A 114,851-nucleotide genomic window follows, 5' to 3' on the forward strand; every position below is an offset into this window, starting at 1 on the left:
AAGAGCAGTCCCAAATAGGACAAGAAAGCAAGCAACCAAATTTTGCTTGCTGCCAATTTTTCCTTGGAAAAAACTCATCCTGAGCTGAGGTTCCCTGTTGTGAAGGAATGATAGGGGTTCTGTAGATGCACTGAAGTTGGTGGTGTATCCTTACCTAGATATATAAGAGGTGAAACAGTTTTGAAAACAAAATTGAGTACAGCTAGAAGAGTTTAAAAAGAAAGGTCTGAACAGTAGCCCATCTGGAAAGATTTATAGGTCCAACATTTAAATGTGATTTCGTTAGAACAAGATAGAATGGTCACAATACAGATCAGTATATGGAAACCTTCATCTCCTCCCAATAAATTCATTTTTTAAAAAGTAACAGTCTGAGGTTCTGATACCAACTAGTGTTATTTAAAATCTATTTTGGAAACTAGGCATAAAAGCACAAAACATGAAACTGTCCTCTCACAGCGTGAAGAGAATAACAGTTATTGTTGCTGAGGTGATAGTCCTAGGAAGGATGAAGCCGTGGGAAGCAGCGCATGATGTCCTTAAAATTCTGGGATACTGGAGCTGGGATCCCAGACTGCCCTGTCTCATGACAAATGTACCCAAATGACTAAATCTGTACAGAACTGTTACTGCTGGTTGTTCTTCCTGAGCATATTCATGTAGGGCTTGTCTACAGGACCTTCCGTTCTTTACATATACTTTGATTTTTCAAAGCACTTCTGTCCCTTAAATTTAGCACATAACTCATTCTTCTATTGGTTGTCATCATACCCTTCTGTGTCTGAGTACCTTCAAAGCAAGGCTGAGTCTGTCTCCACCCTTATGCATTAATTTCTTTAAGCTTCAAATTCTCATGTCTATTCAATCTATATTCAGAAAATATACTCTTGCAGAAATTATCCTCTATTTTCATATGCTAAAGAGAGCGGAGCTCATTTAAATTTCACCTCAACCCAGACTAGGGGTGTTCATCTAGTGTTTTCTTCATACATCTAATGTAGGTTAATGTTAATCCTTTTAAGTTGGCCTGCTTGATGTATCCAGTGCTCTCAAGCCTTGTCAAATCCACTGCATGCCGTCTCATTTACATCAATACAGGCTGGGTCATGCTCTAACTCATAAATTGGTTCAGTCAGCAATGCAGCTCTTGAAAAGAGCTAAATGCATCTTACATCTAACAGCATTTGTCAAATGCCTCTTCTCATTAAGTTCAATTTGAGTCTTATAAGAATTTCCCTTGGAGATGTTAGCTGTTTCATCCTGCACCATCAGCAAAGAGTATAATAGTCTTTTAATTGATCCCTGGTGAACTGCAAATGTGCAAACCTGCTAATTTCTCGACTAGGCTCTCCCAGGGACATGAACTCTTGTATAAATTTAAAGCTATCTGATGAACATCACATTTTAAACATACTGTTTGGTTTTATGCTTCAGTTCTATTTGGCCCAAAGGAAGAAAATTAATGAAGAGGGCAGGGATTTTTGTTCTGTGCTTGTACAAGGAAAAGGGTAAAAGACTGAGCAACTCCAGGAGATAGGAATATACAGAAATCAATTAGGAATTGTAGATTGGGAGTTTTTTGCTTGTTTTCCTGTAACTGTTACTGCTATCCTCCTCATCCAGTTCCGGACCACCCCGGCACTGCCCACTGAGCTCTGACTGTGCCTGGTTCCCTGTCCCACTCACCCACAAGAGAAGCTCCAGTGTCACATGGCATGGTGTGGCATGGTGCAGTGCATCCAGGGGCATATTCACTCCTACCATGAGTGTTGGGCTAAAAAAGGACATGACACTTCTGACAACTTCTCGAAGAGGTCTTCTGGGAGAATATGACCCCTTCTGTTATCTGCCACCCCTATTGATTGGGTTCAAGGAAGGAGGTGGTGTGGAGCCAATCCAAATTGCTTAGCAGCAGCAAAAAAAACATTTTTCTCCAGAGCATCCCACGAGGGCAAGGAAGGATGAGGCAGAAGGAGAAGGAAGAAGGGGGAAAACAATTGCTTATGGTGCAGGCCCTGTATTTCCATCTTCCCTCTTGTATTAGTGTGAATAAAACACCTGTTTTTCCTTTGGCCCCAGACTGTTCTATTTGTGCCTCTCCCATCCATCACAGTTATAGCAGATATTACTTTGCTGCCTGCACTGGTTGCACTGTGATGCAAAAAGCTTGTTTATTCAGAAATTGTTTGATCACCTCTCTTTGAAAGTCCATTCTTGAAAGAAAGGAATTATTCATGCCATGTTAAAATTCGTGAGACATTAAGTTTCACATAATGCTTCCTGAAAAGTTCTGGCACCTAGCCTGTGTTTCAGGAAAGAGTTTACCAGGGATACACAAAGCAAAAGAGCATACATAAAGCTGTGCCCACCTTTCCTTTTGCAAGAACAAAGCACAGACTTCATTAAGGGGAAGCTTGAGAAAGTCATTCAAAAAGTCTTTCATAACATATCAACACCTTACATATATTTTTAAAGTCTGACTGTGCAATCACCCACTCTCAACAATTTTTATACTAAACTGAGGATGTAAAAGGTCCATCTGGATTCCCTCCAGATTTTCCTTCTACCATTTTTCAGTCTCTGTTTCTTCAATCTTTGCTAAGCTGCTGGAACATGCCCTAAAATGTCACTAAGAGGACTTTCACATTCTGCACTGAAAAAATTAATGGAATAGAGTTTGTAATACAAATACCGCTGTGGAGAGACGTTTGCTAAGGCAAAGTCATGAGGCTCAATTTAGAAGCTGTAAACTGTTACAGGACTATAAATTCCTGTTCCATTAATGTTGTGCCACACTTAAATGGGGGGAAAAAAATACCAACCCTTGGCTTTCTAGAGCAGCTTCCCTCTTTATAAGGATGTGATCATAGATGACCATGGTGCTTTACAGCTGCTTCTTCTACCTGTGACACTTAAAACTGTAAGTAAAAATCCAACTCCTTGTCTCTTTACTTGAACAGCAGATTCCTGAGTGAGATTTAGTATTTTTGCTCTCACATGTTAGTACCTCTTATGAAAACTGGCAAAATTGTAATTCGGTAGAGACTTAGCTGTTACTAATGACTTACAGATTATTTTCCCTTACTAAATCATGTTCTCTCTTTGAGGCATCATAATCTGTCTTTCATAAGACACAGGAAAGCCAAGCTTTAGCAAAGCAGAGCAGAGAGGCAACTTTAACTCCAGAGGAGAAAAAATCATTCACTATAGGTCCTCAAGCCAGTGTGTCAGGGCTTTCTGCCAATATAACCATTTTCTGCCTATGTCGATGCCTCTACAAATACCTACTAAGATGTGTGGAAAACACACACCTGCCTTTTTTGCAATTTGTAGCTAAAACAGGAGCTGAGAAAGAGGCACTCTTTCACTTCTTGCACATTTTTGTACGCCAAAGACCTGCCCAACACTTCCCAGTTGCATGGGTGAATAATATTATATAATTGAATAATAACTGCATAAATTATTATCTGTCATTTAGATCTCTTGCAGCTGAGTAGCAACTATTCCCTGTTAGAAGTAATTTTCCCTCATGACTCAGTCTTCTTTCTGAGGCTGAAGACCAGAATGGAGCAATGATCTCTGTGGATCCTTAAATACGATTTTTTTACAAAATAATAAATCTCATCATAACTCATTCTGTGTTCTTAAACTTTCCTGTTCCTACTCTTTCCCACTCCATACATGGCAATAACATTTTTATTTAGCACAAAGTTGTACTGCTCAGCAGTAGGAAGTTAAAGATTAGTAGGCTTTCATTTTTTGCACAAGGTCCAACCCGGAACAAAAAAAGCTTGGTATTACCTAAAACGCAGTATGTTCAGGCTACATTATCTGCAGCCAAGGAGCAAGTTGGTGAGGGTGAAGTGAGGCCTCTGTGCAAGTTATGCATGCTATACAATTTCAGCTGAGGGAGAGAGCTATTGTAGTACATTTATGAGAAGGAAGAAAAAACCAATTCACCAGTCTGAGATAAAATTCAGCAACAATCCAATAGACACCAGATACTGTAGGTTTTATATCAGCAGCAGTCTCCAAAAATCCTGTCTGATACTTGACTCGCATCCCTCGTTATGATTCTACAGAGTTAATATTAAGTTTGAAAGCAGGGTAAGATATTAAGAAGGAAAGGCGTATGTTATTGCCAGGAGAAACTGTTCCCTTTTAAATGAGGCAGGAAAAAGATTTGGTTTGTATATTTTTCAAGCAGTAGTTTTTATAGATTCGCAAGAATCAATCTGCTGAAAAGTAGAGCTACATAAATAAATAATAATACACATTGAAGTTCAAGTTCAACACTCAAGAAGGCTTGCCTGCAGGACTTCATGTTCACTGATGCTGCAGTCTGTTCTGTAGGACCAACTGTTCCATTTGAAAAGCAACTTTAATTTGAGGGTTAGCTCCGCGTTTCCTACAAAAAAGAAAGATCACTCACAGCTGATGTTTGATATAAGGATGATAAACACTGCGTAAGTGCACAGACAGTGATGCTTCTTAAAATCTTGGTAGTTCAGTGGATATTTTACTTTTTCACTTATCTCCATTTTTGATTGCTCAACTCATAAAGCTGTGGAGTAGCCTGAATCATTTCTGGCTAACAGCATGCCTATTTAGACTGAAATAGGCAGTCCTGAGCTGGGTGACAGAAACTAACTTACATATGTAGAATATGTATTTACTTCATAGGAACTTGTCTTAAGGCCAGATTCTAGAGTCTGACTGCTTAAAGTGGTGGGATTCGCTCTTCAAAATGCTTATCTGAGTTAGATGCCTTTCAACACCTTTCTTCATCCTTTAATATGGAATACCTTGTGATGTAGAAGTTATTATCAAAAGCAGCAGTATAATAATTCATCAAGAAGTCCTCTGACTGCAGGGAAACAGAAGTCTGTAGGCTGGTACTAGGAACTGTGAAAGAAAATGCTTTACACTTGCTCAGAATACAGCAGAAACCTTCTTAGAGGTGCCCTGAAAACCAAAGATGAAAGAATGTAAGGTATTTTTATCCCTGTTTTAGGATAAAGAAGAAAAATAGAGAAACTAATAACTTTTAAAACATATCAAGGATGTCTAATCTAGCCCTTTATAGCCAAATCTGATGTTAAACAACATGTTAACATAACGTTTCTACATAAGGTTATATTTATTACTAGGTAGGTAGTGATATGAGGCACAATACAGAATAGCTTTTGGAATATAGTCGTTACATTACTGAGAAACTAAAAAATCAGGCGTCATAGTGAATGGGATACTCCTCCCCCTCTTCCTCCTCCTTCTCCTCCTTCTTCTTCTCCTTCTCCTTCTTCTTCTTCTTCTTCTTCTTCTTCTTCTTCTTTCTTCTTCTTCTTCTTCTTCTTCTTCTTCTTCTTCTTCTTCTTCTTCTTCTTCTTCTTCTTCTTCTTCTTCTCCTCCTCCTCCTCCTTTCTTCTTCTTTTCCAGGGCATCTTTTTAAAAAAAAAAGAAGTCATGAGTCTTTTTATAACACAGTAAAAAACATAAGGCTTAACAAGTTGGCCTGTCTAGACATAACCATAGGGAACACTAAAGCCTTACCTCTCCTTCAGGAAAGAGGGAGAGAGGGTGTGTATGTGTGCAGAATCATAATAGTTAATGTCAGCCAGGTAATGTCTAAAGCAAATTACACATACCAAGAGTCCGTCTGGAGACAACCAGCTATGGAGTCTGTACACCGAGATGCATATTTATAGCTATTCCTAAAGGAAGCTCCTGCTCCCACTGTCTGCACCCTCACTCCCTCTCACAAAATTCTTCTCACCTTTGTGCCACCAAATGGGCTCTGGGAATTCTAGGCTTATACAGCAAAGTAACATTTATGCAGCCCCTCCTTTCATCCCAAGCATTTCAGCACAGAATCCAGCTGTGGCAAAAACTAGTGAAGTCAGGGTTTCTGACTGACAAAGAATGTTGGCTACAGCATGGACAGGGCTTCTTCAAACCAATCAGTGTTAATTTGAAAAGAAGAATTTAAGACATTGATCACATTTAAAGTTTCTTCTTCGTGACCCACAGGGAAAAGAAGATCACTTACAGTCATCCTACACCAGCTGTGTAATAAAACCACTCTGTGGAGCAGATATATGAAACTTGGCTATGATGTCATCAAGTATTAACGTTGACCAAGCTTAATATAAATGTCTTCTCAAGATGATTTTGTAGGGTCCATTTAAATGACTATGTATGCCAGCAAACTTGAGTCGCGTGCTGTTGATGGAGGTGCCTTTGAGAATTTCTCCAGTAGATTCTTTTTTTTTTAATCCTTCCTCTGCTTGTCTTATGCTAGAAAACATTGTATAACTCTACCAAGAAAATCAACATGGCCTGGACAAAATCACCTTCAGCAGTTAGCAGCCCTCTTGTTGCAAGATTCTTTGAAACACTTTTAAAATGGGTATTTCCTCTCTTTCAGCACCTCTTTGCCCTCATGTACTAGAGAAACAAACAACCAAGTCAAAACTGTGCTTGCTGTCCTGGATGTTCAATTCAAAATGCCCTCATGTTCACCCAGTGTGTGTTTATATATGCATATATATTTACAACAAAAGTTGTGAAAGTAAACCAAATGGTGAAAAAGCATTATAACATTATCAAAGAACTACATCTGATGCAATGAAGACAGATGGGCCAGTTTTGTTTGTGAGTTTTCCAAAGTATTTTTGTTTGGGTTCATTTCTGCAGCAATGAACTATTTTGTGCTTGCTGGACTACTACCTCTGTCATGATATGCTTAACTGTGAAATAACAAAATGAGAAGGATATCACTGATTATGTAAACCTGTGTCACAATATTTAAAGCTAACTATCTGAGGGTATTTCATTATAGTGCTTTCAAGGTGGGAGACACTGAAACTGTCAAAAACTGAGCAAATCTCTTTCTGAAACTGTGGAATGTGAGCCATTGCTGTGTTATGTACCATACTGAAGATGGCAAAACCATGGGAGCATGTTGGGAAAAAGTCATGGAAGAGGAAGGGAGGTTATGTGAATTTAATTTTCAGACAGCCTTCACAAGTTTGGGAAAACCGTAGCCAGGAGCAAATGTGTGGTTTTACTGCTGGTCATCTTTTCAAATAATGCTTGGCTTTGCTGTTATCTATGATCGCCCAGAGAAGTGAGAATGAGGACAGCACTTCCAGGAACCCCGCTGCAGTACAGCCACATGGACCGACTCGCTTGATGATGCTGTATTGGTTAATGACACATACAGGCATGATGGCAGAGAACAGAAATATTTCTGGCTTGTTGAAATGAACAGTGGGTAATGAACAACATTTCCAGAAATGATGGCACTGTGCTGTGTGGTAATAAATAGCTGAAACGTGAGCAAATGGCTAGTGAAAAACCTCCACCAGGAACATAACATTAGAAGGAACATTCACTCCTGTGACCTTCTGATTAGGTCTGAAACAGTATCACAAGTGCATATAGTACTCTTAATAGGGGCTTCTGTAAATTCACTTGCAATTGAGTTCAATGTCTAACTTAAGCTTTTGAAATGCAGGCGGCTAATCAAAGCCAGAGGGCAGTTCACCCCATCACAGTGGTAACTTAGGTGCTGTGATTTATAACTCAGTTGAGTAACACTGGTATAAAAACAGTATCAGCGAGATAAGAATTTGAGTAAAAAAACCTGAGCATAAGAACTGAAACTTGAAGCATCCAGTTGCTAAGACATGCACAGCTTGGGCTCAGGGCAGTAAAATAATACATGTCACACAGAGGCTTTTGACTGCTTATGTCACAGCGCTAGGCAAGGACACTTTACAGCACCATGAAAATAGTAGGTGTGATGGAAATACCTTTAAATTGTTGTAACCCATGATTTGAGTTGTGTCTTACAGGAATTACTGTAGCAGGAACCACCCAAACCAGTGGAGGACAAGCGTTACAGAAAGCAGTGCAAGTGCAACAGTGACCTGACCTGAGCTGGCTTTGGTGCCCAATAACTCCACACAGCGCAGCACCTCTCCTCTCATGAGTGACCACCATAACAGATGGAGCCCAAACTCATGGACAAAATGAACTCAATGGACATTTGTGGACATTCTAATAATATTTTACAGGGTGGTCCATAGAGTAAGGGAATGATATCTGTGTATTATATCAAAGGACGACAAGGGGTTTGGGGTGGTTAATGAGGTTGTATTGTATAGTGTAGCGCCCGACCCAAATTATATGGAATAAGAGGTGGAGAATGTGCTGGCTTTGTTTGGGATAGAGTTGATTTTCTTCATAGTAGCTAGTATGGGGCTACGTTTTATATTTGTGCTGAAAACAGTGTTGATAACACAGGATGTTTTCATTATTGCTGAGAATCATATCAAGTCAATTCAAACAAATGCAATCAAGAATTCAGTTAGAAGATGTCTTTAGATTTCTACTCTCCATCAAGTATGAAGACAAGGACTTGTAGTGATAGGACAAGGGGTAATGACTTTAAACTGAAAGAGTGTAGATTTAGATGAGTTAGTAGCAAGCAATTCTTTGCTGTGAGGGTGGTGAGGCACTGGCACAGGTTGCCCAGAGAAGTTGTGGATGCCCCATCCCTGGAAGTGTCCAAGGCCAGGCTGGATGGGGCTTTGAGCAACCTGGTCTAGTGGCAGGTGTCCCTGCCCATGCCAGGGGGGGTGGGACTAGATGATCTTTAAGATCCCTTCCAACCCAAACCATTCTACCATTCTGTGTGGAGCCCACTCAGTAAGAACAGCTGGGCTGACTTGCTCTGTGATGTATTTCAGATCCTACATGCAATGCAGTCTGAAATACTGATCAACGGGCATATCTTCAGCTTCCTTAGTTCCTTTTCGGTATGGCTTTGTTTTAAGTGCATAGTAAAAAAAAATTCAAATTTGACTGACAGATCAGCCCATAAGGTTGTTACCAAGTGGCCGGCTGTGTTACGCTAGTGTGATGTCCATTGAATGCTATGCTGAGAAAACAGGCTTTAAAAGCTGGGGAGAAAATAAAGGCACTCATCACACTTGCAGTGTGAAACTCAATAGTCTTGGAGTTACAGACAGCTAAGATATGTTACTAAATAATATATTTTAAGGAAGACTTTTTTTTAATAGATATTTCAATTTTCACAAAACAGTATGTACTTCATAGTGAAACCATGTATTTTATAAGAAAACTTCAATTAAAATATTTTCAATAGTAAAAATATCACCTCTCAAACATAACTTGCTAATAGTTTAAATAAATAAGCTATTTAAATATATTATGAATAACTTCTACCCTAGAAGGTTCTTCTTCCATTCTTCATTTCCTTCACTCTCATCAGCACCACCATCATCACAACCACCACCTTTCTCCATCCAAAGAAGAGGAGGGTGCTGGGAATAAAAGGCTTAAAGTGTTTCCACTGTATATCCTCGGCACATTTCTCATACTTCTCATAAGCCTTTTGATTCTAGATTGTTTGGTACCTTGTCATGTTTTGTCCTGTTTCAGTGCCTTCCACAGCAACTTCTGTGTATAAGGTTTAGAACATGTGAGGACAGAATGCCATGAGAGAGATTGTTTTACCACTCCTTAAAATTCAACCTGTAGTTAATAATGTACTCCTAGGACCAGTCCATGAAAATTAGTCTCTGTGGTGGGATAAAACTGAAACCAGTTTTGAGTTTCAAAGTTACCAGTGAATCAAGAAGAGTGAGAAAATACATTTGAGGAACCATTTCCTTCAAGTCTTATTCCTGCATAGAAACCAGGTTTCTTGCAATATATTTGCAAGATCTACTCCCTTGATAAAATTAATCAAAGCTTTTCACAAAAGTCTTTTTAATGCATTTATAGGTTGGGGGGTGGGTACTGCAACTTCTAGTGCGGAGGGGGAAAAGGGGAGAATAAACTTTTGTCAAAACTTTTCACAAAGTTTTTATTAATATCATTACATTTATTAAAACATTTGTCTACAATTTTAACTAAAATTAAACAATATCTTGCAGAAACATCTGTGGTAATGGATTCAGTTCAAAACTAACAGAAAGGAGAGCACTTTAACATATTTGGTTAGCATCTCCAGTTTTGCGCACACTTCAAAAACTTGTATTGGCTCAAATTAAGCACTGCCATGTTATCTGAGCCTTACATAATACATGTGTTTCTTTTCCAAAGGGGGTTTGAGTTGGTCTTATGGTTTGGGACTATTGATAAAGGAATAGTACTCATATTGGGCAGCAGCTGGTGCTGGGCTATGTTGATAAGTCTTTTATAAGGGCAATGGATGATGAGGTTGGATGGCTTTTTTCTTTTCTTTTTTAACTGCTTCTTATCCAGCTGCTTTAACGATAAGACTTTGTCTATTCTAAAACCCAGAAAAACATATTTTGTCCCAGCTTCTTTTCTCTGTTGAGCGGCATGGAACAGCTGCTGGGGAATTCTAACCCAGAACAAAAGTGGCTTGCACTCCCTCCCTCTCCCTTATTCCTCCAAAGAAGAATTACTTTGCTTTGAAAGCACACTAATTATTCTGGAATCAAGTAATATATATTCTATGATATAGTGTTCCCATGGGGACAGGGTTATGCTGAATTTATTGCTGAAGAATACTGCTACAGTTACTCCAGTTAGTTTTCTTATTCAGCTTTACTTGCTATGGAAACAAATCCTTTCCCCCTTCCCTTTAGAGAAGAAAATAATTATGAGAGGTGAAGAGGGGGAAAATGAAAGTTCCCCATTTTAACAAGAAGTCCACCAGTTTTGTGACTTATATCTCATAAAACTGGGAATTATGAGTTTGTCTCAGTCATCAGCTTCAAGGATATTTTTTATTTTCTCCAGAAATATCAGCTCCTTATGATAGAGTAAAGCAAGTGCAAGACTGAAAAAGTCATTTGACCAGGTGAAGTGTCGGTCCGGAAAGCAAAATGAAAGATTTTACTTCTTTGCAAATGGCTCTAGGTAGGGAGATCATCTATGAAGTCTTGACCCCTTCTCAACTGATAAGAATAGTTACTGAAGCAGTGAAGATTAATCATTCAGAGCTGCCCGAACAGCATACTGAGAAGTTTGAGGGAAAGGATTCCTATTATCTTAAGAAAAAGTATCTTGTTTAGCCACAGTATCTTAAGCTCTCCTGAACTGAATCATGCTGATCCCAGCTCCCTGCAACAATCTGGAGATTTGTGAGACCCGGAATCAGCAGAGATGCTACACAGTTTCTACTGGTTCAATGTTCAATGCCCAGTTGTTGGGATCTTGGAAGTTGCCTAGATGCGTCTCTCAGGAAAAAAAGAAATAAGTATATGTAGATGGCACATGAAATCTTGCTAGGATACCAGAGACAGGTTTCCCCTTAGCACCTGCAATACATGGATGAAAACCACGTCTTACTGGATCATGTTTTGCAGGTATACACTGAGTTGGGATAAACTGTCCTAGAAGAAGGTTTCATTAAGGTTTCTCCCATTGCTTTTATTCTTTTTCTTCTCAGTCTTCTTTCTCTCTGCACAAAGTTTAAAGATTTTTCCATTTATGTGAGAAAATAATGGAACTGCTATCTACAAGCTTGTAAAATGAATGGACATTTTGACACAAATGTTGTCATTGTTTGTTGTTAAGCATTCTTAATCAATAAATGTTAAATCCTGCTCCTGAAATCGCTGTCTGATTCTGGTTTTGTGCTGGTATGTGTTTTCCAGCAATTCCGCTCCCTCTAAAAGGAGCTAACCATATGAGATTGTGGAAGGGGTATCACAAAGCCTTTCACAAGCATGGATGTAAATTATTTTTCTTTCCTACTTCATTTTCACCATTCCATGCCCTGAGGCTGATCCAAAAGATTGCAATAAACCTCATGAATGGCACAACATTGTTTACTGACAAAAAAAAATAAGCTTAGAGGACACATATGTTGCAGAACACTTGATCCCATGGAAAACTTCACAAATCCCATGCTTAGGCTGACATAGGGCCAATGTTTTTGATTGCTGAGCACAAACCAATGGCAAGTGGCACACACACCCTCTGAAGTGCATAACAGAATTATGCAAAAATAAATGATGAATGTGTGACTGCAGAAATAAATGGAATGAGGGCCCAGATGACTCTGAGGGGAAAACATCAACTGTAATTTTTTGTTGGTATAATTAACCTTTTATTATTTTGAAATATATAGGAGATTTTATGTCAAGAAACCATGGGACTTAGCATTAATAGGGCTGTAAGTCAAAGTCAGTTTCAAATTCAGAGTGTGATTTTTAGGAGATGCCTGTTTGATTTTTCAAGGACTCATCTTCCAGCTTTAGTGCCATGACAGCACTAAAAGTTTGGTGATGCCAGGACCACAAGATGGTGCTGATGGCTGTCTGTCTGGACTCGTTATTTGGCTCTGATGGAGATCAGACATCAGGACTTTTATGCAGTCAGGCATGCAAACTATGCATACTCAAGAAGAGATCAGCCAGAGGCCTTTAATACCTATGAGACCGTGACTACATGAGGACCAAGGAGAAATTGCCAGGCAGACTTTGGATGCAGAACTATAACCCGTGAGTTGAGATTTGATGACTCTAGATGACCCTGAACATTGGCTCCAACTCAAGTAAGAAGCAGTAATTTAGTAAAAAGGCTGTCAGTTATCAGTCAGAAGACTATTTAAGTATTCCCATTTGGGTGCAGATTTTGATCATGCTGTTGTGATTCTACTTATGTCCATAAGTTTGTTTCTTTGTGTTCTCCCCAGCCCTCCATAGGCTGGATTAAAGGCTAGTATGATTGACACATGCAAAAGGTTGAATTCATCAAGAACCAGATTGGGGTCATAAGGAATTTTCATTAAAAGCAAACTGCAAATAACCCAAGGAAGCCTGGAGAAGGAGCTGAGGGGGAAGGAAGAGGGGGCTGAACAACAAAATATTTCTCTGGAGCATTTGGAATGGATCACTCTCATACTCAAACTATAAGCGAACCACTCTGACATTGTAATTTGGATGACTTTATTCCCATACTGTTTCTGAGGTACTCCAGTATTCTTTCTTAAGACATAATGCAGCATGGAGAACCCATAGTTTCAGGTCTTGTTTTGCTGAGGGAAAGAAAATGTTAGGACCCATAAATGTGCAAGGGAAATTAAGGCAGAAGGCATCTATGTTTTATCCATTTTCACAGAAAGTAGAAAGCTCCAAGCACTTTTATTGGAGGGTGAAGAGAGGAAGGATTTTTTTTTCCTAATTTTTAGGTAATTTCCTTCATGGGTTTGTTTTTAATGGTTTTCTGTCACATTTCACACTTTACCCCTCTAGCCAGGTGAGTCTTAACTAAAGATACAGCCTTTAATTGTGATATTATTGTATGGCACATTCATTTGGAAGAGTAATGCACAATCTTTTTAAAGCTCACTCACTGCTTTACTTTCCCTCACAGAAATGGTGTCTTAGGCAGGAGACATATGTGGTATGAGAAACTGGACCATACATTGAGCTGACCTAAACTAATTTAACTTCATTTACAAATGATGCTAATGTAGTGTGCACTAGATGAGAAACCAGGTGTGAAATATGACTAAAACATTGTCAGCACTCTTTTCAACTCTCCATAGTCATCTTTACACCAGTTTCATGGCAAACTCCAGCAAATCAGCCAGGAAGGGAAGATTTCCGAGTATCGTGATCTAATGTGGTCATTGCAGTTTGGTATCTGGCAATTCGGGAGAACACAGCTGAGAATACAGCCTAAATGAGAACAAAGATGCTCTGTTAAGGTTACTGAGTGAAAGAGAACTGTGAAGTTCTTAACATGGTTCACTTTAAATCGTAACCACAAAACACTAATAAGAGATTTTTTTCCATTGCCTTTTCCATTGTCATTGGGGAATTTCAGCAAGGGTGCTTCCTGGGTATTCCAGGGACTGGTTGTTGCTAAAGTATCTATTCTATACTGCACAATACGTGGCAAGTACTTAACTAAGAATGGCCTTTTTTGCATCTATATCATGTGGAAGCAGGGGTTAGAGACAAGTAAATACTTGTTTAATATTATCATTTGTATTATCACCATCTGGGGTACAGTTAAGAAAGTACCTAAAACTATTCACTGTTACCACCTGGCACTTTCTGGCATATTAAAATGTTGAATTTGGCCAATATAAGAACTGCACAGAGAGAGTTTAAACACATTCTGAGACTCAACTAATGCTGCATGATCTGAAATGTCTTTGGTACTATATATGCATTCCAAGCGGAAAACCTTGGAGGGGGGAGAAAGAAATTTTGAAGAAATAGATTTGGAACTTCAAAGTTGATCATTACTGGGTTTAATTTGTCTGCAGAAGGAATTTAAGTAAACAGAAAAAGAAAAAAAAAAAAAGTAAAAGTAAGAACTGAAAAAGATGCAGTACATTAAAACCAAGAAGTATCAAACATTGGCTGTTTTCTCTCACAAACGCAATAAATCACTGACTGATGAAATCAAAAAGTTCAGTTTACAGATCAGACTAAGCAGTCAGCACAAATTTATTGGTTTTGGATTAAAAATAATCATGCAACATTTGTAATCAACAGAAGAGAAAGAAAATGTGATGCTTGTAACCAGGAAGGATCTGAATTAATTGCTACATATGTTTATGCACCTTCAGTGACGCTAATCATTCCTGACACACAGGTATCAGGTCACAGATGTTACTTTTTTCCAGTATTCCTACCCACACACACACTTTTGTTTTTAAAATTAAAAACTTCTTTCTGGCAAAATTAGTATTGAAGAGAAAAAGCATAATGTTTCATTTTAAAGTCTGATAGGAAGCCAGTTTAGGGACATGACTGCAGCACATTATGCTGTGAACTTGGAGACCTCAGCTGTGGAATGAATCAATCTGCATTCCTCAGCCCCCTACTCAGCACAGCGGAAGGGTGGGACTCCATTGCTTCACATTCAGCATCTCTGGCAAAAAGCTCCTGGAGCAGCCTTCCTTTCGGCGCTGGGGAAAAGGCCCTAGCAATGTCAGCCTTTGGAAAAAAGGAGCAGTGCTCATCAAAATGTATATTTAAATAATCAATTTAATGAGAAGCAGGACTAATACAGAATGGGAAGTTGCTCACTTGCACAGGCAAGTACGCTACGCATCTTACATACAAGGTGACACAGGGTGTCTTTTGGAGAGAAGTTTTCAAGGAGATTTAGCATCCTACACTTTGTTTTCATAACTTTGTCCTCTGTTAATAGGCAGATGTGCTGTGTAATAAATAAAGAACAGTGTTAAACTTAGAGGGGGAAAATTAGATTTTTGTTTGCTTGTTTAGCTCAAAAAAAGGGGGACTGAATGAGGGAATAAATTTATGTTAATGTTGCATTAAGGTTAAATTTTTCCACTGAGAGACTAGCAAACATAAACAAATGAGTTCTGCCTGAAATGAAATTCAGCAGGTGACTATTAGAGACTTCAGATTTTCCTGTTGGGTTGTAACTTCTGTTACAGAAATTCAAAACATAAATGCATAACTACTCCAGATTTCATGAATCTGATTAAACTTTTTGATTTATTAAGAGCTGGAAATTTAAACAATTCTGCTGACTGGCTTATTTTGATTGGTGGTGTGGAATTCCTTCCCTGGGTTTAAAAAGTATTTGAAAAATGTAAGGTACAGAAAGAATAGCTCAAGTCTGACAAGAAGAAGCCCACTGGACTGTGATTCTGTACAGATAAAATAAGAGTACACATCAAAAGCACCGAGTGAATCACCTTTTAAAATCAGTTTAATGTGTGAGAGAATGACATGTCACTGTCCAGAACTATGGGACAAGATCACTGGAGCCTTACAGAAAATCCTTGTGTGAAGTGCTTTCACTGAGGTGAATTACAATTAGTTTGGAGAAAATGAACTTTTTTTTTTTTCCTTGCTCTGTTTCAGTTGAAATCTCTGGCTTTCTTCACAAGTAATAGTAAAAACTCCAGAAACCTGTCATGTGGAACACAGAAACTTATTCGTTTGGCTTGGCTAGGAAATAATTATGACCACTGTATAGCACAATGAAGGAGAATAAAAAATTAAACCCTGATACTGGGGTATGAACCAGATCCTGTAACCCAAGTTACAGGATTTGCTTACGCACTGAAGCTTAGATTGATGATGCAGTAGAATCCTGGGAAATGCCCTCTAAAACACCAGGATGGTCCTCTCTGTATCTCAGATGCTCAGTTGGCACTTGCAAAACAGCAAAAACAGGAATTATGCTGAAGTTGTGAAAGTAGAAAAGCTACTAAAAAAACGTAAGATGAACATCAAAGTGATAGACATATTTTATTGTTTGCTTTTATCAGACAAATATCACAGAAATTATTTTCAACTGATTTATGGGAGTTTGCTGACACAGGCCAGAACAGTTAAGATAAATATGGTCTGGAGGAGTATTGTTTGTTCATTCCTTGGCCTCAAGTATTCTGCCTGTTGATGGGTCCTCCACATGGTGATGGACAGTCCTTGGGTCTTGCAGCTCCCAGACTATGAGGCTGGATTCTGCTGCTGAAGTAGCACTCTGAAAAAAAAAAAAACCAAAAAAACAAACAAACAAAACCAAGGAATGTAGCATTTATATATATATATACACATAATATTACATAAAATAACCCGGATCAAAACACATGCAAGAAAATCTGTGCATACATGTCAATCGTTACAGTAGGTCTGCTGGTTTTGAAGAAAAATTAAATAATTGATCTTTTGCTTCCACATCTACATTGGAGCAGAGGTATTTGTATCAGCAGACCTAAAGTAAAAAGAAACTTGCTTCAATTTATATACTGATTACAGCAAAAAACAGCATTTATTTGTGTTAGTATGCAGAGACCCATGCTGACAGCGTATGTTCTGCCATGCTAGGAGCTGCACAAACACTTACTGAAAGTCCCAGAAAGTTCCATTTGGAAATACGTGGTTGGGGTTATGTGGCTTTTCACCACAGTTTGAGAGAATGGAGTGAAGGCTGGAGCCCACTTTATTATGTGTTGTAACAACCGAACACATTTGGGAGATGTGCTGCTTCAAGTGCATCGGCAAAGTTACAACAGCTTAATTTGCTCCTATAGAGAAGCCCAAGCCCAGCCCTGAATCCACAGACTTAGCAAATTAAGGGGGCAAGATGGAAACTGGTGGGACAAGGTGAACAACTGATAAGCACAATTAATCAAGGAGAGCTGAGGAGACTTGGCCTTGGTCTTTAACATTTAACTAGGTTACAGTCTGACCTGTTGAAATCCCAGGACTGCCCACAGCAGCAAAGTTAAAGATTTGCATAAGTGATTTCAGGAATGGGGCCTGAGCTATCTGCCCAGCATCACAGAGGAAATCGGTAGCAGTGCTGTGAATTGAACCCAGATTTCCTGAACTTCCAATCAGCCCCTCAACCAGATGACTAGGCCTCCTCCTTCAGAGAGAAAGTTACTTTAAAATACATCCAGAATTTGCGTCACTTATTATTATATCAAGAACATTTTGAAAATTTATTGAATCACAGTTCTTTTCTCATAGACACCTTTATACTATTTGCTACCAACAGAACACTTCTTTAACTCTACAGTTGCGTGGTTTCTGACCTAACAAGAGACAATATTGCTTGAAACTCTTTCATTAGCAGCTAGACAGCAACAGCTTGCAACTCTCAATCTTCTTGAAGAACTACATTCAAGCAAGATAACAAATACACTGAATAAACAAGGGGAAAATTTTGAAAGATAAAATATTTCAAATACTAGCAGATGAAACACTTATGGTGACAAAAGTAAAAGCCTCAGGAACAATTCTTTTAAAATCCAGATTTTTATATCATAATTATATTACTGCATCAGAACAATCCATCTATTTTCTTTCTGAGTATTTTCAAGTAGTTGTTTTTGAACAATTTTCCTTGTATGAATAATCAGGCTTTTGAAGCATGACTCCAGTGTAAGGTCAAAGTTGTTTTTTATATTCTCTAAGCAGCTGAATTACTTTCTGCTTATGTAATACAGATGTCAAGCTGCTTGAAATGCTTGTGCACTTTTGTTACTGCAAAGAAAAAGAAGCAAGTGCTCTACAGCATTTTATTTAGTCACTTTGAAATTCCATTTCTCATTTTAAATTAATTTTTAAGTCTTACCAAGCTCATGCTTGTGTCAAAACTGCCTTATTTATAAGCAGAATGCAATAATTGCTAAGCTTTTGGCTTTTTTTACTGTACTTACATTAGGGTGACAACATTCCTCAATTTTCAGTGAGCAGATTTCAGAAAATTTGGAGTCTTACTTGAAATACCTTTGAATCTGACAGGCTATTGAAAGTTTGGGGTTTGTCTTGTGAAACACATACAGGTACTTATGATATGAGAGAACGAACTTTTGGTCCCACAGAGCCTGTGTAGGTTTTGTACCATTGAAGTTATGTAAGTTTTGTCTTTTAAAAGACAAAATAATTATTATTATTACAAAATTAGGAATAACAATGGTATTGTATAGCATGTTTCAGCTGGGACAAGTGGGAGAGGAGGGTCAGATATATAGGCTACATCCACTGACCTTGTGTAAGCTTTGAAGTCTGCATCTAATAGACCAGGACCAAATTTACAGCACGGCTTCAGAGGTGGGCTTGTAGAGCCCATGTATGCTGGGGAAATGCAATGTCTGCATGACCGAAAGGCTTAACCTAAGATAATCATTGCTATTGTTAGAGGTCCAGACCCAGCCTCTGGCAAATTGCCATTTAATAGTGGTAGACTGCTCCCAGTCACACAGGGCTATTCAGCATATCACATTGAATTACTGGCTCAGATTTCCACTAGCTGAAGGGTCTTTGCACAGTTGTCTGCTTTTCTGTGTAGATAACTCTAAACTTTGCAGTAAGACAGTAAATATTTTCCTCCCTCTTCCCAAGTAATGAAATTCTAGAAAAAGAGAATTTTAAAGTTTTACAGGATCTCATTGATATCACTGGTTACAGCTGGGAATACAAAACAGTTTGCTGGTAGAGCCACAGAGCTTACATATATATATATATATATATATATATATATGTCGCTCCATATTTTTCATGACTAGAATATGTAGTGTGTTGTGTGCATCTTACAACCACATTAACAGCACCTTCACCTGTTTTGATGGTAACAATTTGATCTAAACAGAGTAATTGTAAATTACACCTTCTCAAGAGGAGCCAAGAGTCACCTTTTGCAAGAGATCTGTATATTTAATCTCAACAACAATCACAGAAATTGGAGTTGCTTTGGTAATCTGTTTTATTCATCTTCACCTCATCTTCCTCTTACCACAAGCTTGACTTTGACAGGAAACTAAGGGATTTGAATTGGAAACTTGCTGCCAAATTTCTCAGTGTTGTCATTTGGGTGGTTTTCAGTATTAACTGAACATAGTTAATGTTCAGCCCAAAATGCACCTTCAATGCTACCCAAAATCTCCCTTTTAGTTTCGGAAGTAATGCATCAGAAGAATTTAATTTCATCACAAAGAATCTTATTTAGCAAGGTTTATATTCACAAAAAATGTCTATATTTAGTAGCTGAATTGGAATTAAAGTAGACTATCTGAACCATCTATTTCCACTTCAGACAAATTATAATCTTTTTCATTTTCTTTAAAGAACATTTTTTTTGAAAGCATATTTCTTCATAAACTGAGCTTTCCTATCAAAATGTTGCAGCTCTAACAGGAAAGCCATATATGTACAACAGCCGAAAATATGGCTCATTTCTTAGCAGTTGATGTACAGAAGGCAGTACCTGTCCACTCTGGGAAGTCCAAAGAAATAGAATCTGCCATAGCTGAAAATAGCCTTCAGGCTGTAGAATGAAACAAACCTCAGAAATAGAAAACTGACCCAGCAGGGCCAATGGCAGGATTACAGAAGAAACAAATACAAAACTTGAGAAAACAGCATTGTTGACAAAAGTGAATTAGAAAAATCAATTAGAGATGGAAGGTAGGGACATAAGGGTGGTTATTCTGAAGCAATACCTAGAGACATGAGAGAATCAAGCTAGAAATAGAAAAACGAGGTCTAGTAGTAACACTGCTTTCATTTACACCCTGAAATAAGATGTGACCCTATTTCAGAGCCTGAATTCTCTACATGCCCAGTACAAAGAACATTGAAATTGGCTCCTTAGGTAGTTGCCTAAAATAAGACTAACTATAGCCTGAAGTATCTCTGAAAAAGGGTCTTTGGAAAGTCTGGCTGTGAGAAAGAAACATATTTATTCTATCAGCACTAACAGGCTGATGACGTAAAACTGCTTAATGGTATTTGGTTACTATAATCTTTGCATTTATGGAGGGAAACAGTAGAAGAATAGACTAAATTAAATTGGACACTCAGGAAAGAGTTGATGAAAACTAAGGTGATAGAAATTAAAAAGAATATATGCTCAAGAGATTTAAAGGCAACAGAAATAACAGTTTAGGTGCTGATTTGAGAATTGTTGGGTTTAAGAAAGCCATTTGGCTATATGAAGTGAGAAAGCAGATTCTGATGTTACCAGAAACAAGAACAGAAAGCACAGAAAAATTTAGGAGGGAAAAATGAAGGGCGATATTTGAGTCAAACATCTCAATAAAAGCAGAGAATTGAGAGGGGAATGGAAACACAAAGGAGTGTCTTTTTTCTCTTCAAAGAAAACAAAAAGTTAATACAACATAAAGGAATTAAAAAAAAATATGCTGAAGAAAGGCCAAAATTTTAAAGGGAAATTATGTTCCCATATTTATGAGATTGTATCATGAATACAATTTGAGCAAAGATATTTCCCACTAAACCCAAAACTTTAAATGATAGCTCTTCAAAATGTTTTCCAGTGCTTTATGTTTCCTGTAATGGAAAATGTTATCCTTCATTAAAGGCCAGCTAGACTGTCAGTATTTTCCATCATCCTCTATTTTCTACTAGGTCTATATTATAATTTAACAACATTCTTGGACTTTATTTTCTCATCAGTCCTGAAGAACTATACCAATTTTCCCTTCTGTATTTTCATCAGTATGGAAAAGACTCCTTTTGTCTGTGTGGAATCCAAACCCAGAATACTTGCCAAAAACTCAAAGTACAAAAAGGAGAGGTAAGGAATAGACATGACTCCTCTCTGCTCTTCCCCCCCTTCAACTCAAACTGGCAACAGAAACATATGTCTTTCTAAAGTCTTTCCCTAAATACCTCTAGCTGTGACTATCATGTATTCTGTTACTGCTCATTAATCCTATTAAAGTATCATCTCATAAGCCCCAGTTCATACAAATTCTCCATTAACAGAAGTGCAAAGAGGAGCTTGCTTTGAGAAAGTCCCTTCTACAGACAGTTTTAAGGAAACCAGAGAGGGAATGAGAAATTAAATAACGACTTAGACTCCCAGGAATTACAGTATGGGTGTTTCATCACAAAACTAATGCTTCAGCTACATTAATTCCGGCTTTCCCTGAGCACAACATACTGCATTCAGCATACACATTCTGCAGTAAACTGTCACTTTTTATGGCACCTCAGCTGCTTAGCCACGGTATATCACCATCAGCACAGGCATTTCTTTTTCCTTTGTCACACAGAGAAAACGCACAGCACATGGGAACCACTTTTTCAACCCTAACAGGGTCCATAATATTACACACAAGTGGCAAATTATTCTGGCTGTTACACTGGCTCCCTGATACAAGCATCTAGCTTGTAACTCAGTTCTGGGCAGAAAACAAAATAGTGGTTCTGAATTAAGTTCATTAAACCATCAACAGAGTTGCCTTTTGAGGGCCTTTGGTGGAAAATTCTGCCTCCTTAAGTTTAGGCACCTGTTGTAGGAAGATTGACCTAAACTAACAGGTGTCAGATTCAAACACAAACAAACCAAAACAAAAATAATACATTTCTTCATATATTTACCTAGCAGAGCTGTGGGATTATTTGTGGATCCTGAGAGTTTATAGGGGTTCAGAAAGAAACTGAGTAAAGCCCTAGAATAAAAAGCCCACTGAAGATCATTAAGCATAAGGACTTCACTGAAGTGTTAGGCCATCTCCCAGCTACAAACTGCCAGAGGCCGAAAGGGAGTCCTGGAATGAAGTATCCCTACACACCCATTCTTATGTTCTTTCCTACACGTTGGTCAGAATATACGAAAGAATTTTTGACAAAGATTTGCTCTCGTTTAGGAAGACAATTATTCTCTAAAAGAACTTCTCTAAATGGTGACAATTTGCATGAGGGAAAAAGTCTGAATCAAGTAAATTGACCCCTTTCCGATCCTCTACCACATTTTATAATTGGCTCATTTCACAATGTTCAATTTTCTTATAAACTTCCTTTAAGTAATAAATGACCTTTCTGGTAATATTTACAGACAATGAACTGAAAATCATATGGGATTCCTTGTTTCTAGATCGAGTATTTAAATGAGCCTTTTAGGGATACCAGCACTGTGCCATCTGCTACTCTCTGACCAGCTTTCCTTTTCGCTCTCTGGTCCGCTCACTTGTTCTTATTGCTGTCACATTCCCAGAAGCAAGCTGTCTAAGTGGGTACAAGTGAGCACAATAGCGTATAAAACCATAATTGATACAATCAGGGAGAAATGTACTATCAGCTCAGAAGATAAGGTGCGGGTAAAAGGAGATCCTCGCATTCCAATTTTCTTTTCTCTCTTTCATTCATAGTATCTATATCCAAAGCTTGAAACAAGAGTATAATTCATGTCTGTTGGGTATCCCCTTCACTTCATTCCTAAATTAGCTCAACGGTTCTATATATTATTGACACAGTTAATTGTAGGCATTTCCAAGACTTAGCTAGATTAGTCGCCCAAGTTTGTGTGTTTGATTTACTGTCTTTTTTTACAGTTTTTACTTAGGTTTTGCATAGATAGATGAAAAAGAATTAGAAAGCATATTTCAGGAACTAAAAATAGGCTACAGCATGTATTATGTTACAAAAACTTTTCTATGGAGTTATAGGATTTCTATAAGTTGACATACAAAAAATGTGTTTGTCCTTTTGTCTTCTAGAGAGTTAACATGATTATGGCTTTTATCTGGCATGCCTTTTCACTACTGAATCTGCATGAAATCCCCCTAAATTCTCTTTATGCTGTTCCAAAAAACAATATGAGCTTTTTTAACATGGTCTTTTTTACTGTCTGGAATGTGTTTTCATTTTCTAAGTGCTTTTCAAGGTTGCAATTCATTAACAAAGAAAGTTTTGGTTACGTACACAAATCTCAAGAAATTAACTGAAGTGAGGGGAGTAAGGGTCCATGTATGGCATGTCCTTTTGAAATCTGAGTTCTTTCTAACCGATTTCATTCTAGATGCTGGTTTTGAATCCTATGATGTGAACTTCTTCCCTTTGGCAAAGTCAAACTGATAAATGATGTCACTGAAATGAAACTCCAGCATGTGTGAGCATGGAATTTCTATTACTACACCCTTTAACTCAAAGGGATTTTTTGCAGCAGAGCCAGGAATGGACCCACACACAGTACAGGGGAAAGTTGAAGCCGTATGTTCTGAATTTTCTCCCCTGAGTGGTTTTGTGTATGAATACTTGTGATTAAAGGCCAAATGGAGGATCCCGGTAAGAACTGGATAAGCTGGCCTTTAGCACATGCAATTCTCTCCTTGCTTGAAGTACTGCCTGTGACAGCTGACAGTGTGGGAACCATCGAGGAAGGAACTGTAATGCTCACTACAAGACTGGGGCACAGCTTGCTGCCCTGCCATTAGGCACAGTCGCTCTAATCTCAGCTGCCTATGGACTCCTCCCACTGATCCTTTACCATTGCAGAGTCAGCGGAGAAGAAATGTGTGACAGTACTCCTATCTGCACAAATCTACACATGCTCACTTCACAGTCTAGGATATTCTTTTTTGGCAATCATAAAGACGGAGTTTCAGATAGAGGTGATGGGCAGACATCTGGGGAAGCAGAGAACCTTAACATCCTACAGCTCTTTGAATTGCTGAATTCAGGCTGGGGTCCTGAGCTCTTTGTTTCTTCACTGTAAGTTCCCATCCAGCCTACCAAAGCAGTAACTGGAGCAGCATTTTGATTGAAGTGTTTGGACAACAAACTTCCTTATGGTACTTGAAAACCTTGTTCTCAAGGACTAAGCTGAAATTTAAAAATCTGTTAGAGGAACCAGGAAAGAAAACTCCCAGCTTGCTAGTAAATATGTTCCCAATGAAGCAAAGTTGAGCTCCACAGCCACTGGGAGAAGAGGAAAGCTTAAACCAAGAACAGTGCCCTGAGGTGAAACTGAATATTCAGCCACCTTCCTAGCAGACTATTGTCTGAACATGTCCAGTACTTTATAAAAATGAACACACTATATATTCTAAAAGGATACCCTAAAGCCTAAGTCTATGCATTCAAACATTTGCTGCACTTTTTATCTTTGCATAGTTTTGAAGAACACTGGCATTAACTGTATTTCAGTAATGAATTTAGACATAGCTAATCAGTCCATTATGCAGCAAGCTTGGCATTTCAAATCCGTAAGTGTGCCAGGCTAATTTTGGCAGTTAATTTTTTTCTTTAGTGCATTTTTACAATTTCTTTTCAAACCAGCTCTCCAGATACACAAGTTCCCCAACTGCTACTTCCAGTGTGAATTATCAGCTTTTCCACGTTTAGGCACTGGAGATCAAGCTTTGAAAAACAGCCCTACATAAAAGAAAGGCAAATAAAACTCTGGGATTTGCAGAAAAGAAGTGTTTAAACTTCATGTCTTAGCAGCATATTGGGGTTAAGCAAGAAAATATTTTTGGAAACTCTCTTTGCTTGGAAATGGAAATAAATTGTCATTTCGGTAATACCTCATGAAGAAAAGAGAAAATTTCTTTCAAATATTCCTTTGGAAATTAGAAAATGCTATTCTCAACCTGTTCCTTACCTTCTCTAATGTCCATAAGAGACAAATACTGTATTCTAATACTGTGTTCTAAAACGATTTTCCTTTTTTTTTCCTTTTTTTTTTTTTTTTTTGATGACTAGAAATAGTTCCTCTAGCATAAAGATGCTAGAGTTCTCCATGTATGCACCTTGGTGGAGATGGTCATTTTATTACAGGCATGTGTGACATGGTACATACAGATGGGCTTGAAAGGAAGTCAGATTGGCCATGGAGATCCCTTGGACACAAAAGAATGTTTTCTCATATCATTCCTTATTATTTGGAGCAAATAAGCAACATCTGTGTTTAGTTTAAAGATGATCATCATTCAATTAGTTCAAATGCATATTTTTTATCTTCCATCTTTTCTAGATGTCAAGAGTAACATACAGATTACATAGTGCTTGTATAATGATTCAGTTAAGGTATAAATTCTTAGAAACATGCTGTATGGGTTTACACACTATATATTTACCATTATCCCTGTAGTTATCATGGAATACTGTTACTCTGCTGGATGCACACAGGTGTAAAATAAAAAGAAAAAATACAGAAATGGTAAAACATATCCCTTCTTGGCATTTTTTTTTTCACCAAAAAAAAATGCTTTTGGATTTACATTTTATAATTCCACACAACAAGGTTAATCTGAAACCCAGACTGTAAGTGCACTGCTATTTGGAGAACGGATACAAGCATATATCCAGTACCTGAACCATCCCAAATTGGAAACTATTTGTTGAAATCTTTACTTTTAGCTATCTAGAATATTTACTACAGGGGCTTCGTTCAGTCACCCAGTGCCATTTAATATCCTGTACTGCATCCATCAGCGCTGGGCAGGCAGATGGCATGCAGGGTTTGCAGAACTCAAGCACAACAGGATGCCGTGAAGGACACCCTCTGGTAGTGGGTGCCCATCTGTAGGAAACAGTGGAGCCCAGGGCATTCTTGTCCATTAGTAACTCACAGACCTGTAAACATATACAGTCAGATGTGAGATTACCCTGCCCAAGCCAAACTGCCCAGATGTAAAATAAACTTCTGAAGGGGACAGAGCTTGCTTAGGAGTGCAAGTTCTCAAGGCTGGCTGAAATGTCTTGTCATTCTGAGGGGAAATACTTATGCTAATAAAAGAGACTGGGAAAGGAAATAAGTTATTTTTTCCTATGTATTCACCACAGCCCATCACCAAAACTGATCCCCCAAATTTTTAGTGCTTCTGTGTCAGTTAGATGCCACAGCTAGATTTCTGCCATAAAGACTTCCTGTACTCTCTGAAGACTCAGAATGACTCTTGAATTTACCATATTATTATAATGGTATTTCTCTGATTTGCGCTGGGAAGATTTTAATGGAAAGAAACAGTCAGATATCTCCATAAGATCTTCATGTTAACCTAGGCTCAGTATACAAAAATTTATACTACAAATGCTGGAACAAAAAGACAATGTTATATAATGGCATTTCATCACTGTAAAGTAAGACATTACCAGAAAGTCATTGTACATACTCTTAGGGCTATTAGCAAATGTAAAATCAAAAGTCCACTCTGAGTACCAGAGCACCACATAGAGACAGACAGATATTTAAACATGCCCTTGCTGGAATCAGAGCAAGAAGAAAGAAAAGTAGCAGTCTAATACACTGATCCAGTAATTTCCATGTTTGGTTTGGCCACTACTTTACTATGACAGGTTTCTTCTTTGCCTCACAGTTGAGGCAACCTTCTACCATCTGTACAAGCATGGAGGCCATTCAAAACAGGCAAATGCAATTAGGTCAAGGAATCTATGTCCTAACACAGAATTTAGGCCCAAATCAAAAGGAAGTTTGGCTGCAGTCTACCACCATGAGGTCACTGCTTTTTCAAACTGTAGTACAAATGACAACGATTTATTATTGTATTGATTAGAGTGTCTATGTCTAGAAACATCTGTATACATATAGATATACCAGATGAAGCATCATATTCCAAAAGAGCCAATACAGCTGAAATTTACAATCTTCAAAGTCTTAGTACTGTTCAATTATATATTTCATTAAAGCACAGAACGTTGAAGTAAGCTAAGGAGAACCCATCCAATTCTATAACCTAGTCTACAGGGGAGCAATGCTGTGAGGGCCTGAGAAAGAGGGCAGGAACTAGCTTGCTCAGAGAGACAGACAGATCAGGCAAGTCTCCACCAGCAAGTTTTGTATTTTGTGGGCTTTTAAGGCTGTTACAGCCTTTGTGCCTGGGCAGTTTCTACAATGACAAAGTTAATTCCTCTTTTTTCATGCAAGGATCATCTTGTCAAGTGCACATCTCATGTTTTTAGACCCCCGTGCATTTTATTTCCATGTAGAGTGTGGGTCATCTGTGACGTGATTCAGACCTCTTCTGTAAGGAAAGCAGGAGCAGTGTCTGACATTATTTGCAATACTCTGGTTTATCAACTGTTCCTAATTTCCCCAAATTGTTCCTTTTTCTAGCCCCTTTTTCCTTTGTTCTGTAATCAGGCCCACATGTTCCTATTTTTAACTCCTCTAGTCCTTAGGCCCAAAACATGTTTCTGATTGTAGATGCTGCCCTTCTTTGAACTTTTGCCTCCCTGACACAGCTGCTGCATATCTGAGTACTGAACTATCCTGGTGCCATCAGTGGCTTTGCCACACTGTGAGCTGAATTCACCATTTTTATGCTTTGATCACCTCAGCACCACACCACAGCCAGGAAGGGAGAAGGGCAATGTACATGAGAGGGCAGATGGGACTGCAGCGATGGAGGCCACTATGCCAAACTGTCTGTCATTTTCATCTCCTCAGTAGTTATCGCAGGGCTGATGTGAGCCAGGGCCTTCTCAGGAAGAACCGATGCATAGTTTTTAAGTCCTCTTCTGTAGTATGCAAGTGTTTTTGCCAGTATTTTGCTGTATGTAGCCATGAAAAGTGAATTTGAAAATAAATGGAGCTATTACAGGATAACTTTTCAAAAAAAGAAGCACCACCTGACAGGAATGAGGTGAGGATAACTGAAAAGAGCGAATAGGAGAACTGCAGCAGAGGTGTGTGAATAAAGCCAAAGGAAGGCAAAAGAGAAGGTGGGAAAGAGTACAATGAGGGCAAGATGGGAAAATACAGAGGGACAGCAGCACTTCAGTGAGCACAGAACAAGCAAAAAGATACTGGGAAGAGAAAGGGAAAAGGGGGAAAAGAGACAATGGAGGGAAATGAAAGAGAAAAACTCAAGAGGAAATTGATACAGAGAGTGAAAGAAATCACCTTGCATCTTTTCTTTGGAGTAGGCAAAATGCCTGAAAGACTTTCAGGCTATTCACAAGGCTGTTCCAACAATGCTGCTAGCAGTATCCTCATGGGCTCTGACACTCCTCCATGAGGTGCAGTCCCAGCCATGATTCCAGGTTAGATGTGACCTTGTGCTGGGAAATCTAACTCAACAGCAGCTTATTTAGGAACCAGCAAGTAAGGGATTACATGGGAAGGATCTAACTATATAATCAGAAGTAGCAAAACTGAAAACAAAAGGGCAAGCAGAAAAGGAAATCTACACGACAATTAAATCTGTCTGAGAATCTGTGTGACCCTGTGCTTAGCATTACTCATCTGTCTGTGGGAGGAGTGCTGAAGTTATATTTTTGTCTAAGAGGTTATTGGCTGGGGATACTGTCATTCCTGTGAGGAGGCCGTGCACGTGGGGAGTGTGGGTTTGGGCCAGACCATCCTGTCCTGTCCCATTCCATTCCTGCTGCTCATCCAGCTGCTGTGATCTTCCTCGTAAACAAGCTGATTATTTGTTTGGTTTGGAGGTTTTTTCCCCCTCTTGCTTGCTTCCAGATCCCCATTCCTTTTAACATAACAGGAAGAATATTAGACACCTTCAAGATTTCATTTTTTTGCAGTTAACGTGGTGTTTTTCCTACTTATTTTTCATAGAAGGAATAAGGAACAAAATTTTCCAATTGCTTTTTCCTATTTCTTTTCATTAGTCACTATGTCATTGCCTGTCTATAGCTGTCCATTACAGCCTGATTACTTGTCTCCAGCAGAGCATAAATAGACTGTGTTTACCTGGTTCCTACTTATGTTCCTACTTAAAACATTTCCAGTAACCTGAGGAATGTCTGCATTTCATTGTAGGTATCATACCTGTGTTACAAAAGTTACTAATGAAAGACCACATAAAAAGAGTCACTTTTGTCTCATCTTGTGGTGGTGTTCTGTGAGCAATTCCCTTATTGCTACCTTTCTAAGATGAGACAGAACATTTGTCATGAATACATGACAGAGACAGAAAGAACTATGATGATACATTTTTCTTTGAAAGACCGTTTATCAAAGATTGCCTATATGTCCTGGCTTCAGCTGGGCTAGAGTTAATTTTCTTCTTAGTAGCTGGTGCAGGGCTGTGTTTTGGATTTGGTGTGAGAACAATGTTGATAACCGCACTGATGTTTTTGGTTGTTGCTTGGTAATGTTTATACTAAGTCAAGGAATTTTCAGTTTCTCAGGCCCTGCCAGCCAGAGTGCTGGAGGGGCACGGGAAACTGGGAGGGGACACGGCCAGGACAGATGACCTGAACCAGCCAAAGGGATATTCCATACCATATGATGTCATGCTGAGTATATACAAGCTGAGGGAAGAAGAAGAAAGGGGGGGGGACGACGACATTCTGCATTATGGCACTTGTCTTCCTAAGTAACCATTACTTGTGATGGAGCCCGGCTTTCCTGGAGATGGCATCTGCCTATGGGAAGGGGTGAGTGAATTCCTTGCTTTGCCTTGCTTGCATGCACAGCTTTTGCTTTACATATTAAACTCAACCCACAGGTTTTCTCACTTTTACTTTTCTGACTCCCTCCCGATTCTTTCCCCCATCTCGCTGTGGGAGGGAATGTGCAAGCAGCTACGTGGTACTTGGTTACCTGTCAGTGTTAAACCATGACACTATATCATGTATCTTTACCTTTAGCAAGTCAGGCATATGCTTGAAGATTCTTTTAGGAAAAAACATTAAATTAGTAAATAATTAAAACTGTAGAAATTTATTAAAATACAAAGTAAATGGTAGCACATACAAGAGTATAGTACCAGGAGGCAACTGTGAGGATCTCCATGAGATCTGCATTTTCCATACACATGGTATATGCACTTAGGTTCTATACATAGGAATTAAAACAACTGTTTGCTTAAGGCAAGCTGCATGACATTTTCTTCAATTGTTTAAGAGAATAAAATTGTGTTTAATATGACATAATTTCCATCTTTACGTTTCTGATGTCAAGTTAAGATTATAGTGTACAAGTTGTCTAAAGAGGACAAGACCTTTGCATCATGCGTCTTTGCATCATGATGCAGCATTGCCATGTCATGAAAGCTAAAACACAACTGAGGAGGCTAATTTGAATTAAAAAGGTAACACATTTTTGTAAGAATAGTGGAAAGGTTCAGATGCCACTCTACCATCAGTGATGGATTCAGACCAATTTAAAGAGGGTCTTAACTCAGGAAAAAATAATTCAGAGACAAATGGCTAATAGTTCTGTAATTTCTAGTGTATTTCTGTGATAGTTTTGTCCCTTCAAAAATCTTCCTACCTGGATTCTGGAAAGGTACTATACTTCTAAAAGAACGTACTCTGTTAAGGCGCATTTTTCTCTGAGGTACGCATAGAACAATTGTTGCATTTATACTCCCGGTGTCCTTGTGAGGTAGAAAAGATCCTGTGTAAAAAAATGTCCTGTTTCCCCATCTATAAATGTCAGATAAAAAAGTAAGAGTAATAATACATCTGTGCAATGCCATGAAAAGAGACAAGAAAAGAGATAGTGGTGCAGTGATTTGCTCAGACTATATAGATATTATCCCCAAGCAAAGGGCATCTTCTTAAAAAAAGACATTTTTTTAACTGTCTTTTGTTCTTTTACTTAGGCATAGTTCTCTATTCATATTCCCTGATAATAAGCTTACTCTAGTATGGGGAAGAAATGGACCTATGTATGAAATGCTAAATGCAACCATACACCAACCTATCACTGATTGTGGAAGAATGAACAAACAGAGTATAAGATTTTAAGTGAAAAAAAACCTAGCAGGATAGAAATGTCATTGAAAATTCCTTCCTTTCTGTTTCAAGGGGAGTTATGGAGAACTCTTCTCTAGGCACACAGTGAAAGGGTAAGAGGCAATAGTCACAGCCTGCAATGAAGGAAGTCCTAGATGGACCATAAGAAAAGACTGTTTCACTGTAAGAGTGGCCAAGCACTGGCACAGGTGTCCCAGGAGGCTGTGGAGTCTCCATCCTTGGGGATCTTCAAAATTCAACTGGAAAAAACCCTGTGTAAGTCTGCAATTAGCCTTACTTTAGCTGGAGTTTGGATCACAGAGCCTCAAGAGGTCCCTTGCAACCTGATTTTTTATACGGTTTTATGATTCTGGAATATCTCACTGGAATCAGTTCCTGAAGAACTCACAGTAGCAGTAGGTACGGGGTAAACCCCAAACAGACTACTGGGTGTTCTTCCCTTACACTCCAACAGTGCCATGCAATGGAAGGAGGGCAAGAAAGGTTAATATTTCACTGCCGGCAGCTGGCATTGTATAAAGAATGGTGAAAGTGAATGGTTACTTTAGTTTGCCTAAATGAGCTGTTGGCATATGCAATTACCCACTTTTAAAAGCAGATGTATTTTGTGGGCACAATTTAACATCCATCTTACTTCACAGCTGTGTGTAATATTCTTATGGTCATGCCGTCACTGAAAAAACCTTTACTGCTTCCAGTCTGATGCTGAAATACAGCATGGCTACCACAAAGGGACAGAGTGCCCCCTCACCCAGTTCAGGAGGGAGCCACTTTCCAGTGACAGTTGTGCTCTGCAGGGGGCCTCATATTTCCATCTCAGCTCACTGGGACTACCGAGCATTAGCTTCACAGATGGCCTGCACATGCATGACAAATCTAATGTATTCTGGGCGTACTGTGCACATGCAGCAGCCATTTGTCCTGGACTTCTAGGTGTCAGGCAGCCTGGTTCAGCTATTGCCCCAGCTGGCCTGCCTGCCATCTGGAAACCCCCTGACACACAGCCAGACTCTTTTCCTTCTTTTCCCTAGTTCCCTACTCCTTCCCTGCCCATCCTCTTTTTGTTAGCTCTGCACCAAGGCAGCTTTGAGGAGTGAGCTCTTCAATTCCAGAGCATGAAGACTCTGTGATCTTGGCACACATGGCAGCTGGGCAAGATTAGGGAAACAGCTCCATGCACCATTTCCTGCAAGGCACAGCTGTATAAAGACTGGGCAAAACTTACTTCTGCATCACTGCCTAAAATAACCAGTAGGCTGCTAGAGCAGATGTTCGTGTTTTTTAAGGTAAGTGTGATGTGGCTGGACTGTAAGCGGATGACTGTTTCTTGAAGAGCAGTGTTTTTCCAAAGATGGGAGCTTATCTCTAGTAAACTGGTATGGGTAAAGAGTATATTTTAAATGAATTTTTCCTTAAAGCAAATGATCCTGGTCACATAGTCTTATGAGCATTTTCTGATCTTTTTGCAGTAAGCAAAGACCCAGCTGGGATCTCTGCAGTTCTTGACCCTCAGGCTGTGTTACTCTATGATTATACTATTTAATTTAAAATATTGATGGCTGAAGAAAGGTTCATTATCAAACCAAGGTCTATGCTGTCTTCTGTCAGCATGTACCCTGGCAAAGATCCCGGAGTCAATGTGAATTTCATGCAATTACATCCAAAAGAGGCTAAATCCAAACATGTGGTGCCTTCTCAGCTTTTCTCTTGAGAGGAAGAGACAGAGAGAGGGGTTAAATTTCAAGTCCCAAAATTGTAGGATAAACAAAGCAGGAATCCTCTGATTGACTGCTCCATTTCTGGGGTCTTCTGGCAAGCAGGCATAATTTACAGTGTCCTCTGAACTCATAAATGGAAAATTCGCATGTCTGCCATCTACACTTGTGCATCTGTTATTCCATTTCTTTTGAGATCACTAACCACCATTAGGAATCTGGAATAAATGTATACCTAGAAGAAGAAGAAAAATTACTTTCTGAGTCCTGACTGTTACTTGGAAACTTTGGCACATGTAAATAGAGAGAGTATTACAAAACGATCATGGGTTGTTTTACAGATTTCGAAAGTGAAGAAAGCACTTGAGTCACCACCAAGAAAAGAAAAACAACCCAAGAGGAAAAGACCACCTACAACTGATGAGGGGCCAGACACCTGCCTTTAATAGAGTGCCTAAAGAAAACAGTATATGGCCACCCTTTAATTTGTAATGAGTTCAGACTTGCTTTGACACAAGCTATGTGAACTGCCATGTGTGCTGTTAGTTGATGGCAAGAAGGAAATTCTTGTGCTGGAGCATGTTGTGTACCTGTGCAGACCTGAAGCGTGGTCCAAAATGTGAAAATGAGAATAAAATCCTGCCTGGCTGAACACAAAATGTGAAAATGTACAGCACAGGATACCATGGACAGGTATATCACTCCTGTTGATTGAACAGTAACAGTGTTAAGTGCCTTGGTCACAAAATGGCTCATTCTGTCTTTCTCCTCCTACCTGAAGCTAATGAGAGAGAAGAGAGATTTTATGATCTAATATGGAAAAATACATTGCTTGGTTACATGCTTGCAACTGAAGCAAAAAGAAATGCAAGAACAGACAAGGTCAACCTTAGCCCTGAATTTTATTTTTTATTTTTTTTAACTCAGGCTGCCTCCCTTCGTTGTTTCCTACTTCACTGTATTTCTGACACTTTGTCCTGCAGAGTTTATTCTAAATATATTGTACCAAGATCCTAGCCCACTTTGCATTTCTACCTTTCTATCACTGCTAGAAATATTACTGCTCTTCTACTCTACTGAATATAGAAAAAAGCTGTCGTCTGTGACTGCTTTCTCCATCACCCCTCACATCCAGCTCTTCTTCACTCTCCTCTCAAGCTGTTTCCAAGACTTTGTTCCGCTGCCCAAACAGCTTTCCTCTCCTCTCCTCCCTCTTGTCTCCCCATCACAGCCTTCTCTCTTCTTCTTGAATGCATGAATGCACATGCACTTTCTGCCAAAATCATCTTCATAGCTGTTCATTCTGCCTGTCAAACCTGCCTCCTCAGACCCTTCATTGCCTTCCCCTTCACTACCTAATCTGCTCAAGCTTTACTGAAAGCCAAGAAGTCCTCTCAGGCCTGCATTCCTGCCCTGCTCTCACAGGTTCTCCCCTTGCCAGCCATGCCGACTGCCCTTTTAGTTACCTCTTGCTCTGACTCGCCTATTGCCATTAATGCTGTGCTCCTACCCAAGGAATAGTGGTTTTATACTACTGTACAAAGTCATGTTCTTGTCTTCCTCTAAAGGGACTAAGCAGTAGCTTGATTAATACTGCCAGTATCTGATCTGTTAATTAAATCATTTGCTACAGTTTGAAAAGTATACTACTTTTTAAGCCAGCACCATCAAATAATTCAGACAGTGAACCTACTAATTCACATTAACACCATTACTTCACTCATGCGCCTTTTTCAGTCCTTTCTGCTGTTGCTACACATTAGGCATCTTGATCTTGAAAATATTTTCCTTTTACTTTACTGCTGTAGTTGTGTGCTACAGGTAGCTCAAGATAAAGAGAGATGCAATTCCTGAGAAGGAAAACCACAACTCTAGCGTGAGTATAGCTCAGAGAGGAAACTTACCATCAGTTAATTGACTTTAGGTCAGGTATGGTTTTATTGCCTTGTCACTTTATTTTGTAAATCCAAAATCTCTGAAAGACTGCAAGCTTTGATTTGATACAAGGACTTTTAAACCTGGACAATGATGTTACTTTATCATAATTTATGCTTACAGTCTTGTGTTAAATTGCTTTGGACTTACTTCAGAGAACAAATAATGTCAGCTGTTCATTGTACATTTTGCCTTACATAAGAAGGGTCTTGGCTAAATGCCGTCATGACATTTCTAGTCTAAAACTTCTCTTCCTTTAAGTCAGAATCCATCAGACCATAGTAGCATGGAATCAAAATGAGGAACAAAAGCAGCCCTAGTTATGTGTAATTTTAGATCTATAACAGCCACCAGATGACCCACTAACACGCTGACGTTGCTGGGTTAAAAAATAAAGCTCTCAACCTTTCAATTACCTCTGTTTAGGAAGATCCCTAGGATTCTTCAAAGTTGCACTGGTGCTGGATAAGTTATTCTTGGTATATATCTAGGTGTAAATTAAAGCATAGTTCATTTAAGGTTAATGTTTGAGCGTATTTTCATACGAAGTGAGAAATAGGAGCTTAGGTTTTTAGAATGCTTTGTATCTGCAAGCTGCTCTCATAAAGGTAATTAGTTTGCAAGAGATCTCCAGTGTGCTTGATATGAGAGACACAAACAGGTCTTTCATCATGCTCATTATACAAGAGTAATCTTTATATCAAGTACCGACTGATAATGTTAATAGCTATGATAAAACACAGTATAATGAGAAGTGCTTTCCAACATACTACAGTAAATCATGCAAAGCAACTGACTTAAAAGGGCTATTCTGAATCTTTTCATTATACTTTTATAAAGCAACATCACTGCAAGTTGGATTTTTTAGTAATTGTACAGTGCAGGAGGCCTTGAGAAGAAGGAAAATTGGGCTTTGCATTCTGCTAGATGAAGACTGCTTAATCTTTCAGAACTTCCCAGCCATGGGCAGAGATATCATTTTACAATGACTATTGTATGAGAACAAATGCAGAGGCTTTTAGATAGACCTCTGTGTAGCAGTGATGCCAGACACTATTTTCTTCTCATCTTACAACATTAAAAGATGATGTAAAACAGGATGTAAATGATCTTGAATTTTCTGAACATACCAGAAGGTAATTTTATTTAAAGAGAAAGCATTATTTTAAAAACAAAGGACAGATTCTTAAGAGTTGCATGCAAGATTGGTCTAATTGAAAGATAGGAAAAAGATTTTTAGGCTATCCTTAGTTTCACTCTTCGTTTGACTGTTTTTTAATAAAACATCAGTTTGTTCTGCTGCTGCTTTAGCATCTGGAGAACTGTCTCCAAGCATTTACAAGCATTTATTCTAATAGTAAAATCAAATAGAAAAGAGTTTGTAGGTTCCAGAGTAAAAGTAGAATTATAAAGGATAGACCTTGTAGGAAAGGTCTGCAATTACAAAGTTCTCCCATTTTTGTTTCCATAAGACAGTCATGAAAAAGGAGAATACTTTAAAAATGCGTTCCATACGCTGAAAAAATATCAAAAGGGGTTTGGGGCTGATGGGTTTCAATGATTCAAAGTCCAGTGGACTCAATGAGAGACTGCTGCTGACTCCATCAGAAGTATTATTATCATTTGTTTTAGATTAATTTCACATTTTGTTCTTTGATTATTTTATTTTTTTAACTATAAGACATATTTTAAATCAAAATACACACATTGATGTGCATAAAATTGTGGTTTGGGTTTGTTTTTTTTTAATTGCCACTATAGCCTTTGTGTATATCTCAGTGTCAAGAGAGGCTATGATTATTTATTCTGAAAGTTCCGAAAAGAGAAAGGATCAGTAGAAAGAAAAGGAATTTACTTTTGTCCAGCTTCCATGCTAATGAGTTTTGTTGTACCAGATTCTTCTGTTAATGTTGTTCTGGTCTGCATTATTTTCCATTCCCTGTGGCACAAATCCTGTACGATCCAGATGATCTCCCAAAGAGAAGAACACTTTCCCACCTTCCAAACTGTTGAGAAAGAGGAAACAATACACAGAAGGAGTAATATGCAGTCATGAAAGACCCTTAAACTCAGACTTCTCAGCAGAAGAATCATAGGAATAATTGAGACAACAAGGTCCTGCAATACCCTCTTCCTCTGTACCAGGTTTCTCCAGCACATGCGTTTCAGCTATTATATGTCTGACGCCTCAGTTAGTTTCCTAGGACACTCTGACCATGTATATGTAACTGTCCGGGCCCCGAGAGGACTGTTAGCCCTGACTGTCCCTCTCCAGTCCCCTGGGGCTCCCCCCACACTGCCCAGGGCCTCACCTCAGCCCCCCGGGGCTGTCAGCCCCTGCCCCAGCAGCACCACAGCAGGGTCGGACTCTAGCTCCCCACAGCCCTGCCCTGCCCAGCCATGGCTCCTGATGAGCCAGGCCCATGCATGGACCCATGTCCCAGCACACCACCATCCCCACGGCCTTTCCCATCAGTGTCTGCATCTGATCCTGGCCCTGACCTCTGGATTGACTTACCAGCTTGACCCTAGACCTGCCTTATCACCATGAATCACCATGATATTGCCTTATGGTCTGGACTCCTGATTGGATCTGGCCACCACCTCCAGGTCCATCCTTCTCCCCTGCTCAGGAGGGACAGGCCCGGCTGGCCCTGGGGTGACTGCTCCTGTCCTCCCTCAGGGAGCAGCCCTCTCTTACTGCTCCCCGGCAGACATTTCTCCTTCATAAGGAACGTAAATATGCTCTTTCTTCATGTTGAATTTCCACTTTCCTGAGCTGAGGCACCTACACAGTGGCTCCCCGTCAATGCTGGCCAAAGACCTTCAGTGCCCGCACACGATGGAGCAGGTTAAGTGACCCATCTGTCCCACAGGATTTTTTTTCCTCAGAAGATAACAGTGTTGTTCCTGACCAAGACACTGACCAAGACACTAGCTCCAGAAGAGCTAGGAAGGAAATGGGACTTTTTTTTCAGAAAACTCTGATGCAGTTACCTTACCACTGGGACACAGATTGCTCTGCTGAGAAGGGGCTGTGATGAGGGTCTAGAGCCACCGGGCTGGCTACCTCTGCACTGTGGGGGCTGTTGGACACTTCAACTTGAATTTTGAATGACAGCAGCTTTAAAAAACTATTCTTGAAGGGAAAAGAAGAAAACCAAGATAACTAAAGCATGCTTCCAGACATTTCCAGGCTTTCCACTTCTACTGAGCTGACTGCCTGACGAATTACCATTCGCCCAGAATTCTGCTTTGAGCGTGTGCCTTAGTGATGAAGACTGTTACTGTTGATTACACTTGGAAAGCCTAAAGCCTCAACTTCGAGAAACAGTTTGTTTGTACCTGACATAAACAAAGCACCTGTTCTAAGCAGAACTAAATAAAAGTCAAAGAAAAGGTATACATCAATGCTGAAGCTACTCCTCTTCTAGCCAACAGAATATCACTGTTTTCACAATTATATGGCACCAGAGTTAGGCCTGTCTGCTCTGGCCAGTTCGTAGACAGTAGTATTTTTCTCCTCTTACAACTGTGCTGCACTGTGTTACATGAAGTGTGTATAAGATAACTCAGAGATGCAATAGCAAGGTGGCATAATACCCTGCAAAAATGTGAGTAATGGAGCTTTAAAATAGCACACTAAGTAGGGTGTCTCCTACCTTTAACAAATTTCCTAACTGTTATCTTTACAGCCATACTCCTAGGCCTTTGTCTATGCTGAAAGCCAGAGAACCGTATGTGAAGAGTAAGACCATGCAGATACAATGATTTAACTTTTTTTTTAGTAGTCAGAAATGTGATTCAGTGGTGGCAAGAGCAATACAATAGTAACACTACTAGTTTTCCCAAAGCACTGTGTTTGTGAAACCCTACACAGAGTAACATTTCTCTTTGCCAGTGTTCCCAAGCCATCCATGGAAAGGAGCACAATCCAAAGGAATAATATTTTCTCCAACAGAAAAGCTGGTAATGGTTCACTGAAAATTAAGGCAATTCTGATCTCTTCATGGAGTTAAGCAGTATCTAATAGGGCAAGTTGGCAACTTGAGAAATTAATTTTAATGAAATTTATTTTTTAAAGTTATCACTGTTTCCAGTGCAGTTTTGCATAGCATTTTAACATAAAATAGATTCTGCTTATTATTTAGTTTGTTTTATGATTAGTTTTAAATAGATTTTTTTGGTCCCTATTTAATTTTCTCACTGAGAGGCTTTTTGAATAATTCTTACCTTCCTTTCCCTGCAACTGAAAACACTCTGTCTTTCAGAGATTACATTACAATCAAGTGACCCTTCTTTCTGAGGGCCACCTGCCTGATAAAATGTTTTTTTGCTACAAGCACTGGTAGCAAGGCAGAATTTATAATGTGAGGGAATTACTGGGTCTCATTGCCTAACCCTCTGCAGTTTCCCTAAAGCCTGTTAATCATCCAGATTTTCAGTGTTACTAATTCTGATTGCTCTCACTGTCCTCCAGAAGGCCCTAATCTAATATCTAACAAAACATCAGGGGGTTCTCGAGCTTAAAACACAAAGTGACTCCTTTTGAGAGCTAGATTAGCTGCATCTAGAAAATGCCTTTTATTGCCACAAAGGTACACAAGTTAATGCTTATTCATTTACTCCGCTTCTTTCAATGAATTGAAATCAGACAACAGAATGAATGATAGTTTTAGTAACCAACAACTACTATTAAGTTTTTTAACCTTTTCCTCATTGAAAAAAAAAATATATATTCTGCTTTTTACAATGAAAGTTCATGTTTTTCTGTCTTACCAGCTTCATAAATAACCTTTGTACTTCTGTCACAAGGTAGTAAATTCAAAGCCAAAAGTGAATGCTACCAACCCAAGACTTCTGCAAATTATTCTGCACCTTCCTGAAATAATCAAATCACAGTCAGAAGTGATACTTAATTACGCTTACTTTCAGTCCACTAGAGTCACTTATTTAAACTTTACTTATAGGCAATAAAACCTGGAATGTATACAGAGCATAAAGTTTTTGATAAAACTTCCATAAAACATGCAAGCTTTCCAGAAAATCATATTCTAATGTATCCAATTCTTCTAAGTTTTGAGCTATACAAAGTCATGTTTAATTAGTTTAGCACTAGCAGCTCTAGTGTTGCAAAGAGTTGTGGGGTTTTATTAATGTTTCATGTTTTAAGTTCTGCTATTTTTCTTTTTTAAACTTGTATCTCCTAAAACCATGTATGTTGTGGAACATCAACAGTGAAAAAAGGAAAGTTTCCAAACCTTTATCATCATAGAGGGAAGCTGAAAAACCACAGTAAGAATGTCTTCATACATTAGAAACAAATACAAGAAATTAGAACAAGATTGTGAATCACTTTTTGTACAGTATAATGATTTCAAAGAAGAAAGGAAGTTGATTTATATGATTAAAAACCTGGTGAGACACCAACATGGTTTATCTATTCACTTTTCAGAATAATTCTTTTCAGCCTGTGGAGTCAAAAGACTGGTCCTTATCTCATTAAGTCTATCAGGAGTGGCATCAGTGTAAGTTTAATCAGAATCATGCCTCCTGCAATGGGAGTGCTGCATTTCAGTACTGATTCAGTTGCCAAAACACAGGTGTTTAGGGACATTTGAGATTCCCAAGAGATCCCACCCAGCCTCTAACTGCTGATACAGGGCACAAGTTTCCCATAGGACCTTTGCCAGTGCTGCCAATCATGCATGGATGTCACAGTTACACCAAGGCATTTCCAGTGACACAGCATGCTTGTGTTTAGGCAACTGAATCCTGCTGGTCTGGGCTGCCTCCGCACAGCATCAAGCCTTCTGAGTTGCTGTTGTAATCAGTAGTAGGAGTGGGGTTGTTTTTAGCTTTTCTACTTTTTGAGCCTTGAGGTCTTCTTTGTGCAGATGACCTGCCTGTTCAGCTACAAGTAAAAAGGTCTCAGTGACTCTGAATGGTGAAAATAGAAGACCCTGAAAATGAAGAAACATGTGAGCCAACAAAAAAAAAATCAAAGTGTGATATACGCTGCATACATCCTTATTTATGAAGGTCTGCATGAGGAAAAAATATGTAAATGTATTATTGGTGAGGAAGGAAGCTGTTTAAGACACTTGACTTCCTACCCTTGAATAAAAGTCAGAAAAACACAGCTGATCTCTTAAAAAATAGTTTCTTTTTATTGACATTTCTAAAAGCTTTTCATTAACTTCTCTAGGAAAGTATAGAAACACAAGCCTTGCACGGTGACTGCACATGCTCAGGAATTGAGGCAGGTACTCTTAAAGGTGGGGTTTTTTTAAATTTTGAATGTCATTAATTGGCGTGTGAATTAAAACAGCAATGACCATATAGCTTCCAGATGTTCTTTTCTCCAGATTTACATGGATTTCTGGGGTCCAGCTACTCCTCTAGGAGAAGAAAGCTTGGAAGGAGGAGTTCTGTATGACCTTGTTTCACTGAGCCAGTAAACCCCACTGGGACAGTGGCTGATGTTGGCCACTCTCCATTGCAAGGAGGTCTACAATGACGTTATAGTCTTTTTACTTCACTGGTGGGGGGGTGTAACTGCCTAGCATTCCACAGGAAAAAAAGAAGGAAAAGACAATAACAAGACAAGAACATTTGGAGCTGGAAGGTGTGGTGAAAGGAAAGGCTTCCAAAACAAAGCCAGATACATTACTCAGTCCATAAAGCAGAGCAAAGTTCCCACCCCCCCCACCCCCCCTTATCATTAGATTCCTGGTGCCACACAATTGCACAGAGAAAATGTGCTAATTGAACACAGTGAAAGGAGACAGGGCTAATGCATTGTAAAATGCACACGTTGACAAGTACTTTAGTTATGACTATGACAGTAGTTTATAGGATAATAGCTGTTCAGCAGCAAATTTGAAGTAAAATAATGAAGGTTTAATAAAAGTAATCATGTAAATGTTATTAAAGGTTTTAGCATGATTTAAATTGAAAGCTTAAACTCCCCAGCAGAGGAAAAAAAAATTTGGCCAATTCTGCTATGTGTTTGACACTTTCTGTCTACTTTACATTGGCTTGACACCGTAAGCGAAGATGGTGTTCAGTCCCCTACATGTACATTGTATGCAACATGGTGGTTTAACTGTGGACTAAATTTAGTGTGGGTTGCTGGACAGGCCACCCCTATCACATCTGAATCTGCCAAAAGGACACTTTGTTGCTCTGTGTTGTTGTCTCGGTTAGGAGCTGGAATGTATTTGGTGTGCAACTGGAAAGGACCATCTGCCTTAGGTGCCTCTGAAATGAAACCTGTTCACAGGTACTGAAACCACCCTGAGAACAGCAATGAAGTGCAGCAAGTGGGGACAAGCAGGGCAGTTTGCTTCAAAGACATACTACTGCTCTGAACCAAAAAAGAGCTGTAGAAAACCCTTTGCTTATTTTCTTTGCTATTTATCTTAAAGCCTTAGTGTGATCCAGTTTAGATTACAAATGATCTGGGGAGAGAGCTATGCAAATCGATGACAATTTAGAATAGTTTAATAGCATAAGGTACTCAGGATAACATTTGTCTCTTATTGCCTTGAGAGATTGGCATGGAGCTCTGGTCTTCCACTGGTTATAGGTACAAACAAGCCATGGAGCCTGCTGTGATAGTAAACCAACAGTGAGGAAAGCCATGAGGTGATAGATACTGCACTAGAGGCGCTGGGTGAGAAGCTGGGATGTGGCAAAGCCATTCTTGCTGAACTGATCCTGGTTCTCAAGTATTTGTCCTTATTTTTCCCTTCCTCTTTCCACTAGGAGAGAGAATAATAAATATGGAATGGGTATGAGCAGGGCAGGAGGAAAAACTGTCACTCAGCTGAAAGCTACTGATGATTAAAATTTTTTTTTTGATTGAAAATGTTAACTTTTCACTATAAAATCAAATTTAATCTTTGAAAAAAGAAATAAAAACAAGATGCTGGCAGCCATAAAGAAAACATCAACAGTTTAAATCTGTCAAAACCATGAAAAAAAATTAGTTCTCAGCTGAAAGTCTTTGGCTTTTTCAAAGAAATTTTTGTTATCCTTTTAAAAGGAAAGCACATGTTCACAGGATCTGGGTGTGCTCTTTGAAAACTCCCAACTTTCTGAAGAGATTGAGGTGTGGGGAAAAAAACACAAAAAGATGCGCTGGTAAATCTTGAGAAATTTCTCAGTGGCCTAATGTAAATGTTATCTTACAGTTTTGTGACTACATTAGATGCTTTTGCTACATTTTTTTCCAAAAAAAAAAAAAAGCTTAAGTAATTTCTGAGTCAGATTAAATATCAGGACTTATTCTTTGGTCTTGAACAGCTTCTTACGAGGGCAACAGGTTTGTTTGCAACCCACTGCAATGGCTGGAAGTTTGGAGAGTAAATTTGAGCAAGATATATGTTTATGTCTGTTTCCATTTAAATTTAAAGATGGATTTCTGTGCTTGTTCTTACCCAGTACTGAGATGCTAAGCGGCTTTCCTGTCTACAGATGTCAGGAGTTACTTGATATATTGGGATATTTGTGATGATCAGCTTTAAACTGTTGGATTCCAGCACTCTCCCACTACTTCAAGCAGTGTCACGGCTTTGCAGGTACTGCTGCTTCAGCAGATGTCAGGAAACCATGTGCTTGTCAGGTACCATATGGAGATTCCCAGAAGAGGCTGAGCACTCTCATCTTTATTGCCTTCCTGGAGTTTTAGGTCACCAAGGATCATGCAAAACGGAACCCTTTAGCAGATGTAATAATGATCTTTTTTTATTTTTATTTTTATTTTTTTTTAAATAATTATAGAGCCAAAGAAGTAGCAACACATGTGCTGGCTCAAATATTTCCATTTCAATCCAGATCAGCTTCTGAGGATGTTCAGAACGTGGCCTTTTTTGGACTTTGGAGTTAAAAAGAGTATCTGAATAAAGCTTCCTTTTATTTGAGAAGAGAAGCATTCTTTAGAAACTGTCTCAAATATCATACTTGGCTGCCAGCACATTTGGGGAAAGACAGGTGAGAAGTGAAGCACATTCCTTCCATTATGCTTTTTGCCACAGTATCCAGCTTTATCATGGGCACTTACATGTCTTCGAAAAAACGTTCAAATACCATTACAGTTTTGACTTAAACCAAGACACAAAAAAAAGAAGTATTTTAAGCTTATTACATTAAAACTTTATTTCGACTTCACTTTGACAGGACTATAACAGTATCTAAGGAAAGCAGCAGACATTGTATCACTTTATGTGGCCTGTTTTTTTCTTAGACTTTGAGATTACTTTTAATACACCGCAGTTTCAATACAAGAGGGTGAGAGAAGAGAGCAATTCATGGAGTCAGTTGAAGGTTGTTTCAAGTGCAAATAATTCTTTTAAATTTGTGAGCTACTTTCAATTGTGGTTTGCATGTCAAAGAACCTGTTTCCTTTTATTGTTTAAAGTATGAGATGGATACATGTGAAAAACCTCTTCATTGGAATATGCTTTGGAACGATCTGGGCATATAGTACCCTTTCTTAATTGTTTACATCAGTATCCTATATTGAGTGCTCTGGTACCATAGTAATATATCATTTCTGAAACAGCAGTAAACCACTGTGCTCAAGGAATATTGCATGCCATCATGACGAGTGTATACATCTGATCTGATTTTATTTTCATACATTCAACTGATATTTTTCCTCAACAGTTATACATAGTTTTTAATAACTACCTAAATAAACACAGTCTCTATATGAAGTGTCTTGTGCACAAAAGACATTAAAGAGTCAAGCCTGCCTTTGGAGGAGTCTTACAATCATATGAAATTTCATTACAGTGCTGAAGATAAAGAGAGTCTTTAAGAGCAGTGGGATCACTCCTACTATTCATTAGTAGGAGATCATTAGGGATCATTCCTACTTCACATTTTGGGGTGGTGGTTTTTTTACAGTTTGCTAAGTTTCACTATCACATTTAAGTATTTTCATAGTCCTGTGCATGCTTCAGTTACCCTGTTTATGGTGCTCATGCTGTTTATGGTGCTCAGTGTCACCGCAGGGATTAACAGGCTCTTCAGGAGGGTGTTCATGTAATGGGAGCATACACAGGATTGTTATATGCTGAACAATGCTTGCATTGCATGTCAGCTGTTCCTCAGGCTTTGCAAAGAGTTTATACCCATCTTAAACCCCACTTAAGCCCTACTTTGATTTTTTTGCCTACATCTCCAACTATTGAAAATTGATAGTAACTTCCCTGTACAATAGCTGAAGAGCTGGTGACTGGACCTGAGAAATGTTAATACCTGTATAAGAGGGTGATTTTTTACGAGTTTGGGAAAGAAATGTAATAACCTCTGGGACACTGAAGTTAAGAACTATTGTTATTAGAGGTTTTTTTCAAAGCAGCCTTGTTGAAAAAAACACAGATAGCCTCCTTCCCTGTTACTTTTGCTAGTCCTCCCTCCGCTTAGATTTGCTGTTCTCCATCTTACATTATGCACCTCTTCCAGAGATAGTAAGTTCCTGACAGCATTGTTCTTAATTGCCACCTCATAACAGCATAAACCTCATATTTTATGGGGAAAGTTTCTTCTCAAATAAAAAAAACATGAGTCTGTGGTGTGGTTATAGACCTACCCTTGAGAGCTGTTCCTGCTTTGCTTACAGAAACAAGGCCTTGAACTGGAAAAACTCCTGTGCTGTACTTGACAACAGAGTCAACATGACACAAGTAGCATTGGTGATTATAGTTTTCATAGAAAAATCTAGTTACTGAGTGGCAGTATCCTGAATGTTCATTTTCAAGACAAATATTAACACTTTCTAAAGCTGTACCTGCTCGAAGCACGTGCTGTCTTTTCACAAGCTCTCCTCTCCCATCCATACCAAAGGAACTAGTTGTAGATGAAACCAAGAGGATGAGAGGCTTATGGGAAGTTGGGTCTATTAGGTTTTTATTTGCCTGGGTTTTTATTTCAGTTTATACATTCAGAAAAGCAATTAGACACATACTTAGGTCCTGCCTTTTCTTGAATCAGAACTTTAAAAATGTAATGTGCTTTTAGTCTGCAATTAGCTATGTCGTATTTAACTAAACTTTACCAATGTCTGAGTCATTTTTCAGGATCAGACCCTGAGTCTGTAGGATATCTTCTGATTGTTGACAGATATTCTTGGTGTAGTGTAATACTATCTCCAGGAATTTTCAAACCTCTACCTCCTTACGTCTGTCAACAAGTAGCTTGTGCACAAAAGCCCTTTGGCACATGCAGTCTTGTAACAAAATCGGGAGTTTGAAGGGCTGACTTTCAGTCACGCCTGCATATGCAGCTGTGTTCATTCCGTCCATGGACAATGCAGGGGAAACCTGGAAAAAAATGCCATAAAAGGGGAAAATGTTTCCCTGACAGATTCAATTTAAGGTGAGAATGAATGGGAACAATCGGCAGGTCTGCATTAGTTATGCCAGGCTGGATACAAAGACATAGTGTTATTTCACCAAAGTGCAGCACAGCCACATAGTAGACAGGTAACAGAGGAGCAGGGGAAGTTCAAGTTTTACTGAATTTTGTCACTACTCAGGAGAAGACCTCACTTCTTGTGCAATTAATTAAAAGGAGAATTTTCTCCTGCGTGTACCTAGAGTCTCAGCCTGACACAGGCAGCCTTGAAAGAGAATCCTCTTGAAGAGATTTTGCTGAGAGGAGTTTATATTAGTTCCCACTTGAATTGAAAACTATTCCACCTGCTTTCTGGCAGGAAGGCAATGTGCATAATTAAAAGCAGACATTCCAAAGACTAGGAGTACCCAACAGGGTTTTGAATGCTGAGAGTAGTGAAGGGTTCTACCTCATCTAGACAGTTTCCATCCTTTAAGGACTCTGGAGAAATTAACTAGCAATATTTGGTTATTACTAATCCTTTTTACAATGGAAAGAGCATCTCAAAAATTTTTCAGTGCCAAGAACCTGTTGTTTCAAGCCAGTGTGAGCCCTCCCTTGTTAAAGCTTCTATGGTTTAATTTATTCCAGAGACTGAATCAGCAACAGTGGAAAGGTGAAAATTCTGTTTCAGTATTCAGTTTAGAGGGAGTGCGAAAATGTTTTCTTTCCAGGCTCAGAAGAGAAGCTGATTGGCATAGAATAAGCTCTTCCCAGGCAAAAGGGTTTATTGGTATCAGAGGCAAATTTGTATTTAAGGTTACTAATTCCAAATTACCTTTTCTTTAACAATGTCATATTATAAGATGCTATAGATTTATAGTTGTTTAATCCCAAATGTAATGTCTGCTTGCTCATAAATTATATGCTTTGAATAACTGATAATGTTGCTGAGAAAGGGATTTAAACATTTTTAATAGAATAAGTAGTAGCAATTAAATGTAAATGAAAATATGATTGCCTGTCCACTATAAGTTTTCCATACTAGGATATCCAGTCAATAAAAAATTACCTTTGGTTCAGAAATGGAAAAGCATTGTAAACATCGTATACATTGAGAAAAACAAAGCATTCAAAGAAATCACATGCTGATGACATCCTTTACCAGCCATATAGTAACAGAGCTGTCTTTTTCTTCTAAGAATGTGAGAACTAAACACAAACTAGGAAAAGTGTATTTTATGTTAATAAACTTAATTAACGCCAGGAAAAGTTTTTCTTTCTTTCAAATCACAAACCAGTCCTCAACAGAGAGATGGACTAGATGGCCACTTCACACCTCTCCAAGGCTTACTTTTATGCCTCTAAATTAAAGTGAATAATATTTTTTAAATATTCTCCTCTCACATTAGAAATAATATATTTGCAATGTTTTCCCCATATGAGAGAAATTCATATATAGTCTCCCATTTGGTCATCTGAGTGTAAGTAATACTTCGCTGTTTTGACTGTTTTGTCTGCAAACAATACCATCTTTTTCTCAGAAGGTCTGATTCTGAAATATATGAACCATGTAATAAAATAGCATTTATTTTAAGCAGTTATTCTTATGAACACATGTATTTCCATATGAGTAGGTTTGTACAATTAGGCCAGAATCATGCAAGTCACCACGTAAGAATGGATTATAGCAGGGGTCCTCCAATTACAGCCCACGGGACAGATATGGCCCCCCCAGGGTCCTCAATCCGGCCCCCGGTATTTACAGACCCCCCTGTCCCCCCCACCAGGGGCTGGGGGGGGAAACCAAGCAGCCGCAGATGACGGCCTGCCACTGCATCCGCGCGCCGGCCCTCTGGTTAAAAAGTTTGAGGACCCCTGGATTATAGGATTGGAGGTGGATAACTGCAGGAACCTGTAAACCTCATTGTATTCTTGATTATATTTTGAATTTCCTTTTGTATTAAAGGTTTACAAGTTATAAAGACACACTATGAGAATTGCCAAATACTTCTTTAATAAACATAGATCCTGCCCAAGCAACTCTTCCACACACACATAAATCCAATTCATTTCCTCTAGCATCTGATTTCAGCCACTTGAAACCCGTCAGTACAAGGAACTACCTAGCGCCCTGCACAACCAGAACAAGAGCAACTAAACAGATCTGAGTTACTCTATAAATGAATAGATATAACTATACAGGTAATAATAGTGGTTTAAATGGGTGACATACCAGAATGGGACTTCACTACTTCATCCTTTTTCTCTCCACCATCCTAGGTCACTTTCTGCTACAGCCTTGCTTTTCTCCATACTGCCAACTCAGAAATCTCACGTGCCTGAATACTTCCCAAAAAGCAGCATAACTTTAAAACTTGCAGTGGTTCATTCCCTGCTCAACTATTAGGGAGCTACGTAGGACTGGTCAATGGCAATGGAAAGAGGAGAGTTTACCCTGGCAATTCAGGGTTGCAGTGAGCACTGTAATCACTTGCAGAGGCTCTCCAACATTTGTTACCTCTGCTGCACAGCGCAACAGCACCAGGCAATAAGCAGCCAGGGTAACCTCTGGCCACCTAAATGCTCTTAGACATACCCAAATGAGAGACAAGGTTTATATAGCTGCACAAGTGGGGAGAGTCCTGATGGTTTGGGGTTTTTTTATGGAGCACTTTAAATGCCGGGACTTATGGCAAGAGTGCTCTATGTCTTTAGATATGTGAATAGTAGACTAGTTGTTTGTATATGGCAGTCAAAAATAGGTGGCTGGCTAACTGAAGAGTTCCTGAGATTTATGAGATCAATAAAACTTGTTGTTGTACAGAGCACTTGGCTTTCTCTAGTAGTCTCTTGCATCAGCTTTAATCAGGTTTCTCCCTGCATCATTGTGGGGGAGGCAGCACTATGAGTTTGTTTGGCAGCTGTTACAGAAAGTCCAATCTAAGTCCAGGCTTAATGGCCCACTGGAGCGCACTTGAGTGCTTTGCTGAACCGGGGCCAGCCTGGGTGACAATACCTTACCAAGGAGCCAGGCACCCAGTCTCACTTTCTTTGGAGACATTTCCATGGTATGAGATTATTTTTTTTCCTTTCATGTGTTGTTTTTTGTTGGTGGTTGTTTGTTTGTTTGTTTTTTTAATTGGGAATAAGCTCTCCAGAATGAAAATGTGTGATAACCTCTTGTATATGGAAAACTTCATAAATAAGAACAGAAACTTCTAGTGCAGAGGCATTAGAAAGGCAATTCTTTTGAAAACAGCAGTTAGAGACTCTTCATAACTCTCCTCCCTTTCCTGATGATGAAATGGTTGAGCACTGAGACCTGAGGTGGGAAGGCCCACTAACCAGTTCCTTCCTCTACAAAATAGACACTAAAGAGGAATTTGATTCAGATCCTCTCTTCTGCACATTCCACCACACACCTTGGGTCTGAGCTCAAAACCACTGAGGTCAGCTGGATGACTCCTCTGCAGTTCAGGGAATTTTGTATCTGGTGTAGACTTGGAAAATGTCAAGGAGGCATTCCTGGTTTTGCTAAGGACGTGGGCTGCTCTTATAAATCATGGCCTTAGAAACAGACAATCAGTACTACGTTTAAACTACAGTTTTAGAGAAAAATAGAAAAGAAGGTCAGAATAAACAATGGGCTCATTTGCATTCAGATCCCATGTTTCACATCCTCAAAATATAAAGCAGGGCCTAGGAGGAAGAAAGATTTAGTGCTGGCTTCCTTCTAACAAAGCTGTGACTAATGGTGTTATACCTTTTTACTGTATTGTTTAACCCAAAGCTAAAATGAAGGAACAGGAGAAAAAAATCCTTACAAATAGGGGTTACATTATGCTTATGGCCTCTCAGGCAGCCTGCGTAACGGGTGCCTCCCTTACCCTCTCCTCCTCTAGGATGGATCTCCTCCAGTTTCCCTGGTTGCTTGTTCTTAAAACAAAAACTGCTGTACTCTGTGCATCTTTTCACTGATGAGACTGTATTTTGCATTATTTGGGAACCTGGATACAAGTCCACACCTCCAGAAAAACAAATTAATGAAAAAAAAACCCACAATGCCCATTTTGTAATGTCAGCCTAAATAAATCACCCTTTGGAGACATCTTAATCATCCTTTTACTCTGAACAAAACCAGCAGAACGAGTTTTTGACCAGGCTGTTCATATACCAATGTCATTTTAATTAGTTTGAGTTGATAGATAGTAAAATTAATTTATTTACTATATTATGAAATAAAGTGTAGTTCAAGACTGAAGGTAGAAAATTACCCTCCCAAAAGTAAAAATTATGTCTTGAAGTATGTGAAAATTCTTTTTTTAACGGTATATGACTTTTTAAATTACCTTATTTAGCCGGATAAAAACTGTTTTAGTTGAAACCCTGGCTTAGGTGAGTCAGTAAATATTTGTACAACTAACATCAGTAAAGGAAAAATCATGCAAGCCAAGTTTGCTTTTGTTTAGGCAAACAGAATGATAAAAATAAAATTGTGTCTTGTAAAACTAATGCTCAATGAAATCTTACTTTTTCAAGTACTGTTATTAGGCAAAGCTTTAGATCTGTTAGCATAGTCCTAATATCAAATGCATGAAATAGAACCTTTTCAGTATCCTAGCAATAATATTAATAGACTCAAGAGGTGCATGGTTTCAGACATGTAATTTTGTACGTAAGAAAATGGTTCTTGAATTGGTTGGGTACCTCCCAACAAAAAGTGCTTTTGTTGTAATATTTGAGAACAAATTGAGGTAGAGATGCAGAAGATAAAATATGCTAGCTGAGGTCTTCCAGGGCAACTGAACAGCCTTGTCTTTTTACAGGTTTTCACAATCATCTTTGCATTTGGAATGATAAATCCACATTACTAGAATTTTCCAAATCATATCATTTCACGGGATTACTAAACATATTCCTAAAGTATTTGGGGTTTTAGAAAACTTTATAGCCATTCCTCAGTGACTTTCAATGGCATTTAGAATTTCCAGAAAGACCTTGTCACTTATCTGGAATGTGAGTATGAGAACCTGTGGATAAGGTTTTGCTGCCACTTCCCGAAAGTTGTTAAATAGGCAATTTGTAGGTACTCCAGCTTATTGCATGTTATGATGCTTATGGAGTTTGGATAAGTGTCTGCCATATTCAATACATCCTGAATAAACCCAAAACAGAAGAGAAAAAAAAAAAAAATCTGAGTTCTGAAAGATTCCCATTTCTCTCATTTCCAAGGCCCCTCGTCATACCATGGTTCATCCAGGATGTCCAGCTGACATGACACCACTCTGTCTGTTCACTTCTTTGTGTGTGCCTTGATCACCTGCAATCTGCAAGCCAAAGGGCTGAAAACCTGACTTTAAACATGGTAAAAAAAGAGAAGGACATGGCCCTGAGCAGTATGAAGTAATGGGGGGATTCAATCAGTTGGTTATTGAGGGGACCAGAAGATCCTTAGAGGCATCAGCATTGTCTGCTTCCCTGCTGGCAGGCAGGCATCTGCGCCTGGGGTGCCCTGGGGTCTGGGCAGTGAGCAGGGCGAGTGGAGGTGGAGGGCCAAGGCAGCTCATCAGGAGCTCCAGCCTCCAGGAGAGCAGTCCCATCCCTCGCACCTGCTGTGTCTGGGACTGCAGCCCAGTCTTCCGTTTTACAAGCCGTCAGTAGGTCTCAGAGGAAACAATTTATTGTAATGGGGGTCGCTGTTTCCTAGGTCAGTCTGATATATCCATCCTTGGCTACCCATGGAGGTGACACTCTGTCCACTGAAATGAAAACAGCTTCGTTACTGGGCTCACTTGGGCTTTAGGGGTTTGTTCCTCCAGCCCAGGCTGTCTGCATGACTCTGGCCATGGCACCTGATGTTACAATATCAGCTTTACTCAGCTGCTTGGCTTGGAAAGAAGAGTAAAATGAGCTGCAGTGCCATGCAGCAAATGACTATGAGAGTCTCACATCCTCTGATAAAGAGGACCTTGGAGACATACATGACATACAGGTTCCTTGCCTGGTGTAAGTCCCTTTATGAAGACTTTCACCTGTTGTTAGCCTTATTTTGTGTTTGTCCACTGAATCTGCATAGCTTCCTGCTGTGACTGCTTGGTGGCCAGAGAAGCAGTAGACAAAAATGCAATAAAAAAGCCAAGCAGTGGTAAAGCATAAAAACCTAAGTTTCGAAAATGCTTATTTACCAAGCACAGTGCTAAAACCAGAATTCTACAGATTTTTATGTATATATAAGAGGCACTAGATATTTCAAGACCATTTTGCTGTGGGCCTTTAGCTTGGAGACTTGTCTGGTTTCCAGAAAACCTCTGAGTATCTGAGTAAGAGTTTCAGTCTTTTAAATCTATGGAAGCAGAAATTAGCCTTTCCAGGAACCAAATCTGTATTTATTTTTAATTGAGGAACTTCTTTATGTTGTCATGCTAAACAACAAGAAAAGGTCCCAGCCCTTAAAAAAACAAACAAACAAAAAAAAAAACCCAACCATAACCTGTAGCCATTAAGCTGAAGGTAACTCTTCTGTTTAGTTATTTTTCAGCAACTGGGTCTTCTGCTTTCCAACAAGCATGTCCCATCTCATCCCTGGTCCCTCCACAGCTCTGTGGCAGTGAAGGGCTTCCAGGTAGAGCAACAAGTCAAATACATCCTTCCCCAAGGGATGCTGCTGGAGGCTGCTACCCAGCCCCTTGTTGCATTGGAAAGAGATAGAAAGAACCAGCTGACCCACACAGCCAGGGCAGCAGAAGGCCACGCTACCTGTGCTGCCCTAGCAGAGGACCCTTTTTGCAAAGGTTTAGCAAAAAGATCGCCCAGCCTTTCAGAAGGGTTTTCTTGCCTTCTTTAGTAGAGGCACTCAGAGGCAAAACAGAAAGCAAAGCAAATACAGGTTGAACATTCACAGTCACTAGATACTGCTAGCAATCATTAAGCACTGTCACCTGAGTCAGTGAAATACCAGTTGTCTCAGTCCCAGATTAGAACACTACCCAACAACCTTTTGAAGTATGCCCTTTTACAAAACAAAGGTCTCATTATTTCTATTTTCATTTTTGGGTGGGTTTTTCACAGGTACAGACAGTATCAACATAAAGTGAAAGACACAGTCATGCATGGGTCTGACTTTTCAGGAAAAAAAAAAAAAAGAAAAAAAAAAAAAAGAAAAATGCAGAACGGTTATTCTGCACTGGTTTTTATGTTTAAGAAAATTTTCAAAAATCATTCAGCAAACCTCCCATACAAAGACTTCCTGCTACCACTTTCCTCCTACTTCTGTGTAAGTGTTGTGAAAAAAGCTGGTAAATTATAACATTAAATTGCATTTCAATAAGGTAAGTAGGCTTCCAACAACAAGGAACTTTACCTAAAGTATCTTTCTGAGTCTCAAGCAAAACAAACCCTATCTTATCTTCACATCAGTTTACATGCTGTAATCCAGAATGCTTCCACGTTTCATTTTGTTTGAAGTAAAAAAAAAAGGTTTTACAGGAATTTCCCTTATTTTAAAATGGCCTCATTAGTCCCAAAGTTTGCATAGATTTCAAACAAAAAATCAAGTGCAGTGAGACATAGCCATTCTTTGCTTTGTTTACCCATCTGTTTCTCTGCATTTGGAGCATGGAGGAAACGTGGCAGAACTATTTAATGCAAATGGTACTGAGAATATGGAACAAGTTACCAGTGTTGGGAGTTCGTGAAGAGCTTACATGTGTTCAAATTACCGGAGATTTGTTTCTCTGGTAGGGAGGATTGAGAGATGAAAATGAAAAACCATGGGATTCAGCTAAACTAAACAAAGGAATTGATACTATATTTTGGACCGGATGCCTTTTTCCTGAAAAGATTTTGCTTCCAAATGATTCAGGTGCAAACTTGTTGTCTGCCGAGACTGAGAGCCAAGAACCCTTGATACTGCTTCTGGGTGTGACACGTGACTGCAGGCAGGGGGTTTCTGGTTGTTTTGCTTCTGATGCAAGTCTTACTTTTTTTATTTATTTATTATTTGTAAAGTATGTGCACTAGGAAAGAAGTCATACAGGCTTCAGCTGAGGACTGGATTTTTGTCAGGCCTGAGTGGGTACAAAGTAAGGGAGAGAAAGACGGGCCGGGGTGGGGGTTGTTGGTGAGCTGCTTTGTGTTCAACAAGGAGGCTGCTAGGTGCACAGAGGCTCCCTGAAACTGGCTCTAGACTAAGTATTGGTTCTGTAGAAAAATCTGCTGGGCAAGAGCAATGGTCATGCTACATGCACAACAGATGGCAGAAAAACACATATTCCCTTACGTGTTTTTCTTCTGAAGCAAAATTCCTCCTGACATCCACGGAGGCAACACAACTCTGAATCACCTGAGGACTGAGGTTTACCTACAAGGCATCATCTCAGCCCAGATGATTGCAAGGGCTTTGATATTAGCTCAAACACACAACTGAGCTAACGTGTCTGCAGGACTTCCAAGTAGAGCTGGCTCATGTCCAGGCAGTTCGAAGCATAAGAAAAGGAGCCTCGGGTCTGTCTGAAATGTCCATATAGATGGGTTCTCAGATAGGATGCTCTGAAGTGTTGCCTCTTGTGGTTACCGTTAGCGTGTGGGTGGCTGAGTTCTCTGAATCACACATTGTAAAAACAGTAGTTTGACAGTTCCATTAACAATATAGATGGGCTTGGTTTCAGTGTGAAAACCCTTCTTTTTGGAATTCCCCAGATCTGAGGAATGGGTTGAAGGAAAAAAAGAATCTGATTCAGAACCTGAAAAGAATTCATGTCTTTCCCACAACATTTACTACTGGGAAACATTACTAACTTTTACTATAAGAGCTGTTGACCAATAACCCTCCTAGTGTTTCCTGGTAGCCCAGCAAAGTGTAAAGAGGCTAGAAAATAAGAGCATTTTGCTTTCCAAATTAAAAAATAAAAAAAAATCTCCAGCTTATGGAGGCAAATATACATGCACACATAGTGCCTTCAAATCTGCAGAAAGAGTTTGAAACTCAAAATAATGGCAGAGTTTACTAGAATTCATCAGGCCATGTGAATACCGGGTACTTACACCACAATTTAATGAAAGCCATCGGAGCTCCAACTTCATGTGGCTTTCACAGACCCACAGCATCTGCTTGCTTTGTTTTGGAATCTTGCCTCTGCCCCATACAAGTCACTTAATCAAGAGAAATATGTAAAGAAGTCACTCTGGGTTTACAGAGCAGGAACATCTGAGCTGAACCGTTCCAGGTGCTTGTTAAAACAGGTTTAGCCCAATGAGAGAGGAGAAAAGGTCCACAAGGGTTATATTGCAGAGAACAGACAGTCTGATATGCCACTGCCTTGCATTTTGTGCAGTCATTAATTTCAACATGTGTAAACTGGGAGCAAGACTGCTGCATCGTAATTCCTTGGCTAGTTATAGTGGGGATTACTCCATGTCACTGTAAATGATCATACAGATTAAAAACAAAAAATAAAACCCAAAAAAACCCACAACAGAATATAGGGCCTCACTCAGCCTTCACTTCCAAGGAAAAGTACAGCTTTTGCACAGTGGTATGCATTAAGGTTTTTTGTCAAGGATATGCAGATTTTTCTCACCCACTAAGTGATTTCTCCATAATACTTAAAACCCAACACCAAGACTGCTATATTGCTCTTCACTAGAAATTTGTCTGAAGTCCACCAATGAATGGAGTGATCAGTTAAAGATCACACAAAAGTGTAGGCAGATGTTCTAAGTAAGACTAAAAAAAACTGCAATGAGAATTTCCCAAGAGTTCTTCAGAAGATGCAAACAGGAAAGGACAGGGGTTTTTATGTCTCTGTGAAGTACAGGAGGGACGTGCTATCTGAGCACTCTGCATAGGAACAGGTATGAGCAGACGAAACAGAGGTGGTGTGAGGTCACATCTTTGTCAGTGCCACTCAGGAAGCCTGACTTCATTCTGTGGGACCCCAGCAGTGACATTCTAGGTGGCAGCCCTGGGCGTGAATGACAAATGCTCCAGCAGACAGAGGATAAGAAGGAAGTGACTATATGACACAGCACTGTTATTCAGCTTTATTACAGTGTAGTTGCTCAGTGTGGTTCATGTGGATTTGCCTAGGCGTAGAAAAAATGCAGCGAACGTTGACTGTATTGGAAAGTGATAAACCTCAACATGTGATTGTAAAGAAACGCTTATTATCAAGCAAGGCTTTTCTGCTGCATACACAATTCTTGGCACAACACAATTTAATATTTTTATCAGTGACGTGGAAATCAATATAAAATCATAAAATAAGTTTGGGAGGCAGTCTAAGCTTTAAAATGGGCTGGACACTGACATGAAGAATTTAAAATCCTCAATAATAAGTATTAAACAGAGCAGTACATCTGGAAACAAAGACTGCAAGCCATGATCTTAGAAGAGGAACATTCTCTCCAGAGAAGCAGGGACCCTGTAACAGCAGAGGGAGAAGCTGCTGTGAGTTTCTGGTGCGGTGCTCTGCCCAACAAAGTTTGGCAAGTCAAGTTGTACATGTATTTTACACTGCACAGCACTGCTTTGTTGAGCTGCAACATCCACAGAGTAGAAAGAATTTTGATAACTTGAAGGAAGCTAAGGCACAGACCCTGAGAATAACTGAAATACTGAAAAATTGATCTTTTGATAGGCACAAGGTCCTTATTATGTTTTAGCCTCCCAAAGAAAATGTTAGAGGGACATGGCTATTATCTAAAATTTTACTCACTAGGAAAAAGAAGTAGCAGATTCTTCTGACTACCAGGCAAAATTTTAACAAGATGTGATGGCTGGGCACTATCTAAAAGAATTCAGATTAGAAGTTGGATGCAACTTTTCAACAATTAAGGTTAATAAACATTGGAACACTTTACCAAAGGCTGTCGTTCTTCCCTGGAAATATCACAGATGCGTCAAGCTGAGTATTTTGGGTGTGAACACATGGCCCTTGTCAAGCCCAAACATACATTGACTCCAAACTTTGTGTGCACATTCCTGCACATACAGCTGGAGGTTCAGTTTTAAGAGCTTCCCTGCCACAACAGGGGAAGAGGCACAAGCACAAACTGCCCTTTAATGTCCTCTGCTTTCTCCCCACCTTGGGCATAAGTCAGTGACCAGAGAAGGAAATGGCAAGGCTGACAACAGGCTGACTTATAGCTGCCAAACACAAACACGGTGCTAACACTCATCCTTCTTCAAGCAACAGCAGGTGGAACCCTGTGGTAGACCAGGTGATTGCACTGGTCAGTTTTCCAGGATGAAAAGGGTGGGGTTTTGTTGGGAAGGGTCATGGGTGGGACATTATTTTGTTATGTTTTCTTTTAAAACATGTCACCATATGGTTTCTGTGTTTTGAAGTAGTGAACTCCTGCTCTGTGCAGAGGATAAGGTTTTCCCACACCAGGGATGGGTGAGTTTTTATGAACCTTGGAAAGTCATGCTGTTCATTGGCAAGGGCTTGAGTACATACATTTTTCAGTTCATACTGAAGAATATAAAACCCAGTAAACATCAGGGAGGAAAGGTTGCCTAGTGTGGTTATGATCTGGACCATGCCATGCACATTTCAAAATGTCCTCTTGGGACAAAAAAAATTTGAAAATATTGCAGACAAGGGAGCAGAGAAGCCGAAGGGTTCTGAGAGAGGGTAGGTAGTTTGGGAAACAGCCTTGAGGCCATGATGAAATCTCTGTAGCTCTTACTACATAGAAGAGCAAACGTTTGGGTTGATTTAGAGGTTTTTTGCCCTGTTCTCCTAACACCTTGAAAGGTAGCCTGCCTCCATGGGTGCATGTGTTTTTATACTGCTATGTAAATCTATTCCAGGTCACAAGAGATAAGAATGACATTTTGTAGCATGATGTATAGTGGAGGTAGTGTTGTTATCTAGTGGACCTGCTCTGTTTTTTCTCCTGCTTAAGATCATGATAGATGGATCTTGAAAGGACAAGTTTTTCAGATCAACTTAAGATCAAACTATTCTCTGCTCTGTCCATATGTTATATCTGCTAGGCACTTCATTTGTTTATTTCTTTGCAACATGGCTGCTGAAAATTTTCAAGACTTATTATTTGATGATATTCTGGGTGTCTAGTAAAGAGGGAAATAATTTCCTGTAGTACATTGCAGCATCATGTAATAGAGCTCCAGGGAGATTTACCCACTCCTTTTAAACACACCCCCTCCTGGAACAATGGTGAAAATGGAATCACGATGCTTAGTGATTTCCACCATTTAACTTCCTGAAATGAAAACCATAATGAAATAACGTGCAAGCTATAGTACCGTATGGTCAGGAAAAGTAGACAAAGTCTTCCATTGTACCAGCCTGGTTGTTAGGGGAGAGGATCTGCCTACTTTGGTGTAACAGGATGTACTGCATATTTTGTAGTTTTGCCCAGTGCTCCAATCCCTGTGGGCTAAACCTTTTCAACAACAGCAATAAAAGAAGAAAAAGAAATAAAAGAAGAAAAGGACTGAGGCCCTTCTCTTATACCACTTTTATTTTAGGGGGATATTAAATACAAAGAGTTTCACTCACAGTGGAAATTGTCCAACTGACTCCAGGATACTGTGTAATCATTAGGAACTGGAAAAACTCAAACTGCCTGTCTGTAGTGGCTTGGATAAGACCTGCTGGGTGCATTCCAGAAATGAATATTGCAGCTGTGATGAGACTTATGTTTGGTCTCTTCTTTCAGGGTGAATTGTGCCCTTATGCCCAAGGCCAGCATAAGCCTTATGCACCCTTTGAGACCCATTTAAGCCCTTAAAATAAGACTAACGTAGCATTTAAATATTACATGGACCTCCTGGCCCCTTTGGTGGAAGTGCATGCATTACAAGATATGTGCTAATCATTAAAATATATGCTTTCCACTGCTGAAGAGAGTAGAATACATTCAGAAGACTAGTCCCCTGTCTGACATATGTATTCTCTTATAATTTCTTCATACAGCATCCTAGCCTGCAAAAGTGTCTAAAACATTTGCATCTGACAAGGAATATTGTGTAACCCTCAGCTGACACTGCAGCCTGTTTGTGTCCTTCTGATGTTCATTCAACAGCAGTAGCAGGACTCTCCACTCTAGGAAGCAGTGCAGCTGAACAGGAGGCGATCTGGACAGCATAACAATTGGTGCTAAGGATGTGACATCTACTCAGTATGCCTTTAGGTGGATTTATTTAGTCCTGTGCCTTGTACGTCCATGGGAACATATATTCTGGTTTAGTTTCATCCCAAAGGAATCCTGCTTGTGTGCTCCATGCCCCCTACCTGGTGCAAACCAAAGCACAGTAAAGTGGAGGTGATAGGGAAAGTCACTCCCAGAGCACACCCATGATCATACCCTAATGCACCCTGTGTGCACTTACGTGCCTTCTTAGACACCATACAAGACAAAGAAGTGCTCACAAAATGATCCCACTTGGGGCTTAATGTTAGAGAAGTATCTGTGGCGAGAGCAAGTTGCAGGGTCTCCATGTTTTCCTTTCATGGCAAAGATTTCTATTTTGAGTGGGGACAAGCCAGATGAAGCTTTGAGCCTGGCAGTGGTGCCACCTGACAGCGCTCCCCCGGCTCCTGCCTCAGAGGACCTGCATAGTCCTCTCTGCCCAAGTTTCAGGGCAACCAGGATTCAGATGGAAAACTCTGTGCACACGGCAACCAGAACTTGATATCTTAAGTGGTGCAGCGTGTGTATTAATGCCAGGTGAGATCTGGCAAGTGAATGTTTGTTTTAAATTTCTCTTTAATCACTCTTACAGTTTTGACTTTGAAGTCTAGGGGAGTACATTTTCTGGTTTATGCCTCAGATGACATGGAAAAAGATATTCCACCTACAGTACTGGAATATCATTTATAGATGTGTAAATTCATAAAGCTATGCCTCTAACAGTTTGCCCACATGGAACTATCCCAATTTGCATCAACTGAGAACTTGACTGAAAAAAAGAAAAAGAAAAAAAAAAAAAAAAGAACATGTGAGGTATTTCTTTTAATATAATTGGTCTGGTATTTCAGATCCAGCTATTTCAGAATATATGCAAGAACGTATATTCAGCCTATGTGCAAAAAAGAACAAACAAGATTTGGGTGGAAATGAGCCTACTAAATCAGTATTGAATTAGTTTTTGTTTAGACATGGCTTATTAAAGATGTTAAGGGACACAGCTGGCTGAAAAGGTAGATTCATGAATGGAGCTGGGAGGACAGGGAGAAGCTGAACATACAAATCTTTGGAAAAATATTTAAAGAAATAATGATAAAAAGCGGTAAGGTTTGGAGGGGTGCAAGAATACTTGGATTTACTCAAGTTCTGGTTTTCTACTACAGATGTTCTGCTAACTAGAGCAGAGATGTTCAGAGACCACATATTGGCTGTAAAATTCTAGGACTGAGATTAATTAAATGCCTGCTGCTCCTCGCACAAACTAGACTCCAGAGTTTTTCAAGCCTTCTAGTCTTCTGAAAGAACTGCTGTAGAATATATCATGTGCATATCTTGCACTTTTAAAATGCATTTTTATAACAAGTGTCATTTTTTATAAGGGAAGTTTAACATCTTAGCCTTTCTCTGATTATCTTGATGCTGTTCAGAAAAAAAAAAAAAAGGATAAGGGTCTGATGCTATACTAACATCTGATACTTCCTGCAGAGCACTGCCTCCACCCAACATGTGTTTTTAAACAAAAATCATAGTAGGTTCAATGGTCACAATTATTCACTTGTGTTATGGTTTATGTGAGTTCATTTCTTGCAACAGTTGCAGGAATGTGAGGACCCCATTCCAGTCTACTCTCTAGGTCAATACCTAGGAAACAGAATTTGTCATTTACGCCTCCTTTTCCTCCTGACTGGACAATGTCATAGCTTCTTTTGATCAGTAAACTCGCCCCTCCTCTGGATCCTGCTATTCAGGGCAAGAGGTACATTCATTATGTGATAAATTTTTATATATGGTTATATTGCAGATATCTCTTTCTCCTCCCTCCATAAGTGGATACCCTAAGAATTTGATTTCTAGCCATGCCTCAGTTTCCTATTTTAATTTGATACAGTACTCACAAATTCACAATATTCTTGTGTTGTTACACTAAAACAATACAGCTATTTAAATGGTGCCCAACCCAGCTTTAACACTGTACCACTTACAGCTGCCCCCTTAGATCTTACAGAAAAATTAAGCTGATGTCAAATGTAAAATTTTCAGCCTGCTGGAACTGTTATATACTTGATACATTACTTACACATGCCACTTATAAAAACATAAACCCCAAGCCAAAGGCGTCTCCTTCAGTCCCACATGGCTGTACTTGAAGATGTCATTGACCATAAAGAAGCAAGTAAAACATTTTGCCTTAAAGCTACAGTGCTTCACACCAAAAAGACTTACATTTCTTACCAAATACAACTGCTTTAAGTCCATTATTTTATTATAACTGAAGATATTTTTATTCTAAACCTAGTTCATGATTTTATTATAACTGAAGATGTTTTTATTCTAAACCTGGCCAATTACAACTACAGGTGGTGGTCATACACAGTGGTGGCGTGTGAGGGGCACAGAGGCACAACCTGGCTAATGCCATCCAGGAACTTGCGCACTGAGGACCACCAGCCTGTGCCTACATTGTGAAAATACTTTTGAATTGTTTTTTTGAGGTAGATGTTACTTGACCTTTAAATAAATAATTTAGGACCTACCAAAACTTTGGACTCCTCAGAAATGCCAGCTGTGTGTGGACGAAATGCCAGCCACAGAAATGGGAGAATGTGCAGCCCACAGCAAGTTTCCCGCTACTGCCTTTGCAACATGCAATATGAGAAGGACGAAGAAGTTAGCTCCGTCTCCAGAAGCACTCAGTTCCCAACACATCTGGTGAGACTGGCAGGAAGGAACACCAATAATGGTGATGTCGGCTTATTTATCAACCACAAACCCATTTCAATATCAACAAGCAAGTTAAGAGTCAGTCATAACAACTGCCAGCAGGTCTCCATCTGAAAGGGTTTTCATAGCATTCAAGCTATGTAAAGACACATAGTCCAAATAAGGGACAATGTTGACTATGCCACTGTCCTAGGGTGACAGTCAAAGGCTGCATAACTTACTTCAAATGCCAGTATACCTAGTCCTGTCCAGAACAGTAACCAAAAATATTCATCTTTAAGAGTTCTTTGCAAAATTACTTATAATGAATATTTTATATAGTAATGATCACTTTAGAAATAAATGTCCTCAGTGGGTTTAATGCGTCCCCATAGGAAAGCTTTAAAACAAATAGACTTGAACACTATAATCATAATGTTTGTACTGTTAAAACTGCTGGCAAGACCAATAAACCATGGTGGATTTGAGAAGCAGCAAAATATCACTAATAGATTTCTGGGGAACAAAGATTCAAACAGCCTCCTGTTGCAGGTAAGCTTGATCTTGCCAACAGGTATATTAAAAATGTCACATAAAGTTAATAGAGGCTTTCATTTCTCAGGAGGGACAAAGCTGTCCCATGATAAGAAGTATGTTGCTACAGGTAGGATCTTGGATAGGAACTTACCCAAGCCTGGGTCCAGTTCCCAGCTATAGGCCAGTGTTGATCACAAGTCTATCAAATCCTGTTCGGTTGATATTACTTTAGAACATGCTAAGCATGCAATTTCTTCTGTTTTATTGTCTCTTCCTATAATTTTATAGAAAAAAAACTAGTATCTTCCATAGTAATTGCTATCTGCCCAATGCAATTACACAGAAATGTCAGACACTCCTAACACCAGAGCAATAAATGTTGAGCAGAATTTTTTTTTTTAATTTTCAAGGAGGAAGAGCTAAGTTAAAGCTGAAAAACAGTCAGTGTTGAGTAGGACATCTCTACTAGGCCTTGACTGCTATCAGGGGGCAGTATGCAGACACAGGACTGATTTGTTGAAACCTGGGTTTCATGGTTTTCTACCCCATTACGCAACTGAGAACTGAAAACTGAGAAAGAGGTGATGACACAATTTGAAGGACGTGGATAAAATGATCAGTGACTTTGTCAGTATCTCGATGTCTCTCAAGCTATTCCTTCATGTGAGTGTTTATAATGCTTAAAGCAGTATTTCTTATGTGCCTAGAAGAGTACATAATCAGGAGTCCCCAGCTGCCAAGGCTGATACCTGAAGGATCCTAAAGGGTTTCATGGACAAACCCGGGGTGAAACACAACCTTAATGAAAGCAGTTTGCAGCTCCCAGAGACTCAAGAGGACTGTGGCTTTTTACATCAGGACTTAATTTGGTCCAAAGCGTACAAAACTTGTGCTGGGCCTTAAAGCTAATTGAGGATTTGTGGTCCTCTGTCTCTCAGCTGGGAAAGGTTAGCTTTTGAGATTTGCAGATCAGAACTGTTTGACAAGGATTTAGTGTCACCTAAACTTGGGACATGCTAAGAGGTTTTCCTGTTTAAAGGCAATGCTGCAACTGTAAAGAGAGGCTAAGAGGGCAAAACTGGGAGGAAAAATAAGATTATTCATTTAAGTAATTGATCCTTACACTTCAAGACTCTCATACTAGAAGAGGGTTCCTCTTGTTGCATGAGGCACGACTGACCTATCTTTCCATTATTGCCCTGCTGAGTTACTACAGTTTTGAAATGTAAATAGGAAAGACTTCATTATCTATGGGGTAATCTGCATTTGTACCTTCCCGGAAAACCTAGATCCTTGCTTGGTGAAACAGGGCACTGTGGAAGCTTGACCAACTTTTTCTGTCATTTGGGAAATCAAAGATAACACAAGAGAAGAGCAGTGACATGCACCATTCAATTCCCATGAACACTTCTAAGCATTTGTTTTTCCTAGGCTGTACGGCCGGACAGTTGGAACTATGCTGTAGCATGGGAGAACCTTACACCGGCCTCTTGTGCACCATATGCCTTTTCATTGACAAACTATCACTTTTTAACGAGAGTTTCTGAGGTTGTTATCCAAATTACATTCCTTATCCTAGATGTCATCTTTAGCACCTCTCCCAGAGGTATCTGGGAGCTTGGACCCAGACATATATGCAAATCCAGGACTTGACCAGGTCCCAGTGAAGTCAATACAAATATTGTTGGTGCTGAACAGAGATCTACTGGGCCCAATGAAAAGTAAAAGCCATCCAAGACAAAGAGGGAAATGATTTACAGGTTATTTTTTTAATCAGAATATGCCGCCGCCTTATCTTTCCCTCCCTTTAAAATGTTTTTGACTGTCTTAACTTTGTAACTAGTTTAAAGTAACTGAGAAAATGTTTACATTTTAAAATATTGAATAGTCCTGGACCAATGCCCCAAAAATGTCACGTGACCTTCCTGATCTATAACTCTTAATTTTGGAAGTTACTGACTGCAGTCAAGGATTTTTGATGATAGTAAAATACTGAAATGTAGAAAAAGAAATACCAGGAGGCTGAGAAATGAACTTATGTTCGCAGGTATCACCATTTCCGGAAAAATGGAAAAAGAAGAAAGAACACCTGCAGAAGTTTGGTGCATTAAATATTTCACAAGTATAACCTCAGGGTTATGTTAATGTAATCATTTACATTGGAATATTAATTTCTGAAACGTCTGTTGCAGTAGTTAACCTGTTCTTTACAGAAGCGTTCAGAAGTGTTCCTCTCAAAGCAGCCTCTGGAAGCTGCAGGCAGGTGCTGCTCCACCATTCTCTGCACATCCCACCGCCACGGTCCTGGTTCTGCAAAGCACATCTGCACATTGCAAAAGCAAATTGCACATGGGGACATCAGTCCCCTGTCGGTAGGGTGGTGGGACCGAGGTGCCGTTTGCAGGCTAGGGCGAGGTGGGAGATCTGCGTCCCCTTTGGAGTCCTGCAGCTAGAGAGCACTTGCTCCCGGCACGCGTCTTGGGATGCGGAGAGGAAACAGGAGATAAGTCTGTTGTTCGCCATGCGTCAGTGCTTGGCTCGGTGCAAGCCCAGGCACCTGGGGATGCTGGGTCGCGCCCCTCGGCAGGAGGAAAGCGGCAGCGGGTCCCGCTCCTCTCACCTTCCCGGAGCCCAGGCTGCCTTCCAGCCCCCTTCCAGCCCCTGATCTCGGCAGAGGGTGAGCCGTGTGCCAGCCTCCTCTCGCTCTGCGGGCAACGTTAAGGCGGAAAGGGCAGATGAAAACGTACGTGCAGACCTCTGCCCTTTGTGGTGTCCCTGCGGGAGCACGAAGCGGGGGAAGGAAGGCGAGGGGATAGGGTGAGTGGACGTGTGTGTCAGTCGGCGGGGGGGGATGATCTAAGTATCGGGAGTCATTCAAAAGGTCAGAGCAAGCATTAACTCTTCCCGCCCTCTCTGCTCCTCGGGGGAAACCACCGGCCGCCCGAGCGAGATGACAGCTTGCCGGGACTTAATGACAGGCCGGGTGCAGCGCCGCGGCGGCCCAGACAAAGGCAGGAAGTTTGGTGCTGCCGCCGGCCGGGAAGGGGCAGCGGCCGGGGCCCCGCCGGGACACGGGGGCGCGCCCCCCGCCCCCCGCCGCCGCCCCGCGCCCCCGGCCGCGCCGCATCCCCGGCGCTCTGGGGAAAGCCCCGGCTGCTTCCCTCCGCCGAGAGCCGGGGGTAAACCGCCCCCCCAGCGAACAGCGCGGACGAGCGGCGGCGGCAGGCGGAGAGCGGGGAAGCGGGCAGGACGCGAGGTAAGCGGGCGGCACCGTCCGCGGCCAGCCGTGACACCTCGAACCCGGGTGACTGTGCCTTTAAGCGACTCGAGGGAAACCTTGCGTTTTTCACACACAAGCGTATTTTTTTTTTCTCCCGGTCTCTCTCCCCTCCCCGGCTTCCTCCCGCTCTTCCCCTCTCCTGCCTCCCTCTCTCCCGCTCCCTCTCCCTCCTTTTCTCCTCCCCCCGCAGGCCCCCCCTTCCCCCTCCCCTCAAGTTTCTCCCTCTGTCTGATTAAATGAGAAGGAAGTGTGGGAGTGGTGGTTTTGAAGCTCTCCCTTTAAGAGGCAGCCTGCAGTGACGAATTGTTGAAATTGCCATTGCAGGATGGCATTCCGCTATAAATTCATTGTTCCACCTCCTCTCATCTTCACATTTCTCTCCCTTCTCCTCTTGTTCACATCGACAGACTGGGGATAACAACAACATCAACAGAAAAGATACAGGGAGGGGGCTTTTACAAAAATCCGGGACGTTTTCCGCTTCTTGGGCTTTTTTTTGCCTTTTTTTTTTTTTTTCTCCTTTTTAACCATCTCACCGGAGACGACCGAGGCGGTTTTTGGTGCCTGAATTTCTTCTCTGCCCTTCTCCTCCTTCTCTTCAAAACAAAAGGGGGGAAAGAAGGAAAGGGAGCCCACCGGAGCCCGAGAAAGTGCCGAGTCGCAGCAGACCTGCCCCCTGCCCCTGCTGCTGCTGCTGCTGCTGGTGATGATCCGGTGACTACAGCAGAGAACTAGAAGAGGAGTGGGAAGTGCTCAAACTTCTTTACTTGCCGGGTCCGAGCCTCCTCTCCTCCTTTTTCTCCCTTTCCCCCCCACACCCCCGCCTCCCCAGCAGCAGTGATTTGGGATTTTTTTTGCCTCTCTCTCTCTCCTTCCATGTGCTCCCGGCTCTTCCCTGCAGAGAAACACAAAGTTCACACGCGAGCGGCTTTTGTTGACATTTTTTTCGCTCCCACTCACACTTGACTCGAGTTTGGGAGAGAGAACTTTTCTTCTTTTTCTTTTTTTCCCCTTCCCCCTCCCCCCCTCCCCCCTTCTCTCCTTCCCTTAACTACGTTGCTGCACTCCGCCGACCGGCTCCTTCCACCTCCCTCCCCAACTCCTGTTGTTATTATTACTACTATTAATTATCACCGCCGCTGCGGCCGCTCCCGCCGGCCAGGCAGGCATGCTCCCGAAGCTGCTCTCCCTGCTGCTGGCCGCCGGGCTGCACCTCGCTCTGGCCCAGCCGCCGGCACCTGCCGACGACGGAGCGCCGCCACCCCCCGCCGCCGCCCCGCCGCCCCGGCCCCGGCCCGGCCCTCCCCCCGGGCCGCCCCGCCGTCCCCCGCCGCCCCGCGGGGCCGGCGGCGTCGTGCGGCGCCTCGACCCGACCTACGCGGGGGGCGGCAAGGCGGGCTACGTCCTGTACGCCGGGGGGCAGCGCTTCCTCCTCGACCTGGAGCGCGACGAGGCGGTGGGGGCGCGGGCGCCGCGGGCCGCGGGGCCGCCGCGCTGCTACTACCGCGGCACGGTGGACGGCAGCCCGCGCTCCCTGGCCGTCTTCAACCTCTGCGGCGGCCTCGACGGCTTCTTCGCCGTGGGCCGCTCCCGCTACACCGTCAGGCCGGCGCGGCGGGGCGCGGAGGCGGCCGGGCCGCGGATCTACGGGGAGGGCCCGGCCCGCGCCCCGCACCTCTTCTTCAGGGACCGCTTCAGCTTCGAGACGGTGCCGGCCCGCACCAGCTGCGAGACCCGCGACCCGGCCGGGGCGGCGGCGGGGGACGGCCGGCGGCGGCGGCGGCGTCGCTCCGTCTCCCGGGCCCGGCAGGTGGAGCTGCTGTTGGTGGCCGACGCCTCCATGGTGCGCAAGTACGGGAAGGGGCTGCAGCACTACCTGCTCACCCTGGCCTCCATCGCCTCCCGGCTCTACGCCCACGCCAGCCTGGAGAACCACGTCCGGCTGGCCGTGGTGAAGGTGGTGGCCCTGGGCGAGAAGGAGAAGGGGCTGGAGGTCAACAGGAATGCTGCCACCACTCTCAAGAACTTCTGCAAGTGGCAGCACCAGCACAACCGCCTCGACGACGACCATGACGAGCACTACGATGCCGCCATCCTCTTCACCCGCGAGGTAGGCATCACCACAGCTGACAGCAACTTGGTGTCCCTCGAACGATGTCTCGCGGGGTGGTTGGGCTGCGGCAAGCCGGCCTGGTGGCCCTGCAGCCACGTTGCCTTGCGTTGCCCGGCGGTTGCCTCCCCACTCACACCTTTGGCCTTTCTGTTGGTTTGCATGGTGTCTCGGGGACCAGCACCCATGTGCACAGCTGCCAGGGATGGAAAAGGGATTGAAAACCCAACAAATGGGGTATGCATTTGTGTGTGTGCCCCCTCCCCTGCAAGGTCATCCCCACTATGGGTTCACTGTCATTTGTGCCAGTGCAGTGCTGGGACTCCTGCCAAGGTGGAGAGGTAGTAATTTGCCTGGTTGGGGGACTCGTCTGAGGCTGCCTGATGTGTCGGTGCTTGAGAAGTGACGTTGTTCTGGCTTTCGCATTGAGGTCTTTCACACACAGCCCCTCTCTCTCTGCAAAGGTGGTCCAGGCAAAAAGGGCTGATAGCACTCTTTAGCCTTAATCAGTCCCCAAACAAACCTGATAGTGAAAATGGTGGATAACACCTTAAAAGTACACACAACTTCCATGCTGAGTGCGTTAAGATGCTATTTCCAGCAAGAATAGCTCTGCCACACTGGAAGCCAGCAGCACTTGTGGTTCAAGGGTAGGACATAAATGCAAACCGCAGGTAAACAGAGCTGCAGAAGTTGACTGATTTGGGCTGGTACTAAGGGGTTCAGTCTCTTTCTCATTCCCCAAATGAAAAATAGGTGTCCTGATCAACTGTGGGTCAGATCTGGCTAGTATTACCCATGCAGAACTGTGCCTTGCTCCCTTCCCAGTTGGTTAATTAATTGCATTGCCAGAGGTCGTTAAGGGACATTGCTCTAGTAGACATGTGGCAGAGTTTATGCAGTGAAGTTCTTCTGTAAGAATATCCCTTTAGTGGTTTGGGTTTGGTGTTTTCTTTTTTTCCCTTCCCCAAGTACGAAAAAAATAGCTGCATGACTTTCCGTTCATTTGAGTTCTCCTGCTTTTCTACATCATAGGAGCCAGCCAAAAAGGATGCTTTGGATGGTTTGTGGAAGGAGTTGCTCCAGAAGGGGGAAAAAAAGCGCCTGGCTTGCTTTTATAGCTGTAAATAGTTGAAACATTAGGTTCTGTGTCAGTCAGGCATCACTTGTACAGCAGGAGCCTTTTTTAGCAGTTTAAAGTCCGTCAGTCTAATTTGCAAGCTTTCATTTTGTTATCGCGATAATCTGAATGAAAACAGGCTAGCTAGGCTGGGTCAGAATGCTCTTCTTCCTTTTTGCTGTAAACATCCTTTTGAACAGCTTATTATTTAAGCTGGGGCCAGAATCCATCACTTTTTGCTAAAGTTTGTTTTTCTCCGCCAGTATTCCCATTTATTTCCCTGGGATTTATTACAATTCAGAAACTCTTAGGGTGGCAGACTGTGAATTTTAACATCAATTATTAAGTTAATTTGGATTGAGATAGGATGTGAATTTAAAGTGCATTTGCTTTACAGATGCTTATCTGTAATTCTTTGCATGGATGCCCTCCTGCCAGAATAAGAGTGTTCTGCTAATCAGTAATCTACTTTCAAAGACTCATGAGCAATGCATCTTCCATGCATAGAGTTACGTCTTTTGCATGTAAGTAGTACATAACTAAACAAAATGTCACCATTCCTGTGGTCTCCTTCCACTATTACAATGCAGATATTGCTTGCACTGTTACTTAGGCATGCAAATGCTTTGCAAGAAAAAAGCACAGGCTTCCGTTTTCTTGGTTTACATTTTAACAGGTTTAACTATAGGATTAGCTCTGCAGTGCAATTCAGTATAACTTAATCTGCTTTAATGGTTTGCTGTGTGCACACGCACATTGTTTGGCATTACATGTCAGTATTTGACTCAGTAAGAACAAGGCTGTAGTTTCTTGCTACATGTGTTCATGATGTTCTTTGCAGGGAGTATGTGTGAGTCCACACGATTTTTATATGCTTACACTCAAAATGTCAACATGAATCTATTTGCTCCTCTTGGAATGTAAACTCAAAAAGGGTTAAAGGATGAAAAAGCAGTAGAGATGTTTCCCAGAGAAAACAACCCCACTTTGAACTAAAGAGAGATTTTTTCCAGTTTAGCTTTTCAATGGAAGTGTCAGCAATTGGCAGGAGGATCCAAATTTTACAACTATGTTTTGAATGTATAAAGTACGTTGCTTAGCTACTAGACGCCAAGCCATGGCTGCATGTTTTGATGGGCTCTGAATATCGTCATGCTAATTTTTGAACATCCAGATGTCTTCTTCTAAATGGCTTGGGTTTTAGGCATGGGGTAAATGTGTGAGGTAAATTTTCCATCTTTGTTTACTAACTGAGGCCACCTTGAACTTTGTGTCTCTGCGTCAACAGAAAAATATTTGCAAATCATTTGTCAGCTAAACGCAAGTCCTCAGCTGTATGTAACTGTTTATGTGTAGTTAGAATCTAAATTATGCATGCCTGTTGCCATACAAGTCTCTAATATAATAATTATCTTTGTTCTGAAGTGACATTCACTTGGATGTTATTTCTGACACCAAAAAAAGGCTCCCTGAAAAGATAGTAGCTTTCCTTGAGTTCTTTAGGAAGAGTCCTGTCAGAATTCAGCACCATCACTTCCTCCTCTTCTGTTGCCATCACCTGTTGAAAGATAAATTAAAAACAATTGATGGACTACAAGTGTGCTGGCAGCTCTCCCTTATTATAAAATTAGTGCTGGCAGTTTAAGTTACTGTCATCATCATCATTCATACTAGGAAGTACTTCCCATGCAAAAAGATTTTTAGAAGGAGATTTACTGATTCTGGATTAAAACATCAACTCACTTTCAGTCATAACCTGTATTTAATTCGATAAGGGCTTTAAAGCAATCTTGCTGCAGAGCACAGCAAATAGTAAATAAATATGAACATGAGTTCAGTTTTGGGTGATACAGGCAATATGTTAAAGCTATTTTAAGGCTCGGTATTGCTTAATAGTGGCGGCAAGGACCACGTAGCTGTCCATTAGCTCCAGTGAATCCTATGTTTACCTTGTAACTGCAATGAAAACTACAGTAACGTGTTGGGTCATTATTATCACCTGTGTAGGAGATTGTGAAAACCTTCAGTGGACGCAGAACGTATCTATCCCTAAATATTGCAGAAACTTAGCTGGGTCCCAGAGTGATTATTTGAATTCCCAAAATCTAGTAAGAAGCAGTATATTTTCCCAGTGGTCTCAATCTCTTGTTTTGATCCATGATGGCCAGTATCAAGCCTGACAGAGGTCTGACTTGTCAGTACCAAATGGTGAACATTTTCTAATAAATGAGAGCTTTCATAGGATTTATAGGTGGCTCTTGGCCGTAACAGCCTTAGAAAATACATGGGTCCCCTGCTCTTCAAGTTGAGTCCTTGACAGCAGCTGTAAATTTTTGGGCTGCATGCATCCTCAGAGCATCCTCTGTGGAATATGGTGAGGCAAGGATTTGATCATCTGGTGGCCAGGTGAGTCCTCTGCCCCATCTAGAGAAGCGGCTGTGTGGTGGAGAGGAGAAAGAGCTTGTAAAGCCCCTCTTCCTCTGGCGATCAGCTCACTTTGTTCTCAATGGAAATGAAGTCAACAGTAAATTTAGAATTTTGTCCGTTTCAGGCCTTTTTATTATGAACAGTTCTCAGAAGCTGGAAGTGGATTATCTTCAGTCTTCAGGTTTTTATGGGTGCAACAAAATACTTGCCATATTATTTATCACAGTAGAAAAACATACATGATGTGACTTGCAAACTGCACTTGAACTCGAACTGTTCTTTTCCAAGGTCTAGCCTGCTCTGCAATTATCCTCTAGAATTCATCCAATCTTTTTCGTTAGTGACCCTTAGTTAAATTTCAAGTTAACTATTGAATGCATTTGGACAAAATCCAGTTCTCTTACTTTCCTTCCCCTCCAGTTCTGAATCATATGAAAATTAAAATAGATGTATCTCACAGCAGATACAGGCAACAAGAACAAGGAAAAATACTTTCCTAAGTGCTTGTTAGCATAATCTATGATAGTACCATCATGCCTGCCTGTAGCAAAAAGTTCCTGCTAGAGCCAAAGGCCGCTGGCCTGCCTTTTTCTACACAGTAATTATATGGGTCTCATGTGTGTGATTTAGTTTAACTGTCAATCTGACAGTGCTGTTGAAATAAAACAGGAAGCTTTAGATTATCTTAGCTCTTTAGATGATAATTTCATTGCATGGCACACATGCTTTCTTTGGCTCTTCTTCTTTCTTCTTTTTTTTCTTTTCTGCATTATCATCTTCCTACAATTATTATTCCACATTAATAAAACAGATCACTCCACCAATGGTTAATAGCATATATTTCACTAATGTTTAGTATTATTAGTCTGAAGAAATTACAATGTGATGTATCTATCAGTTTCAGAGTTGTCACCAGTTTTGTTGCAAATCTAATACATTTAGATAATGTCCCTGGGGAAAATAAAGTGGGACATAATTTGTGCAGGAGAAGTAGCGTGATTCATACTACTCTACAGAGATGGTGTGGCGTTTCCTCACAGAGGAATTATGGGTTAGGCAACTTACATCCTACATTTTTCCTTATTCACAAGTCACCAGTTTCATAACTGAAACTTTGCCCTTCCCCTCCCCATGTGAAGTCCAAATGCTTTATGTGCATTTTGTCAGTATTTTTAATTAATCTTTGGTTTGTGTAATGCTGCTGTATTTTCCTTCTGTGCTTTAGGGGAAAAAAAATTTGTTAATCTGTCCATTCAGAGCATAAAAGCTTAATACAGTTTAGGATTTCTATTTGTAATAGTATTTCTAATACTCTGTTGCAGTGTCCTTGGATGATAAGTTTCTAGGGTCCCTGTACCATACAGAGGAAAAATAAGAACATGCTTAAATATCCAGTCTGGTGAGGAGGTAGTTTCTGAAGCCAGCAAGTATAGCATGCATGTGCTAAACTGAGCCCAACAAGACACCACACATATATTGGGTTTTCTTAAATTTCACCTTATTTAGAAATCAGAAAGACAGCTCTGTACATTTGAGATTCAAATGCCCAAAACTCAGGCTTGTATTTATCATATTAACCTTAAAGGAAGACACCCTCAATTAAAACTACTAGAGGAAAATGGGTGATTTTTGTTTTGGTAGGTATGACAGTTCTCACCATTCTGGTTTTCCTTGGAGGGCAACCAGGCTTCAGTAATCCTCTCAAAATATGGCCAGAGGACAAAGCCATGTCCCAGTGAGTCCTTCCTCACCTCACAGTGATGGCCAGGCCCTCTCCCTGATGCCCAAACCTGGCCGTCCCCATGAGTGGGACCCACTAGTGTCTCAGGAAGAGGAGTTTTCACAGCAGGGGCAGCGTTCCACCATTTTGGATTGTAAAGTGTCAGAGTTTTAAGTGTCATTGTGTCATACTATCGGCTGAGGGGTAAAGTAGACCATGCCCTCATTACTTTGCTCACCAGTTAGCCCCTACTTCCATTACACGTTCTGCAGTCTGTCAACTTTGGTCTCATGCTCCTTTTGCCTTTCCAGATGATAGCCATAATCCTTTCTGTTGGGGTGAATCTTACTTTCCTCCGCGTGTGCCGCTCTGCGTTGCTGTGCCATTAATCAGCTTTCACCCACTTTGCAGAGGGGCGTGCGGGAGGGTGGGGGTGTGGGTCCCACGTACCGCCTGACCCCACCCTCCCTGTGCAGGGCTGCGGTGGGATCTCTGCTGGAGGAAGTCAGAAAGCCGTATTTAATTCCTTCCTCTGCTTGAGGGATTTTAGGTCTGTATCGCCCACCTCCCAGGAGAGGTCCTTAACCGGTAGGTTGTAAGCTGTTCCAGGTGTTAAGGAAACTTTCCACCCCTCAGACCAAAGCTATGTCACTGTTTAGCAAGTAATTTAAGATTCATATGGTGAGAAGGAGAGAAATCGTGACCTGAAGCTGCTGACTGGAGCGCACCGCTTAGAGCAAGGCACTCTGGGTTCCCAAAGCATGGAGAGAAGACTGTTTCTGTAATTTACCACAAGACTGTTCACTGTAAAATACAGAAGCAGCCTGAGGAACAGGGACCAAATATTAGGTCCCTTCACCAAGCGCCATAAGCACTGACTGCAGCCTGGGCTAGGGAGACCTTTCACACATGGGCTGTCACAGGAGGAGCCACAGCTCCCTGCGTGCACGGACACGTGCAGACCTTCACTGTAGAACATGGTCTGGTGAAGACCATAGTGCACTCCCCTGAGCGACATGCTATTGAGTATCCTCTTCCCTGAAAGGAATTTGAAGCTGGATCACCTTCTTGCTGGACAAAGGCTTTAACTGATGAGCTGTTGTCAAGAAACCAGAAAAGCAAGCAAGCAGACACACGGAGATGTAAAAGCTGTTAGCTGTGCTTTAAAACAAGGTGATGTGCAGCTGTGCCTGATAGCCTAATCCAGCTGGTTTCTTGAACATCTGATCTGAGAACGTCTGTAAGCTTGCTTCCCTCAGGGAAAAGATGGAGAAGCATTGAGCATCTCAACCCCAGTCAAGCTTTAGTATAAGCCAAGTGTTAAGCTGCTCAGGACTGTAGAACTGTAGCACTTTGGGGCCGATAAGGTCACAGACTCCAAGGCCTATCTAAGAAGGGTAGGTAACTCAAAGAGCAGAGGACTGTGAGCCAGTTTTGTTCTTCTGCCCTTACAGTCCACCAAACTGTCCACATTGGTGCTTAAATCCTGGTTTGAATCCAGTCCACTGGCTCTGGTCTAATATCAGGTTTCACTAAACAGTTGATCCTTGTTTTTATGCGTACTGCACAAATCACAGGATTTCAGGTAAAATAAATCAGCTGCTCCAGCAGGGTGCCACAACGGTTATCTTCATTCACAACAATGCCACGTATACATGGCAAACAGCCAGCTGCTCTTAATGTACATATGAATGCCAAGAAAACTTGGCCTTTAATAAGCTGTCTAATTAACTACTAGTCGTATGATGTACAACTCAGTTTTCCTAAGTCATTCCTTTGCCAAAGCTTAAGTCTTAAGATCTGTTGCCGCCTGCGTAGCAAATGCATTTCCTAGTCATTCTTCTATTTTGAAACTACTGTAATGCAGATCAAGGGCCAAACTCTTTGTTCCTTCGTTAGAAATATCAAGAAACATTCTTCAAAGCTTCTGCCACTATTTGGAGGCAACTGCATGAGTATACAGATCTGAGTAAGCAATTAATTTTTTAAATAGAAGTGATACAGCGGGGTGAAATAGTAATTGGAAGCTGATTTTAAGTATCGTATGAGTCCTGGCTTTCCTAGTGTTTTAGCTAAGTATGAAAAGTTGAGAAGACCCACACAGATTTTTGAGATTGCAGCGTTACATCAGGGCCTGTTTTTAACCCAAAAAAAAACAAAAAAAAAATTTTACAAGGGAAATAAAAACTTACACTGTACTCCCAGAAACTACTTCATAAAACTCTGAGAGTGTTTTCCAAGAGTGCCTGGGAAAACCAAGAAGGTAACTATTGTTTCTGGTAACAAATAATCTCTTGCCAGTACAGCTACAGGACATTTAAGTCAAAAGCAATTTTGCCATAAAGATTTACATCAGTGTAAGTGTAAACAGATGTGATCTTCAATAACATCACTCAAAACCATGCTGTTGGGAAGGACCATGTAGCTAGGGGATGGTGAGTTGACCTGACAGCAAACTTTTCAGAATATTTGTCTTACAGATGCCACTTGGTAGGCTTCAATTATATATATAATACATACTATGTGATGCTACATTGAAGTTCAAATCATGCAGAGGCAAGAGAAATAAAGAATAAATGAGACTGTGAGTTGAGAACATAATGGAGCTGAGTCTTCAGTAATCTGCCTAAGTGATTATTGACAGTGTCAGCATTAGCTTAAAAAAAGCATCCTCATGCAGTCACTGAGGACTGAAGTCTGCAACAAAACCCAGAAAGCTCAGTACATGCTCTCTGTTCAAAGCATAGCCAATATATGCCCTGTTCTAGCAGAAGATGGGCAACCCATAGACATCCCTCCCCAACCACAGCTTCATGCAAAGAAGCTAATGCCAGAAAATATTTCCTGACCTTGTTTCCAAGATCCTTTACAAGGCTTCTCCACCACTTCCCAGCTGGGACTCGGTAGGCACCTTGCATAGACTGCTGAGGAGGCAGCCTGGATGTGGTTGCAGAGCTGGCTGAAGGGAGTGGGGCTTTACTGTATCACTGTCCACCACTTTCTGACCACAGTGAGGTTGCTCCCCTCCTTTACGGGGATCATTGGTCCCATATCACCTGAAAACAGCTGTTTTCCAGCTGTCTGTGGGGTGTTGGAGCTAGTTAATTTTACAGATAAGCAGTTTTCAGAATCACTTATTTTCTGCTGTAGGATTTCCTAGGAGCAACCTTTAACTAATACAGCCCTTCAAGAAACTAATTTTATCTGACCCAAAGTTAAGGTATTTCATGAAGTACAAGCCTGCTTTGTTTTGCCTAGACAACTGTTACGCAAGTGAACACTGCCTTGAGAGTTACTAGTGGGATGCTGAGATGTGTGGATATGTGTCGTACTCTGAGAAATGATGGAAATGGAGGAACAGCGGTTTGATGAAGTGACTGGATTTCTGAGGAGAACCCGGGCACGTAGTGTGATGCAATGTCAGTAACACATAACATATGAAAAGTAACCAAACATTGCTATGTCTATTAGTGCTTGCATATGTATGTAGCTATTTCTTTGATGTCTAATGAAGGTGGTGTAATGCAATCCTGTGCATGGCTTTCAAAATATTGACGGTGGGATTACTAACCAGCCAAGAGTCAGAAGGGCTGTCTACTGTTAACATCCTTGTCATAATTTTCCATACTCCACACATCCCATTAGAAGTAACTCTAAGGAAGTTTATGGGTTTGCCTGCTTAAATAGATTGTATTCTTGTAATTATACTTGTGTCATCGAATCTGGAGAATCGTTGTGAGGTCTGGTTGCGTCTGCTGGTATAGCTTCATAGCCATATCACTGGCCTAGCTTCTTTTGGTATGCAAATGGAAATAAGTCGTGCACTGCCATAAGACATCTGTGTGCTGATAGAACTGTGCCCACAATGGGAGCAGTACTGATGTAAGTATGTGTGCGATAATGACACCCAAATACAAGAAAGGACCAAATGACACAGAATCTGCATGCAGAGACAAGACCTGAATTAATGTTTTATACTGTTATTGGCACTGTCAACCTGAGAGTAATCTAGACCTCCTCCAGTAGGCTGCTTTCTGTCTGATTTATGTGCTTTTTGGTACTTATATAAGAATTTCAGTTCAACTGCTTGTATGGTTTCAGTTCAAATTGCACTAATATAAAGGTATCTTGCTTCCTATACAGTTTACACTTACTTATTTAGACTGATTATGTCACCATGAAAAGGTATTTTTATTGGTACTGTTTGCACATGCATTTTTTCTGAGTTTTGTTATTCATGCTGCTGTAGGTAAACCACTTAGATTTACACAGAGTTTACTCTATGTAAAATGTACCCTTAGACTGAAAAGGCCAGATTCAGAAGTGATGCATAAAGGGCTAAATGGGTATTAAGCCAAGCAAAAGTAATAGGAGTTTAAGGATTGTATCTTGTAATACGTCCCCGATGTTTGATACCATGAGCTTTCTTAGGGCTTCTTCCAACATTTGTCCAGAGATGCTGAAAATGATAGGAAATTTATTTGCCTAAATAAAACTGGGAAAAAAAATGCATTTCTTTTAAAGTACTTGAAAATGGGCATCTTTATTGTGTAACTTGTCACAGAGCCAGAGGTGAAGTCTGGGGAGATAATTGGATGTCAAGGGTGGGAGCCAGTGGGGTTAGGGACAGAATTGTCTATATATTATTTGCACTGGTACAGAATGGAAGTTCTTTTTAAACCATGGCTTATAGCTGTGAAAATTTGGAAACTTAAATACTTTTGAACTTTATTCCTCCTCTTCTCATGAGGCTGTTTAGTTTATCGGTACTGCAGCATTTAAATCTTGACATTAAGTAGCATCGGGAGCGCGCTTACCAAAAAGAACTCCCAGACACCTGGAAGCCAGAACTAATCCCGAAATTCTTGATCCATATATGTAATATTGCTATGTAATTTTAGCTTGAAAATTTCTTTATTTCATCTTGGGGGAAAAAAAATACACTATTTTTTGTAAAGAGATTCTCTGTCACAGTATCTGTGAAGTCACTGTGTTTTCCTTTAATTCAGTGGGATTTGAATCCTGTGCATTTTCAAGTTTGCCTAAATTAGAAACTATCCTAATCTGTGAACATTGTGGACCTGAAACCACACAGGATATCTATTACTCAGATGGATTAATTATGAAAGGCTTCATAAAAGAAGGACTTTGTAAAAGGAGATCTGAAAGGAAGAATAGTCTTAAAAATGAAGGGGAAAAAGCTACTCTTTGATCATTTGGCTAATAACATTTGATAATACTATCATGCCTTGAAAATGACAATTTCATTCAACCAAAATGAAATGTTGAAGTGTTTCAAATAGCATGGTACGTACTTCTCAACCAAAAAAAAAAAAAAAAAAAGTACATTCAGACTAGTATTGTTCCCTCTGCTTCAGAAGCTCTGAAAAGTTACTGTTGATGATCAAAACTACATCTGACCAAAGCAGTCTTCATCATTATCATGATCATTATCATCCTGGAATGGAAAGAAAAAAACTAATGCTACCTGCATAGTTTTTAGAGACACCCTATATCTACAAGTAGGAAATGTGATCAAGTTGTTGCACTAGTAAGACTAGGAATCAAGGGATTTTACAGTCATATCACTGACCCTTTAAGCAACTGCTGAGAATTGCTTAAATACTTGGTATATTGGGTGATACATTATTAATCATTGTACTACTTGACAGATGTGACACGGGGCTGAATATATAGTAATCTCATTTCTGTAAGTGCAAGGATAAGACTTGCCTTTGGAAAAGAAAGATGATCTCTTGTTCAAGGACCAAGAAGAAAGGTGAAGATTTCTCTCTGCCCTGATTCACCTTCTATAAATAAAAACAATATTCTGTTTTTACTGTCAATGAGGAAATGCTTCTATGGCATGTATTTTGAGTACCTAACTCAGTGGAAGTTTGAGCCTCTGTATGGATTGCAGAAATACAAATTTAACTAACAAATTAAAATCCTACTAAAGTCAATGAAAATGCTTTAAAAAAAAAGACTTTACCAAGGGTGGGATTAGGTCATTGTTCTTTTAAACTGCATTGATATCTTTAGATGGAAGCTTATATTGATGTTTTTATCTAGGTTCTGATGTCTGCAAAGGGCTGGTGACTTTAACCTGTTGTTACCTATGGGTGTAGAAGTTTATTTTAACAATTTTTTAATTTTTTTCCCTTCCTGGGCAGGATTTATGTGGGCATCATTCATGTGATACTCTGGGAATGGCAGACGTTGGGACCATATGCTCTCCTGAGCGCAGCTGTGCAGTGATTGAAGATGACGGCCTCCATGCAGCTTTTACAGTGGCTCACGAAATTGGTATGCAGTGCCTTTTCTGTTCGCTTGCCAAATCAAACACTTGTAACAGCTGCATTAGTAACCAAAATACTTCGCAATTAATTCCAGATTTCCCCTGGTCCAGATACTCACTTGGGGATTAAGGCTGTATACATATGCACTTCAGGGTTAACTAATAAGGGATCAGAAGGCAAGTGAAGGCGCACAGTAGGTGTTTCCTTTCTGACAGTGTCGTTTCTAAGCAGTAGTTGAAGTGAAAATTCAAAGGCTGCTGCTACTGTCCAAAGATGTGATTGTGTCCCTCCTGAGAAAGCATTTAGCCCATCGTATGCATTTAGTGCATACACAGTGGAAAAAACACCTTTTTGAACTACTTGCGTGCTCTACTGTGGCAAAACTTGGCATAACCTTACCTGCAGAGGAAAGCTTTTGTGGAAGAAAACAGAATTCTAATCTTTTTCTAAATGTATGGAAATCCCACCTTTATGGTAAAATATGGTAGTAACGTGAATCCTGAAATAAGTTAAATAGTATTTAGGTGATAAAGGTTTGGTCAAAAAAACTGTTTGACTTCGTTTCAGTTTCCACCCCAGATCAGCAGTTTGATGTAGGAGCCTTACATGCGCCCTTCAAAAGGCTTTAAGATAGAATTAGTGGCAGAAAAAAGTTCGTATTTTGGGATATTACATCTGTCATGATAAAGTCCTTCAGAGAGACTGCTGCCATCTTGATTATTTTTAATTTACTAATGTTCTGTGAGCTGTGTTCTGGAAATACATTCAGGATGAGGGCTATTCACTTTGGTAGGTGAACAGCAATTTAAAAGTGGAGAACATTTTATTTTTTTATTTTTTATTTATTTTTTTTAATTTTTAAACATTTTTAGAAGGAAATAACAAGGAAGGGAGAACTTTCAGAGTGAGCCAATTGCTGAATTGCCTTGTACATCATGCCAAACCAAAGTAAAGTTTGCTCTGGGAGTATCATTGCAGTAGTTCAATTTTCAAGTAGCTAGCAGGTAGAGCCCAGGAGTTGTGTGTCTTATATATACATCTGGCTCAGCAATTGGAGGTCACTGAGTATGAAAAAGCAGCTGACATATCAGTGACATGACCCTTCAATGATTAGTGAACCTAACCCTACTGCTGTTATGGTGCTACAAAAAAATGCAGTCAGTAGTGGCTAGAAAGGGATCATGGTTTGCATGAAAACATAAAATTTTGTGGCAGAATGAGTCCCCAAACCATAAATCTTATTTTAATAAACAAGAATAGAATTAAGAAAAAAAAGCCCTCTGAAATCACTAACTCAGAGCATTTGGAGATAAGTATAGCAATACGTCAAATACAACCTCACATCAGACGAGTTTAGTGGCATCAGACCTGGATGCTGTGAAGCTAATGCCCCATCATGAACCTGGTCTAGAACTTGGGCAAGTGGATAGATTGCAAACTTAGCCTGTCACTCAAAGGCCAGTCTGCTAGACAGACTGCTTGTACCTTCTCTCATCCAGAAGTGATGCTTACTGCTGAAGGTTAGTGCCCGTTGGCCAGGTCGGATGAGGGACCTTCTTGTGATACCAGTGTTCATATATCTGGGGTGTGAAGAGGTGAGTAATGTGTCTCGACTACTATTTTATCAACAAGAAATAAATGTTTAGTTAGATTAAAAATGAAAGAACACAGATCAATAGAGACAGGGATGAGCAGTAAATATACATATTACTACCTTGAATTCCACACAAAGAAAATGTGAACAAAATTAAATTATTTTTGGCGATCTAGAAGCACATTTTTGAAAAAGAGCCATTTTCATACTTAGACATTTACAGGAATCTGTAAAAGCTATAATTTTCAATGTAAAAAGGCATGAATTGAAATGAATAAATAAGTACCCTAATGGACAAAAAAACTTCAGTTTGAAGTTGTTTAAAATAACATCCCCTTTTTTTTTCCTCACCATAAGATTTTAAGAAAGGAGGGGTGTCAAGTCACAGAATGATTTTCGTGTGTGTGGCCTGAAGTGGGAGAAGTTGAGAAGAAAACACAGCTAAAATTGCTTGAGTACTTAAATTAAATTAAAGGTCAAAAAAGGATGAAAAATAAAAGTGTGGCATGGATACCCTTTAGTTAAGCACTTTGGGGAAAACCTTGCTTTATTTTATTTGGAGACCAGATTTCGTCCTACAATTCAGAAGTCTTAAAGTTCCCCCTGTCCTGTGGGTAGGGTGTAGCTTTAATTTTACAGCCGCTTAATTATTTGGTGGAATTCACCTGGCAACATAGGAGATGCCCTGCAAGACAGAGGGGATGCTAAGGGCTCTGAGCCTTACATGCTCCTTTCTGTCAGTAGGAAGAGCAAGGTGAGCCGCTAAGTGAATCAAGAGTCACTGTCTGCAGTTTTTTAAATAACCCTGCTGCACGTGCATGGGTAGCAGATGCAGCATCATTACCATTGACTTGGTCTGCAGAACGGCTGTGTGTCCTCACTTTGACTTCCAAGGGGATCTGAATGCTCTTGTTTCCTCTCTGAAGGACCCAAGAGCGTTTTTGAGGATCAGATTCTTTCTCTGGAAGGCAACCAATGTAAATGGAACTGCAGCTCAACCAAACAGGACGATGCACAGCCTAGGGGCTCAGGTTGGATACGTGCATAGGAAGCCAAATAGTAGCCTGCTACAGAATAAAGCCTGCTGATTCTGTTGCCAGGGTTTCTACCACATTATGTTTTAGATGTTTATTTTATATCTTTCAGATAAAATAGATGATGGAGTTTGACCAGTGGTTTTTGAGGGGACAGTATGAATGAGCAGCAGTAACAGGCAAAATCTCCAAAGAGCTGTAAATGACAGCACAGAAAGAAATAGATGCAACCAAATTCTTAGTACAACTGATTAGCTGACAGTAAGAGGTGGAGATCCATATATAAAGATTGATGAAGTACGACCTGAATCTTGTGTCCTACATGTCTGTAGGAAAATCAGGAATAATTTGTCTCCAGTGTCAAACGCAGAAAATCAGGAAAATGCAACAAAAAACAGGAGGAAACCTTGTAACTTTGAAAGTGATAATCCAGTTTCTCCTCAGAATAAAGGGAAGCAGTGCTAATAGCATATATGTTATTTTTAAATGCCTGTCAAGACATCCAGCCACTAGCAGTAGATCCATATATGGTTATTTTCTAGCAGAGGACATGCTGCTATCAGTTTGGACAGCACCAGCTTTGCTGTTGCAAAAATAGTCTTCTGGATTCTTGCCTGAAATCATCAGTTCAGCTCCATGTTGTGGCATATAGATGTCTTTTTTAACTCTAAGCAACTCCTTCAGCTATGCTTCCATAGCTTTGCAGGGATATCTGAGCTAGCCTAGGCACAGTATGTAGACATTCTCCATGTCTTTGTTATTACCAGCCTATGGTCTGTATAAAAACCATGTTTCCTTATTTCATATGCTTCCCTGCTTCACAGAGACATCTGGAGAAAACCATTAAAGAACCTATGATTGCTCATTATCTCAGTATTTATTTAGTGGTTTTCATAGGTCAGCACTACCATATTGCATCTCCATATATCCCTTATTATACTAACCATCAAGAAACAAAAATCTCTAGATTCTCACTGTAATACTCTGGACTTTTGGATTGGAGATTTTACAGTGTTGAATTATAAGCTAACCTGTGCATCCCATGAAAATAAGCGTGGTCCAACACCACCAACAGACACAGTCAATCAATTTGAAGTTACCTTTAACATCTCTTGTGATGGGATATATCCAATGCATGACAATTCCTTAATAGCCTGGTGTCACATTTTGTGATGCAGTCATGGTCAGAAGTCCTGCGTGCTTCAGTACAGGCAGCCTACCATCCTAAAGTGCTTGTCATCTACAAAAAACGAAATGAGAAGAATTCAAAAGAAAATGCGTGGCGCTACTGCTCATTTTACCAATAGGTAATTTCCCAAAATCACAAAATCTCAAGGAAAGCCAAGGATTAAACTTGTCTCTTGAGTTTTAGTCTAGTCTTTAAACACAAAAACATCCTTCCTGGAGTCTTTAAGCAGGCAAAGCTCCCATTTAGTTCAGTGACAGTTACATGGGTCTAATAACTTAAATTGAATGTATCTTTATTCTTCCATCAGTCTTGAAGAACTTTTTTTTTTATTATTTTTAAAGGAGACGCACAGAAGGCGCTGCCTTTTTGCTCAGTGGTAATGTTCATTTGACCTTTTGCAAAGTTCCTATTTCTTTGTTTTGCAACTATGCTGGCACGCTCTTACTCCTTCTATCCTCCTGAGTAATATGGTTCACTGATGTTCTTTCCAAGTATTTTATTTTTAGAATATAGCTTTAAAATTGCTACATGGAACTAATTAAACCTCTGTTCATTAGTTTTCTTTTATCTTTTACATGTGACTTTAGCAAAGGAAGGCCAAAGGGGGACATAAAAGCAGTCTTCAAATATATTTTAAAAATCATTGCAAAAATTCACGTAATAAATCATTCTCCATGTCCACCTGGGACAGCACAAGGGGTAATGGCCTTAAATTGCAGCGAGGGAGATTTACTTTAAGCATTAGCCAAAATCATCTAACCAGAAGGACAGTTAAGGGCAGGAATGAATTGCTTGGGGAGGCTGTGAGTTCTCCGTTACTGGAGGTTCGCAGGAGCCACCTGGCTAATGCAGCTGTGGCTTAGGGGACACTGATCCTGCCCTGGGGTGGAGGGGTGCACAAGGTGGCTTTTCAGGGTCTCCTCAGAACCTCATTTTCTACAGTTACGTGAAGTTATCACAACTTCCTCTGCAGCTATACCATGCAACACCTAAAGTCAAGGAATTGTAGAGAAACTAAAACTAGAAAATGATGCATTTAATACCAAATCTCTTTCAGTGTGCTGCCATTTGGTGGCATTTGCACCACTTAAAACAAAAATGTCGTGAGTGCTGTCAGCAAAGTGTAGTGCTGTATAAGAAAGCATAATTTTACGTAAAGAAGCCATTTTTGAAGTGAGGTATCACTCTTGGGGTCCCTGCCTGGGTGGTTCACTGAGATATATCAAAATACCATTTTACTGAATTCTCAGTGGATTGAAAGTATTTATTCAGAGCATGAGCCTGTGTTTGAGTTGTAGGCCTCTCTAGGAAGAGAGCCGTGTCTACCATGTCTGACCTATGTAACTATTATAGCAAACTCTATGATTCTGACCCTTCTTGAGAAAAAAACGAAACCAAGGATGATGTGCATGGTATTTAAATGGAAGTCTTGCTTTCAGTGTCCATAGAAGAGTCCAAAAATATGCGCATTCCATATTTTACCACGTGTGCTGGTTTTGTATACACTCAAAACTAACTAAATACAGTCATCTTTTCTTTTCTGCTGCTGAACATGTAGCCCTTTGATTTCAAGGCTGTCAAGATAAAGCAGATAAAGACAAGCTTCAGACTTGACAGATACAAATCTTCCTTTCATTTCAAGGGGGATTCTTTGCCAAGGGCACAGAATTTCACAAGCGCAGGAAAAAAATTGTGAAGGTTCTCTGATTTTTGCGTTATGTTTCCTTCATGACAGATGAAGTTTAGGCAAGTATCCAGGTAATCGTAATTAGGCAGGTTTGCTTTCTTAACAAAAAAGAGGGAGAGAATACCCTTGTCCAGTTCCTCTCTGATTACATACATCAGGAAAATTGCTTGATTCCTTCTTTTTGAACCTTTTTCAAAGTTCTATCTAAACTTCTGCTTCCAAAAGCTGTTGAATTAAGCTCTCATGAACATATATCCCCTTTGGTTAAGAGCAAAGATGGGCAGTCAAATCTAAGCCTTCACAAGAGGTGAAGAGCGGGGCAGAAAAGTTAACTGATGCTTCTAAAACCAAACATCAGCTGTACAAAAGGTTGTTGGGTAAAATTTTGGGTAAAAAATCTTGGCTTGCCCAACAATATTTTAATTAACTTATAATGTTACATATAACTTAAACTTGTTCCACATGCAGCACACATAGTGCTTAGACCATTTTTAGTGAAGCTGAGACAGTTTTGTGTGGAAAAGTGGAGAGATGGAAGGGGAAAATTGATATGATGTAGAAAACCTGAATCCTCAGGTTCTGAATATGCTTGAGCTTTTCTTTATCTGCCATGTACTTTTAAGTCTGATTGGGGATCTTTGCCACCTCAGTGCCTGTGAAGTGATTCAGCCAGAGCAGTGAGGAGATGGAGGGCCAAGTTCCCAACCAGAGACTTCAGGAAGCGACTCAGACACAGCACTAACATTGCCTGAGTTTTAGGAGGTTTTCTCGAGTTGTGCTGATCTTTGTGTATATGTAACCTCATAATGAATTAGATCAAACAGGTGCTATGCTTTGAAAAGCTGCTACAGATTCTGAAACATCATAACTTTAAGCCAAATATATTGAGTGAAATACCAGCATCTCTGCAACCATAAGAAAATTGGGAATGAAACTGTGTTTTGCCTGATGTTTCAGAACAATCATTATAAAAAATTATTTTAGGGACAGCTTTAGGGGTGGACTTGGCAGTGTTAGATTTATGGTTGGACTTAATGATCTTAAGGGTCTTTTCCAACCTATATTATTCTATGATTCCATGATTCTAAAAGAAGTCCACTTCATCTGTGTGTGCCTGAACCCCCAGTCTTCCAGACTGCAGGGGAAAGTAGGGATTACTTTCCTTCTCGGCAGGTAAATACTACTGATATAATCATGTAGTTTTGTGCAGAAAGTACTTCCAGCACAGAGAGGAAGGCAGAATTACCCAATAAATAGGCAGCAGGCAATGCAATTTTTACATTCTTGCACTGTCTGCTCTCCGACAGTTCATTCATTTAGCATGAGCTGCCACGAATTACATTCTTTGCAAGTTATGCTCAGTTGGACAGATGTGAAATAGGTGTCACCATCTCCCACTTTTTCATTAAAATTAATATTTATCTTCTACATGCCCCATTAATTAGCATAGCAGATGTAGTGTAGACCTCCAAGACCACATCTTTTTAATGATTATATGAGTCTGTGTGGCCATGGTGGTTTCTGATTGCCTAGTCCACATTGCCTGGACAGACTCTCGCCTGCAAATGGGGGTAATATATCTGTGATCTCCCATACAAGTGTGTTATAACAAGCCATTTTAGCAGAAGTTTGTTTTGTGTAAAGTCTGCAGGACTGGTGTATGAATGATTGTGGCTTTATTTTATGTCTGCTCCTGAAAAGAAGCGACACTTCAGACTATTGTTTCATTCAGTCTGAAGGACTCTTTTTAGACAGAAATATTAAAAACTGTCTCTGGGCTGGATATTTTAAAGAGTGATTATTTTTTTCCTTTTTTCTTTCATAAGTGATGGATAGCAGTCAAAAGAAAATTGGAAGGAAAGTTCAAGTATGAAGAAAGAGGAATAGCCAGTTTTATATTCTGTACATGTTTTTTGTAAGCTTATGCAATTCAAAGCACTTCTTTTTAATGAAAAAAAACAACTTTATTAATCGTTATTGCTTAGGTCCATCGTTGTTGCAAAATTCTCATGACTTCAGGAAGATTTCTGAGTCATATCAGTATGCAGTTATTAATAAGGAGTCAAGTACCCACACAAGTTAAAAAACACAGTACATGCAGAAAGAAATGGTTTTATTTTAAGAAAGCTACCACATGCAATCTTTGTTTAGCAATGAAGAGAGCGAGAGGCTCCTGCAGAAGGTAGGGGCTGGTGATTAGACCAAGGAATGTTGAGCCAGGAGCTTCCTGAATCCTGATCCTGTGAGAGCCAGGGACTCAATGAGTAACCTTGGGCAAATCACTTGACCTTCTTTTGTACTCCAGTCATCTCCACTGAAAATTAGGTGAAAGGCATGACCTCACTGAAAAACACATGCTTCATCAGAGCTGAGCTTTTCTGAGAAAACAAATTATGATGCCTGCAGCATTTTTTAGCATGCTGTGTCACTTTGCATGTGTCCTGTGGTCAAATTCAGTGCAAAAGCTGTGCTTTGACATGCTGTTCAGTTCAAGCACTAGAGATCTGTGTATTTCCATAAACAAGGTTATTGAGGTTTTTCTCCAGAAGGGCCACCACAATTTGTGTTTTAACAAAAACTGGGGTTTTCTTGCTATGCACTAGAGACTCTATTTTGTTTATTCCTATGCTTGAGACACCAGTGGCAAATAAATGAGAATATTTTTGCATGCTATTCATTCAGAGGACCTCTGCATATTGTCTGGCAACATATTTTAAGAAAATTCAAAGTATTCAAACTTCTGTTTTTCTTCCCAGCACTCCTGGGAAGAAGATAGCTGCACTTCAGTGTGCTTCACCACACATCCAACACAGCTCTGATGGCCTCCTGATTTACCAGCAGAGCTCTTTGTGTCCTGATATTTAGAGAGGATGTAAATTTTAGCTGACTTGTCATAATTGCTTTGGAGTATTCTCACCTTCTATTAGGAATATACACCCCATTCCTACAAGGTGTAGGAATTCTTTTGAAGCCATTGCAGGTATTATTTCCTGTTGGGCTACAACAAGTGTTGACCTTCAGTTGTTGCTGGAGTAGGGAAGCTTGTGCAGTGCAAGGTCCGCTATCAGGAATGCAGACAGTGCAGGTGAACTGGGATCCGGGGGCTGGTGACTGCTTCGTTTCTTGCTTCACTTCATCTAAACAGACTGAGCTGTGCCAAGATCCCCTTGCAGATGGTATTCCAAAATATACTAGGGTCCAAAGTCTGCAGGTTGCTTTCATGCTGCTTTCAACAGTTTACTGATGTAGTCACACTTCGTCTCACCTCAGGGGGAGAAGGGAGGCTGTGAGGAAGGGCTGTGTTAGGTGGTTGGTCTTTTTGCTGTTTGGGAAGCAACCAGTTTACAAGAAGGCTAGCTCCTCTTCACTTGCATGAGGGTAAACCCTGCTTCCTCGCCATCTGTTTCTTTTACCATTTTGTGCATTCCTACAACATAACTTAACTAAACACCATCCTGCTGGTAAAATTATATTATGTCATTTTCACTCAGTGGGAACTGTCAACACCAGTAAGATGCTTCATTAACTAGAAAACATCAGATGATCTACTAACCCATTCTCAATCAGTCATCATTTTACACAGCTGCTGGGAGCCTTTTTTTTTTTTTTTTTCTTTTTTCAATAGCCTGGTTTGAAGTTCATAGTAGTACAAAATGGTGTTATGCTAAAATTGGCATTGTTTTTAAATGCCTTTTTTGTAAGATTTGTGTTTCTTAAGCCTTTGCTTTTGGCCAAAGCTTTCTCTGGAATTATGCTTACATACAGGATCACTTGAAGAATCACCTGTAACCTTTTCACTTTTGTTCTTATGAAAGGAAACGCTCCACAAGTAAATGCCAGAAACCACCCTAATATCCTGAGCAATATGTGATAATGCCAGCACGTTCGCGCATGCAAGGGGTGGTGGTGGGAAGACCTCTCGAGTAGGAGGGGGAGTGTCCCTTCTTCAGTTTGGATGCAAAAGGATGAAGGGCACAGGCCTACAAGTACTTTGTTGTTCTCACTTCTCTGCTAAAAAGAGCATACCTTAGCAAGGCAGTATTTAGAGATTACAGATTGCAGTGACATCTTGAATATTGATTATTTTTAATGAAATGCAAACAGTTTTAAGAGTCACTGGAAGTTTGTCATATGCTGTAATCTGTTTTAAGTCTGGTCAGAATATCTTAAAAGGCAAAGTTAGGATGGAGCGAGATTTAGGTTGTGATGAATTTTAGTTCCATAAAACTTTGAAAGTTGCATTCACAGTGTTTGTAAGCATGCATACAAAGTTAACTGGCAAATTGGTATGAACAGCTAGAATCCATACACTTAATGCTATAAACAGCTACTATCCTCACTATCACTGGTGGCTGATTTAGAAGCTGAAATACTGACAATGAGAATTACATATTTTGGCAATTACTTGCTACTTACTGCTTTTTTCCTTGTCATGATTTTTTAATATTATTTTTGAAAAATCTAAAAGTAACGAGAGATTCACAAATACTTTGGGAAGCTTCTCCTCAAAAAGCTGAAATCTGCCAAGTGACCTAGTTCTTGTCTTGCATTAGAACAATACCCTGATTTAATATGACAAAGTAGACTCGGTTAATGCGGTATATCCTCAGTTCACCCCATTTATCACTGTAAAGTATAGAAGTTATGCTGCAGTCTAATTAAAGGTGAAACCGGTAGCTTGACACTTACCAGAAGATGACCCTATTGCAGTTCCCTGCGCTTTTGCCAAAGTACTTGGGATGAAATGTTCTGTGCTGAATAGTCACCTGAGAAGCATTTCATTTTATTTATTTACTCAGAACTTCTCCACAGAGACTGTCCAGCCACTTCTGAGAGGGAGACTAATTTGCAGTCATTTTATGGAAAAATTTTCAGTCCCTATGCTCAGAGTGAAGAGCTTGAAATTTGGCTGCAAGCTTTATCATATCTGAAGGATATATATTTTTTTTTTGTCTATATGAAAGAGGAAAAAAAGGGAAGAACAACAACTTCAGTCCACAGTTCAATGATAACATTCTCTGCAGAGTCAGAGCATCTTTCAGTATAGAGAGGGAAGGAAACTACATCATCTTTAGCTAGGGAAGCCAGGAGCAAGCTGAAGCACAATATACTTGCAGGCCTTCTCCAGGGGCATTCATATTGTCTGACTGTAGGATTTCCATAGTTTGATGTGGTGTGACCACATTGCTCTGATAGGAGGTAGTCTGAGCTGGGGTTGCTTACAGATTGCACTGCAGGAGGAGCTGGGGCTGAAAAATGCACGTAGGAAAGACAGAGGGGTCTTTCCAAAGCCAGGGCTGATGAAGTTGGTGCAAGAAAGGAATTCATATAGAGAGCAAAGTTGTATCTTAAATGGGTAGAGTGTTGCAGAGTGGTGTCAGAGGGTGTTAAGAAATTTGAATTCTGCCCTACAAGACTGAGTCCTTCATATCACAGAGTTCTGGTTGTCCTGAATGGTGCTATAAAATGTTAAGCACTATGAAAAATTCTCAGTTTGCTGGTTTGCACCCAACTATTATTCATACCCTACACTGAACATGCATTATGTTGTGCCACGTGACATTAGTCTGCTGAATGTTTTAGAAAATTCTCCAGCTTTTGTTATTCTCCCAGAGCTGTTTAGCACCAAGTCCAATGACTTAGAAATGAACTCCTTTTCCACTGACAGAACCTCATTACTTTATTTCACAAGCATGCAGCAGTGAAGTAATTTCTACAACTATGAACAGTCTTGGGACATTAAGTACAAAAGCATTCCTCCTGCAACCTTTAAGCATGCAAGTTGTCTCAGAGAAGATCGCTATAGCGAGGCTTAGGTCTAACCAGCATGGTATTTTCTTGCTTGCTGGGCTAATTTTTTGCAAGTATTTCTGTTTAATTGATATTATATGTATATCATATACATATGTATATGAATATTCAGGTGCATGGATTCAAGTAAATAGAAGAAACTGGCTGAAGCTCCTGAACAGCTTTGCAAAGCAGAGTGTGTGTCATTCTGATGTAAAGGGGGAGCTGTGCCACATGTTGAGTGTCCATCAACAAAAGCTAGGGGATAGGCCTGAAGCCCTCTCTAGTAAATGTTTGCTTAAGTTAGCAGAACACTGGTGAAACATGCTACAAGGAGTTATTTAATGTCAGCAGAAAATGGTTCTAGTTATATTACTACTAGGCATGTGTTGAAGTTCATTAACCTGTCAGCTCTGCTTGTAGTTCTCAGACATGGGGTGTGACCTGGTGCCATTCAGTGCATTAGCATGAATGCAAGTGATAACACTGTACAGAACAGCAGCCAAAAATAACATAATCTGCATTTCCTGAAGAGACGCTCGTTGTCAGTATCTAGGATTTTGGCAAAATCAGAGGTAGTCCTCATTGGCACAGTAGTTGCTGATTCCTTGAATGCTCAGCTTGTGATGCTTCCACAGAATTTGTTCAGTGGGCTAGAAGTGGTATGCTGATTATTTGGTTACTCTGTCAGAGAAATGCGTCTGAAATAATAATCTTACTAGTGAATTATTTTGCTCAACACCAGCATTTGGCTTTAAAAATACAGACATTGTCATCTCTTCAGAGCAAGTATTTATATAGTGCTATATCAGATTGAAATGTGACATATACCTACTGATATTCAGCCATGTCTCAGCGCGAAATAAAAGTAGTATTATCTGGCCCATATATAACAAGTATTGTCAAAGAAAAGTGATTTTACCTATCAGAAAAGATAAGCCCAAATTTTGCATATAAAACACACCAGTAATTAGACATGCCTTCTGTATGAAAGTTTGATTCGTTATGTTTTTTGCAGCAATGTACTTGTGATGCAATTGCAATAGCAATTAGCAACAGTAGTAACAGGCAAAGTAGTATTAGCTGTCCTAAGCGTTAACCCAGGTTCCTTGAAAAAATTCTCGCTAGCATTTAAAATACTACAGGTCCTTTTATTTAAATAGTGGCTGTATTTGAATGATGTTGATAAATGTGTGCCCATCAGGGGAAGAAAGAAAAAAAAAGAGAAATGCCCTCTTCATTCTCCTTCCCGCCTCCCTTCCAGTGAGGATTTAGTAGCTGCAGAAGACGGACTGGCTGTTCTCAGCCATCACTGTTACAACTGGAAGTGACAGACCAAAGTCCTCTTGTCACTTTTCCTGTAGCTCCACCCTTGGGTCAGGAACCCAGCATTTGAGCAAGGCTGCCAGATGCTACCTCGGCTTCTCTCACAAGACAGAAACCCTGATTTCTAATCTTCGGCAGCCTTAACACATAGTTCTGGTCAGATAGCAACTTTCCTAATCTCAGGTGCAGCTTGCCAGTGAGCGCTGCCTCCATCTCGTTCCTCTTGGCTTCTCCCCCAGAGCAGATGAAAACAGCATAACAACAAGTTTATATAAGGCAAATAGGTAAAAATTCCTGATTTTCTTCTTTTCCAGCCTGTATGGTAGGTATTACTGTTGTTATTACTATTGTCAAGCCTATTCCTATGGATATCTTATCAGTCCCTACCTGTGTCACCTTACAGCCGATCTACAGCAGTTACACCAAAACTTGAAGCTGATGGCACACAGCAGGCTTTTAGTTATTACAGAATAATACAATGTGTCTCTTCAGCTGCTATTTGAGACCATCAAGTTAATTTCTTTTGTGGCAGCTTTGATGGGTTGGTAGTCTTTGTCTTTATCATTAAAGCAGTCTTGGTCCAGCCCTGGGTCTCAGATGAATCATCTTCTGGCCTAGGTTGAAGACGTGAGTGTTAAGTTCAGCCTTGAACTCCCTGCAGCTGCTGTTCACATTCAGTCTTCTACCTCTTGGATAGTAAATCGGCTGTGAAATAGTCCAGTGTGGGCATAGAAATTAAAAATTAATCCTAATGTTTACAGAGGGAACAAAGCGTGTGGCCTGCAATCTATTATTGTTGCCCAGAGACAAGAGATGGGGATCACTGATCTACAGAAGAGGTTGCTGTCACACTTTCAAGAACTTACTTAGCACTGGACTGAACTCCCCTGGACTTTAAGGATTTTTGCAGGTTCCATCATGTTCTGCTTTGTGTGCGCATTCTTTTGTGTTCTGGAGTATAAATTTCCAATAGCATATACATTTAAGAATAAAAAGCAGCAAAACTAAAACCCTAACCAAAACAACACTAAAAAGAACCCTTCCACAAGACAAGACTTAAGTGGAAGAGACTATTTGAAATCATTATTCAGATTGTTTGATGTATTCTACAGGGTACTTGCACTTCAGTGAGGAGCGCACTTTAAGAATTTGCATACAGTTTGTTTAGTTGCTCCATAAATACTAGCATTTTTGTACATTTAGGAAGATATTGTAGCACTTTTCTAAACAGTTGCAGAACATCTTTACAGAGTGAAGTATCTGGATTTCTTGCTGAAGATGATTTGGTGAAACAGTAAGAACTAAATTTTTGACTGATATAAATTAGTAAAGTTCACTTTAGTCTTCATCAGGTTTCAGTTAGCACAGCTCAATGACGTGTCAGCTGATGGCATTACTGCCTTGCTATATGTAATGGCATAAACTGTCACAGTTTTTCTGTCTTCAAACATACCTTGTTTCAAGTGGCCTGCTTTGGGCTACTGTTCAGAATTTGAGAACAAATTATGCAATTCATTTTACCTTGACTGTGAGCTCCAGCTGGTAAACTCTGTTATGGATAGCCAGGTCATTTTATTTATTTATTTCATTTATATAGGGCATTTGCTTGGGCTTTCTCATGATGACTCCAAATTCTGTGAGGAGAACTTTGGCTCCATGGAAGATAAGCGCCTGATGTCCTCCATTCTGACTAGCATCGATGCTTCAAAACCCTGGTCCAAATGCACTTCAGCAACTATAACAGAATTTTTCGATGATGGACATGGTATGTATTATCACACCTTGTGTCAGCTACATGTTAATTTTTACTGTGTTCTGTTTTTTTAATAAGAACATTCCGTACCAGCTTCTTCATCTTCAGGTCTATCTTGGAAGTGCTTGCAAAACCAGGCAAAGTTCTGAAAGGCTGGCAGAGTCTCACCCTCCCTTTGCATGAAAGAAAAGAAAGAGTTGATGGAGTGTGTGTTGGCAATAATTTGGTTGGAACCTGGAGAGGTTTTTTCAAAAGCATGGAATTAGTCTTGTCTTCCCAAATGTCATAGGTAATAGCTCAGAGAGTACTTTAAACAGAGGACACAAGGAAATGGCTTTTTCCTCACAGAAATTAAAATGGTTGATAACGCTCTACTTAGTGTTAGACTACAGCTAGTAGAGTGTATGTGTTCTTACTATTAATGACATTTCTTTTACTTATAATGCCATTATATTTATGACCTTTATAATACCATTGTATTTATTATGTTTATGTAGAGGGTCTGTAAGCAAAAATTAAGACTCCTCTGCTGTACATGATAAAAGATTACTTCTGCGCCAGGAGCTTACCTTCTGAGTCGTGTAACTAATATTTGTTAAATATGTCATTTACCCTTTGGAGGATAAGTGCAAGACTTTTCATTTTCCAAAAGTGGTAATAAAAAAGCATAGTCTTCCCTCTGTAATGAATTTTAAAGTCTTCATTGTGCTCCCAAAGCAACTGCAGTTCTTAAACAAACTGTTCAAATTCCAAAATGCTGAGATAAAAATGACATAATTGAGTGAATGGATCAAGTTGTTATGGTAACCAAAATGCTTATGGATAAAAAGTATGGTATGTCTGCTGAATGTAAAGGCTTTTCTGCTTTTAAATATTTTGTTGGCTAATTTCAGTGCTCTCCGAAATACTTTCTCCTGTTTTCCTCTGTTGAAGAATGACTTCATTTTTTCTCTCAATTTTACTGGATCCATTAATCTGTACTGCCCTGTTTTGTGGCCCATATTGCTCTGGCATTGACTTAATATTACGAGTTAGTTTCCAGATATGAAGAGAGCTTTACTTTTTGAGTTTAGTTACTGAGGTACAGTACAGTTCACTGGGGCGAAAATAAAAAAGGGACCTCCCTCGCCATCCATGAATGTCTTCTTGAAGAGTGCACGGAACTCTGAACTATCTTTTCTCTTCTGTTCCTTTCCTGCTGCAGGCAAGTAGAAACATTGTTCTCATTTTTTCCCTTTTTTGTGACCTGACTTCTTCTCTTTACTATGTATCCAGCTAGCTACTTTCTCCAACAATATAGAAAGAAAAGAGCGTTTCTCCCACCCAGCTAACCTTTGGCTTGCTTGTACCTGGAGGGATGCTTGAAATTTGGACCCTTATCCATGAGCTGGACCCAGTCTCAATGTGGAATTAAGGGAAGGCTGTAACAATTAGTCTTACAGGTCTAAGAATATAATTCTGCCAGGTTTTTTTTCCAGTAAAATTAGGTAGGAGCTTCCCATCCTTCAGAGCTGCATTATGGTCTCCTTGTTAGTCATGAGTGCTGACTTTGTGTACAAGAAGTTTGGCAGTCCTCAGCTGCTGACACTCTTCAGAAAATCATGTGTTCTTTACTGCATGTAGAGGGCTTAGGATCTGCCAGTCTGTTAATGGATGAGTTAGGGTACATTGCCCTTTCTAATACTCACCAGTAGTTATCACTCAAGCATGTAGTCTCAAACAGTTATCGATATGGTGAAATAATTCATAGAAAATTTTAACCTCTCATCATAGAGTTCCATAGTCCTCAGGGAATTAATTTTATTACTGCTGCTATTGGTGTGATTTCAAATATACAGTGTTGAGGGAATCTTTTTCTTGATAGATCGGGCCTTCAGAGACCTTTTCTAAGTAACAGTCTTTCTTTTCTGTTAGTGTTTTTAATTTTTCAGTTATTTATTTTAAATCAAAAATTTGTCTTAGAATACAAACAGTATCTATGAAGTAAAAATAGAAGTCAATGATTTAAATTGCAGTTTCTTCAAATTATTGTGTTGAAAGGAGATGTGTTATTTTAGGAAGGGAACTTCTGGTTTTATTTTCTTCTTCCAGCCAGTGGATGAATCCATAGCTCCATAATTCCCATTTGTAATGTACACTGAGTGTACCAGAACCACAGGATCCTAGCAAAGCATGACGATGCCACCTTTCACACTGCTTTGAGCTGATAATAAACCAGTTCAAATGTGCCATATTTCTGTCATTCCTTCAGAATAAGCATATGTCTGCTTCTTGGGTTGCTCATTTTTTTGCTTAGCTGGGGCAGGTGTACATGTCTTACCATACTTTTCCCTCCCTTCTGTTTTCAAGAAGGAGCTCTCCTGCAGTCTTCCCATAGAAAGAAGAAAATCCTCTCCCTTTCAAGTGCTGCTAGGCAGAGGGGAAAAAACATAACCATTCAGGTGTAATTTTGAGCAGTGTTGCAGGCTTAATGTAGGTAAGAAAGGCACAAAATAGCAGTTGCAACAAAAGAATATAGATATTCACACACCAGACTTTCTTTTAGGATCTTTGTGATTGAATTTTGCATAGTCACAGGAAGCTTAAGTGGGAAACCCTGAACAAGAGGAGACTCTTCCATTCTCTGGTAGGCCACATAAGCAGTTTGCACTGGGCTTTTGGCATAAATAGGCATAAGGTTATAAATTGTGCTTTGTGACAAATAGGGCATGGCAGCACTGGTGTAAGGAAATAAAAGTGCTTCATCTTCTGCTTCTTATGGGTAAGCATAGTGAAGTCCAGAAGTTTGGATCTGTGAGCAATAGTCCATTACATAAGAACAGTCAGTGTCTTATCAAAGCTTTAAGTAAGTTTCCCATATAGATTTGGATATTCATCCCATAGTGCTGTAACAGAAAACACTACAGTCTTGACTCTCTTAATTCTTTAACATCACTTTTTCAAGTGCTGATGTTCCTACTTTCTGAATTTGGAAAGCGATGTTGGGGAGTGGACTCGCTATATAAAATGTGGGTATTTACTATGTAGGTAGCTACTGCTAAACTGGCTATTTAAGTTCCCATCGTAGTGCAGAGGGTTCTAATCAGTGGCATCAGTGGTTTGACTGACCTCATCAGTTCCATTAGTGGTGCTGAATTGCAGCATAAACTCATTTGCCTGAGTAGTGAAACATCTGACAGCTGACTGAATTGCAGATACCAGCATTACATGCAGTTAAAGTCAGCTGAATAAATCCCAGTATAAATGTCCCATCCAAGGTCAACCAGGAGGTCTGGGGAAGATCAAGGTGCTGATTCCCTGAGGCTCACTCTGAGAACTATAAACATCATTGTCATGATATCACTATTGGGTTTACACTCATGAGATAAGCCCAGACGGCAGTTTGACATTTAGGAAGAAAAGGCTCAGTTAGTGCCCAGAAGACAGCGACATCTATTTCCATCTGCTTTTAGCCAGCCCTCTCCTAAGGTACTAATTGCCTTTATTGTCATGCCAACCACTAACTAGGCTGTGGTATGATTGCTTGCAATTTATTGTGTTTAGTCAGAACTCAGTGCTCTGTGCAACCTGAAACAAGGACTATTTCTGGTTTAAATTAACGTATATCCTGGTAAACTGCTTCCTGCACAGATTTATTCTGCCTGGTTTTTTTCCACATATATTACACATAACGTTGAGGAGATAATGAGATGGCTTAATTAACACTGTCATCAGCCAACAATGTTGCTGTGTCCCAGGGCACACAGATGTTCTTTGGTACACAGGACAAAAAATGGGAATAGCAGTATAGGTGTACTCTGTATGTTGCAATATAACGTAGTGGACCGAAGCCCTCTCTGCCTTCTCAACTAGGGGGCCCAGGGCAAACCGTTCTCCGACTTTGTAACTCTGTCTTTTGTTACCATGACAAGTAGGAGGCTGGACCAGCTGGCGGTAGAAACACCTGCACTTCATTGCAACCTGTCTAAACATAGACACTGCCACTATTTTTCCTGTGGGGAATACTTAGGGGCCTTTGCTATCTTCAGTTTTGAATTTATCATGTGAGATCAGCTGGAACACCTGGCTTTATAGAAATTATACATGTTTCCTCAGAGCAGTATCAGTTAAGGAGAAGTTTGAATCTCATTCCCCTGTGTTCTGGAGGGGGGAAAATGCTGTATTTGCTAAGTAAGCCTGTGAAACTTTGATACTCACATCTGAAAGGCATTCAAATGGGTTAAGTAAAATGACTGACAGATCAAGTATATGCAAATATTTCAGTCATAGTAGATCTAAGTGATGGGCAGCAGTGTCTGTCATGGTGAAATTAAGTGTTATTAAGATGTTTTAAAATACTGAATAGTTCCACTTGGGAATTCAATAGACTGCAGTATATATACAACAGTAGTGTCTACTACTGAATGTTGACATGCTAGTGCCTTCCTACCGCTGCCCTAACACTGTACTAGCTTCCTCCCTAATCACAAGGTGTATGAAGTAGGGCTTCTGCTGTTACTTCTACAAAGTATATTTTTCACAGAAACTTTTGCCAATTATGTGCTTTTCAGAAACTCCAGGAAAAAAAATATGTGGTTCCTCACTCCTCACTGTGTCTCTAATATTTTACACTACAACAGGCTTTGAAAGCCTCAGTACTTTTAATTATCTTTATCTCGGGGCACTCAGCTCCTCAGTAGCATTGGCACACCTTGTCTGCATTAAAAAAGTCAGGGTAATTCAGATTAAAGATAAGGCTGGGGTGAATCAGGGTCAGCAAAGGACAAATGGAACAGTTTTAACAAGACAGGTTTTTTTGGTAGTAAGTGATGATGCAGAAATAATTTTTGGCTGATTTGGCTAAATGGCCTTAGTCATTAGAGGAAAAAAAATAATTGCAGTAAGTGTGTGTTCTGGAGGGAAAAACCAAGTCATTGAGAGATGGCGTCTTTGGTTTGTTTAAATTCACTGCCATAGCTTGAAATTCTCTTCCATTTTGTGTAAATAGTGAGGTGTTTATAGATAACCTTTTTTTCACACATGATCCAACCGAAGAATACTAGTGTAGTTTCCAAAGTGAGGTAAATTGCAGTAAATTATTTTGGCCAAGGATAAGTGAAGCTTGCCCAGACCACATACCCGTTTCATGAAGTGTAAAAGAGTTTATACTGAATAAATAGTTCTGCATGTCAACAAGTGAGGTTTTCAGTAGTAAAAAAAAATATATCAGTAGATCCTCTAGAATGTAAATGTGAATTCTCATTGTTTAGAGTGGGCCAGACAAATGTTGACCTCTGCCATATATCTGAAAACACAGATACAGTTCTTTGTTTATGCTATTTTTCTCTTTTCTTTCCATTATTCATGTGGTTTTGTATAAAACAGATAGCCCTCTTCAAACTAATTCCAGAAGCAGCCAGGTATCGTTCCTTACAAGGAAAGCCCAGTCCAGATTTACCACCAACATCAGTTTTGATATGCAGCTTGTATTTTTCTTTTGATCTGTTGGGGTTTTTTTCTTGGTTTTTTCTTGGTCTGTTTGTTTTTTTTTTAAGTGCCTCACTGGCTACCGATCTGGTGATTGTGATTTTTCTGGCATCCCTTTAGAAGCTTTACCATTTCTGACATTGTCTCAAAATTCAAATGAAAATTTTGCTTACTTTGCCATGAGTCTTAATCATTCCTTAAATCACAAACTGGTAAATAGAGTGGAATATGTTCAGAGACGATTCAAATAAAGGAAACCAGGATGAAAAGCCACAGGGACCTGAGTAAAACTCATTTACACCCTCAAATTTGAAATAGGCAGCTTGGCACTGAGTATGCTGCTGGGTGAGAACGCAGTCGCAATGGTATGACCTTGTGCAAAACCTGAAGACACCTCAGAGAACTTTCCATTCACGTCAGCATCCTTTGAATGAGGTTTGCTGTCATTATCAGTCTGCCTAACTTGAATGACAGATTTGCAGCACTGCAGAGAAAACTAGGAAATGAGTAATAATAGGTCGATTTGCTCTTTTAGGTAACTGTTTGCTGGACCAACCAAGAAAGCACATCCTGGGTCCTGAGGAGCTTCCCGGCCAAACCTACGATGCCATTCGTCAGTGCAAACTGGCGTTTGGACCCGAATATACAGTGTGCCCCGGTATGGATGTGTGCTCTCGCCTCTGGTGTGCAGTTGTGCGCCAAGGTCAGATGGTTTGTCTGACTAAGAAGCTGCCTGCTGTGGAGGGAACACCATGTGGAAAAGGGAGGATCTGCCTCCAGGGAAAATGTGTTGACAAAACCAAGAAGAAATACTACTCAGTAAGTTACCAGCTGTGACCCTAGGGAATGTTAGAAGGCATGATCCTCAAAGGCGCTGATTTTTGTGGGAGTGAAAGGGACTTTATGGAAGTCAAATTGAAAGCTGTCTTATTTTTTAGCATGTAATTGGACTGATAGTGGTAAGGGATATAGGAAAAGTGCTGCTGAGTTTCAGGAAACATGTTTTCTTCTCAAAGTGTGAAAGCCTTCATTCGTGAAAAACTGGGAGCATCCCTTCAGCGTGGAAGATTTGTCCATTCAGTAAGTCAGGTCTCAGGCATATGGAAATTGTCAGGGGCCTATTCTTAGCTTCCTGACTTCTTGGCAATGGACTGCAAGATAAATTAAATCTGTAAATTTAATTTACAGCCCTCATCTGAAAGGCTCCAGGGCCCTAACTCTAGTGAAGAGAAAGGTGGATGAAGTTCATCCAGAAGACAATTTCTGGATCGGAAGAGTTTGTACCTCCAATGACAAAGTCCCCTCTGTCAACTTTATACATCTGAAGAGTCCCCCAGGCTCATGAGAGCTGTCAGCTGCAGAGCTCAGATACTTCTAAATCTACTGGGTAGACAGTAGCACTGCCCCATGCCCACAGAAGACATGCAGAGCTTACCATGAGAGTCATTCAGATCAAGTTACAGCCCTTACAACACCCTTTTTTATGGAATTATATACTTTTACGTGCTGTTGCAGTACTCTTTCTAGGTAGCCAATTGAGCAGAGTTGCAAACTGTATCTGACAACTCCATCTCTTGCCAGTAATTCAAAGCAATACCTACACATCACAATAATTATATTTAATTAATCATAGGTTACTCTTATGAACATATTCTGGGAGCCAAATCCCCTGGAGCTAGTTTGAGGGGCCCTGTTGGTAGGAATAGTAAAAAATAAGAGCACAACACATGAGACTATGGACAGTATTTCTGGTGCATGGGTGTCTGCTATGAAACAGGCTGAAGGTGGCTGTGCAGAGCAAGGTCTGATACTGACTTGTTCCATGCATGGTGCCAAATGAGATGTATCAATGTGCAGGTAAAAGACAGAAATGAACTCTGCTGGGAGAAAGAAGGCTCCTAAGACTGTTACCCCTCATTAAAATGACCAAGGAGTCACCTTCAATCGAGGAAAACATTAGCAGTGTCTTTGAGATGTAGCACCTTTGTTCATACTTGGATAATGTCCTTACCTCCCACTGTTCCATATATTGCAGGCTTCAAGCCATGGTAACTGGGGGTCCTGGGGACCCTGGGGACAGTGCTCCCGTACTTGTGGCGGAGGAGTTCAGTTTGCTTATCGTCACTGCAATAACCCAGCTCCTAGAAACAACGGCCGGTACTGCACCGGCAAGAGGGCCATCTACCGCTCCTGCAATGTCGCACCCTGCCCGGCAAACGGTGAGTGCCTTCGTGCTCCAGTCTCTAAGTTCATAGATAGTAAATATTTAATACCTGCTGTGAAAGGAAACAACAAAGGTCCGTTGTCATTTCTCCAAACTGTATTTACCAAGGCAAGACATTCGTCATTAATACAGTACTGTGATTCTTCCCCCATTCCCACCCTGACACCATACAGAAAGGACACTTGAATGAAAAGAAGTTTCAGTCATGGAAAATGAACCGTAATGCAAACTATAGTCCTTTAGTGCTTATTATGTCATGGGAAGATTTCCAAGCTAAAACAGTTGAAGCATTTGAAGGCCAGTTCCAAGTAAAGAGATGAAGTGACGTAACTTAAAATTTATGTAAAAAATAAGTGGGAATAATAGATGGGCATAATGATATTTGCAGCATGATCTGAAATAGTCACTAATGATGTGAATAATTCTACAGCTAAATCTTTTCGACAAGAGCAGTGTGAAGCAAGGAATGGCTATCAGTCTGACGCAAAGGGTGTCAAGACATTTGTTGAATGGGTCCCCAAGTATGCTGGAGTACTTCCCGGGGATGTTTGCAAGCTCACCTGCCGAGCCAAAGGAACTGGCTATTACGTGGTATTTTCTCAGAAGGTAATGGCATCTCCAATCATGATTTCATACTCCAGTTTAGAAATGTCTTGTGTCTTAGAAATCTTTCCTTACAAAACGGAAAAGAAGTTAGTCATATGATTCCAAGATTTAACTGTGTGGTTAGATTTAATGGCTTGATCCACTGGTTATACATTAGGACTAGAACTGGCCTCTAAAATGAGGTAAGTCACATCTCAGTATGTGGATCCATGAAAAATATGGGCCTCTTAGTGCGTTCTGCACTAGTTTGCTTTCAGCTGTGGAGGAAGGAGTTTCTGCCTGGAGAGTCATCTGTCATTCTGGGGTTTTCTGGAGGAAAAAAAGAATACTATAAGTAAGAGAGTAAGTTTTACCCTGAATTATGTTGAGGGAGTTCAGAATAACTCTTATGGAGCCAATTACTGCAGAATAATTAGCCAATTAGTATAGATGTGACTTGTAGTCAGTTTATTATATCAGATGCAATTTGAACTGAAATGTCTTCCATGCTTATGCTTGCAATTTTCTGCCTCTAAATGCTACAAAGGTAACATTTAGGTGTAGATAGCTCAAATGCAAGGCTATCTACAAGTACTGTTATTATTATTAATAAAGTTGTTAGATCATTATTAAAGCCAGGGTCATTTTAGTGTGTTTCAGTGGAATTATCTGTCATTGCTTTCAGCCTTTTGCTAAATTTCATCGTTTTGTGCTGGGAATGTTAGAGAAACTCAAGTCTGGCCTGTCAGGATAGGCACTCTGTTCTGAATAGGTGATGTAAATAAGTAAATGGGGTTTGCCAGTCAGATCGACAAAAGCAAATCTTTTCCATGGTACTTTTAACTAATGGTCATTTGATTGCCTAGGTAACTGACGGTACTGAATGTCGACCATATAGTAATTCAGTCTGTGTCCGGGGAAAATGCATCCGAACTGGTTGTGATGGCATCATTGGTTCAAAGCTCCAGTATGACAAATGTGGTGTGTGTGGAGGAGACAATTCCAGCTGCACAAAAGTCATGGGAACCTTTACCAAAAAGAGGTATTGATCTTGAGTATTAGTAAATGTATGTTGTTGTACAGATAGTAACTGCTATGTGCTTGCTTTCCTTCTGTCTCTAAATGCAATTTACTTTCATATGAAGATTGAGCAAAAAAGTACATTACCTGTGCTTCATTGCACTTTCCAGATGTTTACATCTGTCCTTTTAATGACCCTGAAACTGGCAAATAATCAACTGGCAAACACTGTAACCAGTTCATTTCTGACATAAAGTGCCAGTAATACAGGTGAACACCCCATTAACGGGAAGTTTGCCCACAATAAGGCACAGCATCGCGTGCTCCTTGCTAATCGTGCTGTGTCAGATGGCTTATGGTTACGAGAGGAAAGGGAAGAGAGGAGTGAATCAGAAAGTTGTTGGGTTCAGATTAATGTGGGTATATCTGAAACTCTGCGTTTCCCCGATGATGCTGTGTTAGCAAGTTATGCGCTGAGAATGTGTTTCATCTCATCTAACTTTGAATAGCAATGAGGACATCCCACCTGATGTAGTGATACGTATTCCTTGTGTAGTTAGTGGAGATAAGCAGACAGCAGCTGTGAAAGCCTTCCTTAAGAGCTGAGAAGGATTATACCCAAAAAATACTTTTTCACACTGCTGAGTGTATGTGGAGCTTAGATGACTAGATGAGATGTCAGAAGTAAATGTAGGTTTAAGCATGGCATTTGCTATGTCCCTTCATGTCCATTGGTAAAATATCAATCTCCAGATAGATTTTTTTTATATATTAAAAATATTTATAGCAGTTATCCCTTTTTCTGTCAGAATTCAGCTTTTAACTATAATAAAACTTAATACAAGTAAAATAAAAAGAAACACCTCCATGGTTTTCCCTGACCACATTGCGGGCAGCATTAAGCTTTGTACTGAGATACCAATTTCAAGTAAGTCTGCCTTCTGTCTGCACTCCGGTTTCCCTCCCTCTTCGAGTCTTTAAGATTCATAGAAAAATGAGGATTTTTAAATATCATTTATATCGTTTCCAAGGTCTCAAAGGACTGCTGTAGTGATCTACTCTTAGAAACTTTCAGTTGACAATTTCTACTCAGTATCTGTAACTGCATTAGTGTATCATCTTTAAAAATGTACATAAACATGGTTTTCTTTTATATCTTGCATTTTTTTACATAGGATATTGAAAGCTATCAAAAGTTGAAATCTGACTTCTGAAATGACCTTTTATTTCTATACATTTCAAAACACTGATTAGTAGTGGTCAAAAATGGCTTTGAGAGTGAATTTATTCTAAAAATAAGCATAACTAATTTTCTTCCTGGTAAGCCAATGATTACTCACCTAAGGGTGCCAAAACACCTCTGCCAAAAAGAAGTGACTTTCCATCCGAATTAGTAATTATATAAACCAAAACTTTTCCAGTTTGTCAATACTGAAATGTCTAGGATGTGTAAATGAAGAAAGTGTGAGATATATTTCATGTGGTTCAATATTGATCCTCGTGCTGGAATCCAGGCTCCAGCAAAAATCTTAAAGGGTCTCCATCAATTTCAGTGAGGCCAGATTTGTAGCATAGGTATATTTGGAAATGGAGATTTTCTATTATAATTATTTCGATGAGGTTACCATCTTACTCCTCAAATCACACCTTTAACTGAAATGAGACTGGTTGGAGAGTAAAATACTAATTCAACCTCAATGCATTCAGAAAGTTGCCTCATTTAGAAAGTAATAGTCAACCTGTAAGTAACAAGTATGTTCTAACATGATTTTGATTGAATTTTGGAGTGACAAGGATTCTTTTTTTACTAGAAATACTGTTTGAGACAGTTCCCTTAGCCTGTGAGTAATTGACTTTAAAATAAACCTCTCATTAAAATAGTGGAATAGTAATTGTCTGTAAACTGTTTTTACATATGAAAGGGCAGTGGCTACAGTAAAATTATCTTTTCTCCACTGAAAATTAGCAGCTCCTGCATTGATGTCCATTATAAACCAAACTGTAGCAATCTGTACATTAAATATACAGGAAAACTATTAAATGTACAAGGAGAAACTAATAATTCCCATTGCAGAAAATTGCAGTAACTTTTGTTTGTACTTCTTACTTTTAAAGCAGTCAAAACATAATCTTCTGGAAAACTTGTGTCCTAAGAACTTTCATTACAAGGCAGTAATGCCAAATTGTCAGAAAATTGGAAAGAGGAGAATTAGGGCTGCCGTGCTTCTTTGTGCACATGGAGTGTTACAGTTCTTTGTGTAAATGACTTAAATGTTCCAGCATTGCTTTTCGTTTTTGAACAAATGATTTTGTAACTTTAATAACATATTTTAACAGAATTATTTTGGCAACTGTTATGTAAAAAGATTTGTGCAGTGCTGTAGAGCAGAGTTGCCCCCCAACCTGTTTTTCACACCATATTCCTTCAGCTTTTTGGAGATGCTACACCAATAGAGTTTCAGTTGTCCCGTAATTGGAAATAGCAGCAGAATAGACCAGACGTTTAATCTGTCGTTTGTGTGGTCTCTACTTGTGCAGTCAAAAACTCTTAAAAAATTAGCAGTCTGTCCTTTAAACAGTCCCAAAAGAGACCCCTTCACTTTTATATATTTTTAGTATATTTTCTCATTCTTTTTTTCCTAGAAGTTTCAGCGCTAAACTTTTCAGATACGAGATATTTGCAAAATGGTTTTGTCACAGATTTAGAAATGAAAATCAGGTCTCCAAAGTCCAGCTGGTAGCTTATAGCTCTGTATAGGCTTTAGATTTTTTCTATGTATCAGTAAAGTTAAACTAAATAACATACTTGAGATAGTGCTAAGTTCCAGCAGACTTGCAGGTTTTGAATGCTTGTCACTTTTGGTGGAAAAGTTAAATATCTTTTTCAAAATCTGAATTAAGATACTTAATAAGTAGCAATGGAGAGGACTCTGTGATGGTACAAATTAAACATTTGGGTGCACCCCATATTAGACACCTGAAAATTAATCTTCGGCTTTGTGAATTTCAAAGTAAACAATTTTTTTCTCAGTGATCAAGATTATTTTCAAATGTTCCCAAGGTACCTCTGCCCAGCTGTTACTCTGCTCTTGCTTTCCTTAATCATCATTATAGCAAAACCAGCAAGAAACAGCTGTAACCAATGCATATCTCATTATCTTTTCCTTGGCAGGCAAAGCGTGCATCGTATTTCATATCTCCCACCCTTTGCTGAAATATATAAGCTATCTGTTATTTTTCATTCCTCTTGTATCTGACTCACATAAAATTGTTACTAAAGCTAAAGATTAAGCAACTTGAAGTAAGTGCAGTAGAAATCTCTTCAAAAACATAAAGAACAATACAATAGACAAACGGTGGAACCTGGTTAAATGAATCTTAGATGCGCCTCAAGCCAGATGGATTCAGGGCCTGAACCAAAACGAAGCAAGGTGTGTCACGCCCACGACTTCATTAGGCGTTGCTGTAAGACTCGAGGCTTGTGGCGTGCTAGCTACTGAAGGCTCTTTTGTTCTTTTCCTTCGTTCAGCAAGGGCTACACAGATGTAGTGAAAATCCCGGAAGGGGCAACTCACATCAAAGTTCGGCAGTTCAAGACTAAGGACCAGAGCAGGTTCACTGCCTACCTGGCCCTCAAAAAGAAAAACGGTGAGTACCTTGTCAATGGAAAATACATGATCTCCACTTCAGAAACAATCATTGACATCAACGGGACTGTCATGAACTACAGCGGCTGGAGTCACAAAGATGATTTCTTGCACGCAATGGGACACTCTGCCACAAAAGAGATTCTTATTGTGCAGATACTTGCAACTGATCCAACTCAGCCAGTGGATGTCCGCTATAGTTTCTTTGTGCCAAAGAAGCAAGGGCAAATGACTAATTCTGTCACCAGCAGTGGCAGCAGCAGCAGCAAAGTAACTCCACAGCTCATGCAACCACGCTGGGTTACAGGGCCGTGGCTTTCTTGTTCTCGAACGTGCGACACGGGATGGCACACCAGGACTGTCCAGTGCAAAGACGGGCATGGAAAATTAGCTAAGGGATGTCTTCTCTCTCAGAGACCATCAGCATTTAAACAGTGCTTGTTGAAAAAGTGTTAACCTGTGGTTCTGATCTTCTTTAAAAGAGGTTTGATTAAGCCATTGTTGACATACTGGTATTAGGTCTGCCCAGACAGAGAGAAGCAAAGGCTTCAATGTACTTACATACAGTCTCAAATTATGGGCAGAATCTGCCTATTTGGACCAAATGAAGATGTGCACTGCTTTGAATAATAGTAGGGTGATCTAAATATGTCAAAAAAAAAAAAAAGAAGCATTAAAGTTGTTATAAGCCCTCTGTGTCTGCAAAAATATAAAATAAAATAATGCAAAAGAAGAAAAACTAGTGAATGGAGGATCCTGGATTATTTGAAGGTTACAGAATCATCTCCCCTTTTTCACCTACCTCTAATACAGTATGTCCTTAGAAAATGTCACATGTACCCATGATACCACAGTAGCTTATTTTATACTGTTTTGTAAATATCTTTCATTTGGTATGTCACTTTATATCACTTGGTTCTATTAAAAAAATCAAAAGACAAACTACATAAGCAAAGTGATTGACCAAAGTATATCTGCAGCCCTTGTGGACTTGTTCCATTCTTCAGAAAGGGCTGCAGATGTTTTACTGGAAAATGAAGAGCTTGCTGCTGGTTTTAAAAAATAATACCTTTTGGTTTTGACAAAAGGAAACACATTTTCATGCTAGGAATTTCCTGACAGCAGATCATTATTCTGTGATGAATACTGTGTTTCCACCAATAAGTTCTCAGAAGGAACACTGCAGCAGCTTGCTGACCAGGGATTCCCACATGTACATTGCTCAAATACCAGCACCATCAGCGACTCCTCACCATTTATATGTCAGGCACACACAGAAGGAGGATTTGGCTTCTGGGAGGAATTTGTGTACACTTTGCTTGTGAACCTTCCACTAGTTCCAGCTGTGTCACAACTTGGGATCCTTGTCAATGAGCAAGAGCTGCTAGCTGCTTCTTTCCATAAAATAAAGGCATACTGTATTTTGTAGAAACTAGTTAGAGAACCAAAAATTACAGGTAAGATAATCAAGTGTCTTCTAACTCAGATATTCTGAGGCTGTGTTCAACTGCTTTCTCTGTTGTTTTCTCTATGGCTTCCACCTTGAATCTAACAATGTGTAATGTACCTACATCTTCTGAAGAGGCTATAAAGGTCAAAAAAACACAGCAAGCAGTTAATATTTTATCACTGTTTTGTCCATCATGTCTAACTCTGGTATTCATCTTACCAGCAAAAGTTTGTATCTATTTGTCTTTTTTGATTGTTTTTGTGTGTGTTTGGGGTTTTTTTTAAAGCTATAAAAGGCATTCATGTTTTGTATATCTACCATATTTGGGAGGAAGAGGGGTCACTAGGAAGTCGAACCACATCAGGATGTGGAGGACTTGCCCAATATCAATAAGACTGTTTCCACAGTACAGGCAGTAGCTCATAATAGTTTTCATTGGCAGCAACTTCTAAATCCCAGTATGGTTTGGTAGAAGTTCTGTGACCAAGGATGGGCATTTCACCGTATGCAGGTAACAGCTGGAAGCCTGATAGCAACCCTGATAAAATTGCTTCCTTTTATATCAGCAGGCTTTGAATTAAGCCCTAGGATAACAGGTACCAAAAGAAATGGTTATAATACACTAATGAAAATAGTATCCCATCTGTCTTTTATTATTTCATTCATCCACACACGAGAGAGGAGACTGCAGGAGGATTTTCAGACAAGCCTCACAGCTGTAAGTCAGTGGTACTCAAGCTCTGAAATACCCCAGGCTGTTCTGAAAATCCCAGTCATGGAATCAGTAGAGAAAACTTGTTGGCATGTGTAGCAAGGGCAGGTCTTGCTCCAGGCTGACACAAACATGTTTTTGCAACTGTGGCATGTTTGTATGAACTCTTAGAAAGCATGTGATGATTTCAAAACAGCACGGCATTGCTGTATCTACAAGTATGAAACCTGGGGAAGTATCTATTTTTGTACCCTGTTCTAAATAAACAGTAATAGGGGCAGGGCCGCCTCCTCTGGCAAAATGAATTACCAATGAATGTTACTAGTCATCATCAGTTTTCAAAAATGGTGTGGCCTTCCTTTTAGGAGTAGTCCTATGCAAAACTGTGGATCTTTAGGAAAATTCCCCGCTTAATCTCTGATCCCACGCTAAGAACTGAGATCAAGGCTCTGAATATTTGCAGAGTCTGGAAAGTTAAGATTTATGCCTTCTCTACCTATTAACATAAGATCACTTTGAAGTGTCTTATTTTCCTTTCAAGTAATCTAATTTTTACTCTTATGTATGTATTACAGATGTTCTAGAACCTCTCAAAACATTTCATAACAAGTAGAAACCATCATGAGAGGAAAATTAAGGAGACTTAATGTGTCTCAGCATAGACTTACATTTGTCTCGGCATACAGCTGCTGCGTTAAGCGGCATTTGCTTTTCCTGTGTTTTATTATAATAGAGGGAGAATATGCAAGTATTTGTCTTTGCATCATAGTAATAATTTATTATATATTCAACAGGATGGTTAAAGCTTTTGGATGCTATTCAGGCTCCAGAAGAGTAATATCGTACGCGGGTATAAATTTAAAGCTTCCAGCTTCCTTAGATCAAGAGTATCTTTTTTTATAGGAAGAGTTTATTTATGACAAATAAATGAGATCAAACCACTATAGTGACTTTTCTCTTTTCACCAGCATAGTAATGAAGCAAATTAACATGAGCAAAAAGTATTTGCCTTTATGTGGTGAGAGGGCAAAGGGGATAGACCGAGGAAGCAACCCTAGAAGTGTAAGTTAAACTAGGTCAGCCTGCTCTAGTTAACACTTGCTTTTTAACTGTTCTTTCTAATCAGTTTCCAATTCCAGCCTTTGCTTTTGTCAGTCATAGCTGTCTCATGTAACTGATGAACGAAAAATTGGTGCAGGGTATGTGGCTTTGTCCTTTCAACTTCTGTTCTCAACTGAATTCCTTGTCACTCACACTGTTACGTCATTGTTTACATTACTACCAAGTGTTGCCAAACAGAATTCATAAAACGCGTGTAGGGGATAGAAACATGGAGTATTACTCTTTGCGTAGAAAGAAACTATCCTCAGTGTTAAATTCACTGCTGACTTTTTGGGGCACATCTCCAGTGCCATTAGGTGGAGTTGGACCCCTAAGCATTGGTGGTTTTTAGAGCACCTGTTTTTCAAATAAGACGTTCTCGTTAGGAAAAAGCCTACATCATCTTTGGTTTGACTGTATACAGGAAATTAAATTAGCTGCCCTCCTGTGGAAACAGTTTTATCACAAGGGGGAGAGGGAATAATCTTGTGGATTAATCACAACTGTAAAAAAATAAAAAGCAACACAGCACTGAAAAAAAATAAAATAATTTATTGTTTTTACAACTGGTATGTGAACAGATGTAATGAATTTATTTATTCTTATTTAACAAAAATACCAATTGTGCAAATTCTATATTTAAAATGTTTTGCTGTCATCTCTGTCTTTCTCTTTCTTGCTCTTTTAATTTATGCTTCAGATTTGTGTTGAAAGTACGCCTTGTGAGTTTACATAATGTATGGCACTGGTTATTTTTTGTATGTTTTTATTTAGAAAGCTTTCTGCATGAAACAGGAGTATATGTGTATACATGTGTGCACACTGTATAGATTTATATTCTTTTTCTGCTACCATCTTTTTCTTACAGAAGTTATAGATTTTTGATTTTGTGACACCTCATGCTCAGAGCTCCTTGTTACACTTCACTTTGAAAATCTCTCAACCAGCAAGTCATAAAGGTCTGTGGACCAAAATAATAACCCCATACCAGCTCCTAAAAAAGCCAGGCTACAGGCTTGCCTTGCATAGGCACATGCAATTCATGCTGCATGCCTCAATGATTTACCACCAAAGCTGGCAGGAGTCTTACCCTTTACTTCAGTGGGAGCAAGTTCAGGCTTTTAGTAAATGGGCATCCTCTGTATGTGAATGAAGTTTCTCTGAGTTGTCAGGACAGCACGTGAGTCTTCTCTTATGCAGCTTCTTACGTTTAAGTGAAAACAGCGTAGAGAAACTCACGTGCCTCTTTAAAAATGTATCTGAAACAATGTATGATTTGGTTTATGAAGACTGGACCATTAAGAAAGCTGCTTTTTCAGTCTTTCCACCATTTATATGCATTTATAGATATGTATATATGGCTATAAAAAATCAAAAGCCCTATTTGGAAGGCTTTGCAATGTTTGACTTCATTGTATTCTACCTCTTTGCACCACATCGAGCAAAGGTAGATGCAAAAAAGCCTGTAAAGCATTCCCAGTGTTTCCTTGAACATAACAATATCTGTTTGCTTCCACTTTCCATCCAGTCCAACTGCTGCTGAACTCAAGGGAACTTGTATTGTGTCCAGCGTAAGGAAAAAACTGCAATATAGACAAACCTACAGCTTTTCTACAGTCGGTTATTTAGCAATACAAATTACTTCTGTAGCAACTTCACAGTAAGGGCAGTAATACAGGCCACAGATAATCTATTTCAAACCGGTGAAAGTTACCTTGCTTATCAGTGCCCACATTCACACAAGTTAAATTCCAGCTTAGCCTCTCTGCCCAGTGGCTGCTGCAGTCCAGCACTACTGGAGACCCAGAGCAGCCACAAGGCTTTAGATGAATTTGTGACGGCCAGCGGGTGACACTTCCTCACTTAAGACCCACTCCAAAATGCCAGGGAATGACCATAAGCCGTGACTTTGAAGATTGGTAGGACAGGTTTTAAATAGGACTCGTAAGGATGAACATTAATAATTGTGGGGTTTCAGCAATATGTTTAGGTGAGTGTTTCTCCTTGTGCTAATGAATGCCATGCTGTTCCTTAACACTGAGGAAGATGGAGCCTATGCCAAGAGCCAAAATTCAATTTTCTGAGCAAGGACTGTGATTTTTTTAAAGAAAGTTGCTTGTTTGGAGGGGTGTGTTCCTTCTTTTAATTGAGTGATTAGTTTTTATAGAGTTGCCAGAGTGCATTATTGCATTCATACTTGTCATTTGTAACATTTTCAAGAGGTTTTTTTGCTGTGGGTACACTGATAGTAGCTTGTATCAGTTCAACATTCTTGCATCAAATAACGTTGCAAATGCAGGTTTGTCTGGTTTATCATGTGGACTGGTAATGACTCTTAACACAATAGAAATTACTAGGTCCTCAGCTGGCACCACAACATGTAGCTCTGGGGTTTAGAAGATGTTATTACAAGTCCAAGTTTTCAGTGATAACATACAAAATTTGAAATGCCCCAAACATACTCTTAGTCTTCCAGGTGAGTGGGTATAAGCACTTCTCTCCAGGCACACTGTACCAAACACCGTGATAATGTTCCGCTGCTCTTCACACTGCAGAGTTGCAGTTCGAAAACAAAACTCACAATGTCATTTGCCCTGCAAGTTGTCTGTAGAGGCTCAGAGTCGCTACAAGGACACTAAGATAATGTCCACATACATCAGCCTTGCACAGTCAGTGTTGTAACACATACATGGGCACATGTAGAACTTAACTATGGCTAAATGAAAATGCGTATTTTTTGTGTGTGCATGTGTATACTTGTTAATATATAAACACATACGTGTACATACATACACAAACAGGTATTTGGGTCTTCATTACTCCCACTCACAGGGCAAAATATTTACACCGGGTTTAGTTACACCTGTGTGAAATCAGAGTAACTTCATTACGTCTTTTGGCTTTGCAGGAGCTGCTTCAGACTTAGACCACTTTAAGTGACAGCATAATTTGTCTTTTAATTTTTAGGAACTGGTTTACACAATTTATCATATGAACTGTGAAATTTTCAGATAGTTTATCATATGAAACATACTGACGGTCAAGAATATATGCATATATGCACTGTTAAAATCCCATCAGATACAGGAAATAATATACTGAATTCAAGTAAATTGCAGAAAGTGTATACTCCTGTATAGCAGCAAATCCATTTAATTTCAGTTGTCAGGTCATCGGCCTAACATCAGATAAGATAAAACAAGAGAGGTATTGTAGGGAAGACTAAAAGGAAAGCACAATGTTTGGTTTTGCTTAGTTTATTTCATGTGCCTCTTTATACGTGCTATTGGTGTCAGCATATTCTGGGAAGTGTCACTTTGTGCATTACAGATAACTTGGCTGAAATACCAGTACCCTTTGAAAACACAAAATGTGTCACAAAACTTTTTTTCATCCCAGTATGTGTCTAATCAAAGAGACTTAACATTTTTAGAGCACTACTATGTCAGCCAGTTTACATCATAAATAATATGTTATGCAAAATATAAATTCATTTAAACTGAATTGTACAAGGTCTACACTGTACTGTGACACATTGAAGGCCAATATTTTGTTTTGTAAACTATTACTTATGTATAATTTACCAGTTGTAATCTTAAAACATTTGATTCTGTGATTTCAGTAAAAGTAATAAATATAAACTGTATCATAGGTCCAACATTTGTGTTCTATATGGTATGTTTGTGTGCTACTGTGTGCCATTTATGTCCCACTAGAGACAGACAAGCATAAAGAGATTGAGCTGATCCCTGCATTAAAACATAAATATTCTTTCTATATGTAAACACTGTACTTCAGTTGTGGTGGAGTGGAGTTCTGTCAAAGTGGATTTGTAAGTCATGAAGCTGAACAGGGAAGCATAGGAAGTGGCATTCGGTGCCCTTCCAGAGCCTTGGACAAAGTTCCTGTTTGCTGCAGTTCAGAAAGACTGTACGTACTGAGATCTGAGCCTCCCAAAGTCCCCATGAAATTCAGGGGATGAACTAGTGGATTAGATATTCAGAATGAGATTCATAATTAGCCATATAAACTAATCTAAGAGGAGGAAAAGCCTGCCAGAACAGGTAATGGCCGTGTATGATACGTGCAGAAGTGGTGGCACAGCATACGTGTCGCAGGAAAGATAAGAGCAGTAATTAGGGGATTGGGCTGGTGAGACAGTTGAAGTGTAGCTCTTAAGATGGGTTATTACCAAGACTTATATTTCTAATAGAACCGTATTATTATGCATTACAATTCAATTTTCATGCTGATTTCTTGCTTATCCTTTCTCATTCCACATCACTAAACTGGAGTTTTTCTTGTTCCTGGAAATGATGCTTTCTTTCCAAAAGTGAAAGCAAACTCATCCTGTCTAAATCTTACCCCATGTGCATGTCTAATCTATTGATTGCTGGCCTTTTAATTAATTTTGGATTTTGCCTTTTATTAATGTGGAGGTTTTGCTTTACTTTCTTTTACAAATTGTAAATTAAATTGATTCTTATTTACAGAAACAGTTTACATATGCCTCGGAATAGCTTTTCTTCCTAGGCTGTTCAAAGGCAGTGAAGCTTTACAGAGCTGCAAATACCTATAGAGTGTCCCAATGTCTTCAGAAAAAATTGTCCTTATTAGACAATTTTTTTCTATTAGACTATATATAAATCTGCTGGAACCACATTACAAGAGAACTGTCCTGCTAGTGCTTGTACAGGGTATGTCTATATGTATGCACAATATTACATACTTTTATTACTACTACTACATAGTCTATATAAAGATGTTTCAGAAGATCTTGCTTATACATTTACAGTTGTTGGTTATGAGACTGGTTGCTGCCCATCAGAAAGCACACAGTGGTCAACATCAGTGAAGGGTGCAGTGGAAGCCCCGTGCTAGAAGGCGGTTTTACCGTTTACCCTGCATAAAGGGTTTTAGGGAGATCAGCCATCTACTACACTCTTCAGTAAAAATTAGCTAACAGG

General features: G+C 40.0%; 1 protein-coding gene across 2 annotated transcripts; it reads left to right on the forward strand.

Annotated features, from left to right (window-relative positions):
* Positions 1-27,198: 27,198 nt before the first annotated feature.
* Positions 27,199-113,542, forward strand: ADAMTS5 (ADAM metallopeptidase with thrombospondin type 1 motif 5). 2 transcript variants are annotated; one of them, XM_080376347.1, is made up of 8 exons: positions 27,199-67,740; positions 79,181-79,313; positions 93,524-93,691; positions 99,681-99,964; positions 101,181-101,364; positions 101,800-101,975; positions 102,821-102,996; positions 106,504-113,542. In XM_080376347.1, the coding sequence occupies exons 1-8, from the start codon at positions 66,799-66,801 to the stop codon at positions 107,075-107,077; spliced, it is 2,637 nt and encodes an 878-aa protein (XP_080232473.1). In that variant the 5' UTR covers positions 27,199-66,798; the 3' UTR covers positions 107,078-113,542. The 2 variants fall into 2 exon arrangements, with proteins under 2 accessions (XP_080232473.1, XP_080232474.1); XM_080376348.1 differs by lacking the exon at positions 106,504-113,542 and adding an exon at positions 106,147-106,495.
* The last annotated feature ends 1,309 nt before the right edge of the window (positions 113,543-114,851 follow it).

Source organism: Falco punctatus (assembly GCF_963210335.1).
Source record: "Falco punctatus genome assembly, chromosome: 2".
Lineage (NCBI taxonomy): Eukaryota > Metazoa > Chordata > Aves > Falconiformes > Falconidae > Falco > Falco punctatus.

Coding starts and splice junctions, on each gene's coding strand:
- ADAMTS5 (XM_080376347.1), top strand. CDS start 66,799: ATGCTCCCGAAGCTGCTCTCCCTGCTGCTGGCCGCCGGGCTGCACCTC. Junction 67,741..79,180: donor CCATCCTCTTCACCCGCGAG/GTAGGCATCACC, acceptor CTTCCTGGGCAG/GATTTATGTGGGCATCATTC. Junction 93,692..99,680: donor ATTTTTCGATGATGGACATG/GTATGTATTATC, acceptor TTGCTCTTTTAG/GTAACTGTTTGCTGGACCAA.